The sequence below is a fragment of the Haliotis cracherodii genome, unplaced genomic scaffold (genome assembly GCF_022045235.1).
Source record: "Haliotis cracherodii isolate W230 unplaced genomic scaffold, xgHalCrac1.p SCAF_5, whole genome shotgun sequence".
NCBI classification, from domain to species: Eukaryota; Metazoa; Mollusca; class Gastropoda; order Lepetellida; family Haliotidae; genus Haliotis; species Haliotis cracherodii.
Window position 1 is genome coordinate 65,536,296 of NW_027266308.1, and position 144,179 is coordinate 65,680,474.

At 40.3% G+C, this 144,179-nt stretch overlaps 8 protein-coding genes across 9 annotated transcripts; 7 read left to right on the top strand and 1 right to left on the bottom strand.

The window, feature by feature from the left end:
* Positions 1–6,720: 6,720 nt before the first annotated feature.
* On the bottom strand, positions 6,721–8,537 carry LOC139443835 (circumsporozoite protein-like). The gene is made up of 2 exons (XM_071224738.1): positions 8,423–8,537; positions 6,721–7,421 (listed from the first exon to the last, which is right to left on the bottom strand). The coding sequence occupies exons 1-2, from the start codon at positions 8,535–8,537 to the stop codon at positions 6,721–6,723; spliced, it is 816 nt and encodes a 271-aa protein (XP_071080839.1).
* A 169-nt stretch (positions 8,538–8,706) lies between these two features.
* On the top strand, positions 8,707–12,860 carry LOC139442947 (transcription factor kayak-like). The gene is made up of 3 exons (XM_071223872.1): positions 8,707–9,093; positions 9,465–9,569; positions 11,247–12,860. The coding sequence occupies exons 1-3, from the start codon at positions 8,845–8,847 to the stop codon at positions 11,478–11,480; spliced, it is 588 nt and encodes a 195-aa protein (XP_071079973.1). The 5' UTR covers positions 8,707–8,844; the 3' UTR covers positions 11,481–12,860.
* A 3,454-nt stretch (positions 12,861–16,314) lies between these two features.
* On the top strand, positions 16,315–37,235 carry LOC139443480 (cyclic AMP-dependent transcription factor ATF-3-like). The gene is made up of 4 exons (XM_071224463.1): positions 16,315–16,392; positions 25,316–25,589; positions 35,587–35,694; positions 35,948–37,235. The coding sequence occupies exons 1-4, from the start codon at positions 16,337–16,339 to the stop codon at positions 36,086–36,088; spliced, it is 579 nt and encodes a 192-aa protein (XP_071080564.1). The 5' UTR covers positions 16,315–16,336; the 3' UTR covers positions 36,089–37,235.
* Positions 37,236–44,239: 7,004 nt separating this feature from the next.
* Positions 44,240–50,509, top strand: LOC139442397 (cyclic AMP-dependent transcription factor ATF-3-like). Its single transcript, XM_071223200.1, has 4 exons — positions 44,240–44,306; positions 45,195–45,514; positions 46,269–46,376; positions 47,001–50,509. The coding sequence occupies exons 1-4, from the start codon at positions 44,261–44,263 to the stop codon at positions 47,151–47,153; spliced, it is 627 nt and encodes a 208-aa protein (XP_071079301.1). The 5' UTR covers positions 44,240–44,260; the 3' UTR covers positions 47,154–50,509.
* A 365-nt stretch (positions 50,510–50,874) lies between these two features.
* LOC139442504 (cyclic AMP-dependent transcription factor ATF-3-like) lies at positions 50,875–77,011 on the top strand. 2 transcript variants are annotated; one of them, XM_071223318.1, is made up of 4 exons: positions 50,875–51,005; positions 59,116–59,463; positions 72,682–72,789; positions 73,528–77,011. In XM_071223318.1, exons 2-4 carry the CDS (start codon positions 59,131–59,133, stop codon positions 73,681–73,683), a joined length of 597 nt encoding a protein of 198 aa, XP_071079419.1. In that variant the 5' UTR covers positions 50,875–51,005; positions 59,116–59,130; the 3' UTR covers positions 73,684–77,011. The 2 variants fall into 2 exon arrangements, with proteins under 2 accessions (XP_071079419.1, XP_071079418.1); XM_071223317.1 differs by lacking the exons at positions 72,682–72,789; positions 73,528–77,011 and adding exons at positions 62,512–62,619; positions 63,690–65,932.
* Positions 77,012–88,201: 11,190 nt separating this feature from the next.
* LOC139443975 (cyclic AMP-dependent transcription factor ATF-3-like) lies at positions 88,202–92,254 on the top strand. Its single transcript, XM_071224863.1, has 3 exons — positions 88,202–88,537; positions 90,427–90,534; positions 91,388–92,254. The coding sequence occupies exons 1-3, from the start codon at positions 88,304–88,306 to the stop codon at positions 91,538–91,540; spliced, it is 495 nt and encodes a 164-aa protein (XP_071080964.1). The 5' UTR covers positions 88,202–88,303; the 3' UTR covers positions 91,541–92,254.
* Positions 92,255–100,598: 8,344 nt separating this feature from the next.
* Positions 100,599–125,089, top strand: LOC139442310 (cyclic AMP-dependent transcription factor ATF-3-like). Its single transcript, XM_071223100.1, has 3 exons — positions 100,599–100,886; positions 120,890–120,997; positions 121,643–125,089. Exons 1-3 carry the CDS (start codon positions 100,647–100,649, stop codon positions 121,784–121,786), a joined length of 492 nt encoding a protein of 163 aa, XP_071079201.1. The 5' UTR covers positions 100,599–100,646; the 3' UTR covers positions 121,787–125,089.
* A 16,620-nt stretch (positions 125,090–141,709) lies between these two features.
* Positions 141,710–144,026, top strand: LOC139444077 (basic leucine zipper transcriptional factor ATF-like 3). Its single transcript, XM_071224986.1, has 3 exons — positions 141,710–141,931; positions 143,238–143,345; positions 143,430–144,026. The coding sequence occupies exons 1-3, from the start codon at positions 141,710–141,712 to the stop codon at positions 143,631–143,633; spliced, it is 534 nt and encodes a 177-aa protein (XP_071081087.1). The 3' UTR covers positions 143,634–144,026.
* The last annotated feature ends 153 nt before the right edge of the window (positions 144,027–144,179 follow it).

Below are 144,179 nucleotides of genomic sequence, written 5' to 3' on the forward strand. Positions count from 1 at the left end.
GGTCTTTTTTAGTTAGAATGATATTTGGTGATAAAATAGAATCTCACCCGAGTGTCTTTTGATATCCGCAAGCCTCGGAGTATGATACTGATATATTTGATATCAAAAGTACACACGGGTGAGGTTCTATACGTATAAGCAATCCATCCCTCAGAAAGTTGGTGAATGTTGTTTTACACCGCAATCAGCAATATCCCACCTGTACCACAGCCTGGCCCAAACAAACCAGTGGTTGAGAACATGAGTAACGATTCCTCGGGGTATGATGCCAGACTTTATAACCACCTAATCCTCACTCTATCTATATGCACCTAATCCTCACTTTAAAGCCACCCAATCCTCACTTTATGGCCTCCCAATCACCACTTAATAGCCACCCAATCCTAACTTTATAGCCATCTAATCCTCCCTTTATAGCCTCCGAATCCTCATCTATAGCCTCCTAATCCTCACTTTATAGCCACCCAATCCTCACTTTATAGCCATCTAATCCTCACTTAATAGCCTCCCAATCCTAATTTTATAGCCACCCAATCCTCACTTTATAGCCACCCAATCCTCACTTTATAGCCACCCAATCCTCACTTTATGGCCGTCTTATCCTCCCTTTATAGCTTCCCAATCCTAAATTTATAGCCACCCAATCCTCACTTTATAGCCACCCAATCCTTACTTTATTGCCATCTCACCCTCCCTGTATAGCCTCCCAATCCTCTTTTATAGCCACCTAATCCACACTTATTAGACACCCGATCCTCACTTTATAGCCACCTAATCTTCACTTTATAGCCTCCAAATCCTCACTTCACTTTATATCCACCTAATCCTAACTTTATAGCCATCTAATCCTCTCTTTATAGCCTCCCAATCCTCATTTTACAGCCTCCCATTCCTCACTTTATATCCACCCAATCCTAACTTTATGACCATCTAATCCTCCCTTTATAGCCTCCCAATCCTCATTCAATAGTCACCTAATCCACACTTTATAGCCACCTAATCTTCACTTTATAGACACCCAATCTTCACTTTATAGCCGCCCAATCCTCACTTCACTTTATAGCCACCTAATCCTCACTACAAAGCCACCCATGCCTCACTTTATAACCACCTCCCGACATGGGTACAGTGTGTGAAGCCATTTCTGGTGTCCTCCGCCGTGATATTGCTGGAATATTGCTAAAAGCGGCGTAAACCCATACTCGCCTACTCACCCTATTCTTACTGTATAGCCCCCAATCCTCACTTTATGACCATTCAATCCTCACTGTAATCGTCCCTCCCGACAAACATAGGGAACTGTGGACCTATTCCACATAGGGACATTGCATAGGTAGCTTTACAGTTATTGTTAAATATAATGGTACATATATTTATTCGTGTCGGCTTAGAGTCGGCTTAGAGATATATTCACCTGAGCGTCTATTCCGTCAGCAGTCATATTGGAGTGTGACATCGTGTGGTCGCGTTAAACCAACACAAGCTGGTAATGCGATAGTATATGCAAGTCACGTGATCAGGGAAATGGGTTGCAGGGTTTATTTACAGTTACTGTCACATGGATCAATACATGGCTAACCACATGGTACACACAAGATTCGCTTTCCGATGTGCGAGGCATTTCTTTGATAGCCGTCCATCCAATACATTCTTTGACTGCCGTCAACTATGGATCCGTTGACTGTCTTTCCCAATGCATTCTTTTACTACCCTCCCAATGCATTATTTGACTACCCTCCCAATGCATTGTTTGACTGCCGCCCACCCCATGATCCATTGGCCGTTCTCCCAGTGCATTATTTGACTGCCGCCCATCCCATGATCCATTGACCGTTCTCCCAGTGCATTATTTTACTGCCGCATATCCCATGATCCATTGACCGTTCTCCCAGTGCATTATTTTACTGCCGCATATCCCATGATCCATTGACCGTTCTCCCAGTGCATTATTTTACTGCCGCCCACCCCATGGATCTATTGACCGTTCTTCCAGTGCATTATTTTACTGCCGCCCACCCCATGATCTATTGACCGTTCTCCCAGTGCATTGTTTGACTGCCGCCCACCCCATGATCTATTGACCGTTCTCCCAGTGCATTATTTGACTGCCGCCCATCCCATGATCTATTGACCGTTCTCCCAGTGCATTGTTTGACTGCCGCCCATCCCATGGATCTATTGACCGTTCTCCCAGTGCATTGTTTGACTGCCGCCCATCCCATGGATCTATTGACCGTTCTCCCAGTGCATTGTTTGACTGCCGCCCACCCCATGATCTATTGACCGTTCTCCCAGTGCATTATTTGACTGCCGCCCACCCCATGGATCTATTGACCGTTCTCCCAGTGCATTGTTTGACTGCCGCCCACCCTATGGATCCATTGACCGTTCTCCCAGTGCATTATTTGACTGCCGCATACCCCATGGATCTATTGACCGTTCTCCCAGTGCATTATTTGACTGCCGCCCACCCCATGGATCTATTGACCGTTCTCCCAGTGCATTGTTTGACTGCCGCCCACCCTATGGATCCATTGACCGTTCTCCCAGTGCATTATTTGACTGCAGCATACCCTATGGATCCATTGACCGTTCTCCCAGGACATTATTTGACTGCCGCCCACCCCATGGATCCATTGACCGTTCTCCCAGTGCATTATTTGACTGCCGCCCACCCCATGGATCTATTGACCATTCTCCCAGTGCATTGTTTGACTGCCGCCCACCCTATGGATCCATTGACCGTTCTCCCTGTGCATTATTTGACTGCCGCATATCCCATGGATCTATTGACCGTTCTCCCAGTGCATTGTTTGACTGCCGCCCATCCCATGGATCCATTGACCGTTCTCCCAGTGCATTGTTTGACTGCCGCCCACCCCATGGATCCATTGACCGTTCTCCCAGTGCATTATTTGACTGCCGCCCATCCCATGGATCTATTGACCGTTCTCCCAGTGCATTATTTGACTGCTGCCCACCCCATGATCCATTGACCGTTCTCCCAGTGCATTATTTGACTGCCGCATATCCCATGGATCTATTGACCGTTCTCCCAGTGCATTATTTGACTGCCGCATATCCCATGGATCCATTGACCGTTCTCCCAGTGCATTATTTGACTGCCGCATATCCCATGGATCTATTGACCGTTCTCCCAGTGCATTGTTTGACTGCCGCATATCCCATGGATCTATTGACCGTTCTCCCAGTGCATTATTTGACTGCCGCATATCCCATGGATCCATTGACCGTTCTCCCAGTGCATTATTTGACTGCCGCCCACCCCATGGATCCATTGACCGTTCTCCCAGTGCATTGTTTGACTGCTGCCCACCCCATGGATCCATTGACCGTTCTCCCAGTGCATTATTTGACTGCCGCCCACCCCATGGATCTATTGACCGTTCTTCCAGTGCATTATTTGACTGCTGCCCACCCCATGATCCATTGACCGTTCTCCCAGTGCATTATTTGACTGCCGCCCACCCCATGGATCTATTGACCGTTCTCCCAGTGCATTGTTTGACTGCCGCCCACCCCATGGATCTATTGACCGTTCTCCCAGTGCATTATTTGACTGCCGCCCACCCCATGGATCTATTGACCGTTCTCCCAGTGCATTGTTTGACTGCTGCCCACCCCATGATCCATTGACCGTTCTCCCTGTGCATTGTTTGACTGCCGCATGTCCCATGGATCCATTGACCGTTCTCCCAGTGCATTATTTGACTGCCGCATGTCCCATGGATCCATTGACCGTTCTCCCAGTGCATTGTTTGACTGCTGCCCACCCCATGATCCATTGACCGTTCTCCCAGTGCATTATTTGACTGCCACCCACCCCATGATCCATTGATCGTTCTTACCATGGATCTATTGATTGTCCTCACCATGGATCCATTGACCGTTCTACCAATGCATGCTTGGGCAGAGACAAGTATTGCGAAACAAGCAAATTGTTATGTGTTTTTCATGTACTTGTAAGGGGCAGCATATCTGCACGTGTACACAACAGACGTGTTGCGAAACTAAGATATCGTTTTTAGTTTCAACTAATCATTAAACCCGCGTTCGTGTCACTGTATTGTCTGGTTCACTATCAGTTGAGTCTGGTCAAGACTAGTTTGTTTACAAACCCTGTGTGTAGGCAACAAGAACACACTAATAATTTTAAGGCAGGACATGCTTACCCTTTTCTCGAACACCTGTTGTCAACACTAATTTTCAGTGATCTATTCATATCATTTTCTCCGCTATTTCTCTTTTACGCCTAGTGGAATCTGTTTCGACAGATAATCGAGACTGATTATTCTCTAGCGTTGATGTTTTATATTTTGACTACGCTCCCAATGGATCGGTGTATAAGTCCCTTACAATGCAATCCTGGACTGCCCTCTCGATGCATTCTTTGACGCACGCACCCACACCCCTTCTGCTTTAATGCACTCTTTGCCTTGGTGAATTTCATTGACTGCTCCCCCAATGCATTCCTGCGATGAAACGGACGCCTCCCCCTAGACAGTATAATGATACTGGTATATGCATGCACCGTCATCTTTGGGAGTATAAATAGATGATTGATGTTTGTCATTGGTTTAGGATTGCATTATTGGGGGAAAGTTTCTAATTTGTAAAATGAGGAGCCAAAGAATCTATACTTCTCAGTTGATGTTATCATATGTTTGATTATCAAATAAAAATATCTTAAGTAAGCGATATTATATCCAAACATGGGGGTGCCTACTTCTTGTGAGTTCAACGAGTTCAAAGCTATAGTCATGCAATGCAGCCATGGCGACAACAGTGAATGAGTGATTGAGTGAGTATAGTTTTACGCCGCTTTCAGCAATATTCCAGCAATATCACGCTTGGACACTAGGCTACCCGACCGCCCCGGCGACAACAGACTTATGCACAGGAGCATTGTCCTGGTGGAACAACAACCTTAAATAATGATTTTTCTCCGACGTTTTGCCTTCATATTCAAAGCAGATGCCCAGTTCCTCGTCGTCCGTCAGTCATGATATTTTTAAATTCATTTACCTGTTGAGGCAGCTGAAAGTCTTCCTGATCTTGCGTCATCTTCGAGGCCGTACTCTTGAACTGCACTGTCCGTCTCTTGGCAGAGGCTAAGTAAGGAGCATCACTCCCTAGTCGAGACTCGATTACTTTCAAACCGCCGTCATATAGCTGGAATATTGCTGAGTGCGGCGTAAAACAACAAACAAACAAAACAAACCATGAGTTCAGTGAGTATGTAGGTTATTGTTTATCTAGCTTCACTGATCACGAATATTGAATAGCATCATAAAATGCCACAGCCCAACCGTTACTAGGTTTCTATACTTGAGACTGAAATACATATACCCTCACAATGGCGGTGTTAGACAACCGTCGCATATAACCAGTCCACGTGTTGCTAAGAACAGGGTCACATTCACACCAAGCACCATGCAGCAAGACAGTGCCCCCACCCCCCTGGATTTTTTTTTTTTTATAGAAAACAGTTTTATTTGTATCAAATTGGGGACAAGTGATACTTGTACAAATATTTGCCGTGTGGTCAGGCTCGCTGACTTCTTTGATGGATATCATCGTATTCCAAATATGTGGATCGATGCTCATGATATCAATCACTGGATTGTCTGGTCCAGACTCGATTATTTACAGACCGCCGTCATAAGGCTGGAATATTGTTGAGTACAGCGTTAAACAACAAAGAAACAAACAAAACTTAAGCATGATGAAAGTTTTGTTATAAATAAACCACAGTATAGTGTAGATAAGGGACTGTACAACGAATATATGATTCATAAACAGGATATGTTGAAGCAAATAACTAGCGTAGCCAAGCGAGACTAAACGTATGTAAAACTCAACGTTATGGAGCCAGCTCCATTTTGTTTACTTAATCTAGATTATGAACAAACATTTTGATTCGTCACCAAAACAAAGAGTTATTATCAGAGGAGCAATGCGAGTGCGGGGGTGGAATGTAGGTATGTGTCTACACCGCTGTGACACCGAGGACAGATAGCAAGGACCTTGAATGGCGTTATCTGACCGGAGACAATGTGTATGTGACGAGAAGCAGCTACCACTCTTGGTTACCACGGACAGGTGAGACAGGACAAGTGTCAGGTGTACATTTACCTACTCGTGAATTGTTGAATAAAGTCACCTTCGAATTATGATAATGAGTATTGAATATTAACATGAGAATTGATATATCTTTAGACTTAAGATTGGTTTAGGGAGGCACAGAAAATAGACTCAGATGAAGTCTCTTATAACCTATATTTTTGGCTACATCAAAATTTAATGTTTCAAGGTCGTTGCACAGACGATGGGTTGAGAATTGGGGGTTGGGTTAATTTGTGTGTTGTGGCTTGAGTCTAAAGGTGAGCGCTCAGATTGAGTATAGAGTTTGGGACTGAGGTTGTAAGGGTTGTGGGTGGGTGTAAAGTGAAACACAACTTGGGCTTCTACCCGACTACCTAACACTGGGGGTAAAATGTTGAGGGTGGGGCTGAGGGCGAATGTGGAGGGTGGGTGTTAAGGGTGGGGCTGGGCTGAGTTTTGAGGGTGGTGACTGAATGTTAGCGTTGACAGTGAGGCTGAGGGGGGAGTGTTTAGGTGTGACTGTGTGGCTGTGTTTATGAGGGTGGATACTGTTGGGTGTTAAGGGTTGGCTGAGGGTAAGTGTTGTGATCGGGATTAAGGCCGAGTGTTGAGGTCTGGACTGGGGGTGAGTGTTGAGGTCGGGATTAGGCTGAGCTTGAGTGTGAGTGTTTGAGGGTGAGCGTTGTGGATGAGCGTTGAGAGTGAGCTGAGGGCTAGGTTGAGAGTGAGCTGAGGGCTGGGTTGAGGATGAACGTTGAGGGCTGGGATAGGTGAACGTTGAGGGCTGGGTTGAGGTTTGGGTTGAGGGTGAACGTTGAGGACTGGGTTGAGGGTTGGGTTGAGGTTGAACGTTGCGGGCTCGGTTGAGGTTGAACGTTGAGGGTTGGGTTGAGGGTGAACGTTGAGCGCTGGGTTGAGGTTGAACGTTGAGGGCTGGGTTGAGGGTGAACGCTGAGGGCTGGGTTGAGGTTGAACGTTGAGGGTTGGGTTGAGGGTGAACGTTGAGGGTTGGGTTGAGGTTGAACGTTGAGGGCTGGGTTGAGGTTGAACGTTGAGGGCTGGGCTGAGGGTGAACGTTAAGGGCTGGGTTGAGGGTGAACGTTGAGGGCTGGGTTGAGGGTGAACGTTGAGGGCTGGGTTGAGGGTGAACGTTGAGGGCTGGGTTGAGGGTGAACGTTGAGGGCTGGGTTGAGGGTGAACGTTGAGGGCTGGGTTGAGGGTTAGCGTTGAGGGCTGGGTTGAGGTTGAACGTTGAGGGTTGGGTTGAGGGTGTTGACTGTCAGTGTTGAGAGAACCTGAAGGTCAGTACCGACAGCTCATATTTCCACTCTTGATTGCAATGCACTAAGGTGACCTCCGTGGGTGGGTTGTGGTTTGTTTCTTGAATATAAATCTCTTGTAGTTTAAATCAAGTTATGACTGTCTGTCTTACTTAGTAGGTAATATAGTAGGAGTAGCCGGTAAGTACAGGGATATAAATCAAGATGTACTCTAGAATTCCGAACTCCAGCAGTTTACAACTCCTTTGAAGAAACTATGTCAACACACACTACACTTGTGACGCTATTTGTATTTTGAGGTTTTAATTTTTTTTAATTTCAATACGGTACTATAAATGTTAAACATTATAGACGTTTGTGTGTGTGCGTGCGTGCGTGTGCGTGTGTGTGTGCGTGTGTGCGTGTGTGAGAGAGAGAGAGAGAGAGAGAGAGAGAGAGAGAGAGAGAGAGAGAGAGAGAGAGAGAGAGAGAGAGAGAGAGCAAGCACGCGTTCGAAGCTTGTATTTCACCCCGATCTTGCATCAGAGAGTGTACTGACTGTGCCCTTCTCGCCCAGGTATCACTCAAGAGTCTTCTTCATTTTTTTATAAATCATATGACATCGTCGATAGCAATATGAACCAACACAAAGTCGGGCGTCTGACTCCATAGAATTAAGAGTACCAATCGTCAATGATCTTCATCCATTAACGACTATTACAAACCGATGCATAAAGTCGGTTATCAAACGTATCACACGCAATAGTCAAGCATTATTTCGTCGTTTATCGAGGCCCACTTAGACCCTATGTTCACAGCGACTTTCAGTAATTCAATAGCCAGTGTTATAAACTGGCCTGGCCGTCAAGCCAGTCGGCCTCAACACAATAATCACGACTCTATACATGGCATTATTTCTCTAACAAACGAAATCGATGTGAATATTACGAAACGCTACAACGAATATTTGTTGACAGCGATCTATTTCGAAACAACAAAACAATCGTGCTCCGTGAATTGATTTGTCGATTACTGACGTGTTGTTCCGAATTTAGCAACGGTCTTCCCCACGTTTCCTTCCATGATACACGTCATTTCTAACTTTGCTGCCCGTCCTACTGGTACAGCTGGGATTTCATCACAAAGAGACATCTAGAATTCATTTCAGGAAGGGCAAGGTCGCTTACCTCATGAATATTCATGACTAAGCGGGCTGCTTACGTGATGCGGATATGCCATTGGTTGTTGGCTGGTTAATAAATATGCAAGTAGGGTCAAAGTTGAAGAGGTTATAGTGACGCAAGCCCACTGAATATATATACCGGCAAGTAGACCAGCTGATTTCATAGTCAGTTTAAGTTTCCTCGTTGATCGGACGGATATTTACCCTGACAGTTCACTCTAAACAACACTGGATTTTATTCTGTTTGATCTCTGTATTTAAAAGCTTCATTTCAAGATGGTTCGCGTCGTGTGTCAGAATTTCCAGCGGCCTAGAAGCCGGCATACCTCGGGCGAGTCGCCGTATTCCCTTGATTCGGACTTGGCACGGAGAGCGGCCGAGGCCTTGACCACAATGACTGCAGCGGAGGGACGCAAGTTTGATTCCGATACAGAAACATCTAGCGATGCTTGTTGGGAATCGGATGGAGGTACATGTTGGGATGTTGGCACTAGCGACAGCGGAGCGGAGCCAGCGAGAGACAAGGTAGGTTAGCTTGACCTAATTCACCGAGTTTCAGCTGACGATCAGCTGTGAGAGCCAGCACGTAGAAACTGCACTCCCGTCGAGATAAAGCTGTTTACATGATAACAAGTGTTGATAGCTTTAATTTGTTGTCAGTGTAGTGACTTATTGATTACTCAGCATCACGGGACGATGCGATTGTGCAATTATAGATCCAAGTCATGCTAAATGGAATTGCGCAAAAAGTCTTCTGTCAGCAGTTACGCTCAGCTGATCTGTCGTCGACCCCGTTCACCTACTGCGCAGGATATATTGAAAAGGGAGGTAACTCGCTGATCAATATTTGCGTGATATCGGCTCACGATGTATTGATGGATTTGGTTGTGTTATAGGAAGCCATGCTGAAGAAGCGCAAGGCAAGGCGGAGGGAAAGAAATAAGGTTTCAGCACAGGCGTACCGTCAGCGGAGGAAAGAACAGACGCTCTCTCAGCAAAAGGTAAGATATATGACGCGCAAACAACGGTTCTTCGTTTTCACTTTGGGTATTGGAAGAACGCATCGGGTTAAAACAATTCGAAATTCAAATAAAGGCGTGTCCATAACTGGGCTTAGGTTGTTTATTTATTTAGTACAATTTTATATTCATGCATTAGAGTCGCACATAAATTTTTAATTTGAATTTCGCTTTAAAATTGTATTTGTTTTATGATTTTATAGTATAAAAATTAGTGGCGGATGTAAATCCGGGATCCGCCTCTGAAATTTATATTTATGGTGGAATGTAACATAAATCAAGCGTGATGTTGCAATCATGCTATTTGTAATAACTTCGTGATCTTAAAGACGTCAGGTTACCAACATGTGTGGGTGGGCGGGAATTTGGGCGGGGAGTTTTGTCCGTGACAAAATATTTTGAGTTTCATTCGATATTTGACAGTGAAATATCGCAAAACATAACATTTCCAACCCTTCTGAGAAATTCCTTGGGTAAAAAGCTATGATTCATATCCATGTGCAATATCTAGGTTAGTGTAGGATTGGTTTGTGTTTTGTTTTGCATCTAATAAATCATTGCCAGGGCCCCGTTCCACAAAGCTATCTTAGCCCTACGACTACCGTAGGCCTGTGTTCAAGTATGGGAATTACGATCATCTTAGCGCTAAGATCGCTTTGTGGAACAGGGCCCAGGAAAGTCAGTTCTTGTACTGTAGTTATATTCCATCTGAAGCTATTTTGTTAATTGGTTAAAGGAAGCAAAACAATTTAAACAGTTTGGTCGAAAAATATTTTTTAAAAGGAATCTCCATTTAAAAGAAAACGGTCCACGGCTTGCTTGTCTAGTTTTGTTAGTGTATTTATTAGCTTCTTTATAACTCAAATACAATTATGCAAAGCGGGTGTTAAAACCTAATGATATTTTTATGACCTAAAGTATCAAATGTATATTGTATACCATCTATGAATTAAGCAGAGAACGTCATCAAAATTATATCTTGTAATATGCTGAAGAATGCCACGACTTGGTATAGAAAATTGTAACTCCGTTTGGTTGCAAGGATTATTTATTGGTGTAATGTAAACTAAGAATGCTTAACATTCAAGCCCCAGATAAGCTGGGTTTTTTTATAGAGAAGCCGACACCCTTTTGTAATTAGATAAAATAAGAGAGGTTTGTTACGAACTGGAATGCGCTTTTAGAGTCTCAATTCAAACGAATGTATATTTTGTGACGTGTTCTATTACATCAGTGGGACAAAGTCTAGCTTGATTAATTATGTAGTCATCACATTGGTATTTATAGTGTTTGACAAATGTACTTGTACTAATCATGTGACTCTCAAGCAGGACATTGATTAGAAAAAAGAACTGAGTACATTTGCCGAAAGCGAAACTAACACTACTTCCGCATTGGCGTTGTGGTCACGTGACTGCTGTGCAAACATCAGGTGCTTTGTAAATAGCAAGCCTTATTGTCATTATTAATACAAAAAATATTGTTATCATTTGCATGTTTTATTCCTGTATGTATGGCGATGAGCTTATCCATTCACGAAAATGTAACCCCTTATCCAACCCACGGTGTAGATTCGATCCCGTGTTTGCGAGCAATTCCTGAAACAGCAATGATTATTACGCTTTGAACAATGCTGACACCGGTTATCTCCCCTTGCAGATTCTGACACAGCTGGAGGACCACCAGAGGGAACTGCTTGAGCAGGTCGAGAAACTGCAGAAGGAAAAGATGCAGGTTGAGACCTTTCTCCGCAGCTGTTTCAAACGACAGGACACAACCCCACAGACGTCGTCCCCCAAGGACGCCATTGCTCATCATTTCCATAATAATCATCGACATCATGAGAATCTTTGTCATTCTTCTAACATTCCCGCAATCATGAGCGTATCGTGAAGAGGTGGCATCGCCGGTGTAGGGAGTTCAAAGCGGAGCTCGGCAGGGACGGATTGAAACCAGGGTACCACGGAAACCTGGAGTCTCGCTGAGTGTCTTGGGTGGGATCCGAAAGGACGTGACGAGTTCGATCACTTTGGTGACCGAATCTTTCTTTATGAGATTTGTGTTTATTGACATTGAATCCCATTTTGAGACAGTCTATTATATCTCGTCATATATCTCGCGTACCATCATCTCAATCATATCAAGGAGACCCGTAAGTGGACAGAGACTAATGATGGGGCCCCGAATGGGGTCGGCGCGGGTACTGGGCAAACCACAGAACGGAATCGCCTTGTTTACTCATTATCTTTCATGTCAGTGTAGTTACTACATAACCCTACCTCTATCGACCTATAGCTGAACATTGCTGTCGTCGTTCTTGATCATGTTCAATCTCCATATTGTGTGTCATTCAGTTCGTATTTGGACAATCTGGTCAGTGTCTGATAGTTAATTATATCTATCTGCAGTTCCAATGTTAGTGACGTCATGGTATTGTCTTACATCGTGTGTGAAGCTGACTTCCTCAGACGGTCCTCGCGATCTGCCAACAGTTATCTCCCTCTAAGCGTGAGGTCACGTGACACTGACGTCACTAATTTTAAAGATTGCATCAGTCAAAGTCGGTCACCTATGGCAACAGGAGGCTCTGTTCAGAAGATCTTGCGTCAGAAAGAGGTTATTGTGTCAAAGCCAGCTTCCGAGATTAACAATACTCTTACAATTTACCTCTAGGAATAACGGTAATCAAACAACCTCAGCATTGTAGTGTCATCTCACCATTTTTCTGGCTTTTTCCAAAATTTACTCGCAATGGATTTGTTGTACATGTACTTCAGTTTGTACATCTCATTTTCCTTACCATAAATCTAGAAGTTGTAGAGGTGCTAGAACATAGTCGAGAAAGACTGCACAGACAAGCCTGTTGGGGTTTGATTGTATGGAGATAAAAGCACTAATGTTCTCACGATTGGTTGTAAATGCATAGTCTATTTTTATTCAGGGAAAACCCTGTCGATGCGTGTAACGATCACAAAATGGCATTTTCAAATTGTTAAAATTTGAATAAAATGTCCACTACCAGGGCAGTAAAACGTCATGTACGAAACAATGCGCGCGGTTTACTTTGACTGGGTTTCTGACATCTGTGCGCTCTTCTCTCGATGAATGAACACATGATGGCACAGTAGTGTTGATATACGTTACCATGGAAACAGCCAGATTGGCAAAGTGACATATATTCGTTATTGTATGTATACGTCTTTGAATATTCAAATTGCATAAGTCTTTCATATTTTTGTACAATAAAACTGTGTTTATTGCACTAAAGTTTAACCTGGTCTCGTATGTTGTCCTTTTGAATACAATGTGGTATAGGTGATGTGTTGAGTGAGTGAGTATGTAGGTGTAGCGCTGCTTTAGGCAGTATTTTATTTACATCCTGGCACTTCATCGTCACGTGGGAGGAAAGCTCGAAGCAGCGCATGTTCGAAACGTTAGTAAACTAACAATGTGGCGCTGATTGATAAAGGATCATACTTGGATTCGAACATAAATCAGCGGATTCTTTCGTGACTGATCAATAATCTAAAACTAATTCTGCCGTAATTAGTGTGGTATGTGCTGACAGATGGTTTGACTGTCATTCTGTCCCACGTGTTGTAATGAGGCACTCAGTGGTTACAAGCACACGTCTTATAGTGGGGCAATGGGTGGTTACAGGGACATGTCTTATAGTGGGGCACTCGATGGTTACACACACACACACACGCCTTATAGTGGGCTCTCGGTGGTTACAAGCACACGCCTTACACTGGGGCACTCGGTGGTTACAGGGTAACGCCTTATAGCGCTGCACTCAGTGTTTACAAGCACACGTCTTATAGTGAGGCATTCGGTGGTTTCAAGCACTCGTCGTATAGTGACACTCGGTGGTTTGAGGGACACGTCTCGTTGTGGGACACTCGGTGGTTACAGGGTCACGTTTTATAGTGGGGCACTCGGTGGTTACAGGGTCATGTTTTATAGTGGGGCACTCGGTGGTTACAATAGAATGGCCTGTAAAAGTTATTGAGTCCGGGCCATGCAAACCCGTGGTTAATAGCATGAGCAACGATCCAGGTCACATGATGACTCACAATCAGTCTGGTCACACGTTTAGCACCGTATCATAGCTTTAGGGATCTCGCACAACACTCATGGGGTACAAGGAGCCTATTCTGAAACAATTCGTTCCAATGGGGATAAGTTTTTAAGTTCGAGCTAACATCACGTATTCCTTCTTGAGATATAGTTCATGATGGACAAGCCTACTAAACTTACTCTAGATATCTTAATCTGTGTAACTCGGTTACCCGACCCATTCTTTACACTACCTAAGTTCACAGGCCGCCTATGTAGACACACACACGCAGGTAGACAGTTCATCGCTCGCAAGCACGCACGCACGCACGCACGCACGCGCGCGCACACACACACACAGTGAGGGAGAGAGAGACATGCACACATTTCACAAAAATTAAAATGAAGCCAAGAATAACCCTTAATTTTCGGCTGATGCAATCAAGACTTGCCAAATCATTCTAGACTTGAGTTGGACTCTTTTTATTATATATGCCCTAGGGTCTAGGAGACAGAGACTATATATATTCGTCGATGCTATAAAATAGCTGGCGATATAGTTGTATCAGTGATGGCCGGAACCTGAATGTGCACGATCTTCACTATTCCGTCGATATCGCTATGGCTTGTATACCATCATGTCTGGCCCGGGCAAACAAGTCACAACGATTCACGGCACCAGTCAATTCAACATGCCTGAGTGAGCGAGTAGGCTTTTGCGCAGCTTTTATCAATATTCCAGCAATATCAAAGCGGGGGACACCAGAAATGGGCTTCACAGATTGTACACCAGTGGGGAATCGAACCCGTGGTTTCGACGTGCCGAGCGAAGACCTCTAACCACTAGGCTACCCTACCGCACCTCAACAGGCCTGACCACACGCTCGATTTTAGTCGACTGTCACAAGCTTTTGTACATGAGCAGTATAGTGAGTGAGTGAGTGAGTGAGTGTGGTTTTACCCCGCTTTTATCAATATTCCAGCAATATCTCGGCGGGGGACACCAGAAATGGGCTTCACACATTGTACCCATGTGGGGAATCGTACCCGGGCCTTCGACGTGATGAGCGAACGCTTTAACCACTAGGCTACCCGACCGCCCCACAGAGCGGTGTATTGTTGATTGACTGAATTTGTTTTAACGCCGCCAATATTTCAGTTTTATCACAGGGATGAAAGTTACCACTGTGAAGAAACGTTAACCAATAAGCATGGGTAAGCATGACAACCCAAGAAACATTATAATTATGCTGAACAGGGATTCGAACCGACGATCCTATATTTTCTGGCGCGTTAATAGTAGTGTAGGGGATAGTAAACAGAACCTACAGCATAATATAAATATAAATTGAAAAACATACGGTCTGGCATGGTAGTAGGTGTTTTCTTGTTTATATTTAATATTTTTAAAAAGTCCATTTTTGTTGATGTTTTTGACATTTTGTTTTTATAATTTGCATCCTGCTTGTGACAGTTTGTCCTAAACAATCTGTAAAAAATACACTTTTTCATATCTCATTGCTATTTTTCATCAGACCTATCCAGACCTAACCAGACCTAATCAGTTCAGAAGTGTTGGGGAACAGAGGACAATAGTAACGTCTGTTCTCTCTGTCGGTCAGTCTATACATACGTTGTGCGGTGTAATGCTGTACACACAGACAAGTAATGCTATTGTTACACACACGTGGCCTAGAGGAGGCGGACTTGTCACGGCGTCTTACAGAGAGATTTGAAATGCATCGTCAATCACCGTTGCAAAATATTTATTTGTCAATTAACGTATATACCTTAATGGCTATCCACTTGAACCAATACATGCATATAAGCGTATATATACACCAATATCTACTGAACATTGTTAGAAAGTAAGCATTTTTTGTAATTTCACACTGACAAGAATATATTCATTTTATTTGTATGTAGACGATATTGTATAGTGAGGATGGAAATGTTAGGATTGTGAACACGCCAGAAATATTTATACGACCCCCTCCTTACGTATTTTACCTTCAAATAGAATACTTATATACAAGGCAGCGTATTTCATCACTCTTCATAGTGGTTATATTGTTATTTTGTGTTCCGAATGTATAAACAAAACCGTTTTATTGTTTTCAAAACAAACAAAAATGTATTGAGGACGAATACAAATAAGGTGATGTCCAACATTTGAAAAGTCATAAACTTACATCAAGTTATATAAACTTGGATTTCTCCAACTGAACGTTATAGGAAGACACAATAACCTAATAGGGCAATGAGTGATTGTTCATATCTTGATTTACTCTTCCATTATTGGCGCCGTGTCACGTGAACTCCGCTGGCTGATGCAAGCTTGCATCATGTAAACGACCGTCAGGAAAATGAGGCACCTTGAACAACCTTGACTTGTGACACAAACGATGACGCTCAAATCGAATGTACGAATCGGGGAAATATTAGAAGCTGACGTGTCCTTTGACGACTCTTTGCATGATGAAACAGTTTCATACTACTGTCCCCTCCTTTAGACACAACATCTGGATGTGTCGTAATATCTGCATACGCATGAGTGTATGGTTGCATTATAAAATGTTCTGGAAATTAATAGAATGTATGTTGGACATTCACTGACGCAATGATGGAAGCAAATAGAACGTTTGGGAAGAAGGGTAAGGGAGGTAACTCTTGGAGAAAGTCAGTGTTGCATGGTCTTACGAAATATCTCAAGCGAAAAGGGGAAGGCATATTTTATTGTAGCGAGGTGAGATATATACATAACTGTTTTGGATTGCTTTCCAGTCAGTTTGACTTGTGATACTAACAACAGAATCGTTAGATATATTTCTGAAAGTGAAAACAGTGTAAATAGGTTGTCAGCACCCGAGGCAGGACCGTCCAGCCATCACCGTTTAGCACACTAATGCCTCTGTGTATTTGTGAAAAAAACATCGCCATTGTAGAAATACACATTCACACGGATGAATTGTTTGATAGGCATAACTTAGAAGTTGACGGATGACAAAGTAGACACAAGGTATGGATAACAATTTCTTTAATACTGTAAAGGCGACGTTTCGATATACATGTAGATCCTTATACCGTTGTCAAGCAACATAGTTGTGTCTACTTTGACACATCCACACGTTAATATTTACTGAGTGTAATATGCTACAGGTTAATTCCGACTTAATAGTTAGTATTTAACGAAATGTTTCATGTTACATATATATTTGTACTTGGATTCAGTGGTTTCAATTGTAGAAGTAAATGATTCATGTTTGAAATATAACTTTTGATGCCAAAAACACCCCCTCAAATAAAATTGCAAAGCAAATTATATGAATTGGTTACATGTTTCTAACTCACTCACTAACTCACTCACTCAAATTCAGAATTAAGGCCTCCCAGCCCATAATTCTCAATACAAACATATTTATGTGATAAATAATAATACATTATCGTAATTGCCATTACAAATGCGTATAAACAAAATACTTGGCAGTTACCTGTCCCGAGTGATTAAATTACATAACGTTTAAATTTATAGATACATTTACAAGTTCAAGTGGCTCAAAGTGATATGCTGTGTTTGAAACCGCAGTTATAACTATGAAACAAATTCTTTCTCAGTATATATATACATTCAAAAACGTTTATCTATCCAATTCTTCCTTTGGAAAAAACTGAAATATAAAAAAGCTCCTATAGCCAAGCTTCCGTTTCACTGTCACATGTGTTCTATACAGCATTGATACAAAAGTAAATGTTAGATGGCTATAGATATTTCTCTCTGTAACTGTTTTACATTGGGCAAACAAACAAACAAATGACAGTAACGACAAAGTTGCTCTTCTCTTGGAATATATTCCCACTTGCCTGTCTCTATGTGTAAATTGGGGCGGTCGGGTAGCCTAGTGGTTAAAGCGTTGGCTCGTCACGCTGAAGACCCGGGTTCGATTCCCGACATGGGTACAATGTGTGAAGCCCATTTCTGGTGTCCCCCGCCATGATATTGCTGGAATATTGCTAAAAGCGGCGTAAAACCTAACTCACTCACTCACTATGTGTAAATTATGACTTCCACATCTAAATCTACTAATTTCCTTGTTGAATTTGGAGTATTTTATGTAGGAGAGATACTTTACATATAGAAAATTATCTCTATATGTAAAGATGTGTTTTCCATTCTTCAGGGTGCACATCTTTAAGTGGTTGATGAGAAGCAGGGTGAGGTGAGGTGAAATGGGGTTTAACGTCGCGTCCAAGATTATTGCACTTATATAGCGACGTGCATGTACGTGTGTGTGTGTTTGTTACTGCTTGTACTAGTCCGGACTGATGCCGATTTATAGTGCTAGCTCACTGAGATACCATGCCGCAGTTCAACATGAATACCCCACTCAGACACAGTATACTGACTCCGAGCCGACCAGTCCTTTGTTTTAGTCCCTTAATGCCGAGCGCCAGACAGGGTAACAACATCTTTTAACGTCTTTTGGTATGACGCGGCCGGGGATCGAACACCGGACCTTCCGCTTTCCGGGCGGAGGCTCTACCACTAGACCACGGAGGCGGTCTGAGAAGCAGGGGCAGACATAGTGACACAGCAAACACCCTGAACAAGCCAAGCGTATCCAAATCCTAAAGAAAAAAATAACTTACGTACACCACCAGCCTAGGTCGTACGACCAGCAACCCGTGAAGATCCGAGGTAGAATAGGTCTTCAGCAACCCATGATTGCCGTAAAAGGCGACTATGCTTGTCGTAAAAGGCTACTAACGGGATCGGGTGGTCAGGCTTGCTTGTATCCCAGGATTAATTGCACTTGATTGTGTGTCCAGACTCGATTATTTACAGACCACCGTCATATAGCTGGAATATTGCTGAGTGCGGCGTAAAACAACCAACTAACCAACCAATTCATATACATCACTGCTGGTGATAAACGTCCAAACTCTCCCAACGCTGCCTCCTTACTAGTTTTGCTTCCAACACTCAAAATGTGTCTTCAAGAGTAAGCATGAACCCTCTCAACATTATCTGTATATAAAAAAAAAAATATTAGGTTAAAATAGGCATCACCATCTTGTCAAATAGACCCGTGAAGATTCGGTTGGAAAAGGTCTTCAGCAACCCATGCTTGCCGTAAAATGCGATTCTGCTTGTCGTAAGAGGCGACTAACGGGATCGGGTGGTCAAGCTCACTGATGCATGTCATCGTGAGTGAGTGAGTGAGTGAGTTTGATTTTACGCCGCTTTTAGCAATAATCCAGCAATATCTCGGCGGGGGGCACCAGAAATCGGCTTCACACATGTCATCGTATCCCAATTGCATGGATCGATGCTCATGATGTCAATCACTGGATTGTCTGGTCCAGACTTGATTATTTAGAGACTGCCGTCAAATAGCTGGAATATTGCTGAGTGCGGTGTTAACAACAAACAAACAAACAAAGAGAATAACAGCATCGGCTCAACTATTCGTTACAGTGAGAACTACATATACCCATGATCAAAGTACAGAAATGAGAAGATGAATTTTATTTCACATTATTACATTTCCTATGCAGATCACTGAATGAAAATATCAACGACAGGATATATGTGACGGATTGTAATTCAAACTGTAAAACGCACTATTCGCCCACCCTAGTGCATTAAAGTTAGTGGTTGGGTATTTTTGCTGTGTAATGAAATCAGTTTATACACACGCGATGACTATTTTCCGCCCACTGCAACTCGATTGGAATTTCAGTGTACACGTTGACATCAGTCATATATGCCGCCTACACAGTGCTGTGACTAAGCGTTCTTTGTTGTACATGGAGGGAACCACCCGTCGTGTGTGCACCCTAGGATAACGTGGCGTCTCAGATTTACTTATGTCCTTTAAGGTAGCAAATTACATTGTATTAAATGAGTGTGAATTACACGAACACATTTCCACATGTGATCAAAGTGGAACCAAAATACCCTAGGATACAATTGCTACACTACACGAAAACAATGCATGGGACAAGCTTCGTGTGTACAATGCACCTTCGTGAGGCGTGACATTCCTCCATAGGGTGTACACCACAGCCCCGTGGGCGTGACGTATCTCTCTCCGTGGACTCCATACCTCCCATGAAGTATGACGTACCCTCCTCTCTGTGTACACCACAGCCCCGTGAGGCGTGAGGTACATTCCCCTGTGTGTACACCACAGCCCCGTGAGACGTGACGTATCTCTCTCCGTGTACTCCACACAGCCCCATGACGTGTGACGTACCCACCCCTCTGTGTACACCACAGCCCCGTGAGGCGTGAGGTACATTCCCTGTGTGCATCACAGCCCCTTGAGACGTAACGTACCCTTCCCTGTGTGTACAAAACAGCCCATGAGACGTGACGTAATTTCCTCTGTGTGAACACCACACACCCGTGAATCGTGACGTACCTTCAAAACTATGTACACCACAGTCTTTAGTGGTGACGCACCTTCCCCTGTGTGTACACCACAGTCCCGCGAGGTGAGACGTACCTTCTGAACTGAGGTACATTCCCTGTGTGTACACCACACAGCCCCTTGAGTCGTGACGTACATTCCCTGTGTGTACACCACACAGCCCCGTGAGGCGTGACGTACACCACAGCCCCTTGAGGCGTGACGTACACCACAGCCCCTTGAGGCGTGACGTACACCACAGCCCCGTGAGGCGTGACGTACATTCCCTGTGTGTACACCACAGCCCCGTGAGACGTGACGTACACCACAGCCCCTTGAGGCGTGACGTACACCACAGCCCCTTGAGGCGTGACGTACACCACAGCCCCGTGAGGTGTGACGTACATTCCCTGTGTGTACACCACAGCCCCGTGAGGCGTGACGTACACCACAGCCCCGTGAGGCGTGACGTACACCACAGCCCCGTGAGGCGTGACGTACACCACAGCCCCGTGAGGCGTGACGTACATTCCCCTGTGTGTACACCACAGCCCCGTGTGGCGTGACGTACATTCCCCTGTATGTACACCACAGCCCCGTGTGGCGTGACGTACATTCCCTGTGTGTACACTACAGACCCGTGAGGCGTGAGGTACATTCCCCTGTGTGTACACCACAGCCCCGTGAGGCGTGACGTACATTCCCCTGTGTGTACACCACAGCCCCGTGTGGCGTGACGTACATTCCCCTGTGTGTACACCACAGCCCCGTGTGGCGTGACGTACATTCCCCTGTGTGTACACCACAGCCCCTTGAGGCATGACTTACATTCCCTGTGTGTACACCACAGCCCCGTGTGGCGTGACGTACATTCCCCTGTGTGTACACCACAGCCCCGTGTGGCGTGACGTACATTCCCCTGTGTGTACACCACAGCCCCTTGAGGCATGACTTACATTCCCTGTGTGTACACCACAGCCCCGTGAGGCGTGACGTACATTCCCTTGTGTGTACACCACAGCCCCGTGAGGCGTGACGTACATTCCCTTGTGTGTACACCACAGCCCCGTGTGGCGTGACGTACATTCCCTGTGTGTACACCGCACAGCCCCGTGTGGCGTAACGTACATTCCCCTGTGTGTACACCACAGCCCAGTGAGGCGTGACGTACTCTTCCATGTGTGCATCACAGCCCCTTGAGGCGTGACGTACCCTTCCCTGTATGTACACCACAGCCCCTTGAGGCGTGACGTACACCACAGCCCCGTGAGGCGTGACGTACATTCCCTGTGTGTACACCACAGCCCCGTGTGGCGTGACGTACATTCCCCTGTGTGTACACCACAGCCCCGTGTGGCGTGACGTACATTCCCTGTGTGTACACCACAGCCCCGTGAGGCGTGAGGTACATTCCCTTGTGTGTACACCACAGCCCCTTGAGGCATGACTTACATTCCCCTGTATATACACCACAGCCCCGTGTGGCGTGACGTACATTCCCCTGTGTGTACACCACAGCCCCGTGAGGCGTGAGGTACATTCCCTGTGTGTACACCACAGCCCCGTGAGGCGTGACGTACATTCCCTTGTGTGTACACCACAGCCCCGTGTGGCGTGACGTACATTCCCCTGTGTGTACACCGCACATCCCCGTGTGGCGTGACGTACATTCCCTGTGTGTACACCGCACAGCCCCGTGTGGCGTGACGTACATTCCCCTGTGTGTACACCACAGCCCCGTGTGGCGTGACGTACATTCCCCTGTGTGTACACCACAGCCCCGTGAGGCGTGAGGTACATTCCCTTGTGTGTACACCACAGCCCCGTGAGGCGTGAGGTACATTCCCTTGTGTGTACACCACAGCCCCGTGAGGCGTGACGTACATTCCCCTGTGTGTACACCACAGCCCAGTGAGGCGTGACGTACATTCCCCTGTGTGTACACCACAGCCCAGTGAGGCGTGACGTACTCTTCCATGTGTGCATCACAGTCCCCTTGAGGCGTGACGTACCCTTCCCTGTATGTACACCACAGCCCCGTGAGGCGTAACGTACCCTTCCCTGTGTGTACAAAACAGCCCATGAGACGTGACGTAATTTCCTCTGTGTGAACACCACACACCCGTGAATCGTGACGTACCTTCAAAACTATGTACACCACAGTCTTTAGTGGTGACGCACCTTCCCCTGTGTGTACACCACAGTCCCACGAGGTGAGACGTACCTTCTGAACTGTGTATACCACATCCTCATGAGGTGTGACGTACGTTGCCATGTATGTCCACCACACCCCGCGAGGCGTGACGTACCCTCTACTATGTGAACACCCAGCACTACGAGGCATGACTTACTCCCCCCCCCCCCCCCTCCCCACACACTCACACACACCCAAGAGGCGTGACGTACCTTCTAAACTGTGTATACCACATCCCCATGAGGCGTGACGTATCCTCCCCTGTGTGTATACCACATCCCCATGAGGCGTGACGTCCCCTCCCCTGTGTGCATACCAGTCACCTACATGTAATTTTGGGCAGAGTGAAGGATATACATTGAGGAGTGGGGACACATATTAGTGTTCTCCATTCATGGGGACTGAAACTCAGGCCGAAATAAACAGAGGGGCTAAAGAAAGTATATCGAGTTTGTTATTGAGGTAACTGAAAATCCGAACAGTTGTTACATTTGATCAGGCCTCTTAACCATTACTCTCTCCTGCTACAGCTTATAAAAACTAATCAGTGGCTGGGTAATTTTGAGTAAAAGTAATTTGGCTTAAGACTGGGGTACGAAATGAATCTGAAGCCACTTGACCCCTACCATGTTTAAAATGTTGGAAGTTTGGAATGTTGTGTACTTTTCGCGATTTTCTTTTTGTTGTTTTCAAAGAAAGTTATAAAAGAAAATATATTTAAAAGAATAAAGTTGAAGGATTCTTTGAGTGCTGACCAAGCGCCAGTAGAGTTCATTTATTGAGATATGATACCGCTAACTTAAAATATTTTCAATTGAAAACATATGAGAAAATCAAGTGAGAGGTATTGATTCTTTTGCCCATCAGTTCATCATGCAGACTTCGACCCTCCCCCCTTTTGCAGTAGCTGGGGAAGCTATTAAAACACTTTCACGTGCATGGATGACTAGACACTGCTATAAGACAAACACTAGAATGACTATTCAAATAATACAATTACAGGTTGAAAGTAAATTAAAAAATATATTTTTTCTTTAGTATGATTAGATCTGTGTTAATAGGTTACTTGCTCATAACTATAGCTTCGAATCCCGACATGGGTACAATGTGTGAAGCCCATTTCTGGTGCCCCCCGCCGTGATATTGCTGGAATATTGCTAAAAGCGGCGTAAAACCAAACTCACTCACTCACTCACTCATAACTATAGCTCATAATTAAACATGTTAAATGTTGTTAGTACGACTTGGTAATAAAATTATTTTACATGTTCGTATTTTCGGAAAGGTATTTCTGCTTGAAAATGTAGTATTAAAAAAAAAATCCAAATAAATTTATGTTCAAGCATATATTATTAGATTTTATAAAGAATACATTTCTTATGTGTTACTGTTATATTTGTCAGCATCGCGTGTTACGTTTTTCAACGTGTGTGTATTATTTCATATATGTGAGAACAATCAGAGAGTAATGTCTAGACGAGTGTAAGTAGCTTGTCCCCAACCCCCATCAGCTGGCCGGTAGTCGGCTACTTTCTTGGACATGCGTACTGCAACCTCCACGCTGGAGGTTTTTACATCATTCTTGCCTCGGGGGATAACGCACTCCGTGAACGAGGTTTGACGAGACTTCAAAACGTTGTTCCTACGTTTTCGTTAACTGTGTCACGAGTCAATGAAAGCGGTCAGGTCATGACCTATCTTCTCTTAAAAACTTCTCCTATCAATTATTATTTAAAGTAAATGTCCACATACATATTCAATTATAAGTTTCAGAATAAAACAGTGTCGTCAAACGAAAAATACTGCATTCCGGAAGCCGTGATTAAGCAAAATTGAAACTTTGGCCGTGACCGAGCGACCATTTTGGTTCGGGGGAATTCCCCAAATGAGCTAAATTTAGTAACAAATCTTGATGACTGCGACAAAATCGTGGTAGTGATTATCTCCCTTCTCGCTCGGTACGCGAACTACCGAGACAAGCCTGAACATGCCCTGCCTCGTACAAAGCCCAGCAATACAGTGTGTCGGCATTTGAAGTTGTGTCGCCGTTCAAGAAAGAAGTGAAAATCGCCGTTCGCTTGTTTTTAACCATATATACATTAAACAGGTAATGTTGACATTAATCCATGTTTATGACATTAATCTGTACTGTTAATGCTGCACATCTAACTTGCTTAAATTACTTGACAGCTTTCGTGACGTTTGTTTGTCAACAACGGCTAGGCGAACATGTGATGTGCTGAGAGGATTTAAATCCCCGTGTCAATGGATGTCGGTATTTAACTAGCATATATGCAGCTTAATTGACACCTCATTGTGACACGGTATCAAACCAGTGCTGATTTCAGAGTTGTTAATGGTAAAATGTGTGATTTTGATTTCTATAAATAATTATGACTTATCGATTAACGCCACGTGCTTTTTAAATAGCACGGGCTACTTCCAGCGGGTTCTCAGATGAGTTTTAATTCCAGCAGTGTCTGTTCATTAAGTGTCTAGCGATGATCGATCCACGTGTTTCCGACTTGGAGACGAAAAAAATGTGGAAATGTCGGCGAAGTCGCCATGTTTGATTCACCAATGCTGCATAGCCGCTCGTGTTTATTTATAACTGAATAATTACAGCTAACACCCTACTGCCGTTATCAGATCGCCTTTGGTTTGCAATTGTTTTGGTTTTAGCAGTACGTTTAGCATCCTATTAAACTATCACCGAATTATTAAGTTTTGTTATTTTATCAAGCCTGTCTGACTGTCAGTGATGTGCGTCTATTAATAAATGACAACTTGTTCTCTGCCTATTTGCTCGTTTAACATTTGTAATGTATTCTCATGTTTTAGACGATGCAGATAATCATCTAGATAACACGCTTAAGTCATATATAAAAACATCTTCTTTAAAACAAAATCGGATTTTAAATAAAAAAACAGTTACTTTAAAAAAAACCGTATCCTTCATATGCCAAAAATGCAACAATTCTCACGAATATGATTTGTTTTTAAGAATATCGCCCGAATGGCTACCCCCACGTTTCCCAATGTTTCACTTATGTTTTCCACAGCATCATGCAAAAAGGGTTCTCTATACTGAAAGCCGAGGACGCGTGTGTAGACTTCGAGGGTCAAGGGATCATATCCCCCTTCGAAGAGGTTTCCGCGCCACCATTACCCCCCAAAATCGACGACAGACTCGCCAAAGCCACCCTGCAGGTCCTGGAGACTGGCCGCCTCACCCCCCTCATCAAGGAGGAGTTGAAGTGTAAGATACAAGCGCGACGACACAGTCTAGGGCAGGAGGAGTACAATGTGGAGTTTAAGAAACCCAAATCCTATTCGGTGAGTTTTTGATACATTTTTATTTCATTATTCAATTTTTCGTTTGGAATGTGTCCAAGACTTGCGTTGGTGAAGTCACGTGGTGAGGCCAGGCTCCTGGGTTGTCTGGTCCTCTCATAAATATTCATGACACTATTTTCAGACTTTCTCGGTGTGCATTAATGTATTTTATTTCATAAAACGGCATTTGTAGCCTTCTTCTTGATATCACATGACTGATTACGTGGTTAAATGCCCAGTTTCATATAAATACAGAGCACAATGTACATTGAGATGAGACGTGATTTACTTTTTTTCTGCATGCATCATTGCATCATATGACATTTGCTAATTTACAGCGTTTAAGGACGTGTTTGCTCTTTTATATATGTGCACCAGGATGCATGCATGCATCAGAGAACACACTGAAAAGTTAGTAAACTTTTCACAACAGTTTTGTGATCGCTCTTTGAATACATCATTACATTTAAACTGCAGGACAAAAGAAAGTATACAACAATGTTTGATGAAACAATTAAATAGTTAAGAAATTATTAATCGATGGACCTAAATCTTGCAGTGTTACGGCGACTGTTTCACTCAGTAACATGTTTTTACTCAGTAACATCTTGATAACATTTGCATATTTTGGTCAAATCCAATTTTAAAGGGTATGCTTTCTTTTGCCCAGTAGTTTATATTCATCACGATTCTGTCATTTCTTGTTTAATTAAAATATGCATTAATATATATAATTGGTATAATATATGAATATACCATAGTGAATGAAAAATGTAGACACTTGGAATTTAAGTCCTTGTTTTACTTGCATGCATGTATGTTTATATCCAATACTTTGTTTTGAATTGTGAAATGTGTTTGTAATAACTTCCTCGTCGTTCCTTATTGCGGTGCAATTAATGTTCTTACGATCTTGTTTGTTGATTGTTTTGTAATAACAACGCTAACATTGAAGGTACATACCCACATGGAAAGAATATTAGATTCAAAGTGGTGCATCCCTGGATGCAGCTTACACTTAGCACTAGGGTAGTCATGCCTCTCACTTCAACGATCCTATTGATGAAACGTGGATTTATCACTGCATGTATGCAAATAATGTACATTGCCGCCTTAACCATCTTTGCTGGTGACTGACATTGATGTTTTTACTGCTTTGACAACAAAGTGCAAAACACGTGTTTTACTTTTTTATGTATATATTGCAACAGGCGCTTAATGAAATATAAATCACTAACAATAACGCAACATATCTAACCTAACACACACAAATCAAATAACATTATCTGTACAACAAGTAACCCTCATGTTTTAGGATGTATTTTATATCGAGTAAATGCATAAAACAGTACTTTTTTCTTAAATACATTAACTATATCGTTATACAGAAACCATATACGGTATATGGACTCTCTGTTATAAAAAAACATCAGCCCTCCAACGTAATGTAAGCATGATATATATATATATATATATATATATATATATATATATATATATATATATATATATATATATATTAAAAGTCGAAGAAAAGTTAATCATTTTGCAGTTCCACAATTTCGCGTCACTATAAATACTGGGAGGGTTGAACTGTACAGTTCAGCAAAGTTCAGCACCACCAGAATATTGTCCAATTTCAGTATTTATATCTCAGGCCCGTGGAGACTGCATGCTCAGACCTCGCCATTCACTGGTCAAATCTACTTTTATACAGAGGATTTACTGCGAAACCGACTTTAGAATCATTATCATTTTATAAGCATATGTTTATATACAAATGTGTGATGGGTCAATGGGACTATACTCTTAACAAACACACACACGTGTGTGTGTGTGTGTGTGTGTGTGTGTGTGTGTGTGTGTGTGTGTGAATAAGCGAACAAGAAAGTGAGCTAATTTTATATAATGGTACACTTTTAAAATCCTATGATATGTCGTGTTTCCCATAACCATGCATGCATGTTTCGTTTCGTTGAGGAATAACGTATTGCATCACCTTGTTTCTTGCTTGTGCCGTTTGTCATTTTAAATTTAGTACTAAATTAAACGATATGAGAACAGACATGATGCAGATTTGTAAAAAAAATCGGTAGTTACGAATACGCGACAGTTGTGGATTTGATGTTGTCCGAATATAATTCGCCAATATGGCGGCGAGAGATTCTCAGCAGGAACAGCCCAGAAAGCCTGGGTCAGAAGCAGTCCATGGCGTGCATGTAGCCATGGGTACAGAAGGTTAAACTACTTGTTATATTTACATGAATTATTCATATTAATGGTAGTATTTAATTTCGTTTTAATTTAAAAAGGACAACATGCAATTATAAGGTGTCACAGAATCTCTAAAGAATTCAAAATTTGTTTCAAAATCTAAACGAATCATGATTTTGGCACACGCCGGGAAGGTTCACGCAGACAGAAATAGATGGTTAACGTCCATTGAAAATATATTCGTGTATGTATATGATATCAGAATATGTTTCACGCGTACTGTTTGTATAGAAATTATACGAAACGAATATTTGTGTGATCCTTGGTAAACTGCATGTACCAAGTAGATGTCACTGTTTAATATTGATATAACTTATAAATGTGACATTGTAAGTTTGTCAAAGATGAAATGCTCATTGTCTTGATCTGATCCCTGATTCTTGTGTTTAGTGATGGACATCGCCCGCATTTCTTGCCCTCTGCAGGCATTGGTCCGACGGGTCACAAAGCCCCGCCCTGAACTTTTCTACAGGTCACATGACCCGCTATCTGTCGCTGTCTGTTGCCACTTGGTAATGAGCAAAAGCTTGGCTCCTGCACGACAGCCACCATGGCCTGAATAAGACACGAGTCAAATTCGCGCAAGGCTGTACGAAATTACTTAGTGTCTGAAAATATATAATTTTGATAGAAACAAGCAGTTTCTTTTAAATTGTGTGGGATAGGAGATTCAGAACCAGTGGGAAATCTAGACTTGCTTCGTGTATAGTAAAAACATTACAGTAAGACCTGGGTTGGAGGGACAATAATATGATTCAAGGTGACAGACAACGAAATGACACGGAACTGATGTCTGAGCAACAATCATCTAGGTATAGGATTTGATGTTGTTCGATCAAAAGTCGAAGGAAAGTTAATCATTTTGCAGTTCCACAATGTCGCGTCACTATAAATACTGGGAGGGTTGAACTGTACAGTTCAGCAAAGTTCAGCACCACCAGAATATTGTCCAATTTCAGTATTTATATCTCAGACCCGTGAAACCGACTTTAGAATCCTTATCAAGCATTTGTTTATATGCAAATGGGTGATGATTCAATGGGTCAATGGGACTATACTCTTTTCACACACACACACACACACACACACACACACACACACACACACACACACACAAACACTCCTACTGGCCTGTATCTCCAATTCATTTTTCAAAAACACAAATGTATTACACATTGTCTATTGCTAATCACCCATCAGCGCCAATCATCTGCTGGCTTCCTTTGTTAGCTTTTCCCCTTTGTTGTTTTCCAGCTTTTGTTATCTTATCAAGTTTGTTGTCCTTACATGTACATATATATGTTCTCTGCCTCATGGCATTCATTCACCTGATGAAGGATTAAGCATATACTCCGAAACGTTGTGTTCCTCATAATAAAGAAGTTGACAGCCATATATTCTCTTCCTCACAAATGTATTATTTTTCGGTGTTTTTTTAATGTCATTTGGATTCTTTTGTGATGTTCAAACTATTCTGTGTGTAATTCGTTTAATTATGATATAATTTGCCTATATACATGTTGTTGGTAGTTGTATTGTGTCTGATGTGACCTTACACGTGGTTGTAGTTGTATTGTGTCTGATGTGACCTTACACGTGGTTGTAGTTGTATTGTGTCTGATGTGACCTTACACGTGGTTGTAGTTGTATTGTGTCTGATGTGACCTTACACGTGGTTGGTAGTTGTATTGTGCCTGATGTGACCTTACACATGGTTGTAGTTGTATTGTGTCTGATGTGACCTTACAAGTGGTTGGTAGTTGTATTGTGTCTGATGTGACCTAACACGTGGTTGTAGTTGTATTGTGTCTGATGTGACCTTACACGTGGTTGTAGTTGTATTGTGTCTGATGTGACCTTACACGTGGTTGTAGTTGTATTGTGTCTGATGTGACCTTACACGTGGTTGTAGTTGTATTGTGTCTGATGTGACCTTACACATGGTTGTAGTTGTATTGTGTCTGATGTGACCTTACACGTGGTTGGTAGTTGTATTGTGTCTGATGTGACCTTACACGTGGTTGGTAGTTGTATTGTGTCTGATGTGACCTTACACGTGGTTGTAGTTGTATTGTGTCTGATGTGACCTTACACGTGGTTGGTTTATGTACTGTGTCTGATGTGACCTCACATGTGGTATGTAGTTGTATTGTGCCTGATGTGACCTTACAAGTGGTTGGTAGTTGTACTGTGTCTGATGTGACCGTACACGTGGTTGTAGTTGTATTGTGTCTGATGTGACCTTACACGTGGTAGGTAGTTGCATTGTGTCTGATGTGACCTCAAACGTGGTAGGTTGTTGTATTGTGTCTGGTGTGACATTACATGTGGTAGGTAGTTACATTGTGTCTGATGTGACATTTCACTTGGTTGGTAGTTGCATTGTGCCTGATGTGACCTCACATGTGGTAGGTTGTTGTATTGTGTCTGGTGTGACATTACATGTGGTAGGTAGTTGTATTGTGTCTGATGTGACCTCACATGTGGTATGTTGTTGTATTGTGTCTGATGTGACCTTACACATGGTTGTAGTTGTATTGTGTCTGATGTGACCTTACACGTGGTTGGTAGTTGTATTGTGTCTGATGTGACCTTACACGTGGTTGGTAGTTGTATTGTGTCTGATGTGACCTTACACGTGGTTGTAGTTGTATTGTGTCTGATGTGACCTTACACGTGGTTGGTTTATGTACTGTGTCTGATGTGACCTCACATGTGGTATGTAGTTGTATTGTGCCTGATGTGACCTTACAAGTGGTTGGTAGTTGTACTGTGTCTGATGTGACCGTACACGTGGTTGTAGTTGTATTGTGTCTGATGTGACCTTACACGTGGTAGGTAGTTGCATTGTGTCTGATGTGACCTCAAACGTGGTAGGTTGTTGTATTGTGTCTGGTGTGACATTACATGTGGTAGGTAGTTACATTGTGTCTGATGTGACATTTCACTTGGTTGGTAGTTGCATTGTGCCTGATGTGACCTCACATGTGGTAGGTTGTTGTATTGTGTCTGGTGTGACATTACATGTGGTAGGTAGTTGTATTGTGTCTGATGTGACCTCACATGTGGTATGTTGTTGTATTGTGTCTGATGTGACCTCACACGTGGTAGGTTGTTGTATTGTGTCTGATGTGACCTCACACATGGTAGGTTGTTGTATTGTGTCTGATATGACCTCACACGTGGTAGGTAGTTGTATTGTGCCTGATGTGATCTTACAAGTGGTAGGTTGTTGTATTATGTCTGATGTGACCTCACATGTGGTATGTTGTTGTATTGTGTCTGGTGTGACCTTACACGTAGTAGGTAGTTGCATTGTGTCTGATGTGACCTTACACGTGGTAGGTTGTTGTATTGTGTCTGGTGTGACATTACATGTGGTAGGTAGTTACATTGTGACTGATGTGACATTTCACTTGGTTGGTAGTTGCATTGTGCCTGATGTGACCTCACATGTGGTAGGTTGTTGTATTGTGTCTGGTGTGACATTACATGTGGTAGGTAGTTGCATTGTGTCTGATGTGACTTCATACGTGGTTGGTAGTTGCATTGTGTCTGATGTGACCTCTCACGTGGTTGGTAGTTGCATTGTGTCTGATGTGACCTGACATGTGGTTGGTAGTTGTATTGTGTCTGGTGTGACCTCACACATGGTAGGTTGTTGTATTGTGTCTGATGTGACCTCACATGTGGTATGTTGTTGTATTGTGTCTGATGTGACCTCACACGTGTGAGGTTGTTGTATTGTGTCTGATGTGACCTCACACATGGTAGGTTGTTGTATTGTGTCTGATGTGATCTTACAAGTGGTAGGTTGTTGTATTGTGTCTGATGTGACCTGACATGTGGTTGGTAGTTGTATTGTGTCTGGTGTGACCTCACACATGGTAAGTTGTTGTATTGTGTCTGATGTGACCTCACATGTGGTATGTTGTTGTATTGTGTCTGGTGTGACCTTACACGTGGTAGGTAGTTGCATTGTGTCTGATGTGACCTCACACGTGGTAGGTTGTTGTATTGTGTCTGATGTGACCTTACACGTGGTTGTAGTTGTATTGTGCCTGATGTGACCTTACACGTAGTTGTAGTTGTATTGTGTCTGATGTGACCTTACACGTGGTTGGTAGTTGTATTGTGCCTGATGTGACCTTACACGTGGTTGTAGTTGTATTGTGTCTGATGTGACCTTACACGTGGTTGTAGTTGTATTGTGTCTGATGTGACCTTACACGTGGTTGTAGTTGTATTGTGTCTGATGTGACCTTACACGTGGTTGTAGTTGTATTGTGTCTGATGTGACCTTACACGTGGTTGTAGTTGTATTGTGTCTGATGTGACCTTACAAGTGGTTGTAGTTGTATTGTGTCTGATGTGACCTTACACGTGGTTGTAGCTGTATTGTGTCTGATGTGACCTTACACGTGGTTGTAGTTGTATTGTGTCTGATGTGACCTTACACGTGGTTGTAGTTGTATTGTGTCTGATGTGACCTTACACGTGGTTGTAGTTGTATTGTGTCTGATGTGACCTTACACGTGGTTGGTAGTTGTATTGTGTCTGATGTGACCTTACACGTGGTAGGTTGTTGTATTGTGTCTGATGTGACCTCACATGTGGTTGGTAGTTGCATTGTGTCTGATGTGACATTACATGTGGTTGGTAGTTGTATTGTGTCTGATGTGACCTCACACATGGTAGGTTGTTGTATTGTGTCTGATGTGACCTCAGATGTGGTATGTTGTTGTATTGTGTCTGGTGTCACCTTACACGTGGTAGGTAGTTCCATTGTGTCTCATGTGACCTCACACGTGGTAGGTTGTTGTATTGTGCCTGATGTGACCTTACAAGTGGTTGTAGTTGTACTGTGTCTGATGTGACCGTACACGTGGTTGTAGTTGTATTGTGTCTGATGTGACCTTACACGTGGTAGGTAGTTGCATTGTGTCTGATGTGACCTCAAACGTGGTAGGTTGTTGTATTGTGTCTGATGTGACATTACATGTGGTAGGTAGTTACATTGTGTCTGATGTGACATTTCACTTGGTTGGTAGTTGCATTGTGCCTGATGTGACCTCACATGTGGTAGGTTGTTGTATTGTGTCTGGTGTGACCTTACACGTGGTAGGTAGTTGTATTGTGTCTGATGTGACCTCACATGTGGTATGTTGTTGTATTGTGTCTGATGTGACCTCACATGTGGTAGGTTGTTGCATTGTGTCTCATGTGACATTACATGTGGTAGGTAGTTGTATTGTGTCTGATGTGACCTCACATGTGGTATTTTGTTGTTTTGTGTCTGATGTGACCTCACACGTGGTAGGTTGTTGTATTGTGTCTGATGTGACCTCACACATGGTAGGTTGTTGTATTGTGTCTGATATGACCTCACACGTGGTAGGTAGTTGTATTGTGCCTGATGTGATCTTACAAGTGGTAGGTTGTTGTATTATGTCTGATGTGACCTCACATGTGGTATGTTGTTGTATTGTGTCTGGTGTGACCTTACACGTAGTAGGTAGTTGCATTGTGTCTGATGTGACCTTACACGTGGTAGGTTGTTGTATTGTGTCTGGTGTGACATTACATGTGGTAGGTAGTTACATTGTGACTGATGTGACATTTCACTTGGTTGGTAGTTGCATTGTGCCTGATGTGACCTCACATGTGGTAGGTTGTTGTATTGTGTCTGGTGTGACATTACATGTGGTAGGTAGTTGCATTGTGTCTGATGTGACTTCATACGTGGTTGGTAGTTGCATTGTGTCTGATGTGACCTCTCACGTGGTTGGTAGTTGCATTGTGTCTGATGTGACCTCACACGTGGTTGGTAGTTGCATTGTGTCTGATGTGACTTCACACGTGGTTGGTAGTTGCATTGTGTCCGATGTGACATTACATGTGGTTGGTAGTTATATTGTGTCTGGTGTGACCTCACACATGGTAGGTTGTTGTATTGTGTCTGATGTGACCTCACATGTGGTATGTTGTTGTATTGTGTCTGATGTAACCTCACACGTGTGAGGTTGTTGTATTGTGTCTGATGTGACCTCACACATGGTAGGTTGTTGTATTGTGTCTGATGTGATCTTACAAGTGGTAGGTTGTTGTATTGTGTCTGATGTGACCTGACATGTGGTTGGTAGTTGTATTGTGTCTGGTGTGACCTCACACATGGTAAGTTGTTGTATTGTGTCTGATGTGACCTCACATGTGGTATGTTGTTGTATTGTGTCTGGTGTGACCTTACACGTGGTAGGTAGTTGCATTGTGTCTGATGTGACCTCACACGTGGTAGGTTGTTGTATTGTGTCTGATGTGACCTCACATGTGGTATGTTGTTGCATTGTGTCTGGTGTGACATTACATGTGGTATGTAGTTGCATTTTGTCCGATGTGACCTTACACGTGGTAGGTAGTTGCATTGTGTCTGATGTGACCTCACACGTGGTAGGTTGTTGTATTGTGTCTGATGTGACCTTACAAATGGTAGGTTGTTGTATTGTGTCTGATGTGACCTCACACGTGGTTGGTAGTTGCATTGTGTCTGATGTGACTTCACACGTGGTTGGTAGTTGCATTGTGTCTGATGTGACATTACATGTGGTTGGTAGTTGTATTGTGTCTGGTGTGACCTCACACATGGTAGGTTGTTGTATTGTGTCTGATATGACCTCACACGTGGTAGGTAGTTGTATTGTGCCTTATGTGACCTTACAAGTGGTAGGTTGTTGTATTATGTCTGATGTGACCTCACATGTGGTAGGTAGTTGCATTGTGTCTGATGTGACCTCACATGTGGTATGTTGTTGTATTGTGTCTGGTGTGACCTCACATGTGGTATGTTGTTGCATTGTGTCTCATGTGACATTACATGTGGTAGGTAGTTGCATTGTGTCTGATGTGACCTCACACGTGGTAGGTTGTTGTATTGTGTCTGATTTGATCTCACATGTGGTATGTTGTTGCATTGTGTCTGATGTGACCTCACACGTGGTTGTAGTTGTATTGTGTCTGATGTGACCTTACACGTCGTTGTAGTTGTATTGTGTCTGGTGTGACCTTACACGTGGTAGGTAGTTGCATTGTGTCTGATGTGACCTCACACGTGGTAGGTTGTTGTATTGTGTCTGATTTGACCTCACATGTGGTATGTTGTTACATTGTGTCTGGTGTGACATTACATGTGGTTGGTAGTTGCATTGTGTCCGATGTGACCTCACACGTGGTAGGTTGTTGTATTGTGTCTGATGTGACCTTACAAATGGTAGGTTGTTGTATTGTGTCTGATGTGACCTCACATGTGGTTGGTAGTTGCATTGTGTCTGATGTGACCTCACACGTGGTTGGTAGTTGCATTGTGTCTGATGTGACCTTACAAGTGGTTGGTAGTTGTATTGTGCCTGATGTGAGATTACATGTGGTTGGTAGTTGTATTGTGCCTGATGTGACCTTACAAGTGGTAGGTAGTTGTATTGTCCCTGATGTGACCTTACACGTGGTAGGTAGTTGCAATGTGTCTGATGTGACCTCATACGTGGTTATAGTTGTATTGTGTCTGATGTGACATTACACGTGGTAGGTAGTTGCATTGTATCTGATGGGACCTCACACTTGGTATGTAGTTGCATTGTGTCTGATGGGACCTTACACGTGGTTGGTAGTTGTATTGTGTCTGATGTGACATTTCACTTGGTTGGTAGTTGCATTGTGTCTCTTATTTAAGCTCACGCCAGAGGAAGAACAGAGGGCAACCCACCGGAAAGAACGAAACCGCCTTGCGGCTCAGCGCTTCCGGCGGAAGCGGAAGGAGGAATCAAGCAGCCTCGAAGTGGTAATGGGCCACATTGTTGCTCTGTTGTCAAATTACAGTTCTCAAGTACCATATTATGTCGTATTAAACAAGACACTATGAGAATAAATAAACCCAACCCAACATGCTACCAATTTTCTACAAAAAGAGATAATTATGTTTTTGCGTTGCTTCCTTGCTCCTGAGATGTTTACATATAGCTGTTACAGTATGTGTATGAAAATAATCTTCAAGTATTTAGTTGCATGTTAAATTGTTTTTTCTGTATTTGCAGGAGGTTGACCGCCTGACAAACGCCAATGCCAAACTCCAGGCGGAATTTGACTCCCTGACAGTGGAGAAAGAACAACTTCTGTTTGCTCTGTCTCAGATCCGGACACCCTCGGGGCCCATCCTGCCAGGTGTTTCCCGCTGAGACACCAAGTGTCATGAATCAATGTGTCACATACTGACAGTGCAGAAGCTTGCCAAGGCTCGAGCTCCGACCACTGTGGGCATCTGGCCTGTCCTGGCAATGTACAGAACTGATCAAGGGTACTGGGAACTTGTAGTGAGTGTAGTTCGAATTAGTTACCAACAATAGCCAATCAGGGAACAGCATGTGAGAACACAATCATATGTCATGAATCGTTGTTGCAGTAGTTGTGATTGGTACATCTTGAACAAGTTTAAAAAGTGATTTAAAGGTTGATGTTGAGACATGCATTTAAATATATCCATACTCAGATAGATGTGTGCATCATAGAGTGATAAATGGTCTCAAATTTCTTGAAGCTGATACCTCCTTGGCCTCGTACGCCTGATCGTGTAAGTGCTTTTCGTATCCATATGTAAGAAATACGGGTAAATCGTTTTATAGGATATGGCGTTTAGCAGTGTACGTGCCATATACTTAAAATGACGCCACGACGCATTGTCTCATAACTGACAATAATGAAAGACCTCATACCAAACCATGGCACAATACCATTCCTCCAAGGCTATACATTTTAACATTTAACAAGTGTTTAATGTTCAGTCACTAGTTCAGGTTAGCAAAGGCCTTCACATGCTGTTTCTTGAAGTAGCCACTGAGATCATGTAGTTTACTTGTTTTGTATGATATACATTCAGGGTCACAAAGTTTCATGTATCAGTTTTTGTAATGAGTTGTACATGTTGCCATTTTTGTTGTTGCCATGGTGACATGTCTCAGTTACCTCCCCTTGTCTCCACCATGTGACCCATGTCCAATCAGATCTGCTACTCAAAGGCCCTCAGTGCCACACCCACTTGGGTACAGAACCCAGCAATGATCACCCACATCTGAAGATCACCTTTATTATTATGGAGACAGATTGGGATAAACTTATCTTATTACAAAATAACCGCCGTTATAGGTTTTCTTCGTTATCTGGTTTGACACAGTTTACTGTCATCATTTTTTTCCTTTACTTGTGATATTTAATCTGTTTATTTCCAAATCCAAATGTCAATCATTAGACAATAAACTGTGACTGACATAAACACAGACGAATGTTGGGGTAGAAGTACCAAAAGTCTGTGGTAAGTCCACAACAATCTCCCCCCCCCCCCCCCCCCCCCACCCCCAAAAGAAAAATAAATTAAAAATTAGTCTCTTGCATTTAGACATTTTGGGTTTGGTTTAACATATCAACTTTAGGTAGTCATATTAATACCACAAGAACGTTTGAGTTTGAAATTAAGTTGTAATGTAGGATTCATATTTTGTATGTTTGAATGTTTGGGCAGAATTCGAGTGCAGAATTCGATAGAAAAGTTTGATAATAATGAAAAGTAGTGTTTGGATTGATAAAATAAATTCCGCGATTTTTCTGCAATTCTGCAGTAAGTAACATTTTCTGCAAATCAGACCTCTCAGACCTCAGACCTCCTCTCAGTGAAATATGAATGAGTCTTACATCAGTGACTTAACCCAAACTCACACATACATATAACCGTTATATTCAAAATACTGTTCAAAAACGTAGAACCAAACTCACCAACTCACACACTGAAATGAAACCGTTTCGGTCACAGCCAAACAGGTACTTGTTCGCCTTCAAACACAGACACTGAAGACGTCTACTTTGGCAACCCTCTTCTGGCGCAATACTCGAGCAATGTTCTCACGCACATCCAGTACACTCACTGGTACGGTATTAATCACGATTGTTTTGTTGTCAGTGTTAATTCTCCCTACCGCTAATACACGATTGTTTTTAATCCACATAACTTCAAACACTCCAGGAATGTGCCGCAAGTGCAATAAATAGATTTAAGTAACAGTTTCTTTTTCAAAGAGTTTTATATACAGAGGAACCTGTTAATCCAGACACACGCTCCGGATTAACGAAGCTAGTCAAATATCATTTTGTTCATATCAAATTCATTTTCACTCATGTATTCGTAGATGCACACCATTCCTGCTTTTTTTATTATATTTTTTTCTAATTACAATCTACCTGACTGGGACAACCTTTATCCATATTGTCGTGTGAGCAGATTCTCAAGTAGAACTCAAGCCATTTACTGTCACCGCAGTGTATAAACCCTCTCATTTGTAGTATGTGCACATGAAACCGAGATTTTTAAGCCAGGCCAATTCATTGCTTTTTACGTACGTGAGCCCGTACCGTTTGAAAAGTACAACATATGCTTTTGCTTCTTGTTGTTTGGATGTTGGCCTGGCCTTGGTAGACTTTGTTAGGTCTTTGAACAGCATTTAGCAGATGTTGTTCATGACATAGATGCAGTTTTCCTTATTGGTGTATAGTACTCAAAACAAGTTAAGGAACACATTTGGAAGGCCGTGTTGCAGTACCCACAGGTTGACTATTGTCACATGAAAAATTCGGGTGTTCCTTTACTTCTTTTGAGTAGTATATAACGCTGTGTTGAGATAGATCCTGGCCCTTAGGGTGAGTTTGTTATCTACTAAAAGTATAATCATCTATCCCGAAATGTTTTGCTTTGCATAAAATTGACGCCCGTTTAGACTCTGTTAGGAGTGTTTAGCTGTAGTGTTCAATACAGCCTCTAGATATCAATATGTATGTTTGCAATATTTTATGTAGTAGTCATGCTATATTATCCACTCTATTACATACCTGCTACTGTAATAAATACCCTGGACCTGTTTTCTACCACAGCCTCGAATTGGAATGAGACGTCACATCCGTCATATGCTGTTTTGATTTTCAGCTTTTTTAGCGTCGAATTCGCTTCATTCAAAGCGGTCTCAATACGAAACTATGGTATGGTTTCAGGGTATTTATCATACTAGAATGGCATTAGGACTGGATAAACGAAGATGTGTTTCTCCTGACCTTGCTACTGTGTAAGATACTAATCTGATCACCATTGTTCGCAACCTCGATTATCCAGTTTATTATGATATTTATCATAAAATGGAGATACCATACGCTGGATAATCGATTGCCATTCCGGACCTTTATTTTTACAAGCAGCCATTTTACTGCCAGTATAAAATGTCCGCTCATTCAGTTGGAGCGTGGGTTGACCTTAGATCGGGTTAATGAATGAAACACTTGACCTCGCCCTACCCCTGATCACTGCCACCCTGAGGGTAATCTCCTTTTGTACCTTACATTGCATGCGTTATGTGGAAAGGGTAAGATGTTATGTACAAGAGGGCGGGGTGTTTTGTTCAAGAGGGCGAGATGCTATGTACAAGAGGGCATGTTATATGTACAGGAGTGTTACAAGTTATTATGTACGAAGGGGGTGTTGTGTTCAAGACGGCGATATGTTATGTGCGAGAGGTTGTTAGGTACGCCGGTGATCTGGGAAAACCGTAGGAAATCGTTTTCTTTCTTTTTTGTCGAGTCAGCATTTTTTCACATTAACCGTTTTTACCCATTCCTGTGCATGATTACGGGCTGGTCAAGGGTTAAGGTTTTGAAATAAGAGCCGGGCCTCCAATGACGCTAAGTCGTGCCTTCACTTCCGGTATCTCGTAGTTCAATGTATCCGAGCTTTGAGAGCCGGCCTCCAATATGGCCCTGGGCTGAAAGTAAACGAAATGTATTTTTGGTCCGGGCTCATAGTACAGAATATACGGTACCCTTTTTCATTGTTTTAGATGCACGGTGATATGTACAAGGTTCTCCAAAGTATTTCAGTCCATTCGCAAATAACATTGTATCACTTGATATCTTTCTTGTGTGGTGTGATGTGTGACCATTTGAAAGTGGTGTGAATCGTGCGATAGACATGGACAAACACTTGTCAGGCAAATGTGCCAATTATTTCAAACGCTCAAACCATTCCTGTATTTTCAATTTTGTTATTCTCCAAATTTTTAAACCAAAGCTTTAAATAATTTGTTCATCCCTTCTCATACACGTTGATAAATCGTTGATATCTTGACTGTTTGATTGTCACGTACAACCACATAAGACACCTTTTTTAGTTTTATTAGATTTTTAGTAAGTTTCTTTTTATATTTTTCGACATAAAATGTCATGTGTTCATTTTCTTCTTCATCATTTATAATCCATCCTGTGTTATTATCATACCGAAGTCAATTTCAACCTGCATGTGGAGTACATGCGTTAGTATTGCGTTATGTCCTTTTGTGGTTACAAATTCACGATCTGGGCCCATTGCCAAATATCTTCACCAGTATATATGTAAACAATAAACATGATTTGATTGAACTTGTTTTTGCTTTGCACTGCTACATGCAGGGCCTGTTGTTACATAGTGTACGCGTAGATGTAGATGTCACTTGTTACTTTCATTTTGCTTGATGCTATGACACACTTTGTTTTGTTTGTTACTTATATACCCCGGATGAGTGTTTGTTTGTGTATACATGTGTATACGGTTAATGACCTGTTGTCGCAGCATGGGGCCTGCAGTCAGATGTTTACGGTTGTTGTACAGAGAAGATGTTTTTTGTTCCATTGATGATGATTATGGCATTATATTTTTATATACGCATGAGAATAAATGACTATTTGCAATTTGAATCTCTGTGTTTTGTCGTCACTGGAAAACGTACACCGCACTGTTGGGAGTTAATGCTCCTTTAGACCAAGTACGTCCATAGAACCTCGTTATTTGGGTACAATGCATCTGCATGCATAGAGCGTGTACGGCACTTGATATGGTTTCCAAAACCGGAAGTGGTATCATTATATATAAATAAGCTATTTTTATGCTTATGGCTTTGTCATAAGTGTAGTTGAGGAGTATAACTAAGTGTGGGATCAAATATGAATCTAGAAGATCGTGAAAAAGAATTCAGAATATCATCTTTCTGGTGGGGAAGTTTGGGGGCATTCAGGAAATGGTATAGGGGTGGGATTGCTTCCATTTTTCAGGTAATGCAAACGTTTACTCCTCTGCGATTCCTTAATCTGTCATACAGACTCAAATACAGCACGTGCAATAGTCTAATATTGGCTCCTTCTTATGTTTTATTAAGATAATTTAATGTCTGTATTTCTGTAAAATATGTTCATTTCAGAGACAAAATATTAGTCAAGCGACCCATTGTGCATGAAGCTCTAAGGACACCTCCACAGGCAGTCGTTTTCGGTGAAGCCAGAGCGAATTTTGACCAATCTAGTGCATGGATGCATGGGTTTTTGAGCCAATCAGATGTCTGCTTCCTAAAACACTTCGGTTTCGTTGCTTAACGGAAATTCTGAAACGACAGGATGTATTAAAACAATATAAAAGCATGATAGCTTTTCACATTCGGATTTCCTTGCTCAATCATACCGAGAAATACGCCTCGGCGCTGATTGGCTGATTAGAATGTTCACCTTCCGCGACCCCCAATGAAGAGGTCCTCAAACCTTCACACATAGAGGTATCGTAGAATGAAAGATGTGATTTTAATTACACTGGTTACTTAATTCATACTATGGTTTGGAGAATAGTATCAGTTAGAAAATATATAATAAATAAAACGTTTGTCTTTTCTTGTCAAATAATACGTTTATTTCCTCTCGTGACATAGTCATGTGACGTCATAGCTCCTGTGACGTATACAGTACGTCAACAACGAGCTGCCGCCATATTGCGTGTAGGTACATACGTTATATTATATCAAAATAATAAGACTTAAAAATAAGGTCAGCGATTAACAAATGTGTGTTCTTATATTGGACCGGGCCCGGGTTTTTGACGTAACCAGTGAACGTTTTATAAGTAGGCTATTCGAATACCTAAAAGTTTTTGTTCATACCAAATACGCTGTAGTATAACATCATGTACCTCGCAATGACGTCATCATCAAACAATAGATTAGCTCACCTTCAGCCGAGATGAACCAACTCGATGAGATCACCGTGAGGATTCTGGGTTGCAATAGGCACAAGCAACGCTGGCTTGTGACATGGTTGTCAAGGGTAACAAGGCTGTCATTGTATCACGAAGGTGCGGAACGTTGCGGGTAACATCGACCACTAGTTTGTCTGGTTATTTACGGGGATGTGGGGTGGACAAGTGGTTAAGCGTTCGCTCGTCATGGGTTCGATTGCCCACATGGGCACAGTGTGTGAAGCCCATTTCTGGTGTCCCCCGACGTGATATTGCTTGAACAAACATACTCACTCACTCTGGATATTTACAGACTGCCGTGTAGTATTGGTGAATGTGACGTTAAACAACAAACACGTGATGCGATAAAAAAAAAATCAAGACAAGGCATTCGGTGAGAAGGTATGAATATACCCTGTGTGTATCCTATAACGCTGAATATTCATCGCCTAACTTACGTCATGAATGGAATGAAAGAGGATTAGCCACAGTGGTTACTTCCCTTCGTGGTACCGGGATACGCTGGTCGAAATTACAACAGTATCTGCTTTATTGTTTTACATTATAAACTTGAGCCGATTCCAAGAGAGGAATAAGCTACGCAAGGGTTGGATTTGCATGTCATTGTTCCAAGTGGCGAGACGAAGGTTGTCCCAGAATTGCTCTCTTTGGTTTCACCAAATTGTAAACGTCTAAGACGTCCATCCCTTCGGGCTTTCCCCCCACACTAAGCTGACACAGACTAATGTCATATAACTTTATTAACATGAAGTCTTATGAAGACCAACGCAACATGAGTATATTGAGCATGTGTATCCGTTTTATAAAGTAGTCTCTCCACACAGCGACCCCCCCCCCCCCCCCCCCCACACCCCCGCCCCCACTCAGACGCTCGTGACAGGTCGAACTGAGTTCGTTTGTTTGTTTGTTGTTTAACGCAGCACTCAGCAACATTCCAGCTATATGACGGCGGTCTGTAAGTAATCGAGACTGGACCGAACAATCCAGTGACCGATATCATGAGCATCGATCCACGCAATTGGATACGATAACATCCTAAACCAAGTCAGCGAGCCTGATCACCCGATCGCCTCTTACGACAAGCATAGTCTCCTTTTACGGCAGAAATGGGTTGCTGAAGACCTATTCTACCCCGGATCGTCACGGGTCCGAACTGACGTACCCCAGGTAACTAGAAGAAGAAGATGGTTGACTGATTTACAGGGGCCACACCCACATCCACCATATTAACACACATAACATTGTAGGGGTTGTTTAACAAACAAATGGCACAAAATATAAATACATACATATCCTGTTAATTTTAATTCAGTTGAACATTTCGATTTATATGCTGTATGCTATATTTCGGAAATATGCTATTAAATGACATGATCGTGATTACTGGCTCGTTTATGTGTTTCTGTTTAAGTGTTCAATAAAATTATCAAGTAAATTGTTTAGATGTCGCCAAATGTGTGTACAGTAACCGTCATCTTAAATACAGATAACCATGTAACGAAACGTTTTCTTCTGTACCAACGTGGATGGTTCTTCTAGAGATATAGATATTAGTCGATTGATAATATTCGATAGACGTTTAAGTTTTAATTGGAAATTTCAGCTTCGTTAAACTTCTCAGAAGCAGTAATACTTGTTCTATCCGCGAGGAGACGGAGCAGGCAATGGCGGTTAACCACGCCGCAGTTAGTGTGACACAACAGCCACAATACGCCCACGTTTACAACACTGGCCTGGATGTGTCCCTGTCATATACAATGGTATACCATTGATGAGAAATCTGACGACATATATGTGCATGTAGAAGAATCTAGACTGTTCAGTATCTTGTATGAAATAGGGGTGACGACTCAACAAAACCATGTTCAGTTACATTCATGCTATAGTGTATTTATGCTATAGTGTATGTATCACACGTTATCAATATTGTCGATTTTTAAATAATAATTGATCAAATAATGTAATTCGTTGATTACAATGAAATATTCTATTTTTTACATTAAAATTAGCTCAGTTTATATCTCTGTGAAGAGAACTTTGTTGAGTGGAATGATTCAGCGTTGTATGGGCGGACATTTGCGAGCATTTCCGTAAACTGCCGATATGTACTCGTTGAATTCCGTATTACATCGGATTGGTCGTGTTTGGACACGCTTGCTCCAGACGAACAAGTCTGGGCGCTTCCCTTTGACGTCACCGCAAGCCCCTATAAATACAGAGGCCTCTCGCAACTGCTTCATTCAGCGTTTCACACAACGACTGGCTTGTTATGAATCAGCTAGCCGGTCAACGTCGTCACAACACCACGCTTGCCGGTAAGTGCTGAGTCAGGCGACGGTGTGGTGCAATACCCCAGTGTTGAGAGAGATGAAGAACTTTAGAGCACATTTGGCTCGGAATTAACATTCAAAAAAGAAAACTGAAATAAACTGATAAAAAGATGTTAATAAGAAAAAGTGAGGACCTTTCAAATTAACGAATACTTCAAATCTGAGATCATATCTATTTTATGGTCACTGTTCAAATATGATAACGTGTGTGAATAGAATGTGGATGTCGTGAACGATTGAAAAATCAGCTGAAAACATAAAAAGAATACATTTAATTGAATATAACAGATTTAATAACAATATGTCGTCGTCAATATAATTATAAATCATAACTTTTAAGTTGGTTTATTTAAGTTTAAGTATTAATTAATCGTTTTGATAAGCGTTCTGTATCTATCACTGCCTGGGACAGGTCAATCAGTCAGATTTGATTTGATGTTTTAAAAAAATTACCACCTGATAAAGAACGTAGGACTTCGTTCTGTTGTGAATTAACATCCGGGTGATGGAAGGGGGCGGGGGCTATTTAGGTCATACTGGTTTAAATAACAACACTATATCGCTAACAGACTGTCAGTGGACATTGTCTATTTTGTCAGCGCTGCGTGGTGTCTTAGATGTAACTGAACACACCAAAATAGTGTCCTCCCTTATATCCCGGTCCGCTTATGCGCAGATGTAAAATATTTCCCGCGTGCTATTAATAGACTGGTATGACACCACCATGTGAAATCCACGTGGAGTTGCAAACGTCAATACAACGTACTTGGCATAAATACATTGTTCCTGCAACCTTTGTAACAGAACGTTAAACATTTTCAGTATAGAAAGACATGGTTGCAGACAAGTGATAGAAAAATCGCTGTATTTCAGATATGACAAACTCGAGATCTATCATGGAGGACGCTGTTGATGAAACACTTATCAACAATCTACCTGTCATGGCTGTCGCTCCCATGCCACTAATACCCACCACGGTTGAAGCTATGTCTGAAGATGTCCAGTATTCCCCGGGTACTTGTCTCCCAGTGTTGGGGGACGAGAAAATGGTGGCTGCCACCCTCGCGGCCATCGAAACGGGGAGCATCACCCCGCTAGTCAAGGAAGAGCTGAAATGTGCCATCTTGACCCGGCGTTTCGTGGAGGGAAAGGAGGATATACAAATCGAATTCACGGTGCCGGAGAAGAAAGTGGTAAGTACCTGGAATTAGCATGTGATCACGTGGGTTGTTGTTATTTACTGTATATACCCACTGGTTGTTTATTTAGTGTATTATGTCACAGGACCATGCAACTAATAATAATAACAAACAATATAAACTCGCAGGCGAGACCGAAGCTGTAGGTCTTCAGAAACCCATTGTTTGTCGTAAACGGCGAAACGGGATCGGGTAGTCAGGCTCGCTGACTTGGTTGATGCATGTCATCGTATCCCAATTGCGTAGATCGATGCTCATGATGTCAATCACAGGTTTGTCTGGTCCAGACTCGATTATGTACAGACCGCCATCATACGGCTGGAATACAGCAAAGAGAGGCTTTAAGCAACAATAAAACCAAACAAATCATTTTACAATATTTGAAAATACCTACAAGCTAACTGGTTGCGGGAATGCTTTGATGCCTGTTTATCGGGCGATGTGTTGTGATTCTATCTCTGTTTGTATTCATAAAAGATGCATTAAACTATGTAAAATTTACTAAAACAATGCATATTCATCAGTTGAAACCGCTGTTATATCATAAATTTGAATTGTCATATATAATCCCATATTGCAGAGCCTGGCTGGTTTGTTTTAATACTCCTCATCCTTATTATTTACATATGCACACACGTTATCAGCATGGTGCGTTATGGAAAGAATGTTTATTTTCATATTACATTCTGAAGGTTATTCGTGTACTGATACCTGATCGATCGTTGACCAAAAGTTAACTATTTTGCAGTTGACTGAAGAAGAGGAAGAGCGAGCCACAGTTCGCAGGGAGCAGAACAGAATGGCGGCCCGACGTTTCAGAAAGAAGCAGAAAGACACGGCTGAAGTTCTTCTCAAGGTATAGCTTGCATGTCTTTAATTTTCATGATTGCCGTGTAATTGATGTGTAAAAGTTAGAGCTGGTTAACTCCAAATCGAGTCGAATATATGTCGTGTTAGCCGTATTTCGAGACAAGCGGACTAACGATGTTACACTATAATCGATGAGGATTCTACAGATTGTAAAGTTCTAGTCTGAAACTATATTTCAAAATAGTGTTCGAGTTAAGGAGGTTTCAATTCCAGTCGAATATATGTCGTGTTAACCGTATTTCGAGACAAGCGGACTAACGATGTTACACTATAATATCGATGAGGATTCTACAGATTGTAAAGTTCTAGTCTGAAACTATATTTCAAAACAGTATTTTGTGGATTGACTCCATCTGCAACAAACTGTGGTGATCATGTGACGCATAATTAAAATAATAATTATCATTTCCTGGTAGGTGTTTCATTACTCATTGTCATGAGATGCATAATCAATATTCGAAATTTATAACAATATACATATTTGGAAATGATGTCAGCCACATAGACATGAATATAATTATTGTCACGTGTTTGTCACATTTCCATTGTTCAAGTGTGTCAAAAAAATAGGTTTATCGTTTTCTTTAATATCACATTTCAATGTTTACAGAAAACTCAGCGTCTGGAATCCTCCAACACCAAGATGCGGTCCGAGCTACTGCGACTGCAGCAAGAGAGAGACCGACTGAAAGAGATACTCACAGATCATCTGCTCGTCTGTCCTCTTCCAGAAACGTCTCTACACGTCACAATACAACCATGACGCTACTGTTACAAGGAAATTGTTCACAGAAAATCCTAAAAAAAATCGGAAACCCCAAAACCGAAAAGAACTTTCTTCGTATGAAGACCAGAAGTACCTAAAGCTGACACGTCATGACACCCACGTGTCATGGTGATCTGGAAGCACGTGCTGGGTCACCGTGACATAGGGGAAAAGATGAGTCATCGGATTCAGTACAGAGAGGCAGCAGGTATTCTAGAAGAGTCACCTCCATGACAATATACCAGAACATATTAATGAAACTTGCAACTGTGTACATGTGACATGGACATCAGTGATTCATCAACCATACTGTATTCGACATTCCACATGCTGTTGTGTTTTGAGCCACCTCTAATGTTAGATTGTTTGGACTCTAAGTCTTGGCGGAACTTCCGGTCAGCGCCATGTTTCCTGGTATGGTAGATCTTACTATGACATGTCCGGAACGTAGATTTTGTATAGATATCTCCTGGCAAACCTGCTACAAAGTACTATGAATAAGTTCAGCATGATGTCATGTACATATCAATATGTTTGTATATTTCTGCTAAGACCTGTACACAATCAGTCACACATAAGTGACTTCCATCGACCAGGGTCTAACTTTCATACTTCTGTCTATACATAGCATCAACTTAGAGATGGACTCTTGTGGACCTAGCATATCAGAATTGCGTGGTCTAGTTTGGAAATGGCGATACAAACAACACTTTTTCTATGTTTGATTATCTCTGGCAATTAGCGTCTTTCATATACCTCTGAACTTATACAATCACTGACATTTTCATTTACGAAGAACTTGATATGGCGCAGGCGCCTAAACAGGTTGAGTGAATCTTTTACTGTATAGATTATGTCTTTCAATGTTTGTAGTTAGTATTACACCGTCTTTACTTCATTTCAAATGCTCGGAGATATGTCTTCTCGATCTGTGATACAGATTTATACTGTTTGTTTTTATTCAGAATTTATACTTTTGTCTTGCACACGTATTCGCTATTCTCGTGTAGCCAGGATATCGTGATGGGTATTCCAACTTTACTATTTTTCTACACTACATGTGTATTCTAAATGTTCACAATATTTGTACTGAAAGTGTACGGACTTTAAAACCCATTTATTTGCAATAATACACAAGGCGGTGTCATGACACTTTAAACGCCCAAGTGCAGAACTTGGAGAAACTGAAATTGTATTACCGTTATGAAGACGTTGATTGTTCTCGTTTCACGTGTACTGAAGTGTCGTGTACGTTCGGAACACACCGTCGTGTTGCTCGGTCACTCGGTCCCGGTGTGTTGTCAGCCATGGCTATCGTCGTTTGTTATGTGGTTACCTGCATATGGCTGTGGAATGATACCGTCACAGGTGGCGAATATCATAAGATAAAAGTAAAGGTTATTATAATATTTTATACACGAACTATGCATGCAAATTCGTCTTAAAAATGAAACGTTTTGTATTTTATGTGCAGGTCGTGTAACTTACTGACGCTACAATCGTTGTTTCGAGTGAATTTTTTAGATACGGTGCTTGTTACTGTTGTATTTGTGACAGATATTTATTTTCTATTTTTATGTCTTTATATTTATGAAATAAAAAACATTTGTTATAATTTACGTTTGAGAATTAATGAAATGAAGATGTCATGACCGGCTGTTCCTTGCTTAAGCAAGATTTCAGGACAGTTTATTTGCTGGGACAATGGCTGATTGACATCCAAAATATATGCTCTAGAGATATTTTTGCATACGTAGTGAAGAAAAAGAAGAAAGTCCTATCTAAAGTTGATAAAATCGTGTAAATGTTCTCATTTGTGGCGTCACTAGCAATATAAGTGTCATGGATAAGCTCTGACTGCATGTTCACATGTTTATTGAAGCGCTATACAGATCATGTGATCACTACATTATTGTTCCATACCAAGTTGAAGTGGTTCATATATCCCACAAGAAAGTAATGATTTGTTTTCTGAGAATTAAATTCTCCAATGCCACACATGTACAGCTGTCAACATTTCAGACGGGAAAATGACAAAATCGTTCAGACTTTGAAAACAGTAAATGTCATGAAAAAACCTTACTTGACTTTCGTAAGGCCTTTTACTTATTTGGCCTAAAACATGTTTGGACCAAACATTGATGTTGGTGGTAGGAAGAAAAATTAGAATAATTTTTAAAACACGCTCGTAGGTCATATCATCACGAAAGTGCGATTCGAAAAAAATAATTTGCTGTTTTTTTGTTGTTAGAATAAAAATTTGTATACGCATTATTCACCATTTCCTGCGAACAGCGGTGATACAATCTCGTGGATTTTGCTTATTTCACATAAAAAAGGTCTTTTTGGGTTTTTTCCCTAATTAACGTTTTTGGTGTCCATCGGTATCGTAATGCGACTAAAATATAAGGCCTAACTGAACTTTGGAGACAAGCATCAGAAGAACAAATAGTCAGTTTGTTGTAGCCTTACTGCTGACGTAAACAATGCAAGGCGTGTCACTGTACCCAGCGCTCAGTGATTGATGGTGTGTTGGGGCCTCTGCATAGCTGTGTACATATGCCGTGGTGTTAACCTCAATTGCGTAGATCGATGCTCATGATATCAATCACTGGATTGTCTTGTCCAGACTTGGACATTTACAGACCGCCGTCATATAGCTGGAATATTGCTGAGTGTTACGTTAAACAACAAACAAACAGCAAGCGTGGTGTGACACATGTTTAAACCACCACGTTTGACAGATGTATACTTGGTGTTGATAGGACTTAATGTTGCACAGCCCAATACATGCGTGAATCACTATGCCTGCTCTTGTACAGAGAAGGGCGGTCGGGTAGTCTAGTGGTTTAAGCATACGCTCGTCACGCTGAATCCCCAGGTTCGATTCCCCACATGGGTACAGTGTGTGAAGTACATTTCTGGTGTCCCCCGCGGTGATATTGTTGGTGTATTGCTAACCCAAATCACTCACTCTTGTAAAGTGAATTACTGTTTTGTTTACTTAATTCTTTTCTTCTCACATTTTGCGAATATCTCATTCATTTTATAGCGAAATGCTGGTTTAAGCTATGACTGCATTTTGTAATGTTATCCTGGATGTGAACCTGGTTTGTAGAGTGCAACCCTTCCTCGCGCGGTGTAACCTGAGATGGTTAAGTGCAGTATACACGTATTTCCATGTCCACGTGGGGTCTTTTTGCATGTTAAACAAACTTTCATTATAAGGTGTTATTTATTGCCATTTTTTATACGAGCATGATTGTACATTACAAGTGCTATAATATGACCGAACAGCTTTTTACCTGTAAAAGCTTTAGTGTTTTCATGTCTTACAATGTATATATAATTAGAAAGAGTACTGTTTCATTTTCTTTATTGTCCTTCATTGATGTCGAAATGTTGTATGTACAAAGACTCGTGTTTGTAGATGTTTAATATGATAAAAGAATTTTTTCAAGAAATAAAACCATTGATGTATTTTATGCATAGGTTTGTTATTTGTATTTTTTATTGGCATGTTACAACATAATAACGATCACAGATCACAGTTGATCTTTTGTAAACTAAAAAAAAGTGTAGTATGATAACAGAAGCGTATTGTTATACAGACCCGCGGACGGAGAACGCATGTGTTTGCATGAGGTGACACGCTCAATGTGCACAGGAAACTATCGCTACACGAGTTGCCTCCCTTACCTAGGTCAGTCTCGCGATTTCGTAAAAGCCGGAGCAAAGCAGGTGATGTGAGACCTGCATGCTACAACCAGTTGGAGTGCAATGTGAGAACCACGAACTGCGACCACTGCGACATCAGCACATACAACAAAGTTCCAGGAACGAAAATTGGTAAGGATTGCAAGTAGACATTGCGTAATTTTAGCAAACAAGTGTGCGCGGCTGTGCAGAGTCGATATGCTGTAGCGGCATAGCAAGGGAGACCACTTCGAATTTACCGTAATACCTCAAACTATGGAGCGTGAGGTATATACTTGATTATGTGAGCTGGTTTCTTTGGAAAATTGTTTTGGACTTTTGAATGGTGGATCGGGTTACTTTCTCATTTTGGTGATGGACCAAAGTCTTTCTAAAGGTTATGGACAGTTATGTGGTCTTTTGAGTGAATATAATCATTAAAATATATACTACTTAAATATTTTTAAAACTGCAAATTGTTAACTTATTTCAAAAGTATTATTTGTCTTTGGTTACAGAATCCCTGAGCTGTTATCTTGCCTTCTGCTTTTAACTAATTTCTGACCTCGTACCTATGACCTATTGGCCTGCAGTGGATGTGACAGAATGCATTGTGTATTCTATTATTGATGCAAGTTAGGGATTAAGAGGTTAATTGAATTTTATTGATAAATTTGCATATTAATCAATAAAAGATTTTATTGATATATTTCCAAATGCAATGAATGTCATGTGAATTAATTTATCGCCTCCTTATTAAGATTAAGATTAACTTGCACTAATTTTGAAAATTAGCCGATTTGTCGTTATGTTTGATTAGTATCGCCGTATTACACTTGTTCTTTGGTTTGCGATAGATACTGTACGTACATGTGCTCGGTTGTCTGTTCCTGATTAACTGAATATTTGCCGCGTTGTTCCTGTAGGCGTTCGACACACTTTAATCAGAGCCCTACATTGGCAGAAATGCGGTAATGTAACCTCACATGCGTGGAAGGTCTCCAATTCATGTCGGCATACTATACACTGGTCGGGATCACACACCCGCCGAACCGGTGACTCGCCCGTGTCGTAGTATCGTGTGGAGTGCAAACTATTGAGCTTTGATAAATTTGAGGAATAAATGCAGATTTGCGGACGCGAAATGTTGTCGTGGCGTGTAACACCCACGAAGCGACGGTCTATTTTTAGCCCTGATACGTCCCGACATGTTTTTATCTAGATCAAATGCAACTGACGGTACACTGTGCGCAGTGCTAGCAATTTGAACGCTTTCCAGAACTACTCGCTTATTTGCAAAATGTCAGACAAACCACCGACTGCATTACATGAATATTAGCACAATATTAGCAGTTAGACTTTGAAAAAGACGAAGTGCTATGTGAATTCTGGAGAAATTGATCTAAGAATAGCCACTTAGTCATGGCTTTTGAGAGCCGCATATGTCTTGGCGTGAGCCGTTGTATGGTCAAAGTACAGCAAAACTAAGGAGGAAGTTTAAATCTAATAAATACACCCCCTGTAGCAATTAGGTTTGGGGTTTTGACAAATGCAGCGACCAACCACGAGACGTATGAAATGACAAAATCCCGCGCATTCATGGACGAATGAACGGTTGTAAATCGCTTTTTGTTTGAATGAACAAGCCAAGGTTATGGCTATTTTTAGAAGTGACATAACACGATCGGAATGACAGTTGTAGAGGCACGAGGTTCACGGCGTAGTAAACAAGAATTGAGGTCACAGGAAAAAATGGAAAAAAAGATATGCACATTGTACCTGCATTGTATAAACAGAATAAGGCACTGTGGTTGTCCTGAGAATTGTGGGATGGATAGAAAGAAGAATGAAGGGTGTTTTCAAATTGAAAAAAATCCACATTGCATAAAATTTGATTTGTCAATTTTGATAGCTCATATCTATCATATATTTTGTTAATATCTGAAAGTAGAAGATTTTATAATATGTTGAAATATGAAAACAATGTTGCATTGTATGGATAAATTGTTTGACAATTTATTCATTGTATGTCGTCAATATATCTCATAACTAAATAGAAAATGTCAGCTGAAGATATTATTTATGTCTGCCCATGGGATATTGCTAGTATATATCTTTGTAAATAAATTATCTGCTCAAATTTGCAGTCTTTGCAGAAAATGAACGTTTTGATCAAAGAGCAAAGAATGTTATGATATTGAATGCAAATATGCATCCAGGAATATAAGGGGGAGTATATATATATATATATATATATATATATATATATATATATATATATATATATATATATCCCTTGATGTAGACAAATCATTAGCTTGTGTATGTATGAAATGTTCCAAAGGACCTTATAGGCCCCAAATATACCATGCTTGCCATTGTGAGTGACTGCTGTAAGCAATGTTCCAGCTATACATATCACCAGCCTGTAAGTCATCAAGTCTAGACCAGGCAAACCGGTGAGTGAAGGCATGAGCATCGACCAGTGCCGTCGGGGCGCGATAACCTACAATCAAGTCAGTCTGACCATCAGAGGGCCCATTACACAAAGCAATCTCAGCGCTAAGATGATTGTAACTCCCATACTTTAACATAGACTTACAACAGTTGTAGTCCTAAGATCGCTTTGTGGAACATGGCTTGATATATTGATATATAGTCAACTATTTGGCTACTATGGAATTTGGCTGATATACTGAGGATTAGAAGGTGACAGTGAGACCCAGCTGATTGTGTGACCTTGCCCCCTGACAGTGGGAATCAGTGTCATTCAGTCAGCCGCTATTATGCCTGTTTCAGACTCTGTTACGAAAATACCTCTTGATGTAGCTGTAATATTGCAGGTTATTTTTGAGGCAAGATTCACACACTGAAAGACATAGAATTGGTCTTCAGCAACCCATGCTTATGATAAGAGGCGATTAACAGGATTGGGTCGTCAGATGCATGTCATTGTATCCCAATTACGTAGATCTATGCTCATGATGTCAATCACTGGATTGTTTTGTCCAGACTTGATTATTTACAGAGTACCATCATATTGCTGGAATATTGTTGACTGCAACGTTAAACAACAAAAAACAAACTAAAACACATTCAAATGCTTTTTGGAGTTGCATATATGATGCAGGCCGACTGTATGCATCACTGACCTTTTAGTCAACAATAAAAATAAAAAAGTGAATGATTAAGAAAACGTGTAATTAGGTAAATAAGCCCTGCTGGAGCTGGTAAATCATCACTATATATAGAGGCTGTCATGCCAGTGTGTTTTGTGTTTCGTCCTAGGGTCAGTGATTGGTGAGTCAGACAGTTACAACGGTCCATATAGTTTAAACTGAAACGTTTTTTAGATCCATAATTTTTCCATGTCAGTGATTGCCTTTTGCTGCAATCGATCTGTCAGTATTAGTTTTTCCCGTTCATTTGTTCAGGGCTGTTTGCAATATAAAAAACAAGAGCAAGAACTGTACTAGCCAGACAAGAACTACACCTGGCCTTGACTATGGGTTACTGTTCATGTGCTTGCCTGTCACTTTAGTTTGGAAGAATAGGTCTGGTTAATCGTGTGTCAGGATGATAGTTTATTTGGACACTGTACTAAAAAATCATTTAGCATGCTATATTTCCTATTCAAATGACAGACAAGTATCATTAAGGCTGGGAGGATACACCAACTGTGCGATCCGATATGTATCACGATACCTTGCTCACGATCCGATACGTATCATGATGCTTGCGTGTGGTCTTACCTGTCGTCCCTAAGCTATTGTTTGTGGTAGACAAGATGGCCAAATACCTGGCACACTGACGATTTACAGCTGGTAGTGACAAGTATGGCATAATGGATGAAAATACTTAGTTTTCACTTCTAATTAGCATTTAGTGGAACAGTTATTAAAGCAAACACTGAATGTTAGAATCAATATTTTTTACTTAGTGTGCGACTTGATCGAAGTAAAAAAAAGTGATCAACTGATGCACCGTTGTATTGTCTAACAACTAAGTATTACCTTGCAGAAATTTGAGACTCGGATCTTTGAGGTGAGGTGAGGTGAAATGGGGTTTAACGTCGCGTCCAAGATTATTGCACTTATATAGCGACGTGAATGCACGTGTATGTGTGTGTGTGTGTGTGTGTGTGTGTGTGTGTGTGTGTGTGGCTGCTTGTACTAGTCCGGACTGATGCCGATTTATAGTGCTAGCTCACTGAGATACCATGCCGCAGTTTAACATGAATACCCCACTCCGAGCCGACCAGTCCTCGTTTTAGCCCCTTAATGCCGAGCGCCAGACAGGGTAACAACAAGTACCATCTTTTAACGTCTCTTGGTATGACGCGGCTGGTGATCGAACCCCGGACCTCAGATCTTTGAGACTCCTAATAAGGTTATCATTAGTGTTATTGTCACTCAAGTATAGTCAGTTGATTGGTTAAAAAGCAATCTCATTAAATTCAATCTTTTACTCTGATTCGACACCTGCACCTGTCTGTGAAGATCGGACAACGCCTTCATATAGGATACTGCCAGTGTTGAACATTTTCAGCAAATCCACGTCCAAGCTTCTAAATGCAGTTTGAGTTAGCCATGCATTCTGACTAGCACATCTAATTTCTTCATCTCAAAACAAACAGAAACAACGGTTCCGGATGTATATAGTAAGGCCATGCCACTATCAGTGGTTGACCTGGGTTAGATGAGGTGGTTAGAAGGGCCTTCTACTGGTCAGAACTGGCAACCAAATGAATCGGGCGGTTACGCTCGGTCACTTGGTCAATGGTGTATCATCGTACCCTAAAGACATTGATCGTTGTTCGCAATATCCGTATATGGATTGTCTGGTCCATTTTCATCTATTTACAGGCTATATATATATAATATAACTGGAATATTGCTGAGTGCAGCATTAACAAACAAACAATTATCAAGATTACATTGTTGTTGATGTTTTAAGCACCCTGTCATGTCTGAGCGCCATGACATTGACACCAAAACGGGTTTTCCCTCAGAATATTTTGGAATTATTTGGTGTATTTTGTAAATATTGAAATGTCCCTGTCTGTGGAGGTGTGTCAGCTTCATGCAGGGAGGTATGGTGTCAGAGTAATAGGTCAGGTTTATTGAGTTGGTTGACAAGTAGTGCATGACAACTGTGTACATGTAAAAAGGAAAATGAGAAGCAGCTGTTTATCTCTGAAGTTTACTGCTCCCCTATTGATAGGGATACAGGGAGATTTTATACTACAGGAAATTATGTTCATTATGAACACTTATGATGACATGACGGATATAACAAACTGTTGTTTGGGACCTCACCTGGCAGTTTGCTGTATTTTCGTATTATAAGTATTATAGTAATAAATTACACAGTTGTAACAAATGTTATATTTGGGATAACACTTTTTTTTGTAAAGTACAGATTCTCATACCTTTTTTTGGATGAGTCCCATCTAGGATTCGAACCCACACCGCCGTGCCAATTAACACTTGTGAGAGGGATACACAAAGTACATGATCTAGACTACCAGTTGTCAGACTTTCATTTTTGTGGATCGGTGGCTGAGAGGGTTAGATCGGTGACTTTGTGTGCTGATCATTAGGTGCCGGACGGGACTCAACCCCCCCAAAAGTACGAGAATCTGTACTTTACAAAGAAAGTGTTATCCCAAATATAACACTTGTTACCTTTGACCACGTTCTAAATGGCATTGTGTGTTCATAGTCATACAGTTGCTCAGAAAGAAAATGTTAAGACTTAAATTCAGTGTACATATTGGGTTTGTTATTGTAACTGATTCGATCAGTACCTATCCGTGGCTATTCTGGGTTAAGAAACCTCCACCACAACCGATATGGTCGAAGGAGGCGACTAAACAGCCCGAGTTGAAGTGATAACCTAAGAACTGTCTCCTAGTCTCTGCATGTGTACAGTTTGGGCGGTCCATCCTTCAAGCTCCCTGTCGGGGCGGTCGGGTAGCCTAGTGGTTACAGCGTTTGCTCATCACTTCGAAGACCCAGGTTCGATTCCCGACATGGGTACAATGTGTGAAGCCCATTTCTGGTGTCCCCGCCGTGATATTGCTGGAATATTGCTAAAAGCGGCGCAAAACAATACTCACTCACTTAAGCCCCCTGTCACAGTATTGCTTGAATACTACTGGAATATTGTTGGAAGTAATGTAAGGCAATACCATGCACTCAGCAGTTGAATATGGAGTAAGTGGTATTTCTATGCCTGGGCCTTGTTTCACAAAGGGCTTGTAAGCTACAACTGTCGTAAGTAGGGCAGTTACGATACTCATACCCCTGAACGAGTTTGTGAAACTGGATCCAGGAATGCATGTGGTTTGGGTGGCTGCCATGAATCAAACCGGCAGTTACAAGCTCCATTTATTGTAATACATTCATTGTGATCGAAAAAGTTTGTGAATGATGTTTCATTTGATGAATGGGGTTGCCACTTTCATGTGAAGGATATCACATTTAAGAGCATCTACACTGAAACACTTCCTGTTGAGAGACATGCACTCGGTCCCCTATAGCTGGCTCAGACACGCCTCCGTTAATACTGGATACATGGGTTACCGACCAGTTCACAGTTAGTCCAAAATAATTGTGAAATAGTCAACTAAATTCCTAGTCCCTGGTCTAAATGGGTTTGTGACATCTACACTATCATATTTAATATCTTTACAAAGTATTAGAGCCCCATCTTAGAATGAATTTTCTGTGGCTAGCAGGATTTCCTGTATTAAGGCCATTGCGAAATTAAGACCATGTGCATAATAACGGAAAATAATTCCGTTTAAGGCCTATGGGCTTAGATTCAGATTACTTTATGCAAATAATATTCCACAACATGAAGAAGGTTGTAATATAGTTATCTTTTTCAAAACAAGAAATATGATGGTATTATGCATTAAAGAGAAGTATAAACATTAAAGACTCGTGAAGACCAGGGGTAGAGTAGGTCTTCAGCAACCCATGCTTGCCATAAAAGGCGACTATGGTGTCGTAAAGGGCGACTAACAGGATCAGATGGTCAGGTTTGCTGACTTGGTTGATGCATATCATCGTATGCCAATTGCATGGATCGATGCTGATGATGTCATTCACTGGATTGTCTGGCCCAGACTCAGTTATTTACAGACTGCCATCATATAGCTGGATTTATTGCTGAGTGCACGTTAAACAACAAACAAGTATAAACATTAAAATTAGTTTGAAGTTACTGTGTCGCTGTCATTTCAGCTTTCTGGCCTCGCTCCTTGTAAAAGTCTTATGTTGGTGTTCTTGAGTCTGCCATAATCCTTTTCGAGTTTAAGCCCTGGCCTAATTTTCAGATAAAATATTATTTTCCTAAAAGTGATATTTTGTGTATTTAAGCCCAGGTTTTAACATCTGGAAATACATGAATGCAAGAAAAGTCATTGTAAAGCTGAAGTTGCTTCAACACAAATTCGTATGAAAAATACTGTATAGTGTAACAATGTGTGTTGATACCCAATGTAGGCTGACTTACCTGTATTTCCTTAGAGGTCTGTTTCGCTGTTCAAAGGCCGGCCTCAAGAACTCTTGAACTCTATAGCAAAGGTGCCATGTCTTGCATATCGTATGTTAGACATGCATATTGCTGTTTTGCAGTTAAGTGAAATGTGATACACTTGGGCCGGCACCTGAACAGGTGCAAATTACAAGTCATCCCCTGAAATAGCTTTTTTAGCAATTTTCATGTGTCCATATTTATGAAGACTCACTGGTTATGGGTGTAGTTTAAGCAGCAGTGATATCAATCAGAAGGGGTTACTGGGGTTACGTGATACCCTTCCCTTCAACCCGTCCATCAGAAAATTGGCAAATTGTGCCCTTCTGTGGAAGTGTCGTCAGATCAGTGAGGTATTGTATAGGAGTAAAAGATTTGATGTATAGGAGATTGGAGTATTGTGAAAGGAGGTGTAAAACCTACTCACTCCCACTCACTCACTCACTCACTCACTCACTCACTCACTCACTCACTCACTCACTCACTCACTCACTCACTCACTCACTCACTCACTCACTCACTCACTCACTCACTCACTCACTCAACCAACCAACCAACCCAACCACTCACACTCACTCACTCACTCACACACCCACCCACCCACTCTCTCACTCACTCACCTACCCACCAACTTCTCTTCGTTCACCTCTCACTCACTTACTCACTCACTCACTCACTCACTCACTTACTCAGCTGAATGTCTGTCTGTCTGTTGCAGGGTTGCGTGTAGTAGATGATGACGTCTGTGTCAGCGCCATCTAATGTCCACGTGTCTATTATCAGCCCCATGACATGCCCTGACCAGGTCCTCGTGTCTCAGGGTGGAACGTCCTCCGCCAGGATGAACTACGTGCAGGACGACCGGCTCCAGAACTCCACCAAGCTCATCAACATGAAGAACCTGGTGCAGGACGAGAAACTGGTAGTCGCCACGCTGGCCACGTTGCAGTCTGGCGGCCCCAGCGACATCATTAAAGAGGAGCTCAAGTACATCATCCAGTCTCGGAGAGTGGCGGAAGGGAAAGGGGAACTTAAAGTTGACTTTAGTCCACCCGAGAAAAATGAGGTAAGAAATGTGGATTATTGTTTGGGAGCTTTTAACTATTGCAATATCATTGTTCTGGCAATACTTTTGCACTTGGTGTACATGAATTAAGGATGCAGTGATTTAACTATGCAGTTCAAGTGCCCATGGCTTGATTGTAATAGTATTGATGACTACCCGGTAGTTAAAATGTCAGCATTTATCACTGATGAGGAACTCACTATGGATCGTATCAATGAATGCGATAAGACAAGAAATTCTGTTTTATCATTTCTTTTATTTCCCCAGCCTCTGAAATAGTTCTACAATAGTACTGCAATAGTTCTACAATAGTTCTGATGTACTACTGCAATAGTACTAAAATAGTTCTGCAATAATATTGCAGTAGTTTTGCAATAGTACTGCACTAGTCCCCCAATACCCCAATAGCCTCTTTTGTTCTAGACACAGTGTCAATACCAATAGATTGGATTGATAGAGAAGTTAGGGATACACGGACATGTAGTGTTCATAATAGCCTTTGGTTATTGGCTGTGTATATAGTTTCTATATGGTTGTAAATAGTGTAGAATCTCAGCTGTGGATATGGCTGAGGAAGATGCCAATGCATTGATACATTTGAAAGTAAATGAAGGGCAGGTAGGCTTGTGGTTTAAGTGTTGACTTACTCCACTGAAGACCAATCTTCCCGAGGCAAGAGAGTTAACTGACTATAAAAGTCCAGTTTCCACCCTTGCCGAGCTTGGCTGTGATTATGGAGTTAGATTTTGGCTGGACTAACGAGTCTATGCATAGTCCAATCAAAATCGCTCACCGAAATCAAAATCCAGTTCGTAAACCGTCATGCAGAGTTCGGTCGATTGCAGGATTTGCAAAGCATGTGCATCACTAACTCATTGTCAACAGATATTTTCCTAATCTTTTCATGTTTTTAATCAAGGTGCTTACATGATTTGATGTACTTCGCGAACCATTTTTTTCACCAAATAGATCTTGATGGTAGATTAGATCGTCTTGACTGGGCGCCACCATTTTGTTTGAAGCAAATGCATGTGATACGAGAGGTGGAATCTGATTGGTCCATATAGGAGAGGCATAGAATGGACATAATTCGTTATAGCCACTGGTGGCGCTACGATCGAGCCCAGGAATTCCAGTCTAGTTCGGCAAGGGTGGAAAACTGGACTTTTGAAGTCAGTTTACGCTCTTGCCTCAGGAAGATGCTGAAGACCTGGTTTGAATCCCAGCATATGTACCATAGGTGAAACCATTCTGGTGCCTCCTGCCATCAGTTTGCTGGAATATTGCTGACAGTGGCAAAAAACAATACTCAAGTGAAGATATTTTCCCCCATTTCATATTTTAGTTTGTTGTAAGCTTTTGGATGGAAGTGTTTTCAGTCAGATATCACAAACCCAGTCACCCCTGTGCTGTGGTATCTATTGTTACTGTACATATAACTGGCAAAAGTTGGATAGGACAAACTGAAGTTATTGGTTGATAGTGACAAAACTGTTACATTGAGGATGGAAAAAGTGAGAAGAGATAACAGCTGACACAGGGAAATGATATATTTGACATCAAAGTAACATCGCAGTAACTAACAGATCAAAGATCACTGATTGATGCTAGAAGAAATGGACCTGAGAAGATCCGGGTTAGAATAGGTCTTCAGCATCCCATGCTTGTCATAAAAGGCGACTAAAGGGATTGGGTGGTCAGGCTCGCGTACTTGGTTGATGCATGTCATGATATCCCATTTGCGTAGATCAATGCTTATGATGTTAATCACTGGATTGTCTGATCCAGACTCAATTATATACAGGCAATATATGGCATTTTGTACCTTCCCAAGGCAAAGGTGTTAACTGACTATAAATGTCCAGTTTCCCCCCTTCCTGAACTAGGTTGAAAGTTCTAGGATCGGTCAGAGCGCCACCAGTGGTTATTATGAGTTATGTCCCTTCTATGTCCCTCCTATTGACCATTCAGATTCCACCTCTCATTTCACTTGCATTTCTTCAAACAAAATGGTCAAGAAGATCTGATCTGTGATCAAGCTATATATTGTAATAAAACGGGTCTTACCTCGCAAAGTGTATCAAATCACATGAACACTTTGACTTAAAACATCAAAATATTTGGAAAATTTTTGTCGATGCCCAATTGACGGTACACATCCTTTGCAAATCCAACAGTCGACCAAAGTCTGCACGTTGAAATCCATTGTGTTTATGAACCAGGTGTCAATTTCATTATGGGATTTTGATTGGACTATGCATAGACTTGTTAGTTCAGCCAAAATATAAGTCCATAATTCCAGCCTAGTTTGGCAAGGGTGGAAATTGGACTTTTACAGTCAGTTAACTCCCTTGCCTTTGGAAAATGGGAATATTGTTGAGTGCTGTGTTAAACAACAAACAAAGTTATACATTGACTTCCCAGACAAATGAAAGAAAGTGGTCCAACAATCAAAAACAAAATTTCCATGTTTAGGACCATGCTACTATATCTCTGTATCAGAAAAATGTTATCTGCAATAATTAATTGTCCAATACTGAAAGGCACAGGTGGCCCAGTCGTTTAAGGCGCAGCAATTCACTGTGCAGAGTTAAGTCCCTTGCGAAACCTATGATTGTGGGTTTGAATCTCGGGATTGTCCCAATCATGTTTCTAGGTTTATCAGCACCATACCTGTGCTCCTCGGATTCACCGAAGTGGTAAACGTCTGTGACCTGCAACACTTCCGTCTTTCCTGTTTACTGTTAAAAGCGGCGTTACAACTCACTCACTGTTGATATTGAAAGGTCTCCCTCCAGGACTATTATTCCTTTCTGAGACTATTAATCATGTTTATTAGATAGATACTCTCAAATGAAACGTTTAGGATGATGTTGTCTGAGTTGAATGATATGTACCGTGATATAGGATCCAGTTTGTGCTGGTCCACTTCTGAAAGTAGAGACAGACTAGTGTGTGGGTGTTCCGTAGTCCCATTTAACCCTCTAGCCGAGAGTGCTGGAGCCCCGCCGTGCGGCGAATGAATATAAACCGGTCTTCTTTGCACAGCTTACACCAGAAGAACTTAAAAAGGTTGAAAAAAGGAAAGAACAAAATAGAATTGCAGCCAGACGTTTTCGGCAGAAGCGACAAGAAAAAAACTGGACTCTGATTTGCGTAAGTACATTAGTTTGAATACTTGAAACTTTTCTAAATACTGATTGTTTAAATGTTCTCTAGGTTCAATTCATAGGTTATAAAATACAATTGACATTTTATAAATTTTGTTGTTGCTTACAATGTGGGTTTACAAATACTAGACAGAAAGTTTGCCTGTGCTGTACATTGTTCACTACACACTCTTACCACTCAAAGTTAGACGATTACGTTTCCTACAGTTGACCAGACACTGTTCAATAGTTATGCTCCCTACACTATTGACTGTCACTGTTTAAAGGATCACTCCCTACACTATTGACAGACACTTTTTAACAGACCACTCCCTACGCTATTGACAGACACTGTTTGACGGATCACTCCCTATGCTATTGACAAACACTGTTTAACGGATTGACAGACACTGTTTAGGGGATCACTCCCTACACAATTGAAAGACACTGTTTAATGGTTCACTCCCTATTGACAGACTAGGTTTAGAGATCACTCCCTATTGACAGACACTGTTTAACGGATCACTCCCTATTGACAGACAAGGTTTACAGTTCACTCCCTATTGACAGACACTGTTTACAGATCACTTCCTATTGACAGACACTGTTTAACGGATCACTCCCTACGCTATTGACAAACACTGTTTAACGGATTGACAGACACTGTTTAGGGGATCACTCCCTACACAATTGAAAGACACTGTTTAACGGATCACTCCCTATTGACAGACACTGTTTAATGGATCACTCCCTATTGACAGACACTGTTTAACGGATCACTCCCTATTGACAGACAAGGTTTACAGTTCACTCCCTATTGACAGACACTGTTTACAGATCACTTCCTATTGACAGACACTGTTTAACAGATCACTCCCTATTGACAGACACTGTTTAACAGATCACTCCCTATTGACAGACTGTTTAATGGATCACTCCCTATGGACAGACACTGTTTAACAGATCACTCCCTATTGACAGACACTGTTTAACAGATCACTCCCTATTGACAGACACTGTTTAACAGATCACTCCCTATTGACAGACACTGTTTAGGAGGTGCTTGTGTTGTTTCAGCAACTGGAACAGCTGGAGGAATACAACATGCTTCTCCGAGAGAAGCTGTCCAAGCTGAGTGAAGAGATGCAGACACTGCGTGGGTCCATCCTCTCCCACGTCAACACCTGCCCCTGCGACGGCCAGCACAGCCTCATGAGAGAACTCAAGCCGAACAACACATACCTGCCGTTGTCATGACAACAGATTCACTCAACTTCCTTACTACTGCCATAATATCGCACCAAAATAGAGTAAACTCTGTCCTGATTTAGTGTCTACGTGCATATAACACAGAAGTGGACGTATAGCATTTGAAAAGAAAATGTTGGGGATCACTTGTTTGAACTCCAAATGAGATGGAAAGAATCGTGTTTAGACGTTTATGCATGGCGCTGTGATTGGCCAAGTAATTGTGTTATGACATTGTTGTCAAAGTAAGGCCAGGCTTCAGTAGGTAGTTGTAGTAATGGGTTATGTAAGCTGGTTGTCCCTGCTGAAAAGTCAGAAGTACCAGCTGGGGTTAAATTATCGTTTTGTTAGGAAGGACTCAGTGAGTGTGGGAAGGACACCCATAATGTCATAGAAGATGTTTCTCAAAAAAGAGCTCGTAGGGAGAACGGAGCAGATAGTTTTCAACAGCTGGTCAGGAAATGGTTTGTAAAAGTGAAATGTTTCAGTTAAGGCATTAAAATTAGTGATGTTACTTTGAGTGAGGTGAGTGAGTGAGGGTGTTGTGTTTGAGGAAGGGGAGACAACTCCTTATGAGGCATCAGTCTGTGACATATCATTGAGGAAAAGAGTTTTCATACAAATCAGGTTCATGTTTGATGCAACGTACACCAATTGTTGGTTCATGTGTTTGATGTAACTGTGTGGACTACGGAAAGTGCCTGCTGAAGAAGAAGTATCTATTTTGAAGGTGAATGTATCGGTATTGTCCTGGATATTGTAAGAGTACTTTTTGATGTGGCATTAAAGAAAAATTATGCATTTTATACCAAAGCAATTTCACGTTGATAAGTTGTATGTTTTTTGTTTGAAAATGTTGTACAATGTTGATTATGTTTAAGTTTTGTTATATATATATATATGCTCTACGTATTAACGGCCGTTTATCGACTTGATGGGCTGAAAACACTTGCTCTATCGTTATCTTATGGTGTATTTTTTGTAAGTATTTATTTGATACAGTATAGGGCATCATTCCATCTGAGTTTTGTTACATTGGAGAACAGTTGAATGTGGTGTGGACGAGTTTGTGTTTCTATTAGTTTTTTTGTGTGTCAGTTTGTTGAGACTGAAGTTTGGTGTTGTAAACATTTACCCAGGATTTCACTGTTTGGAATCATGTACAGAAGAACTTTAGGTATGTCTTTAGTTGCATCAATTTTTTTTTAAATTGTTTGAGAGATTTTAAAACTTGGATTCTATTACCAGCAGAATTATGTGGTTCCTGGTACTTACCTCTCTGGGGTAAAATGAACCCTTAGACAATAAATATTTTCAATTTAATGACTGTTTCATAGACTAACATGACTGAATCCATGAGACATGATAAATAAAGTTAGTTTTGAAAGTCAGTTAAACAAGTATGTGTGAGGTCGTTTGTAAACTGTGAAATCATGTACAAGGGAGCTACAGTGATGTTTTGGTGTTATTTTTTACAACTTTGTACAACTTGTTTATAGCTGAATATCATATTACATGGAGAATACCACTCTCACCCTCTTTAACAGTTGGTTTGAACAAGCGATGCTATGTTTGCCTACCTACACGCCTTTACTAAGCGAGCAATGTAGTGTTGACTGCTACCTCACCTGTCTTGGACTTTACTACCAGAAACCTTTTAACATTTTGTTGATAAATGGTGTGAAATTTTTTTGAGATTACATGTGAATTGTAGTTTGAGAAATAATTTCATTGTTGAATACTTGAGCTGGAATGGGTTACTTGGGTACTTGGGATGGGTGGGTACTGAGAAGGACCCAGGTACCCTCAGGACTACCCAGACACGTGGTTAGTCACGTGATATACTGTTTAATAACAAAAATTATCTAGAACTCTATGGTTACACTACAAGTCGCTAATGTTCACTTTCCTTCGGACTTTTGTATATACAGTTTGAATAAAGGTAAAGCTTCAGTCAACTTCAGTGTATGCATGACCAGATTATTTTATATATGTATCTAAATACATGTTACCAAGGTTGCGGTCAAACTATTCCCCATCAGACTTTTTTGTAAACATCTCTTTAAGACCAACAGCAGGTTCCTGGGTGGGGTGGGGTAGGGTAGGGTAGGGTAATAGAGGTTTGGGTACCCGGGTAGTAAAGTTGGACTCGTACTTGAATACTGTACTTGATGTTGGGTGAAACCTTGGATGTCTATACCCAGTTGATCCCTGCCTTTCTGGGGATTTCTGTCAAAATCTCTTCATAGAGAAAATAGGGCGTTTCTACTTATGACAGATTTATTCAGGATTCCAAACTTAATGCCCTTGGAAGTTCAATTTGGGGGGAAAGTTCAGTTCAAATTTTTCAGTGAAATACAAGTCAATTAACTGAGCCATAAAGTTAGTTATAACTGTATAAGGGCGGTCGGGTAGCCTAGTGGTTAAAGCGTTCACTCGTCCAGCGAAGACCTGGGTTCGATTCCCGACATGGGTACAATGTGTGAAGCCCATTTCTGGTGTCCCCCACCGTGATACTGCTGGAATATTGCTAATTTTTACGGACATTTGCTGCAGACTTGGGACTGAATATCGGCCTCTGAGCTGGTGTAGATAAATGTCAGTATGACTGGACAAATGATATCGCTACTGTAGTTGCTGCTGGTCTAATGGTTTGCAATACAGTGTACCGTATTCGACGTAATGAGCGCTCAGGGCGCTCTCAAAATTAGAAATAGGGGGCTCTTATTAGAATATAATTTTGGTGAGAGAAAGAACAGAGTTGAAAGATCCTAAATTTAGTGGTTTATGCTGACAGCCTGAAATGATACAAAAGAAAAGTCTGTGTGTATTATACACGACAGATATATTTTCCAGAATTTAATTGCCCATGATTAAGGGTGCATATAACACACGAGTGTGTATTATACCCGAATAAATAAGTCTTGTGTGCATTGATCAATCGGAAGGGGGCGCTTATTACATCAAATGCGGTAATTGAAGATAAAGTTGTGAGCTGAATAAGCTAAGGTATTGTCAAAGAGCATGGGCTTGTATTATCTTTTTCATGTGAGGGTATTATTAGGCAAGGTCTAGTTACATCAATTACGGTAAGTGTCATACAGCACTACCACATGGTATCTATGACTTGAAATTATCCTACTTATTTCTAGATTCCCATGAAAGGATTCTGGGGGGAGTCTAGCTGTGGGTTAGAATTGGTCTTCAGCGACCAATGCTTGTCATAAGTGGTGACTAACGGGATCGGGTGGTCAGGCTCGCTGAATTGGTTGATGCATGTCATCGTATCCCAGTTACGTGGATCGATGAGTAAGATGTCTATCACTGGTTTGTCTGGTCGAGACTTCATTATTTCAGACCAACATCATATAGCTGTAATATTGCTGGGTGCAATGTTAAACAACAAGCAATCAAACCAATCAGATCTTGTACATACCATTGGTGGACATTGCTTGTATTTCCGTTCTTAATGGTCATAGTACCATCTTGATTGTTATTTACCCAGAGACAATACAATTTTTGTAATTGTGGCCATTTATCGATAACTGATTCCACATTGTTTGTTCTGTACTAAGCTTCTGATTATTCTTTTGAATAATAATAATGATAATAATAGGAAATTGCTGTGTCCAATCTCATTAAAATCAGATCTTAGTTCTCGCTGTTGCTAAACAAAGATCTGGGGACATCCCATTACGGGTGATGTCAGAACAACCTTTCATACAACCAATCAGAGCGTCACTTACCAGATCATGAAAGTGACAGACGGAATGTGTTTTCTAATCATGCAACCTCGAAATATTTAACAGAGGGTATTCCGATTGACAGTTTTATGATTATATCCAATGATTATATCCATACAATCTAGGCAATCTATAAGCCATTCCAGAACTTTCTTTTCATCGCCAGTTTGAAACTAGTGTCGTAAAGCTCGAGAAGTTGCCTTCTGATTGGCTAATGTCGATTTCTTGTCAGTCATTTCATTGATTAGTCAAAGTTAGCGAAAGGTCGTTCTGACCGTTGCAAAAACTAAGATCTGATTTTAATGAGATTGTTGCTGTGTCTTATCTTACATGTGTAATTCAAAACATGTTGGGGCCCTATTTTCAATGTAGTAATGCTATATTAACTTTTGGATAGTGTCTGAAGTAAGAGTGTGTATAAAATATTTTGACATAATTCAAGATAATCATTTTTAAACAATTAATTTAACACATTTTTACGTATCATTTTTCTGAATATTTGATTGTTATCAGTGATCCAAGCATTTTGATACAAAAATGATCACCAATATTGGTTGTTTGTGTGTGCAGAGATGGTAAATTGTTCACTATTAGGCATAAATGATTTTATTTCGTGTTTTTTCATTGTAATAATCATTGATTAATTTATTGTCACTGTGTATATGTTGCAACAAGTTTCTATTTTCATAATCCAGAATATTTTGTGTAATACACGTTTAATATCCGTGATGCTTGTGTTTATTGTCAGAAAGTAATAATGTGAAACAATGCAAATATGTTGTGTGCTATTATAAAGCAACTTGTAAGGTTTGATCAATGAGTGTCTGTACATACCTGATAACAAGTCGTTGAATAAGTGTCTATATACTACATGAACTACCCACTCACTGTATTCAGAGGCGCATCCCCCCGAGGCAAGATAATTAACTGACATAAAAGTCCAGTTTCCACCCTTGCCGAACTAGGCTGGTATTATGGACTTACATTTGGAGAGGACTCAGAGTCTATGCATAGTCAAATCAAAATCGCGCAACAAAATCAAATCCGGTTCGTAAACTGTAGCACAGATTTCAGTTGATTGCAAAGAATGTGCACCGCCAACTCGTCCGCAGATATTTTCCAAACCTTTTCATGTTTTTAATAAAGGTGCCCGCATGATTTGATGCACTTTGCGATGTAAGACCCGTTTTATCACAACATAGATCTTGATTATCAATCAGATCGTCTTGACTGGGTGCCACCGTTTTGTTTGAAAAAAATGCAAGTGATGGAATCTGATTGGTCCATAGGAGAGGCTTAGAAGGGACATAACTCGTAATAACCACTGTTAGCGCTATGATCGAATTCCAGCCAAGTTTGGCAAGGGTGGAAACTGGACTTTTAAAGTCACTTAACTCTCTTACCTCGGGAAGATGTCAACGGTGGGGCATGACTCAGTTGTTAAGATACAGTTTGTATCAAGGTTGAAAGGTCATGGTGACACAAGTACTCCGATTATGATCAGATTGGGAAACTAACAGAGTTTTCTTAACACGAATATTTACTTTTGGCAGGAGACTAAATATATGTTGTTGTCAGGCCACACAGTTTTTATTTTTCGTTTCACGGGCCTGCCACCACTACCAGCAGCCGGAGAAGAAATCATTAACTATACAAAGAATTATTTTTATTATGTCTTTCGCTACTAAAATAGTCCATCAATAAAAACATGTTGTTCCACAGAAGAATTATTTTCAAATAAATAAATAAATAAATAAATAAATAAATAAATAAATAAATAAATAAATAAATAAATAAATAAATAAATAAATAAATAAATAAATAAATAAATAAATAAATAAATTGCTATTTCTTTTCATTTTTATTTTGACCGACCTTGTGTGGAAAAGCTGGAGTAAATCTGTGAAACATAAAGTTTAAAAAGTGTGGCCTTATATATGATTAATAACTAGCACCTATGAGCAGTGGTTTAATGGACATGATTTGTCTGCTGAAGCCGAATCGGCATCAGTAGGACTGACTACAGACCCAGCCAAGTCAAAGAAGAGAGAGAACAGTTTCGTCTATTGTATGCTACTCAAAAGAAGTTAAAGAACACCTGATCTGTTCATATTACTATAGATAACAAGTCAAATGTTTCGGAGATACCTTTTACCTAGTTGTGAAAACTCAAGTTACACTGCAAGACCACATACCTGGAACAATGTGTGAAGCCCATTTATGGTGTCTCCTGTTGGGATATTGGTAAAACTAGCATAAAACCATACTCCAGGTTGGAAGGAATCGGTGTACTGTATCAATACAATGTGCTAGGATTATCCAGAACATTGTTTTGTGGTGTATACCATCCTGCCCCTAGTGGTTGTTCACAGCTTCAAGATGTTGTATATACATGCAGTGATATATACAGTAATTGTTCAACTCATCTGTGGTTTCTCATTGCCTAGCAACAGTAATATCTATTGCGGTGGGTGTATAGAGGGAACCGATATTTTCAGTTACGGTAGATGGTTTGAAGGTCTTGGTTACTGATGGCGCTGATGTCTGTTATTCCTCATAGAGTCCCAGTTGCATTTATTAACATGGATTGTAAGCTTGTGTGGATCTAAAGATCCCCAAATTATGTCCAATATATATATAATGATGTAGATTATTTACATTTAAGTTCAAATTTCATTTTCAGCTGATTTTGTGAATTGGAGTCGAGATGCTAAGAATTGTAGCACTCGCTGTGTGTCCTAATGTCTATGGTAGAAATATTGCCATAATTTTAAAGTAATGTCAGAGTAACACTACTTAATGAATACTTTCTCCAGTAAATGAGCAGGGATCGGGAAAGAGTTAATATGACTGAAATGGTTGAGCTGTACTGTCATTTGGGTTGTCGAGGTAGTTGTTTTATATTGATAGATATTGACATCACTGTCCATTGTAGACAATATATATTGTAGATTGCGACATTCAGCGTAGAAACTTGCTGGGAATGCAGATTGCAAGAAAATCATTTCTTTCAGCATCACTGATTTATATACAGTGTACTTTTTGTTAATTTGGTAGTGAAATAAAATGATAGTACTTATGAATTTTGTTTGTGTTTGTGTGCATTGGATTCAACAGTGGACAGACAGACAGGAATTGTTATCATGAAAATATATTGTATGACTGTTTTGTAGTCCACAATATTGATAATGTGTTATAAGAAACTGACTCCCAATGAAATCCAAAGTCTTAAACAAATCACATCGGGCTTGACATGGAACTGATGTAACTGGAATGTGTTCAAAGCCTTGTTAAACCAACCTCACTAACTCTGTCATGAAAGTGCCTTCCGTCCACAGGAACCCAAACTACATTTCATTGGCAGACAAATTGATTTACATATTATTCATTTTTAAAAGGGGGATTTTTTATAGTTCTTATTTTCTTATAACTATATTATTAACTGAGAGCTTTTTAATTCCAATATTGGAATTTTTAATGACATTAGGCAGACTTTGGTCGATTTTCAGTCTTTGACTGATCCATCTCGTCAGTAACCAGGGTTTCAGTCTACTGCTTAGCCTGAGATTGTCTTAAATAATGTTAAAAAAACATACCAGAAAAAGGCGTCTATGCTTGTCGTTAGAGGCGACTAATGGGATCAGGTGGTCAAGCTCGCTGACTTGGTTGATGCATGTCATCGTATCCCAATTGCGTGGATCGATGCTCATGATATCAATCACCGGATTGTCTGGTCCAGGCGCGATTATTTACAGACCTCTGTCATATAGCTGTAATATTGCTGAGAGCGGCGTTTAACAACAAACAAACAAACATACCAGAAATAATCACATATATACCAAGGGGACAAATAAAACATCAAATTTAGATCGGTTAGTTCCTGCTTCAAGGCACTTGGCCATTTTGGCTCATGGAGGTCTTGGGATGGCTTTCGGAAGTCTTGGGATGGCTTCTGGAAGTCTTGTCCATGTAGCTCAGCTCATCTGGGTTTAATGTCATAGGTTTGTATCAGGTTTTTGACCAGATATGCAATACAATACTTAGCTTGGGGTTATTTAGTGGATAAATGCATATGTGCTGATACGGGGAAGGGGAGACAACTCCTGGGGAATACACCTGGGCCAACTGAAGATGGACATGTTGACTGATTGCAGTCTGCAGGTGTATGTAACTGTCATATATCTCATAGCGGTATCAGATATTTACACAAGGGTGTAAACATTTGTTTACTTTTTTTCTATTTAATTTTAGCATACAAGAATGAGATGTTACAGTAACATAATATATTAAATATAGTTACCAAATGTCTCTTTGTCTCCTCATCCCTGTGGAAGAGCTTGGCAATCAGATGCATCTATTTTGATTTTAACATTTTTTCCCATTACCATTTTTGCATGCATCATTATGAAATTTGCTATACAGCGAGTATGTAGTAGGCAAATATGTACTATGTTTTGGGGCATATTTTGATTTTTGACCCTGCTCTGCCGTTGTATCAATAGCATCCTGGTTTGACGTACTGGACTTCTTTCATACTATTCTTATCATAATCTACGGCTTTAATTTGTATTAGTTTGTTTATGGATTACTTATCTCAAAACTTGAAGTCGTTGATAAAGAAACAAAAACACAAACCTTTAATTTTGTCTTTATGATCAGTAGGTGTTGCAGAGAAATGCTCATTTTTTTATAATCCAATGTGATGATGGTCAAGCTCCTTAACAATTATTGTTGTGGGGGTCGTGGAGAGTCCATCTTTTGTCGGAACAAGCATGAATTTATTTTAAGTATCATTAAATGGGGTTTTCAGACCCGATGGTAGTAAAAAAACCTCTTAATTGAGAATTATATTTTTTTATACCTTCTTGATTTCTACACTCAGCCTATCCATAAATCAATAAATTAAAAAATGCCTGAAAAAAATCTAGATGAGCAACCCCAGATGCTGACTCTTTTCATCCATAAACCAAGTCCTAGAAAAGCCTTAAGCATGGAGTGATTAATAGGCAGTAGGAAAGACAGCATCTATTGTGAGTGTTGGAAGTGTGCAACGTTGGTGATGAGGTTGTCTGTTGCAGCTGACGCCCCAGGATGTGGAGAGGAGAGAGAAGCGGAGGGAGCGGAACAGACTTGCAGCTCAACGGTCGCGGGAGAGGGGGAAACGCAAGATGGATGAACTCATGCATGTAAGGATGTCAATGTTGACTTGTGGTTTGCTTTGATATGTACAACCCATGGGGATCCCAGGATAGTATAGGTCCCACACAACCGAGGCTTGTCATCAGAGGTGACCAGATACATCTGCTCACAATATCAGTCACTGGAATGTCTGGTCCTGACTTGATAATTTACAGGCTGCCGTCTGTAATATTGCCGAGTGTGGCATTAAACAACAAACAATATTGCTTCATTCCTGATATGAGGTCTTGTTGGGGTCCAGACCCCCTGGACCCTCCTCTGGATCTGCCTATGAAAACTCTTGTTGATATATTTATCAAAAGACGACCGCCTCCGTGGTCTAATGGTAGAGCGTCCGCCTGGAGAGCGGAAGCTCCGGGGTTCGATCACCAGCCGCGTCATACCAAATGACGTTAAAAGATGGTACTTGTTGTTACCCTGTCTGGCGCTCGGCATTAAGGGGCTAAACAAGGACTGGTCGGCTCGGAGTCAGTATACTGTGTCTGAGTGGGGTATTCATGTTAAACTGGGGCATGGTATCTCAGTGTGCTAGCACTATAAATCGGCATCAGTCCGGACTAGTACAAGCACGTGCATGAACATCTCTATATAAGTGCAATAATCTTGGACGCGATGTTAAACCCCATTTCACCTCACCTTTATCAAAAGACACTCAGGTGAGACTCTCTATTCCTCTGTTATAACTATTACGTGTTATGGCTCACAACTGATTCCTTGTGTTTCAGGAAATAGAACAGCTTCAGTCAAAGAACGCAGAGTTAGAGCACATGTTTGATGGTTTGAGCAAAGAGAGGGATCGACTCAAACGGGCGTTACTGGATCATCTGTCATTGTGCCCCAGCTATGAAGAACCCCTAAACTTGTCTCTGAAGGATACTTGAACGTTGCCAGTTTGGCAAGACTTTATCAAAAGCAGCTGTGATATGCTATATAGGTGGTGTGGTGGACACAGGTATTCACAGGTAGAGGTCACTGGTCCAGGGAGGTAACTCCAGTGTGACTGCACTTCACGGCCAGCGCTCTGCAGGACTAGTGCTAGAGGCTACCTTCAGTGAAACGAGAGGCAGCAAGTTGTGTTGACAACAAATGATTGGTTGAAGAGACTGAGGAAGGGATATGATTGGTTCTTGGAATGATTGAAGAATTGGGTGTGAATAATGAACAGGAACTGTTCAGAAGTGTGGATAATTTGCCAGTTTTAGTGGCGTGATTAATTATTTGAGTTGCAGGGATATAGGCCGATATGGAATTGTAAGAAGGATGTGGATTTGTGTTTAGAGAAGTATCAACAGTAATCTACAAGCACATGGAGCTTGCTGCTTTTGTCTGGGTCCAGTTGTCCAATCAGCATTTGTGTAATGTCAACAGGTGGTCGCTAGCCGTAGAGGTAGAAGAACGTCGATGCCCTTTAGCTGGGTCGGACATATATACAGCACCCATTGAGGTCTGCTTGGGTTTTGTTCATGTCTTTGTTGTCTGGGGACAGCATGTCCTCAATGTTACCTCAAAGACTACAATTGTTCTGTCTCAGCAGCTGTGCAGTGTGTTTGGTGTCCGGGTCACGTCTGTCATTGTTTTATTCCTCATCCAAGCCATACTCTCTTATCATTGTCAAATCATTGAATACAGGACCTCACATCCATCATTGAAAACAGACCCACAGAATCATAATGGAAGACCCCATCATTGTTGACCCCAGGATTCATTAGGAAACATTAATGACCAGTCATTTTGACTTTTTTGGACGCTGGAAGACGAACAACCTAGTTTTGTTGTTTTAATCAGTTCAGCAGCAAATCTGGTCCAAGGGAGATAACTCTTGGAAGACAATATGAGACATTCCAGGCAAAGTATCCTGTTAGATAAGGTGTGGGCAGACAATTGAAGCTTTTTGACTGGATATTTACAGGAAAAAACGTGTTTGATTGCTTTAAACCCGCAAACAGTTAGAAAAAAATGCTTATTACCGAAATATTGTGATATATAATCTATATTTTTTTTCTTGTTGTTGCATTTATTGACTTTTTCATGAAACATTTGTGTGGAACACAGGATGAATTTATCTTCTCTTTCAAAATGATTCATTACTTGTGATTCTCATTTGAGGTATAACATAATATTTTTCATGTGTAAAAGTGTTGACCATATTTTCATGCACTGTAAGGCCGACACATGACTGTTTTCTCGTCTGTGTTACGTTTATGAAGTTGTCATGGTGACAGTGCCATTATACCTCTATAACTGTCATATACTGTCATATATTTCCTACTTGTACTTAATAACTTTATATCAATATCATACATAATGATATAGTACTTAGAGTTACTTTCTTTTTAGTTTCTTAGAAAATTTGAATATTGACTATTGATTGATGTTTAGAATCACTGTAATTTACATCGTAATTCTGTTTAATCTAGGTGCATTGCTTCAGGAAGGAGCGGGGTATGGTTACCGTGGTAACTGGTATCGTGCCAGTTTATTTTAAGGAACGGTTTTGTAGCTTTTAGAGCCAGATAGTGTTGTATGTTGTCAGTGATAGAATAAAAGCATGAACTGTTTTTCAAATAATCATGCTTCATCCATAAAAGGTGAAGGTCAAGTTGAGAATAACTAGCCTTAGCTTCAGACTGTGTGCCGAATATTTTGTTAATGTTAGATCCTCAAAACACACAGAGTGTTGAAGCACGGGAAAGGTAAGAAATGTCCATTTTTGTACGACAGTTTTCTCAGGTAACAGTTCGAGGAGACAGAAATGAAAGGCATTCTCAGGTTATATCAGGAACCAGCTACTGATTCTCCCAGTAGCCAGCTACTCCAGCTGCTCTGGCTACTGGTCCTCCAGACAGCTGCGCTGGTGTTAAATGAGCATAGACATTGTGGAGCCATCTTTGAAGTCGAACAACCAAATATGGATGTGCATGTGTGCTTGATGATTTGATATCTCCATGTTTGGTGGAAGAATTTGATATTTTCAGAGCTAAGTGTTTGAATTGTACATGATGAAAAAACTTTGATTTTATTTTGTCACATGTGTTTTAATGGCTTGTACATTTCAGTGGAGTCAGTGTTGTGTGAGATTGTGTCCAAATGTTGGTGTGTAAAGGTTATATCTCAGTGTTGGTGTGTCTATGAGTGTGTGTCCTAATGTTGGTGTGTTTATGAGAATTGTGTCCTTATGTTGGTGTGTCTGTGAGAGTATGTCCTAATGTTGGTGTGTTTATGAGAATTGTGTCCCATTGTTGGTATGTGAAGGTTATTTCTCAGTGTTTGTGTATCTGTGAGTGTGTGTCCCAGTGTTGGTGTGTCTATGAGAGTGTATCCCAATGTTGGTGTGTCTGTGAGAGTGTATCCCAATGTTGGTGTGTCTGTGAGAGTGTATCCCAATGTTGGTGTGTCCCTGAGAGTGTATCCCAGTGTTGGTGTGTCTATGAGAGTGTATCCCAGTGTTGGTGTGTCCATGAGAGTGTATCTCAATGTTGGTGTGTCTATGAGAGTGTGTCTCAATGTTGGTGTGTCTGTGAGAGTGTATCCCAGTGTTGGTGTGTCCCTGAGAGTGTATCCCAGTGTTGGTGTGTCTATGAGAGTGTATCTCAATGTTGGTGTGTCTGTGAGAGTGTGTCCCAATGTTGGTGTGTCTATGAGAGTGTGTCCTAATGTTGGTGTGTCTGTGAGAGTGTGTCCCAATGTTGGTGTGTCTATGAGAGTGTATCCCAATGTTGGTGTGTCTATGAGAGTGTATCCCAGTGTTGGTGTGTCTATGAGAGTGTGTCCCAATGTTGGTGTGTCCCTGAGAGTGTATCCCAGTGTTGGTGTGTCTATGAGAGTGTGTCCTAATGTTGGTGTGTCTATGAGAGTGTATCCCAATGTTGGTGTGTCCCTGAGAGTGTATCCCAGTGTTGGTGTGTCTATGAGAGTGTATCCCAGTGTTGGTGTGTCTATGAGAGTGTATCCCAATGTTGGTGTGTCTGTGAGAGTGTGTCCCAATGTTGGTGTGTCTGTGAGAGTGTGTCCTAATGTTGGTGTGTCTGTGAGAGTGTGTCCTAATGTTGGTGTGTCTATGAGAGTGTGTCCCAATGTTGGTGTGTCTATGAGAGTGTGTCCCAATGTTGGTGTGTCTATGAGAGTGTGTCCCAATGTTGGTGTGTCTATGAGAGTGTATCCCAGTGTTGGTGTGTCTATGAGAGTGTGTCCCAATGTTGGTGTGTCTGTGAGATTGTATCCCAACGTTGGTGTGTCTATGAGAGTGTGTCCCAATGTTGGTGTGTCTATGAGAGTGTATCCCAGTGTTGGTGTGTCTATGAGAGTGTGTCCCAATGTTGGTGTGTCTATGAGAGTGTGTCCCAATGTTGGTGTGTCTATGAGAGTGTGTCCCAATGTTGGTGTGTCTGTGAGAGTGTGTCCCAATGTTGGTGTGTCTGTGAGAGTGTGTCCCAATGTTGGTGTGTCTGTGAGAGTGTGTCCCAATGTTGGTGTGTCTGTGAGAGTGTTTCCTAATGTTGGTGTGTCCCAATGTATGTTGGTGATAAAAGTTCAAGTGATGTAGATGTATTAATACTGTAACCAACGGCTACATCAATCCACTTTCATCAAGCAACCTGCATCATACCAACAGTTGCTAGAGGGGCTTGAGAGGGGTTCAGATATTTTTTATATAAATTTAACCTGCAAATACTGTATCACATGTAAGGAAAGACTTTCCGACTGCTAGTCCATGCATCCCAGCTCCATGTCTAAGGGAACATACATGGAGTTGGTCCAGTAGTTTCCTTACCGTTGTGGTACCGACATGTTCCCTGAGGATTGATCCTCAGGCGTCGGGACAAGCCAGATAGGCGCTGACAGTTTCGGCTGTTGCAGATTTAGCCTATGATAAGGGACTGACAACTTCTATATGTGGAGGGGGTATTTTTGTTTGAGTCAGGACTTTTTTTTCAGCAGGCACATAAAGACATATTTGTGGAACCAAACAATTTGCTTTGGACCTACAATATTTCCAGGATGTTATTTTTGCTCTGAAATTATTATTTTTTCTAGGATTTTCTGGATGATATTTCTTTTCTAATCCCACCTATCATCCACAGACTATCAAATGTTCAGATAAGATTACATCAGTTTGGCCTAGGAATAGCAAAGGCGTGTGTTGATTATGTGAAAGGGACTTAAATAGTCTGCAAGTTTGAGGTCAGGTTGGAAGAATGGCAGAATGGATCATTATGCCAGGTAAGATGTATGTTTATTATTTGTACTGTCAGAGTTTGTGTGAAACACAATGTACCATAATAAGGGCAAAGTGATTGGTGGAGAACTTGTGTTGGACTGTGAAACAGGTGTATCTTCTGGTCCTGCTCCAAGATGGCACAGTCCAGTGATAGTTGTTTTGATGGTATGAGAATACCAAGTGCTTCTATGAATATGCCAGTTTGTTACACAACGGAGTGCATAGGAGGAGATGCCCATGTGTTCACGGACTAATCGGTAACAGCAATGCAACTGCTAATAAGGGCCTGTAATATGTAAATATATATCCACTGTATCAGTGACAGCGTTCAGCGATGGCGGCGACGAGTGGTGATGTGTGACGACTCCAACTGTACTGGATTCACATTTCTGACTATGGATTCACATGTTGGACAGAAGAGATTCACATTTCTGACAATATGGATTCACATGTCAGAAAGTAAATGATTCACATCAGAAAGTAATTGATTCACATGTCAGAAAGTAATTGATTCTCATGTCAGAAAGGAACTGATTCACACTTTAGAAAGTAATTCATTCCCATGTCAGAAAGGAATTCATTCACATATCTGATGGTAGTGGATTTGCATTTCAGGAAGTAATGGATTCACATCAGAAAGTAATGGATTCACATAAGAAAGTAATTGATTCACATGTCAAAAAGTAATTGATTCACATGTCAGAAAGTAATTGATTCACATATCTGATGGTAGTGGATTCACATATCTGACAATGGATTCACATGTGAGGAAGTAATGGATTCACATTTCAGGAAGTAATGAATTCATATTTCAGGAAGTAATGAATTCATATTTCAGGAAGTAATGGATTCACATGTCTGTGGATTCACATGTCTGACTGTAGTAGATTATTGCTGCTTAAACAAGGCACTGTCCAACAAAGCTAATCAGACCCATACTTTCTCCTGACAATTAAGCATGTATCTCTTGTAGATCTCCTCCAGCTGATGAAGCAGCAGGGGACCAGATGAAGATGCAGGATGCCTATCTTGTGTAGTTATAGAAGTAGGGGGCTGCCTCATAGTGAAGCTCCAGTGACTACTTGTGTTTAGGACAAGAACCATTTATGCCGAATATATTTCTGTTGGTGTGACCTTCCATGTTCCTCATGGAGTTGAAAGGTGAACATTTCATCACAATTCAGACTGTAGTTCAGTTGGGACACTGACATCGATCGTGAGGGCATTGGCAGGTTTCACAAGTTTGAAATGAGGAGAAACGTGATTGGTTACAATTTATTGGTTTCAACAAATCACGCTTAAATTATACTGCTCAACTTTTGATAGGGACACGGAATGTCCAGGCCTGAATGTGACTGATTGCTTGATATGTTGTCATACAAGGTGTAATTAATATTGCCATGGAACTGAATCATGTGAACCTCTATTTCAAGTCGATTAAACATAAACACACAGTTCAATAAGTTGTAGCATGACGTCACAGTATCGCTATCAATATTGAGTGGTATATATTCGTAAGAACACATGTTCAGTAAATAATATATATTTAAAATATTCTTCGTCTCTTGTCTAACACAGCAACCTGTGTAGGATTCCGAAATGCATATTTATATATTTCCATCATATAGTCTCGTACCCCCAGAAGAGCTCGACAGGGTCAAGGTTCCACTCGTGCTGCCTAGTCCTGCCTAGTCCTGTAGCAGTAAATAGGACAATGCGTGGTTTGGGAATTTGCATTATCAGGCCACTATTTTATCATTTCTACATTATGTTAATTTGCAACAACTTGATATTTTCTGGTGCTCTTTTGAAAATTAACCCGGTGTATGAGTGAGTATGACACATTCCATTAACTTTTTGCCAAAGTCAATCAACCAGCTGCCTTCACCACGGGCACTTTGGCAGTTTTCTACAGTGTATATAGCTAGCTTTTGTTACCGTTTCCGGGGCAGTCGCGCCCGTCTCGAGCATTACAGCTACACGTGGGCACCGTGGAACAAGTGTTCAAGAACATTAACAGAATCACTCGAGACAACTAGCCAGCCGTTTCATCATAAACTAGTCTCGTGTGATTCCGGTAGTTAGAGCGAATGAAATTGCCGTTACCGTGGCAATATTAGTTTTAACTTTCGTTATCATTGTCTATAGTTTTTGATACGTGATTCTTGCATTTTATTATCATATTCAAACCATTTTTAAGACGAAGGGCATTCTAATAAAATATAATTGTGTTTGTTTTTTTACGTTTTTGTTTGAAAACATATTGTTTCCTATTCGGCATCAAGTTCATCGTTACGAGAATGACATCACACGATCACTGAACAGCATATTTCTTTCACGTAACCGAACATTATTATTTTTCTATGTGTGTAATGAACTGTGGAGGTGGGTGATTGGTCCGGAAGCAGGACCCTGGCGGTCGATAATGGCGTCATAGATACGGATGTGTTAAATAATTATATGTTTATACCTGTCTGAAGGTGCCTCATTATTAAATACTGTAGTTGTTGCCGATTAAATCCAACACGCTACCTTGGTAATGTATGGAAGTAGATTTAGATTAGAACTATTTTTTCAAGACGAATATCATTTAAAACTGAACGATTGTGTTACATTGTCTATATTTAATCTTTTTGTTAATTCGTAAACACATGCCCATTATACCCTTTGCGTGACTGTTATGCGCATGTGCGGGTTTGTTGTCATGACGACTATTTCACGCATTAATCATTACTATAATTATGATGATTAAGCTTAATAAATATAAGCACATATCAGTCATACCACCTTAACTCTCAGTGTGACGTCATAAGCAAGCGCGTTCGCGGTCGTCACGCGGTATGGTGATGATGTGTTGCGCCAAACTTCTTGTTAATATGTTGATTGATAACCATTTTGTTACGTTTCTTCTGTCCTCTGGACGCGTCTTATAGGATCACAAATAAAGCTTCTTCCGTCATAAATACAGCCTTTGTTGTGTGTCGAAAATACGTCCATGTGCCTTTCTGGATAACCCGCGGGGAACGATAGGTCCACGATAATCGCTTGCTTGCAAAAGCCGACTTAAAGAGGATCGGTGGTCACAGTGACGTTGCCGATTGTGTAACCCCAAGGTGTGAAATGTTGCTCATGCTATCAACAACTGGTTTGTCTGGCCCAGACTCAGTTATTTTCAGGTGGTCGCGGGCTTTCCTCCCACAGTATGCTGAAAGCGGCGTTTAACTCAACTCACGCAGGTCGTCATGTACAGACGCAATATTGCATAATCTTACCTATGAACTCAGAACCATGAGGTCGGTCTTTCTGATTGAGAGAGCAGTGGGGTAGCCTTGTGGTTAAAGCCACGCTGAAGACCCGGATTCGATTCCCACATGGGGACAATGTATGAAGCCGGTTTCTGGTGTCCCCTGCTGTGATATTGTTGGAATATTGCTAAAAGCGGCGTAAAGCAATACTCACTCTCATTGAGAACCAACGTTATACCATCTATTTCTATTTGAATATTTCTCTATTCAACCGACGTTCACTCTGTTCGCTGTTCAGGTTTCCGTTCTTTAGTCGTGCCAGATCGTAGGTTCGAATCCCAGGTCAGCACTCATTTTGTTTCTGTGCTTGTCAGCACCCTACCAGTAATAAACGTATAAGACATGCATCTCTTCAGGCTTTCCGGGGGCACGGGTGGCCGAGTCGTCTGAGGCGCACGCCGACCCGTGAAGATTCCGGGGTAGAATAGGTCTTCAGCAACCCATGCTTGCCGTAAAGGGTGACTATGCTTGTCGTAAAAGGCGACTAACGGGATCGGGTGGTCAGGCTCGCTGACTTGGTTGATGCATGTCATCGATCCCAATTGCGTGGATCGATGCTCATGATATTAATCACTGGATTGTTTGGTCCAGACTCGATTATTTACAGACCGTCGTCATATAGGTGGAATATTGCTGAGTGCGGCGTTAAACAACAAACCAAACCAACTAAGGCGCACGCCAGAAATCTATGATTGTGGGTTCGAATCCATGTTCGCACCAATTATGTTTCTAGGTTTGTCAGCACCATACCCCTGCTCTTGGGTTTCACCAAAGTGGTAAACGTCTGAGACCTTCATCACTTCGGGCTTTCTTCCCACATTAAGCTGACACGCCGTGATATATATAACTGAAGACTATTCCAAGCCGCGTGAAAATCAAACTTTCAACCGGCGTCCGCTGACCTAATATTCCTTAACATAAATCATTTGACTCACGGTATACGTCCCAAATCTCAAACCTTGAACCCTGTGGTGACTTTCAATACAGTTTGATTTGTTTTTTAGCTATATAATTCCAGCTATATGACGGCGGTCTGTAATTAATCGACTCTGAACCAGACAATCCAGTGATTGACATCATGAGCATCAAGCCACCCAGTTGGGATACGATGACATGCATCAACCAAGTCAGCAAGCCTGACCTACCGATCCATTTAGTTACCTCTTTCGACAAACATGGGTGGCTGGGGACCCATGTTCCCCGTGGATTATTTTCCACATAGCAGACGCACAAGCCACTGCGTGAACACATGACAATATGTCTCCCTTTACATTATTTACATTAAAATAGTAGCTTCTGATTGGCTGGGCGGTGTCACTGTTAATTCCCAAAACCTCTACACTGTTTGTAATGAAACGGAGATGGATTTAGTTAGGTTGCGATAGGGAAACTTGATTCAAAAGAATAGCTTCAAAACGTATACTCCAACAATAATATCAAGGTCTTAAACAGGTGTGTTAAGGGATAATCAAATTAATCTACTCACTTCTTTAGAGAAAATGGATCAATTTGAGACTCAGTTCAGTGTCATTGAAAGGGAACTCGCAGACAGAGCACTCAACTCATGCGACATAAACGGAGCTAACAATTTATGAGACTAACACTTAGTCAATGAAAACATGTCTTTAAACTAATAATTATTTTTTCTTCAAATGAACCGTTCCTCTTCTCCTGTTTGGAAGCATGCAAACTAGACTTGGTTAGTTTGATCTAGACTTGCCTAGGCTTTTAGTAAAAAAAATACCTAACAAATATACATTCTACAGTCAAGGCGCAGGACTAACAGTCTATGTTTGGTGGGGTCAGTTAAAAGTAATAAAGCAACATTTGCATATGGATCGGTGAAATTACAATTAGTAGATACCGTCACTACAATTACGTAGGGATTGTTAGATCACAAAATAGGCGACTGAAAGCGCTAGTCAAAAATACAAACAAAACCATGTTCTGTCTATGTAAAAGAGGTCGAAATAAACATTTCTTTTAATAAGACATTGTTTCATGTTGCCTCAAATCCTATACTGGTTCAAAGGTGTTGAATATTAAAACTTAATGCTATTAAAAAATTATATATATATATATATATAGTTACACTGAAGAGCTGTCATGAGACAGCGAAAGTACTATGTATGAAACTGATATAAAGAAGATGATGGACTAACGTGGACTTTATTATTTTATTATATATTACATGTACACCGAGTACATATATATATATATATATAAAAAGCACAGTAAAGTTCTAACTCTCAGGCACAATATAGTAATAATTAAATAAGTGGAGCGCTAGCCAATTAAAACTGTGTTCAATCTTACTCCACTTATTTAATTATTACTATATATATACTAGTATATGTTTCGAATAGATTAATTTCGTTAAAATTATGACAGCTAACATATAATTAAAAAAAACAAAATTCCATAGTAACGGCAAACTTCAAACTATTCCATACTCCTCAAACGTATAATAGGAAATGGGTTGTCTATAAACTATAAATAAAACATTCACAGGTCAGTCTGACCAGCTTTCAGGAAGTGTGATAATAGCAGGTCCCGTGCACCACCAGCATACAAAACAACCGCATCTGAGAACCTTCTAAAAAACCTAAAGAACTTTGCGTTTTATTTAGCTGTATTTAACGATAGATCTTGTTCGAATTTATTGAAATACATAAACGTAAATACTCCCGAACTACATTTGATTGTTTATTAAAAATGCGAATATGATAACTGAAATAGACAAAAACTTTACTTCACGTAACCTGCCAGGCAAAAGAAACTACACAACCATGTTTGATGGTGGCTAAAAACAAAACAAACTAGAAATGATTATTCGATGAGGATCTATTTGATACGGCTATCATAGTTGTGTGTAGGTTTGCAGTGTTTCGGCGACTGTTTTCAATCCTAGTAAATCTTTTGATAGCGTTTGCGATGTGTTGGTCAAATCCATTTTTTTAAGTGCACATATACTTTCTTTTGCCCGTCACTTTAAATAATCTTCATAACCATATTGTACACGGGAACAGGTCAGACTGTATTAGCGGATCGGCGGTGAAGCTTGGAAAGTAAGGGTTAAGGTTAAGGTTAAGGTTAATATTTAAATTTAATTAAATATTTATTTTAAATATATTTATTACTATTTTTGTTATGGGGTGTATTCAAATTTGTTTTAGGAAATTACCAAAGATTCTCATGTCAACGATTTAATTTTATCTGTAACAGTAACAATGTTAGAAGAAAAACACTGGATGACGGTATAAGAATCTACATCGAAACGTTTCTAAATGCAATAGATCATTTTCTTATTTACTCACCAACTTATAGAACGCCAATCAAATAGTTAGTGAAATTGTTATTTTTAAAAATTATTTAATTTAAACGTATTTTATTTAAGAATTGGCTTTCACTTTGTGTGATTTTCAGTGGAGTGTGAACATTCTTAGAGTAAATGCATAGCTGTATGAAATGTCGGAATTTTAAATCCGGATGTCGTGTGAACTTCATTACTTAAAGATTGTTCAATATAGGAATAGAAACATACTACTCAACTTAAACTAATAACTTGGCAAGAGTACTAAAAAAAGAAAAAGAAAGGGAAATGGAAAAGGTGTGTGGTTAAAAAGAAGAGGGTCTTACTATATATCACTCTAAGATCGTGTCGCCGATAGTTTTAAATGTTCTTCAGTCTGCCTTTTTCTCAGCTTTGAGCACTGGCCTGTTGATGAGGCCCATATGATACACTAATTAACAAACATGAGCGACAAACCATGTTTGATTAGTGGTATCCCCCTGATAGCTGGAGAATGAATGATGTTTATTCTCGTAAATCACGGCAGTAATACAGAGATGCAATTGGATACAGGAATTAGATACAATAGGAGAAAACATGTCAGTGGAACATTTCCATACATGATCTTATATAACTCGCCAGTTTTAATAGAATTGGCTTATCAGAAATGGACATCAAATGAGGGAATTTTATGGCAGAAGGATACATACAGAAGTATTGAGGCAAAAACTTGTTTCTAATTTCTGAGAGGTTTGGACATTGTAATAAAAAGTGCATTTCATCACATGTCAAATTTTTACACCATGAACATTTTCTTTCCTCTCTTACAATATTATACCATCTTCCTGTTTTAATGGGTAATCTATGATTTCGTTCTAAAACGAGCAAGAAAGATGCTTAAGGTGATTGGTAGTTCTAGTAAATAAGGTTCTAGGGATGGTAACTCTTTAAACATGTTATAGTAACCTTTAGATGAATTCTCCTTTGATTCTCGCCATCTTTGCAGAAAATTATCAATGAGAACATGTTTCACATTTTGTTTCAACCATGCGGCACTAATAAAGGTTTGAGACAACCAAATGTAACTAAAGCCTATATTTTGAAGAATACATTTTACTTCTTTTAATAGTGGGAAATGGTAATTTTGATTTGCAATGGACATTTGAAACATAAGTTTATATACTATACTAGAAAGGCTAGTTTGTGATGATGTTAGCTTGCACCAATGTGAAATCATCTTATCTTGATGAAAATGCTGGGAGGATACCTCCCTAGTTCACTATATACCATGTAATCGGGTGTTGACTGTTTTAACTTGAGAATATATTTACAAAATTTAAGATGTACACGTTCAATGACAACAGCATTTTCAACCTCACAGTTAATCTTTGTCAATGCACAAGCAGAACATTCCATTACTAAGATGGGGGTGGCGGGATAGTGTCTTTACCTAGGTGAAGAGAGAACGTTGCTGAAGTGCAAGTTGTCACCAAGGAAGAAATTATGAATTTGTTAAATAACTGTAAATTTTGAATTAGTTATGAATTTTGAAAAAATAACAACACAAATTCTACTGAAATAACAAGAAGAAAATACTGGTCATGCCAATACGGTCCAGACAGCGAAAATGTTATCATTTAATACCAGTCGTTTTTTTCTTATTAAGGCTACGTCACTACGTGTCTGCTTACTACTAAATCCTAAAGGGACATTGTCGCGTTGTCGCGCTTTGGTTAATTTTGACACTTTTTACTAAGTTTTGTTTTTGCAAGGGTGACAACCGCGACAATGTCACTTCTGGTATTCCATAGCTTACGGCGGGAGGAAGCCCAAAGTGACGCAGGTTGGATGTCTATTACCAGCGTGGCTCCAAAGAGCCCGGGTACGGCGCTGACCAGCCAAGAACCAGTTGGAAGCAGGAATTCAAACAGCCAAGTGGCAGTGTGACGCGGGGACTGGTGCAGTCGGATCTTAGAACTTGGCTCCGTCTAATCATATCATAGAATGTGACCACTAATTACATAACTGGGGATATTATTTTTTAACTTATGTAAATATAGATTATAACGAGTGTCCTTTTGATTTCACGAGTCATAAACTCTGACACAAATTTCACAAAAGCTGTTTGATGCCCACATGAATTTGTTATTTTCTTTGTAAGCTATACTTCAAGCTGTGATATAAAGTGTGCATGACAAAGTTTTCACGAAAGAAGCTAAATTTTGTTTAAGTCATAAACTCTGACACAAATTTCGAAAAATCTATATACATGTAATGCACACAGAAATGTAATATTATTTTTATAATCTATACTTCATTTTAAGCGGTGGTTAAGATGTGGTGTATTTTAAAAAGCGAGCATATAAAAGTGCCATCACGTCAAATAATACTGATGCTGTTTGGTTGCACAGTTTGACGAAGGTCCCATGTCACTACAATACTCGAGTGGCGACGATACCTACAGCGACACTTAGCTTATACAAATACCTATATAGATTCTCTTGTTGGAAACAGCAGCACGCTTTCCGCGCTCGTGTAAGTTATAGAAGCGCCGTAAAAGACTCGTTGTGGAGAAATACAAAATGTGATTCTAAGTAACGGGTTCGTTATAGAATTCTATTTATGTATCTTTCTACATTGATCAGAGACGTGTATATTCAAGCGGCGAATGTATAAGTATAGAGATTGAAATTAATACCCAACTTGAAGAAGGTCCACCTTCACAACACGACACAAATCAGCATTTCTCAGTTAAGTTCGAGAAATAAATACAATCCCCAGCACTAACAGTTCACTACTTATATATAATATTATATAAATGGTGATGCGGCGAATCAATCTAGAAAATTAGGCCAAAGTTTTATATTTTTGTACCTAAATTGTGGATCTTCCGGTAATATTGTCTTAAAAGTCGGGGGAAATATTCTTTTCATCTGATCACAATTTTTTTTTCTTATTAACCAGATGACCATATACAATGTATACAGGCCGGGTATAAATATGTGGATGTTATGGTTTCCGGGTTAATTGAAACCGGTAATTGTCACATTGTCTTGTCCATTAAAATAATCACTTTAACGTCTTAATTGCTGTTTTGGTGGAAAATAAATTGTTCGTTCGTCCACCCCCTATCACATTTACATGTCAACCGTATTTGATGACCAGTAAAATAACTACCATTAACACAAATAACGAGTTTGTGTGTGGAAAAACAAGACAATAATTAAAGCAACAAAGTCGAGTAATTTTCTATGTTCTCAGTAGTATGTGTGACCTATATAGGGATAATTATGATTTAGCTATTATAACTGATCCGGGAAATTAAAAAAAATACAGATTAATCTTGTGTCGTTGGCTACACATGAGTCTGTCTTCCTGTTTTGTAACAGATTGTATGGCGACACACCATTGGGGCTTATCCCGCCAAGCTTAGCAAAGTCTGACAAGTGCATGCGAGCTGCCGCGACAAGTTCTGCTATAAATAGACTCACCTTGCTGACGTAATGTCATGTGTGGCTTCATACGAGCCCTCGGTTCGAGAGTAACGCGCGTTAATGCGCGATAACAACAACAGTAACCACATAGCATCGACCTTACAGTGGAGTGTGGTCGCGTGGCGCTACTCTATAACACGGCTTAACTACACACACGTGATTCGCGCTTTTTCAAAGTCTTCCTTTTTGACAATGTTTTCAGAAGATTTATTTGATTTTAACTTACCTGGCAATGTCGATGTTGGTTGTATTCAGGACCAAGAGCTGCTGAACGCTCAGGAGCGGGCGTTGGCCAGTAACTCCATCACCCCCCTACTGAAACAGGAACTACGATATACGATACAGTCTCGCAGACTTACAGAGGGAAAAGACGAGATGAATGTGTCCAGCTTAAACACTTCTTCTTCTACTTCTCACACGCACGAGGTAACACTACAGGACTTTATGACACGGGAAGGAAAATATTGTGATTCGGAGCAATAATGGCGCTGATTAATGCCTACGTAATATCTATATATGAAAGTTATGGAAACTTCTGTTTCGTAAACTTTTGTTTGTATTGCCTTGAGCGACTTGGTCTATCCTCTCCAACGCCGCATACGTCTAACGGTGCGTCATTCATTTTGTTGGTAAATTTTATTGATGAACAGACGTAATGTAATCTCCTTAGTTATTTAATTACATTTAGTTATGCTAGTGTTTCATTTCTGTTTGGAGACAGAAAACGTGTTTTTATATTTAGGTCAGTGTAGATAAAAGCTTGTAGTAACGGTTGCAGATACTCGGCGACTTTATCATTTCACCAGTAACAGATTACACAATCTTTATCAATCTGTAGGATTATTTCTGAAGGCAGAGGTGCATAGTGCCTCAGTTTTATATACTGAACAAAAAATTAGGGATTAGGGATATTTTTAGGGATATTGTTTTGGTAGTGAAGACTGGGTTTGTCTAAATGCGAACTCTATATAAAATATTTCATGATTCCTAACTTTTTTGTTCAGTATGGAAACAATCTAACCGCTCATTGAAACACACGGAGAAATACTAACTACAACATATGTTTGATTATGTTTTAATGACCACAAAGAGTATTTTTATACATGAGTTTTAAAGATTCTAAAACAAGGCATAAAATAAGTTCTAAATTATGAAAAGTAGTGCTGTTTCATAGAAACGTCGTAACGTTTTCTTGATTTTCTTGGCCTATATTTTCTTATTTCAATAGAAGTTTCTGATGTCAATATTCACACAATACTTGATGATATTTCGTTTTATCCACAAACAGCAATATGTTTGGTTGTCGAATGTATCGGAATGTGTGTATGTATTTGTGGGTATATTGTGAATATACCAGAACAGACATATCCACGTACGCTATACTCAGAACATTATTACCAACCACATTTCATGAACCCAAACATGTTCCCGTGCAAGCAATACGTCATGCGGCCCATAAAACTATCAATATGCCCTTCTTACTTATTTATATTCTGCTTTGATACAATTCAAACACGAGATTCCGTCTGGAGAACTCAGCTGTGTGTTTATGATGATGTCACGCATATCAACAATAGCGTACAAAAAGTAAATTTTCTTAACTGTTAATACTCTTTTCTATAAAACATTACTGGAGTCTTCGTCGTGAATAAAACGTTCCAGCATTTCAACTTTGTGACACTTGGAGTTCCCTTTGATTTATGTATTTTTTTATGCAACTGTGGGTTTGTTTCATACATGAGAAATTAGTTTCCATATTTCTGGGTCTTTTGTTTTCAAATGTCCTGTATCCTCTACACCAGTGTGTGGCACTTTTACACGACACGTAAACGTAATGTTTTAGTTGTTCGTTTACAAAGTACCTCTGATTTCTTTGACAAAGTTGGTAAATACAGATCGGACAACAGTACTGCGACAACCTACAGCATCTTGACCAATATATTTTATATTTTAAAAAAACGAATCATAATCACTGAAAACGTATTTAATAACTATCAAGTGAGTGAATGCTTTTAACGCCGCACCCGACCCCATTCAAGCAGCATCACGAGACTCTGTTTAAAATCGAGTTTGGTCCAGAACAACAATTGTTTAAACAAGTTTTGTAAATAAAAGCGTCACGTTATAAATGCGATTTTTGTACAGACTTTTTAAAAATGTTTTAATCAAAACAAGACATTACACGATACGATGTTTCCCCCAAACATCAATAATTAACAATTCACACGAATTTAGGGAATAAGTTGCACACAAGTTGAATATTATTGACACTGTTTGGAGCCTGGTTAACCTGTACGTCTCGTGTATTGCTGCAGCTGACCGCAGAGGAAGTGGAGAAGAGGAAGAAGAGGCAGGAACAGAACCGACGAGCAGCAAAACGGTTCCGACAGAAGAAGAAGGATGAAACAGACGCGCACCTGCAGGTGGGACATAGCTAGAGGCTCTTGTCCAATGAAATGGCGTCATTTGATCACGTGGAAGTCATTTGTGTCCAAATGAACAGTAGTATTTTATGCATATGATTACGTGCTGCACGTGCAGTTCATGCTAAATATGATTGTTGTTTTATTTAGGTAAATAGGTATTTCGTGACTATATAAATCTCAATATCCAGGTTTTGGTGTTCTTTGCAAGTGGCTTAATACAGAGTGCGACATCAACATAACACCGTGACGTCGGTAGTAAAACGTGACATTTTCCACCTACTACATTTACGAACCTCGTTAATCCAGATACTTTCGTTACCAGCAAATTAACCTGGCTGGAAAAGGGAGTTTTGGCATGGCTCTGAAGAAACAGCTCCCCACGAATATTATAATCGTAGTACTTAAAACATCTCCCATATTTTGAAACCAGTGATCATGGGTTTGAATCCGAGATTTGACATGGTTATGTTTCTTGGTTTGTCAGCACCATACTGTTCTCGTTGGTTTCACAAATTTGGTAAACGTCTAAGACCTGCATCACTTCGGGATTTCCCCCCACACGAAGTTTGCGTAACTGATATACTATCCAGAGCGTCGTTCAACCAAGGTCACCCATTCGCTACTGATGCAGACGAAGATGGTTGGATGGGATCCGTATTAAAAAGGCTGAACGTATTATCTAAATAAAATTGACAATTTTACCGAGAGTTTTTTATATTCAATTAAAAAGTTGAACATCTAACAGAAATACCCCCATTTTGCCGTGTACACTTGAAAACATATTTACAAAAGCATAAATTTCATCAAACCTGAACCGCCGGTAATCTAAACTATACTTTGTATCTTTTAGGAGATGGAACTGCTTCTTGACAAGAACACGGCCCTCCGTGCCAAGGTCAAGGATCTTCTCCAAGAACGTGCGTGCCTCTTTTCTCAACTCGCCGAGCATCTTCTCACGTGCAGCAGCCCGATACTCGTCCCTGCCCCCAACCCACTTTGCTGACACAATTTGGGACCATTTGGGACATTGGGGAATGCTATAGGGTTGTGGCTGAAGGTGTTTATCTCAAGAACTGTTTGTGGGCATTCGTCGACGGTCCAAAATAAGTGGTGCAAATGAAATCAACATTCTTAATTTGTCACTTAATATGCATAAAGCACGTGCAGCACATGGGTCAGCTGTACATAGAGCCGTGCGGAGTGTGTGGCACTCGGGCTTCTGACTTAGAAGAATGGCGGACTGTTCCATGAGAAGATATGGATCATGATCTCAAAACTATTTATTTCATTCCCATGATAAAATGAACATACCATATATACATATATTTACATTGCCTTTATTTTCATATGGCCTGTTTTCATTTAGTCTCTACGAGTCATTTCAAGACAATCGTCTTTCCAAAGATCTCTTAAACACTGGATACCATTTCATAATTAGCAGTCATACCAAGAACGAAATGAGATTAATTTTTTTAGCCAAAATATGTACACATGTGTAACTGACATATAATATAATTTTATATTTTATGAGACTGATCGGGAAGATTGGAGATGATTGTGTGTGTGTGTGTTATTGTGGCATGGCGCAAGTGGGAGGGTGTGTCACAGATACGGCGAGTTGTGGGTTTGTACTGCACTGATATAAATATTAATTAATATAAATTATTATTCATGCAAACCATGAAAACAATGTATTGATTTTCTTTGCCAAATTGACAGGAGCAAAATTAGTCATTGTATTGAAATAAATGTTCTTAACCTGAAATAAAAAAATATGTTATTTTCATTGTTTCATTTTTACAATGATGTTCTGCTTATTTTACGATGTATGTAGGTTCAGAAGAAAATATACACTCACAAAAACATGGAAGCATTTGGAATACAGTTAATATCATGCATGAACAGGTATAGCATGAACAGGTATAGCATGAACATGGTTAGCCGGTTTGACTATTATTAGATGTCAATAGCTTAATAAATGTATCGACTGTTGGATATAAACAGTTTTCTTGAGACCCGTGAAGATCCGGGGTAGGATAGGTCTTCAGCAACCCATGCTTGCCGTAAAAGTCGACTATGCTTGTCGTAAGATGCGACCAACGGGATCGGGTGGTCAGGCTCGCTGACTCGGTTGATGCATGTCATCGGATCCCAATTGCTTGGATCGATGCTCATGATGTCAATCACTGGATTGTCTGGTCCAGACTCGATTATTTACAGACCTCCGTCATATTGCTTGAATATTGCTGAGTGCGGCGTTAAACTACAGACAAACAAACAGTTCTCTTGATATATAATTTTACCCCTCCGTCTATGTTCAGTCAACTGATAACTAAAGTGCCTGGCACAAGAAAGTCTCAATCCATAGGTGGTGACTATAAAATGAAACGATAGCGATGTATAGTTTTGTTTTTGACTTAAGTTTGCAGTTTTTCGGCCACCGTTTTCTGCCCACATAATGTTACTAATTCTTTTGGCCGAATGTTATTTTCAAGTGTATACATTCTTTTACCCGGCAGATCATGTTGTGTCAACGGCGACACGAAATTTGGAGGTTCCCATTGTTTCAAGATATGTTGACAGTTGTTTACTTTATTTATTTATAGAACTGTATTGTGATCATTTTGGTATATTCTACGGATATCAAACCTGAGGCGTGTCACGTGCGAGACATGGCAATTCGATCTTATTACTTTAAAAAACAAATACAGCGTAATTCTATTTGGCTGCTGTCATTCAGAATATAATAAGGATTGGTTGGACTGGACAACTGAAAAAAAGCCCCAACATATTCCACGTATATAGTAAGAGGCGACTAACGGGATCGGGTGATCAGGCAAGCTGATTCGGTTGATGCATATCATCGTATCAAAATTGCTTAGATCGATGCTCATGATGTCAGTCACTGGATTATCTGGTCAAGACACGATTATTTACAGACCGCCGTCATATAGCTGGAATACAGTGCGGTATTAACAACAAGGTTTTTTATGAACATAATCAGAAAATGAAAATTTCGAGAATTGTTGTTAAAGTTGATTATGTGTATTTATCCATCCCTCATTCCTGCGACAGTTTGTTAAAGGTAATTCGTAGCTGGGTAATTTTGTGTATGTCAATTCGAATACGCCACTTCGTAAAGTAAACCCAAATGTGTTCCATCAGAACATTAATACATTGAAGGGTTTATATCCAAATGTTTCTAAACGAAATACACTTTTATCCATGGGTATACATTTGTATATACACAAAGGATACGTGGATGTCCACACACATACATTAGACCCGTGAAGATCCGGGGTAGAAAAGGTCTTCAGCAACCCATGCTTGCCGTAAAAGGCGACTTTGCTTGTCGTAAGAGGCGACCAACGGGATCGGGTGGTCAGGCTCACTGAATTGGTTGATGCATGTCATTGTATCCCAATTGCGAGGATCGATGCTCATGATGTCAATCACTGGATTGTCTGGTCCAGATTCGATTATTTACAGACCGCCGTCATATTGCTGGAATATTGCTGAGTGCGGCGTTAAACAAGAAACAAACAAAGCATTTGATGTGTGTATGCTTTGCGTCGGCGTGAAACTTTATGTTTGTATACCTTGAAGCATCTGCTCCTCCTGTGATGCAACCTTTACATGTGTTTCGTCATCAAGCATCACACCTTAGGCCGAATGAACATGTCAGATCATGGTATAATATTACAATGTTGAAAACAATACCATTGAGTATAACATGGAACTTACACATCTGCACCTAATAAATTAAGTGGGGCATTTATGACGTACACACACGTTCTCGCGCTGTCTAAATGATAGTGACCGGCCTGTATAGCTGATAGTTCCATGGATGTACGTCTTGTAGTTCTGGGCTGTGTATTTTATAGTTCTCTTTCTGCCCAAATTACAGTGGCCAGACTGTTCAAATAAAAGTTCGCGGGATGTCCAACTAATATTCCCTGTCTGTTCACCATATAGTTCCTGATCTGTTCACCTTATTGTTCCAGGGTTGTACAACTTATAGTTATACCTAATAGTTCCGTGGATGTCCAACGTATAGTTCCTGATCTGTTCACCTCATTGTTCCTGGTCTGTTCACCTAATAGTTCCCGGGATATCCAACGTATAGTTCCTGGCCTGTTCACCTTATAGTTCCAGGGTTGTACAACTTATAGTTCCCGGTCTGTTCATCATTTAGTTCCTGGCCTGTTCAACTTATAGTTCCACTGTTTTACAACATATAGTTCCCGGGATGCTCACCTTATAGTTCACGGGATGTCCAACTATAGTTTCAGGGTTGTACAACTTGTAGTTCCCAGGCTGCTAATCGAGGATTTTCTACTATCAGGGGCCGCTGCTAAGCTAAGCTGAGCCATATCAATGTATACGTGTGCTAAGTTTGGTATTTTTAACCGAATGTGCACGATTCTGACAATATTCTGCCCTAACCGCTCGACTATTAGTACCAAGTCGGTACGTACAGGAATAAGCAACTAAAGTTGACCAAGAAACATTTTCATTATCAAATGTCCGGCAAATAACTAACTTAAAGCTGCAATAAACAGGTGAAAAGAGTCAGTGCTTGGCTCACATATATATCCATATAAAGTTTCTTAAAGGAATAATGAGGTGACTATGCTTGTCGTAAAAGGCGACTAACGGGATCGGGTGGTCAGGCTCGCTGACTCGGTTGATGCAAGTCACCGATCCCAATTGCGTGGATCGATGCTCATGATATTAATCACTGAATTGTCTGGTCCAGACTCGATTATTTACAGACCGCCGTCATATAGCTGAAATATTGCTGAGTGCGGCGGTAACAACAAACCAACCAACCATTAAAGGAATAATGTGAAGCCTGAAGCCCCCCCCCCCCCCCCCCCCCCAGCCTGTAATATCCCCATTAAATGCTAGAAAACACCGAAAGCGCTCCTCATTAAAAATACCTACAACGAATTTCAAGGAGGAATACGGGGCTTTCCCACATTTAGACCCTAAACACGTTTGGCTGTTAACACAATCCTAAATATGTCCAGATCCAAAACGCGTCAGAATTATGGGACAAGCAACGTGTTTAGGTCTGTGTTTGGGATCGTAACACATTTGTTACAGTGTCTTTTCATGGAGGCGTGTTCATATGGTGGAGTTCAACGCAGACACTTCCTAAATCTGGACGTCGTTATTAATCCATCATCTCTCAGGGGATTCGGAAAACAATATGGCGCCCAGGAACACACCAGAAGAGCCTACTAAAGCCTACTGTACACGCACGTATTTCCCCCAGGGGCAAAATGTACATTTTTCTAAACATTTATCCCAACTCCATAGGTTGAATATATTTCGTACCAGTACCAGGTTGGGTGAGGTGTGTGGTGTGTGGGGGGTGTATGGGGTGTGTGTGGTGTGTGTGTGTGGTGTGTGTGGAGTGTGGGGTGTGGGATGTGTGTGGGCTGTGTGTGGGGTGTGTGGGGTTTGGGGTGTGTGGGGTGTAACATGTAAGTAGTGCATATATATACATGTAAAAAACGCTTAAGGTTGTGATCGGGAGGTGTCCTTTTACCCCGACAGCGTGGGTCGATGGTCATTGGTTTGTCCGAACCCGATCGTGTTGATATAACTTGATGTATATTTAAAACAAAATCACTCTCACGTATTCTATATGTGGGCTTAACAGGAGGTGTTTAGTGTTTGTTCAACATCTGTGGGATAAGCAGTTACGTATTTGAGAGGATGAGTGAATATCAATTCAGGCCGCATCAGCAACATTAAAAACATCTCTGTGTAGTGAGAGAAGGTTAGAGTATAGAGGTGAAAACATTCAACACATCCAACCACACAGAATCTCACCCTAGTGTCTTCTGTCAAATCTTGGGCACGCCAGAAACCTATGATTGTGGGTTCGAATCCCGGTTCGCCCCGATTATGTTTCCAGGTTTGTCAGCACCATACCCGTGCTCGTGGGTTTCACCGAAGTGGTAAACTGAGACCCGCATCACTTCGGGCTTTCCTCCCACATTAAGCTGACACGCCGTGATATAACTGGAATACTGTTAAAAGCGGTGTTAAACAAAACTCACTCACTCACTCTGATGTCAAATACCTCAACACGACTTGATACAAGTTTAACCCTCCGAGGCTTTTATCCACGCGTGTTGATATTTTTATGGAAAAAGACACGCGGGTGAGATTTCAACTGTCATTGAACATCATTCTTCCATTTTTTTAAAGTTTGTAAACAGTAATACCAACTGTCTTGAGTGTAAAAAGTACAGCTGACCAGCTTCAGCGGCAGAGCGATTAGTGTTGTCAGGATTGTGACGTCAAGCAATATCTTATATGAAAGCCAGGTTTGGATAATAAATTATCATCACACAGATGCAAGATTCTAATGCACAAGCTAAATAATTATTTATTATCTTTATGCAATATTCATTCGCATAATGTGGAATTATGGATAGATATAATTTATTGTTGTACAAACTATGTTCACAATTGTGTTATTTTTTAAGAAGAGACAATTTTTCAATATTGATGGTTTATCTGATAACAATGTAGAGGTTGGTGTGCGGAGTGACAGCGGGGCAAGCGTGTTTGTTTGTTTGTGTGTGTTTGTTTGATTAAAAAAACATCAAACGTAAATCAAATTGTCCAAAGCTATACTATCATACCTGTATCAAATACATCACCATCGAATAACCATTTCTTGTTTGTTTCTTATTTAGCCACCATCAAACATGGGAGTATACTTTCTTTTACCCGGCAGAAATTAAGATAACTATAGTGTATAACAGTATATATATATATACTTTATCAAATCTGTCAATAGAAAGCCCTAAGACATTTGTGGCAATCTAATTCATACATAGCACGTAGATAGTAAACATAAGGAAAGTGAGGTTAATTCTGTATATTATGTGCACGAATACTAAACAGTGATTTGTATATGTCTATATGCTGAGACGAGTAGCCGTGTAATGATTGTAGTTTGTGTTGAGAACTATTTTTATTTCAAAATTTAAAACATTTCATTCCCCATAAGTCTAACTACTCTTACACTGAGAATATTCCAACAGAATTAGAACGTAACAAATATACACAGTTAATATAATGTGATATGAATTTTATGAAATTATGAAGTTTGTCATAATTGACATAATGATTCTGTGTAGTTATAATATGAATTATCCCCGGTCGAGCGTCACTCTCTGAAAATACACAACTGGCACATTTTGCTGGGGTGTGGATGGGGGTTGGGGTGGGGGGTGGGGGATGGAGCGGTATACATGTATGTCTTGTGAAAAACTCTACAGTAATAAGGTTTGAATAATATGCCAGATTGATGAACAATGCGCCTCTATAAGACTGTAAACAACAAGTCAGTTTCTTGTGGTCGTCAACAACAAATGTCACAGATGTAACGGTTACAGATGTATGTAACTTATGAAATAATCGTGGTATTAAAACGGGAGAATAGGCGAACCAACGCACGTTTTCCGTGTTGATTTCAAGACTTCATACCAGGTTATGAAACAGAAATAGATTTCCTATGTGGTGACGGCATTTATCTATATGTCACTATGATATGTTTAATTACAATGAAAATATATTATATATTAAATCTATTATTTTTATATGCATATTTTTAGAATTATCTTGTATATATCATTTAAATGATAGATTTATTTTGATGTTTGGTTTTATAAGAATATTCTGGTGATAATGACGTTTGAAACACAATGTGCATGAGTTATATGTAAGAATTAATGTTTGTATAACTGGGTAGGATTGGTATCGAAAAGCAAGGTCAATGCGATAGCATTACCGCTGATCGTCAGCACCATAAATATCACCTCCCGGGGTACGTATAAACATCGGATAGAATTATAGTTGTATTAGGATGAAAATATACTATACTTAGGCGATAATTGACAATACTGTAAGTGAGGTCTTAATATTTCTATAGACACTTGAATTAACGATATTTCTGTGAACGCGAATCACGTTGACCGCGTCAAACAAGAGTTTGGTCGATACTGGCTATGGAAGCTTGCCTCTGGTGTCTAAATGAAGGGATGAGTCATTCTAAGCTATCTTTGAGATGCTCCCTTGACGAGATCTTCCAGCTGTACGTAACGCGAGTTACCTCCCCTGAATGACGTGATGATCTATCCTGGGCGTCTGTCGATTGCTGTGCACCACGGCAACATGTTGAGTCTTGCAATGTATCCTTGTATAAATAGCCACCTCTCGCGCTCTCTCGCTAACACCAACACCCGCGCGCATCTCCACTCATAAAACAGCGAAAAAAGCTAGACCGAGGAAAAAACATGGAAATTTACTTTCGTCTTTGAAAAAACTGTCTACCGGTGAAATACTTGCCCTGTATTATACTGCAGTGTCATTGACGTCTGTTGGGACCCATGTATATACATGACACACATTTTTGTGATCAATACGACTGCACTAGCTGACTACTGTGGTAATTACGCTTGTCTTTGATGGCTGTCAAATAATATTCGCAAGCTCACAGACTCCCGGATAACAAACTTTAAAAATCCTGGCACCATCATAACCGTTCAGGCCCCAACATCTGTATACACACAGGTGTTAGGGGGTATAAATGTGATCAACCTCACAGCTGATGTTATAAACACGATCGAAACACGCAATAGAATAAAATCGAATCACGTTTCACTGTCGCTATCGGCGGCCGGCATATGGCGAACTCCGCAGCCCCTCGTAAACCGGATCCTGTGCATACACACTCACTACGTAAAGCGACCAGCCGTACACAGTCATCGCGGACCTAGGGGAATGCTGGCTGTGTATATTGACGGCAATCTGATTCCTTGTCTCCACAAGACAGTATGAGTCAGCGCTCGCTAGTGCAAGTACCACTCCTCGGTATATGCCCATCCTATATGCTATACTTCCTCCACCGGTAAAGCCAACCGGTCTCTATGTCCACTACCGCCCCCACCTTCTCTCACTCATTCAGTGTTTGTCGTTCTGTCTCTCTGGATAGAGGCACACCGACTCGGACGACGGCTAAAGCAATGCCTTCCAACATGTGGATACTGTTTTTTGCAATGGCAGACAAAAAAAGCAGACAGGTCTATTTCTGGCTCGGGGGTCGCAGTGTGGACGTCGGGGCTAGAAGGGTTGTACTTGGCGCTCTGCTGGTTTCTCGGTGATTTGATTTGCTGGTAAGTTAGCTGTTTTGCCTAATCGTTTGTTTAGAATGAGTCAATGCGTTGTTTTGTGGATCGTTCTACAAAGAAGTTGATGTACTTTCTAATTGACCTCTCTATGAGAAATAATGAGAGCTTCGTACTGCTGGGAGTATATAGAGGTTATTAAACGTCTAGACGAGTACATATGGTGGATATACCTCGGTAAAGCATTTTCCCTTGGAGACAGGCGGGAGTCATACTCTATGCCTCCACGCTCAGACAGGCGGTAGGAAAAGTTTAAGTGGAATTAAATAATACCATTAGTAAGCGATTGTCAAATTAGGGGTCTAATTTCATTCGAACGTTTGGCAATAGTCCAACAATATGGCGTGCATATTTACTAGTTTCGATCAATTCATGGTCATAAAGAAGTACTTGGCACATTGTCAAGTGAGGTAGTGAGGTGGGGAACGGCCTACAGCGTCTCTTCAGTTGTCTCCCCTACATCGTCGCCACGGTGTCGCAAAGCGGGAATGGTCATCGAAGTGTTTAGGCTCGCGTCGGCCACGAGGAATTAATTTATTTCCGATTGAGGAGATAGTGATGTCATTCTTTTAGCACAACGCGAGCAAGGCAAAATGTTATTGTTTGGAATCTAAAAATAGCTCTATCTAATTCGGACTGGTGACGTCACCTTAGAAGGCATTATCTTGAACTTTGGTTTATTCTGATTAAATATTAATTTCAAACTTACCAAAAAGGATACATTATCGTTGATAAATAGTCAACAATCAATATTTTAAGGAAAAGAAATTTTTCGCAGCTGAATTTCGAATTATTTCGTTTATTTTCCGCTGAAACCATTTGCTTCGAGGCTTGAGCGGAGAAATACCACAACACGTCTTGGCCCCAGCTGATCGTAGTAAAAGCGTGTCTGCCATGACGATGGCGAGCAGTGTGGACGTGCACGAGTCAACGGCGTTGACCACGGCAGCATTTATGCAGGAGCTGGGCGACTTGGACGACCTGACACTGGTCAAGGCGACTTATGCCGCCCTGGAGAGCGGGCGTCTCACTCCTCTCTTGAAGGAAGAACTCAGATGCCGTATACAAAGTCGCCGACTCTCTGAAGGGAAAGACGAGCTCATGGTCGAGTTCACGGCGCCCACCAAAGACGAGGTACAGACAGAAAGTCAGACATTTTCACACCTTTGATAAATTTACTTCGCTCTGGTTGAAATATTCGTTAACAGTTATGATGCACACGTGCTATTCCACGTTCAGAAACAATGCCATTCCTGTTATTACATATTTAGCATGAATATTACCGAACGAAATGTTTGCAATACTTTTTTGCTAAATCATTGTTTACTTTTTAACATTTTTGCATGTGTTTTATCGGAATGTGCACTCAACCTATTTGCAGCTTTAATAAGCATTGAAATCGTTGTTTGTTGTTGCATAAATATTAAAGTTTTCATTCTCGTTTTGGAACTTAGTTTTATTATGTTCGGCTGCGATTTGATAACATAAAGCAAATGTCTGCAAAATCTGGGTTAACAACCCTTTTAAACACCAATTTCGGAGGTAAGGGATGGGTCAAAGATGGCACTTCGCGCCCCTTCCCTATAATTAACCCGCCAGATTTTACCAATCCCTACAACCCCTCGGTCGAAACTGCGTCGGTAGGGTTCGCAGTCATTATCTCTCTGACTGGGTTTTTATAAACAGGAAATATAAAGGGATGGTACGCACAAAGTGTATTGCTGTAATGACAACAACTTTTTCCTCGGTTGAAAAATGTAAACAATATCTGTGTCGGGACGGCATCGAATTGCGTCTTCCATGGTCTTGGAGCGCCCTCCCCCTTGCGTCACTCACGGCTATTGGTTACTTTGCTGTCACAAGCAAGAAAACACATTGTTTCGTCTTCATAACACTAACAGCATTTTTTTTCGGTTTCTTTAGGAAAATGAATTATTTTGTTTCAAATTATATAATTCGATAATCGTGTCAGGCAATTCTATAATATGTTTGAAGCTTTGACGAGTTAGCATAGATTATGTTTATGAAACACTTGATTACGTAACCGATGGAGCTTTCAACATCACCCTGAATACAACACATTTCGGAGTTGATCGTTTAGGTTTTATTAAGATCATTGTACCTGTTTACATATTTGGAACTAATGTTTTGTACATATCTACCTGGACATAAAGGGTTTTGATGTTGTTTACTCCACACCTTTACCTGAGTTGATTGGATTTATCCTTTGATTGAAGGCGCCATGATCGAGAGATGCTCTCTGGAAATAACACGCAATTGTTTTTGATTTATAGCTGTGGCTATTTTTTACTTTTAAAAAAAGAAAATTAGAACTGGCTGCATACATAGTTGTTAGTTTATATTTACGGTACACTTTCTGCAGTTTAGTGCGTGCATAAATATACATGTAGCCGCCCCCTGTTTGTGGCGAATATTTTATGTGTATTTGCAATATCATATCATATCTCTGTTTGAACAAGGAGTTCAAGTGCATTACATCTCAACACAACTGAAAAGATTCTCAATTTGTTTTGGATTTTGATTTCTTCGTTTCTATAATTTCTGAAGGGATTTCTTAAATTCACACCCATATATATGCAGTGTTTTCTTGTGACGGTGCCACTAGTGGGGTCAGGATACGCTCACCTTTTCGCTAACACCTGATATCGTCACTAATTGATAGTGATTCATTAACACTTGCTCCTGATATTGCCTGAATCGTACAATCGACTCTACTTTTGCAGAGATTTGTTGTGATTAATGAAATAGTTTTTTCGCTGTTATTTGTATTGATCCCGTCCGAAGGTGTATGCCGTACACAAAACTGACGATAATGTTCAAGTTAAAAAAAACTCAGAGACTCTGGTATATAATTACCTAGTCCAGGACTATTATTTTTACCATTTCGTTATAAGTGTGCAAAATTCCCCGTGTTAAGACTCGTGGTGTTTTCAAAGGATTTTCTAAGACTGTTACAGAGAAACGTGTTTGACATTTTTGTATTTTGGAATATGATGAGCGAATGTTTCTTTTCTTTTTTAATCATGGACTAAAAATGGGAGTTGTCTTTGATTGATTATAAAACAATATACGCATCAGCGTATACTTGAATACTGCATTGAGAGTAATTGCGTTATTTTCACATTGCGATTTAAAAGCGGGTTGTAACTTAAAATAAAAAAGTTATTTACTTCCAGAAATATATACGTTTGAATTTATATATATACCGAGGATATAACTTTCACGTGCAGGTTCCGGCGTAAAGGAAATCTGCTGTGCCTACGCGTTTGTTTCGCATGCCGCATCGTTATTTGCAGTTTATTCTTAAATTATTTTGTTTAATTGTATGAAGAGAAAAATTTCACTGTGACAATTAATGCTGTTTGTCCTTGTTCAACACGGTTTTTGCGAGTCCAACATTGTCAGAGTGATCACACACGTACCAACAGAACACATTTAAGTTTTATAATTAGACCTTCGTAACTGTATATATCAAACGAAATATATGAAGTCAATTTCGTTATTTCATACAGAGATGGTACAATTTGCTTTTAATTTTCGCACTGCACAATTTGAGGAAATTTACAAGCAAAAATGTTTTTGCATATTGGGGAATATTGAACGTCAATTTCTTATGTTTTCGTTAAGATACTGAAAAGACATTTAACGGATATCTGGTTTTAATTCTTTACAATTTTACTTCCTGTCTAACAATAAACAAACAGGACACAGCGGCAATCTTGACATGGAAAACTTTAAACTATTTAAGCAGGAATTCCAAAAGCTCGACAGTTTGAAATATGCCACTGTTTGGCCCATCCTCAAATTTTCCTATTGTACGAAAGAATTCTTTCCAGACGAGATGACCAATGGTCATTTCTGTTGACCTTGGCGTGACCGTGCACTCCCTGGGCGCGTGATTTCTTTACAACCAATCGCAACAGGCCAAGTTCCACACAAAGTTTTCATTGGTTGAAACTGGGTCAGGAATTATGCGGCAGGGTGTCGACGAGTGAGACCTTGAAAGAGTATTATCAATTTGAAATCCCGATCACTCTGTCGCATAATGCGCTATTGTTCATATAGATATCGGTGTATTTTAATTCAAACGGCCGTGATATTTTTTTTCAAAACTAATTTTCCTTAAAAGTCATTTCGGTGATTCAGGGTTATACTTATTTTCAAATATGACACACGTGCTATATATACCAGATATTTTATGACATATTCACGAGATATATAATAAAAGCTGTTCTAAATTCAAATCAGTATCGGATTCTATGTAGGTATTCTTAAACGCGATTGTCTGGTCCCGACTCGATTATATACAGACCGCCGTCTGTAATAATGCTGAGTGCGGCGTTAAACATCAAAACAACCAAAACCATATCAGCCCAACTTATCTTACACACAAAAGAAATAAAAACTATATTAAGTCAAACTTCAATCCTATTTTGACCTATTAAATCAAACGAATGATGTAAAAATATATCTGAAATTACGAAAAGTTTATCACTTCAGTTAGTTTTTGTTATACAGCTACTTTTTTTGTTAAAATTATTACGAACATATGAACTAGAAGGGATCTCGAACCTATCCCGAAACGCAATGGGTATGAGCGGAAAACCCAGGTGGCGAAGACCCCCGCCACGCATCGTTCAGCAATTATAAATCGGTGCCCTATGGCTTTTTAATTCGCCCCCTCGCGTGTATTTTACCTGTCTGCGCTCCTGTCTCAAGGTATTCGGGACCGGCGCCTTGACGGGATGTCACATGTATAACCCAAACAACATATCACAATGATCGGGCGGTGCTTCACCCGCTCAAACGAAAACATAATTGACTGCCATACAAACGTTTTTAGCTGAAATCTCGATGGAAGAGGCCGACGTAATGAGATTATTATGCTGGAAAAAATGTTACATTCTTTCATGAGCACAAAGAATAAATAACGCTGCATTTCCTGGCACAAAATGCGACTCCTCTCTGATAAAAAGTTCTTCCGAATCCATTACCGCCTAAAAGGTATACGTTTCACGGCAATCTATCCACGATTACTTAGATAGCTATACACGTACTAGTATAGATGATTGAGACAATGGCGACACAAACTTATACAATATTCTTTTTATTCGTAAAATATGTTATGTAAATATTCCAAAACACTATTCTGTATAAACCTACACAAAGGCTATGACCCGAGACGGGGATTATTTAAGGTCGCTTTATCATTAAGTTTAAAATTATTTTATGTTCATGTTGTCATGGTGATCGTATGTGATGTTCATGCTGTATGAGGCAGTGACCAACCTACAATCAAATTAACACAAGTAACATACACATATTTATATATTACTATTCAGGACAAACAAAAATAACTTGGGAATAAATTTTATATATATCTAACTACAACTTCCCGTTACGGATAATTTTTTCATAACATTGTGGACGAAGGTGTTTTTTCTATCGCCACCGTTGCTTCATGTTTTGACCTAGATGTATTCAAGCTCATAATCTGCATCTACGCCCCTTTATTAGGACTTTGTAATAAAATATGCAACTTGTTATTAAATTGCATAACTTTATGAAGTAATGATAATATATGGTGATATAGTCTTGGTTCCAAGTCTGTGTCAACGAATTCTGAAACAGAGGAAACACAATTTGGTAATATGGAAATAGCGAATGCCAAATCGTTTGGGGGTCCTGTTTTGGTAAGACACTATGTTGTCTTGGCTGAGAAACAGGACATGCATACAGGACATGAAACAGGACGTAATTTTCTCCAGTTGACTAGTTACGTTCCCCTGCCTTATCATTGTGATATACGCAGTCTCAATATTTTCTAAATTATGTACCAACTTTGGCCCTGAATCGACTTTCAGCTTACAAGATAAGTCTTCTAAACAAAGTCAGGATATACGTGTATAAACAGAGTTTTGAAGATAATGTCCCAATAATCGCGGACTTCGTGTCTAGCCACGACCCGTCATGTATTAGAGACAGAGTGGAATGTACATGCCAGATAAGAAATATGTGTAGTATATTCGCCCGTTTAGAAATCATGAGAGAAGGACTGGTTAGTTTTACGAGAGAGAGAGAGAGAGAGAGAGAGAGAGAGAGAGAGAGAGAGAGAGAGAGAGAGAGAGAGAGATTCCACTTGCATTATGTTCCATTACTTTTGACTATTACGATGCGAAAATGTGAGAACACCTACAGGAATATAAGTAAGATGGTAATTGCGATCACCGTAAAAAAAGTATAATGTATTTTTACTTGATCCGCTCCCTACATAAAGAGTGAAAATGTATAGTGAAAGGTCAAAGGCGTTTACTTGTAGCGACATGTTTAATTGACTTTCACTTTGTGCGAGCCAACTCTTATATTTTTATTTCACTATTGAGTACCCCGAAGGATGTATGTACAATTGCATTGAGTACACGTGACTTCATGTTTACTCTGATAGACTTGCTACAACCAGTTGTACCGCGGAAAAAAATAGTGGTTCCTGAAAACGAGAGCGTATGTATGCTCTAATTCCTCTACTGTAACAGCTTTGTAGTTTTTTTTACAAGAAATAGATTTATATAATATCAGCATTCGATGAGAAAGGTATGTTAACAGCTAACCCAGTCGGTGACAGTGCGTCGTAATACATTTACCTACGTCAAAATGGCCTCCGACGCGAACAGCGTGACAACGAAGCTGTCAATGATTATACATGTGTCGAATATATACTGAAGTAAATTCATAGATTGCTGTAGAATGTTGTTTACTGTCACTGTCAGTATAGGCACGCCTCGAGTCGATAGATTAGGTGTGCATTTCTTCGCCGTAGCAAGAATATTCGACCAGGGGCATGCAGTCAAACACTCCGACTTTTTTTCAGTGTTTGAACATAGAACGAGTTCAAGTTGAAGGTATCTAAATGATCAGAAACAACACTTGTAGGCAACTTCCAGGGTTTTCCCCAAGAACGGGGAAGTGGTCGATCATTGTTTACGTCATTTCAAGAATACAAATCTCGTTAAAAGACGTATGAACGTCAAAATATGACACTCAATTCAACCATGAAAGTCGGTTTCGCGGCCTTGCCACCGGTCTCTCGTTCAGTCATTCGTGACCAACTCGTGTTATTCCGGGACAAGCCGAATAGCGACATTTTTGCGACCGGGTTCCGTCTTTGCGCAAGCGGGCATACCTAAAACAATTGTCGATTCGTTGCGTAATGGTTCACAAATTTTCCCCATATATTATATATATATATTTCAGATGCAATTTAAAGCACATCGGGAGGTGCGGAATTATACAGTATGATTGAACACATTTAACTGTGTCTTTGGTATATTTTTAGATGTAAGACATATGTAAAATCAAAAATTATTTCTGAGGGATTCTTTAACGAAGAACTTGAAATCATACGCGCATTCTGATTGGTTTGTCGTATTTTCGCACATAACATTCATCGATAGGGGGACGAGTCTTCTTGCGGGTGACGGAAAGGGGCGAATGGTGACGAATCTCGTTCAACGTGAAACCGTGTGACGTGTACACGTCGTATTCAAACAGTACATACTAATACAGAACATCAAACGGCGTAGGGTTTGGAAAGGTCTATTGATGCATGATGTTGCGTGAAGAAACAGGTCAAACAAAAGTAATAAATCTCCGTTAAATCCTCAATCAAATAACTATAAAGTTTGCTGGAGTGTGAAAAAAGAACAGCCGAGGCCTAAAGATCAAGTATAGTGAAGTGGAGAGATGTGGTGCTGCAAGGAGCATGTCGGCTTGCGTGTCCGTCTCGCATCGTTAGGAACAATAATAAGGTCACTCAATAAGGTTTTTGTCTAATACCCTTGTGTTTACACGATATTAGTACTTTATATATAAGATACCGTTCACGAGGTCACACGTAGTCTGTCCAGGGAGCGGAGCTTGGAGATGGTGATCAATTGGAAACATTTATTTCCAAATGAACAGTGAATCTGTAGGTTAATATACTCTCACTGATTGAAGAAAAACGATGTTGGTTGGTCATCCCTCGACTGTGCACACACAGGAAGCATGGCCTGTGAGGGCGTGCAGCATTTCCTGTTCAACAGCGAAGGAAGTGTCAGAAGCTTGTGTGTTTTTTACTTGTTGGACTACGATCACGGCGTTAAACCTTCCATGTGCCGAGTCAGCAGTCTGTGTCCTTGATTGTACAAGACGGGTAGATGGCCCATAGACATTGTCCCTACAGGCGTTGATGAGGTTGCACAGCATGGATTATATTAATCAGTTGTTCGTTCTTAACGTGACCTCACAAACGACTCACGACCCCCTTTGTACACCCTGACATTTGTACGTTAAATGCAGGGAAATTTGTGAAGTTTAATTGTATAACATAATTCACAGGCTGCGTAAATGTAAAGAAGCTGGACTTTCAAGTTCATACTGTCATTTGATGGTAAACCAAGGTTCATTACAGTCCATCAAGTTCATGCTGTCAATTGGTGGTAAACCAATGTCCATCATGTTCATACTGTCATTTGGTGGTAAACCAAGGTTCATTACAGTCCACCATGTTCATACTGTCATTTGGTGGTAAACCAAGGTTCATCAAGTTCATACTGTCATTTGTTGGCAAACCAAGGTTCATCATGTTCATACTGTCATTTGGCGGTAAACCAAGGATCATCTAGTTCATACTGTCATTATGTGGTAAACCAAGGTTCATCATGTTCATACTGTCATTTGGTGGTAAACCAAGGTTCATTCAAGGTCCATCATGTTCATGCTGTTTTTTGGTGGTAAACCAATGTTCATTCACTGTCTATCATGTTCATACTGTCATTTGGCGATAAACCAAGGTTCATCATGTTCATACTGTCATTTGGTGGTAAACCAAGGTTCTTCATGTTCATACTGTCATTTGGTGGCAAACCAAGGTTCATTCAAAGTCCATCATGTTCATACTGTCATTTGGTGGCAAACCAAGGTTCATTCAAAGTCCATCATGTTCATAGTGTCATTTGGTGGTAAACCAATGTTCATTCAATGTCTATCATGTTCATACTGTCAGTTGGTGGCGAACCAATGTTCATTCAAAGTCCATCATGTTCATACTGTCATTTGGCGGTAAACCAATGTTCATTCAATGTCTATCATGCTCATGCTGTCATTTGGTGGTAAACCAAGGTTCATCATATTCATACTGTCATTTGGTGGTAAACCAATGTTCATTCAAAGTCCATCATGTTCATATTGTCATTTGGTGGTAAACCAATGTTCATTCAATATCTATCATGTCCATACTGTCATTTGGTGGTAAACCAAGGTTCTTCATGTTCATACTGTCATTAGGTGGCAAAACAAGGTCCATCATTTTCATACTGTCATTTGGTGGTAAACCAAGGTTCATTCAAAGTCCATCATGTTCATACTGTCATTTGGTGGTAAACCAAGGTTCACTACAGTCCATCAAGTTCACGCTGTTATTTGGCGGTAAACCAAAGTCCATCATGTCCATTCTGTAATTTGGCGGTAATCCAAGGTTCATTCAAAGTCCATCATGTTCATACTGTCATTTGGCGGTAAACCAAGATTCATTCAAAGTCCATCATGTTCATACTGTCATTTGGTGGTAAACCAAGGTTCATTACAGTCCATCAAGTTCACGCTGTTATTTGGCGGTAAACCAAAGTCCAACATGTCCATTCTGTCATTTGGCGGTAAACCAAGGTTCATTCAAAGTCCATCATGTTCATATTGTCATTTGGTGGTAAACCAATGTTCATTCAATATCTATCATGTCCATACTGTCATTTGGTGGTAAACCAAGGTTCTTCATGTTCATACTGTCATTAGGTGGCAAAACAAGGTCCATCATTTTCATACTGTCATTTGGTGGTAAACCAAGGTTCATTCAAAGTCCATCATGTTCATACTGTCATTTGGTGGTAAACCAAGGTTCACTACAGTCCATCAAGTTCACGCTGTTATTTGGCGGTAAACCAAAGTCCATCATGTCCATTCTGTAATTTGGCGGTAATCCAAGGTTCATTCAAAGTCCATCATGTTCATACTGTCATTTGGCGGTAAACCAAGATTCATTCAAAGTCCATCATGTTCATACTGTCATTTGGTGGTAAACCAAGGTTCATTACAGTCCATCAAGTTCACGCTGTTATTTGGCGGTAAACCAAAGTCCAACATGTCCATTCTGTCATTTGGCGGTAAACCAAGGTTCATTCAAAGTCCATCATGTTCATACTGTCATTTGGCGGTAAACCAAGATTCATTCAAAGTCCATCATGTTCATACTGTCATTTGGTGGTAAACCAAGGTTCATTACAGACCATGAAGTTCATGCTGTTATTTGGCGGTAAACCAAAGTCCATCATGTCCATTCTGTCATTTGGCGGTAAACCAAGGTTCATTCAAAGTCCATCAAGTTCATGCTATCATTTGGTGGTAAACCAAGGTTCACCATGTTCATTCTGTCATTTGGTGGTAGACCAAGGTTCATCATGTTCATACTGTCATTTGGTGGTAAACCAAGGTTCATTACAGTCCATCAAGTTCATATTGTCATTTGGCGGTAAACCAAGGTTCATCATGTTCATATTGTCATTTGGTGTTAGACCAAGGTTCATCAAGTTCATACTGTCATTTGGTGGTAAACCAAGGTTCATCATGTTCATACTGTCATTTGGTGGTAAACCAAGGTTCATCATGTTCATACTGTCATTTGGTGGAAAACCAAGGTTCATCATATTCATACTGTCATTTGGTGGTAAACCAAGGTTCTTCATGTTCATACTGTCATTTGGTGGTAAACCAAGGTTCATCATGTTCATACTGTCATTTGGTTGTAAACCAAGGTTCATTTTGTTCATTCTGTCATTTGGTGGTAAACCAAGGTTCATTACAGTCAATCAAGTTCATGCTGTCATTTGGTTGTAAACCAAGGTTCATCATGTTCATACTGTCATTTGGTGGAAAACCAAGGTTCATTCAAAGTCCATCATGTTCATAGTGTCATTTGGTGGTAAACCAAGGTTCATCATGTTCATACTGTCATTTGGTGGTAGACCAAGGTCCATCATGTTCATACTGTCATTTGGTGGTAAACCAAGGTTCATTACAGTCCATCAAGTTCATGCTGTCATTTGGTGGTAAACCAAGGTTCACCATGTTCATTCTGTCATTTGGTGGTAAACCAAGATTCATCATGTTCATATTGTCATTTGGTAGTAGGCCAAGGTTCATTACAGTCCATCAAGTTCATACTGTCATTTGGTGGTAAACCAAGGTTCATTCAAAGTCCATCATGTTAATACTGTCATTTGGTGGTAAACCAAGGTTCATCATGTTCATACTGTCATTTGGTGGTAGACCAAGGTTCATCATGTTCATACTGTCATTTGGTGGTAAACCAAGGTTCATTACAATCCACCATGTTCATATTGTCATTTGGTGGTAAACCTAGGTTCATCATGTTGATACTGTCATTTGGCGATAAACCAAGGTTCATCATGTTCATACTGTCATTTGGTGGAAAACCAAGGTTCATTACAGTCGATCAAGTTCATGCTGTCATTTGGTGGTAAACCAAGGTTCATTCACTGTCTATCATGTTGATACTGTCATTTGGCGATAAACCAAGGTTCATCATGTTCATACTGTCATTTGGTGGTAAACCAAGGTTCATTACAGTCCATCAAGTTCATGCCGTCATTTGTGGTAAACCAAGGTTCATTCAATGTCTATCATGTTCATACGGTCATTTGGCGGTAAACCAAGGTTCATCATGTTCATACTGTCATTTGGTGGTAAACCAATGTTCATTACAGTCCATCAAGTTCATACTGTCATTTGGCGGTAAACCAATGTTCATCATGTTCATACTGTCATTTGGTGGTAAACCAAGGTTCATTACAGTCCATCAAGTTTATACTGTCATTTGGTGGTAAATCAAGGTTCATTACAGTCCATCAAGTTCATGCTGTCATTTGGTGGTAAACCAATGTTCATCATGTTCATACTGTCATTTGGTGGTAAACCAAGGTTCATTACAGTCCATCAAGTTTATACTGTCATTTGGTGGTAAATCAAGGTTCATTACAGTCCATCAAGTTCATGCTGTCATTTGGTGGTAAACCAATGTTCATCATGTTCATACTGTCATTTGGCGGTAAACCAATGTTCATCATGTTCATACTGTCATTTGGTGGTAAACCAAGGTTCATTACAGTCCATCAAGGTTATACTGTCATTTGGTGGTAAACCAATGTTCATCATGTTCATACTGTCATTTGGTGGTAAATCAAGGTTCATTACAGTCCATCAAGTTCATGCTGTCATTTGGTGGTAAACCAATGTTCATCATGTTCATACTGTCATTTGGTGGTAAACCAAGGTTCATTACAGTCCATCAAGTTTATACTGTCATTTGGTGGTAAATCAAGGTTCATTACAGTCCATCAAGTTCATGCTGTCATTTGGTGGTAAACCAATGTTCATCATGTTCATACTGTCATTTGGTGGTAAACCAAGGTTCATTACAGTCCATCAAGTTTATACTGTCATTTGGTGGTAAACCAAGGTTCATTACAGTCGATCAAGTTCATGCTGTCATTTGGTGGTAAACCAAAGTTCATTCACTGTCTATCATGTTGATACTATCATTTGGCGATAAACCAAGGTTCTACATGTTCATACTGTCATTCGGTTGTAAACCAATGTTGATTACTAAGTCCATCATGTTCATACTGTCATTTGGTGGTAAACCAAGGTTCATTCAAAGTCCATCATGTTCATACTGTCATTTGGTGGTAAACCAAGGTTCATTCAAAGTCCATCATGTTCATACTGTCATTTGGCGGTAAACCAAGGTTCATTCAAAGTCCATCATGTTCATACTGTCATTTGGTCTTCCATATCTGTTGCTGTGAATATACAAACTGTATTCAAAAATAGGATCTCCAACGTTGTTTGAACGTTCATGTGCATTCTGGCTGGGAAATTTCTGAATAAAACTGCTTTTTTTATTTTGTGATGATTAACACTTCATTCATGAAGGATACTTATGAACTGGATCTCATACACCCGGTATTAACAGCAGATCCAAGTTCTATATACATTAAAACCTCGTTAATCCGGATGGCACAATTCCGGATAAAGGAATCGTGTGTAATGTCCGGTTAATCAAACAGACGCGCTAAACAGAAGTTGCTTGGATGACGGCTTTTCGGATTTAGCAGGTTTCACTGTATATAACACCAAGGAATAGAAAAAGCATGACCAATAAGGTTTCACCCCTTGACTGTCACCTGAGACGATTGGAGGTAAAGTGAGCACAGGATATTGATCCCAATTGCGACATTTTTGTTGTAGCTATATATTTGCTTTGCACTATTATACCGACGATCTGTATCTCTTCACAGGCAACAGACGCGCCCTGTACATCATTGTTCAGTTTAAAATAACCCAATTTAGAATCGTGAACTTAATCAGCGACTAGTGGAAGTACAATAGAGCAAATCGTAGTTTTAGATATCGATACAAATTGGCGATTTTATGACCTCGTGTGTATGAGACATTAAACTATACTTCCGCCAAGCGAGCGCAGACAGCCGGTGTTAACGTGTATGTAAATACATCAGTTTAATCAATACATTTGCCGATGGTTTCATGTAACTGTGAATATACCTACGCGACAAGTCCTACATTTGGGTCGAGGTGATGTGATAGCTTGAACCTGGCGCCCATGCATGTAAGTACATGGACACTTAAAGAGGGGCTCCGCTCGTGAAAGATTGCAGTCCCAGCAAAAGTGACGCATGTCGCAAACACTGTTAATCTGTCTGGTATCTCAATTATTATGATGCTTATCTCCACGTGCGTTAATGATTACTCCCCATACATGAACACGTTGTCTCCGTTTTCCATATGGTACTAATAACATGTTTTTGACCTAGACTGTATTTGGATCAAGGCCATGTCATATTGTGTTGTTATAGGGTTAACACTATCACACACCAGCTTAGGATAATGGTCTCACACATGAGTTTAGGATATCAGTGTAAAACTTCAACTATTGCACAACAAGGATTATCACAACTGCACAACATTACGAGTTAACATTTGTATACAAACGTATGGGTTAACACCACTACAAGTTCAGTGAAAGTGTTAAATAGCAGTTGGGAATAACATCATTACACTGCAACTATGTTAACCCTTTTACACGACAGGTAGGATGAACACCTCCCACAGTGGGTTGGGTTAACTGGATTACACAACAGTTAGGGTTAACTTTATTTGACAACATTTCAAGGTAACGGAATTCGACAGCAGTACGGGTTAAAAGAATTAGACGATAGTCTGAGTTACTAGTATTACACAGCGTTTGTGATAACGGTTTTACTCAGCGAGTTGGGACCCCAGTATTAGACAACAATTAGGGATAACCGTGTGATACAACAGTTTGGGATAACCGTGTTAGACAACAGTTTGGGATAACGGTATTAGACAACAATTAGGGATAACCGTGTCGACAACAGTTTGGGATAACGGTATGAGACAACAATTAGGGATAACCGTGTTAGACAACAGTTTGGGATAACGGTATGAGACAACAGTTTGGGATAACCGTGTTAGACAACAGTTTGGGATAACGGTATGAGACAACAGTTAGGGATAACGGTATGAGACAGCAGTTTGGGATAACGGTGTTAGACAGCAGTTTGGGATAACCATGTTAGACAGCAGTTAGGGATAACGGTATGAGACAGCAGTTAGGGATAACGGTGTTAAACAACAGTTTGGGATAACCGTGTTAGACAACAGTTTGGGATAACGGTATGAGACAGCAGTTAGGGATAACGGTGTTAGACAACAGTTTGGGATAACCGTGTTAGACAACAGTTTGGGATAACGGTATTAGACAGCAGTTTGGGATAACGTTATGAGACAGCAGTTTGGGATAACCATGTTAGACAACAGTTTGGGATAACGGTATGAGACAGCAGTTAGGGATAACGGTGTTAGACAACAGATTGGGATAACGGTATGAGGCAGCAGTTTGGGATAACTGTGTTAGACAGCAGTTTGGGATAACCGTGTTAGACAGCAGTTTGGGATAACGGTATGAGACAGCAGTTAGGGATAACGGTGTTAGACAGCAGTTTGGGATAACCATGTTAGACAGCAGTTAGGGATAACGGTATGAGACAGCAGTTAGGGATAACGGTGTTAGACAACAGTTTGGGATAACCGTTTTAGACAACAGTTTGGCATAACGGTATTAGACAGCAGTTTGGGATAACGTTATGAGACAGCAGTTTGGGATAACCGTGTTAGACAACAGTTTGGGATAACGGTATGAGACAGCAGTTAGGGATAACGGTGTTAGACAGCAGTTTGGGATAACCGTGTTAGACAGCAGTTAGGGATAACGGTATGAGACAGCAGTTAGGGATAACGGTGTTAGACAACAGTTTGGGATAACCTTGTTAGACAACAGTTTGGCATAACGGTATGAGACAGCAGTTAGGGATAAGGGTGCTAGACAGCAGTTGGGGATAACGGTGTTTGTACCATAGTTTGGGAGACACACAAGCATGTTTGTGTCAGCTGGAATTATTGTCGCCATGTCTGCCACCACCCCGCTGGGTCACCATTACTGCTCAGATGTTGCATTGAAAACAAACAAAGACTAAACACTGATCGGGCTGATATAGTTAATGAAATGACCTCACTCTTTGCTTTAAACGTCGATTATTGTACGATGTTTTTTGCCCCCACTCCCTGATATTGCTAGAATATTGCTAAAAACGGCTTAAAACCATACTCACTCACGATAATGTCTACGTCTTACGGGATTTTCTTTAATGGAGATAAGCTATTTTTCATTTACAGCTGCAAAACCAGATATTTTTGGTTTAAAACTATAAGTTTGAATGTTTTTTGTAAAGAAAGAACATCTTTCAACAATGTTATTTTTGAGGCAGGCAATTTCTCTTTTTCAACAGTCTGAAGCATAATTATTTTTTCAAGAAGTTTCGGGGCCACTGATGCACTCAGCATCTCTTGCTATTCCAACTGGTCGTACCACGGGGAAATGTGTAGTATCCAGACAGCAGAGTTTGCAACACGGACAAGCTTTATGTTTATTGCACTATGCCACGATATATTCATTATGTGATGAACTATTTAGTATAGTTGATGGATGTCGCAGCTAATCCGACAGGTGACGGAATACATCCATGTACTAGTTCTAAGCGCTTGTCCGAGTACTGGCAAGACACGCGGATAAGTAACGCATTGACACATACTCGCAATGTTTCTAATAATCACACAATGTGCAATGTTGTGTCTTCAACGTCAGGATTTGATTTAAATCATACCACCACCTGTGTTTGTACGCACAGCGGGATAAACACGCTGCTAAGACTGACATGGTTTGCTGTTCATGTGATAGGAAAGCTTGACTCAGATGATAGGAACGCTAAAATATTTTTTCCCGTATGGAAATAGGTATTCGGTCCATTTGTCAGCACAACCAGGGTCTCCGTATAAATAAAAGCGAAAAAACCCTTTCCATAATGAGGAGAATCTCTGTTGAGGGCTCGATTGTACAATTCCGACTGTATCATGAGCATGTGTTTATGAACCATTACCAAGTAGTGGCGATACCAGAGTTATCGTTGAGCGTTCCCTGCCCCACCTATATCACAAACACATGCAAAGGAAAGTCAATTGTTCACCTGAGAAGACAAGGGAATATATGGCACAAGCACTGGACATCATATTGGTCAGTGATGCGTCAAATTTAGAGACGTCCACTACATGTCTACAATAAAATAATTAAAGGCTTGACTGAGGCATTGAATTTTGTAACCTTGATCAACAATTTCTGAGCGTCGAATGACGCTTTTTGAAATTTTCGTTTATATTAAAGCGATAATAAAAAAAAGTTAAATAAATATCATATCACAGCGGAACAAATCTAGCTTTATGTCGCATCCATACCCTGGATCCGGGAGAGGGACTAGTTGACTACAGCGAGAGCTTAACTTAACTAATAAAATATAGTGCGTGTGTTCTGTAATAATACGCTAAACATTCATGCATTCATGAACTGCGAGTATCAGACAATTTACAAAAAACTTTGTTTAATATCAGCCTTAGAGCGGTGTAATTGTTTTACTTTCATTATGTTCCTACTCAAATTGGAACTGTAAATTAATGGGAAATGATCAGAAGAAAATACTGTTTGGGGAATGAAAATAACCGAGAATACTACCTGTCGAAGCCGTGAGACAGTTGCCTATCATTACGTTACAAGTTAACTATTTCATGTCCCCAAATGCTGTGAAAACAGTTAAAGGCCTCAAAAGAGGGAAAGATCCTAGGTCATCTGTCACCTCTGGAGGTAGTCCATCAAATTGCAATAATTATGTGTCATATGTTGCCTTTAGAAGCTTCAAATTGCACTATATCCCTATGTCCCGCGAGGACACTGCTGGACGTGGAGTTTTGGAGGACGCATACTTATTTCGAAACCGCTGATCGTCCTCACTTTGGTGATAGGAAGCACAAACACATTATTCATTTTGGGAAGATGCTGTATGTTGTATTCTCCATGCAAAGTAGTACCGCTGAGGAATTTAATAACGGTAAATCCAATCTGAGATGTTTATTAAAATTACTGATGTGAAATGTGCTTCTCTAGACTCCCAGAACTCGACATAAATACTTGTGCTGTACATAGATGTCGCTGATGTGTCTAGAGAAAACATGCAGCACCGAGAGAGGTTTCCTAGAACAGTAAAACATGATGATGATGATGATGATGATGATGATGATGGTGTGGTGTTTAACAATCACTTAAGTAATTACAGACACATAAGAATTATGATTCTTAAACTATAATCAAGTATACACCTGCAATACCTCGCTTTCATTTCACTGTTAATATAGAATTCTGTGTCTGTCTAACTTAAAATGATGTATTATAGATGGTACTTTCGAGAATTGATAGGAGAAGTCTTCTAAATCGGTGACACATTGACTTAGATTTTATCTAAGCCCTTAGTTGCTTAAATATTCATAATATATGTAGGATATATAGGATAATGTTCACAAACCGTTATGTAATATATCCTTTATGCTGAATAAAATATAAGATATATTAGTTGATCAACCGCATTTTGATAAAACATGTGTACACTGATGCTTTCTTATGTCTGTTAAATTAACGAAATGTGTCCTTTATCAATAAGACGTTATTAAATAAAGGAGATATTGCATATTGCACAGCTTGGCCCAAACATCGGCGTTACAGCAGAGGAAGTGGCCACTTGCTATTTCCTCTGTTTTAAACCTACACCGTGTTATCTTGTGTAGTCTGTACTTCCCCTTTAGCAATGTTTCAACCATATCAGCAACATCTTAACACCCAATGCAATAAATAATGGCGCGTTATAATAAGTTCTTTATTTACAATTTGAACAAACTTATAGCAAAATAACCATGGTTTCATTAGTAGGACTACAGTCATGGTTTCATGGTTTCATCACTGATTTCAGTGATCCATTCGTATATTTTTCACCACTATTTTGCATTATACGCCCATTCATTTTTCATTATTCTTTTGCGTTGACGAGTTATGTTAACTCCAACCATTATCAACACGGTTATTTCAACCAGCTGTGTCACAACACATTACATGTTTTGTAAGACCTTCAGAAAGTGCATCCGATTATTATTATTATTATTATTATTATTATTATTATTATTATTATTATTATTATTATTATTATTATATTTTTACATGTGTTCCTTACCCGTGCAAATGAATTTATGAAATGTTTTGGTCTGACACAGACTATTTTTTCATAACGGTCGCATGAATGTGTTTTAAAAACATAAAATATTAAAATAAAACATAAATAGTTATGAATATCTCCCTGTATTACGCATGTACATACATATATTTTTATTGATCGTGTACCTGTGCGATTCATCTTAACATAATATTCTTATAAACTGTAAGGGAACTATATGATTATTATTTTTTCATGTAATTTCCACGATTAACTAATACATGTGTAATTACGTTCGTACCAGTGTCGATCAGAATAACTCGTGGACATTCTACCTAAATAAATGTGTTATGTGAGAATTCGGTGGTCCGTTTGTTTCAGTCCTTGCAACAACGCAGTATATATATTCGCCAACCCTCATGTCGAGATAAGCCCCGCCCCGCGCTAGTCGATACCAACATCAACATAACTAGCATGCACGGCATAGCAACCAGCGAACCAGACAGCCCAACTGGCGTATATAGACATATTTGCACCAGCTTCGTCTAGCATTGATTAAAAATGATTTAATAACTCCTAGCTATATCGACAACATGCATGCCATATGGGATGATATAGCATGTTTAATATTCATCTTTAACTTTTGTTGTGTTATCGAGTGGTATTATGCGCACTGGATAAAGAATCGTTTTGTATGTGACAGAGCGCCAGACGTATTGTTATACGTCATTTTCAACGGTATTACTACGCATCGGGATAGTGTCAAGATCAAAACGGATTATTGTAGGTGTGAATTACAATTCCGTCAAACCGTTTGATACATTATTATTATTATTATTATCATTATCATTATTATTATTATTATTATTATCACTATCATTATTATTACATCATAACTATTGTTTCCAAAATAGTATATTCTAGGCAGTATACTGATTTTATCTTTTCTGTGCACCCCGTATTTTGTGATCTTAAGGAGATTATTTTCAACATAGTATATTCTAGGTAGTATACTAGTTTTATCTTTTCTGTACACCCCGTATTTTATGATCTTAAGCGACTTAAGAAATATTTTCATTTTACCTTGTCGTATTTAACCTTCAGCTCAGGTTTACTTTGGTTAAGTTTCTGTCAGCTTAGAATATAAATTGCAAAAGCAGGGTCCCTTGGTGTTTTTCAATTACCCCCTACTATAGTTGTACAGCTCACGCAACGCAACGCCCGCTGGTAAACCCAGTGCAGTCAGTCAGTGGTTTTTAAATGCGTCGACATCAGTCAGAGCGAGTAATGAAAAAATAATGGCATGTTTTCTGGAATCTCCTTTTGGCAAGCTTGTTTGTAGCAATTCCAAACTTGTAGTAAACAATCTGGTGCTTCCCTCGTATCTGATATATCCAGTGACACATTTGGCATCGGTGGAAGCTTCTTGAAGTCCGATGCCTGTACTGACTGGCGGCCCCACTGCGCGCTAGCAATGCGACCCACCCGACACCCAGCCATGGGGGAAACACCTATATACCCCAAGCAATGTGTGGCTTGTTCGCCTTTCCAACAATAACAATATCGTCTTTAAAAAACATTATTTTACATACATTTTATCTTTTTGGTTGTTGTTTATGATTTATGTCATAACATGTATCTGTTTCTTCATCATATAGTTTTTTCATATCCGTTCTCAATTTTTCGACTATTCGAAAACTATTATTGAAGAAATATTATCTTGGTGACGCAGTAATATTCGCTTGTTGTGTATCAGATATTTGTTGGCGATGTTTGAGTAAAAGTTTTTCGGTTTTCGTCGTTCAGGCGTATTTCAATCATTCCGTCATGACGTCGGTTTGTGCGTATTATTAATAATATGTTTGTTCGCATCAATTGACTACTGTAAATCAAAATGCCTTTAGTTTTCGTTTCTCGATAATATTTTGATCATTCAGTCTCGTTGACGTCTCGCTTCAGTCAAGGTATTTCCTGGAAATTTGACACATTTCGACAAGAAAGTATACGATCCAGTATCGTAATGTTTGGACGTTATGATTTTAATGTTTAGATATTATGATTTTAAAATTCTGATTACGTTATTTTCATATTTAGACATTAGGGTTTTTATTATTCAGAGTTTATTTTTCAACGTTTGGAAATTAGGGTTGTAATATCACGACTTTCGGAATATCCTTGGTACGCCCAAATTCGTATGATCAAGCTTGTTCATTTATCCCATCGAATTGTTTTCGTTACTGTCTACAGCATATGTATAGTATTACATGGTGATTAACCCTGATGCAGTAAGCCACTGTCCAACTACGCCTTGTTTCTCTCCAGCCCCGCCCCGAGGAAGTGGCCAAGTTGGACAGGCGCAGGGAGCAGAATAGACGAGCGGCTCGCAAATTCCGGGAAAAGAAGAGAAACAAAACTGATGTTCTCATGCAGGTAAACTAACAGTCTTGTCGTGATGTTTTAGCAAAAAAAAACTAAATGCGAAATTCTTTGCAAAGATAGGCTCGTTTATTCGTTATTAGATTATCTTTCTAATCTATTTTTGAAAAAGTTCGTTTTCGTAAAGGGTAATAAATTTTGATGACAATTAAAGTTACGTTGTCTAGGCAGGTGAAGTGCTCTTGAAGATTGTATTTCGGTCTGTCATAGGTAAAACTTCTTAGACTGAATTTATGTGTTTACTGCCCCAGCGAATCTGACGTCATTTGTATGCATCGTTCATATGTTGGCATAACGTTGTCTTCTTAATGCATTTCGTTCGGTAGATTCCTCTTGGAGACATCGACTTGTCTAAAAGTACTAGTGGTTACAAGTCACCATCTATCTTTCAGGAGTGGGCACACTGTGGCCCAGAGGTCAAGAATAATTTGATCGTGGGGTCGAATTCGAGATTTCCCCTGAGTAGGATTCCTGGTTCGTCAGCATCATACATGTGGCACACACCTAGTAAACGTCTTAAACATGTCTTAGTTTGGACTTTCCCCTAGATTAAGCTGACACGGCATGTTATAACTGAGATACTGTTTCAAGTGGCGTTAAACCCAACTCACTCACTCACTCACGCACTCACTCTTTCAGGAGACTCATCGTCTCGAAGCCAGTAACGACACCCTACGGTCAGAGATCTCCGAACTTGGCAAAGAGCGGACCAGATTACTAGCTGTCCTCACTGAGCATGCGCAGCTATGTCACATGACCAAGGTGGACAATCCACCACCCTGACCTCTACGCCCAATAGCACCCATCGATAAGGTCACGTGGATCTATTCACTCATCGCTCATTGGTCAGTCATCTGTCACGTGTCATCTCCTTGTGTCAAAGACAACCTTCACCCTGACAGAAACTTCATCAGATGATGCAGCGTCAGGCCTCCGTGTCAATGCCCGGCCTAGTTGAGATGTATTTGCAGGGTGTTCTTGTAGCATGGCAGCATGCCCGTCAACAAGAAAGTTTATAAACAACGACGCATCTCATATAGGGACACCATAACGTCGTCGTTTTCAACGCAGTTTAATCTTCCCGAGTTACGACTAAAACACAATGTCCAAAATCTGACATTAAAGACCCCATTTAATAAGAATTTCAAACCATTTATGCAGATATCATGAATTTGATATTTATAAAGATTCGTTTTATTATGTATATGAAGGTTCAACCTGACCAATCATTTAAAAGATGTATGTACAAAATCTTGATTGTTATAACTGTCAATTTAAGTGTATATACGAAGATATGGTCTATTCTGTACAAATATTATTTGACGCTCAAATGGACAATTCGTTATCTTGTTATATTTCAAATTTGAATCATAAATGGCATGTTTTAGGTCTATGCGTGATTCGATTATTACCAAAACATGTATCAACTGAAACAACACGATTCACTTAACATGTATCAGTAAACAATTCCTATTGTTGTGTTCTTTTCAATCGCTCACAATCTAATAAGGATTTGATATTTGACCACAGCCAAATGATGAAACTATTTACTTGCGTTATATATGTAAAACTGTTTTGTGTTTTATGGACCGAGGAACAAAACATATCCGTCATTAACCCGGAAGTCACGTGGATTGTTTCCTATAATTATAACGAGCAATGCCATAAAAATAACCTTTTGGAATAATGGAAAATAATTTCACAATATATATGTGTATATTGTGTTTCGTACAGCCAGCTGTTGCTCTTTTAATATTTCTATATTTCACGAACACAAAAAGAGGTTTTAATCATAGCTATAAGAAGTACTGTTTGTGTTCCTTATTGCGTACTGGGAGTATTTACACCATGTTGTACAGACGTCTATAGCTAATCATAGTGTAGTACATTACATTTTCTAGAGTAGGGATGTTAGAAACACCGACAGTGCTTGTAGGCGTAACTGATTGCCTTAACTACAAATGCAGATATGTTAATTTCTTTTCCTGAATATACGAAGATCGTTCAAGTTATTATCAACATCTGTCCACGCAAAATAATTGTATCCGGAAAAGAAATGTATCTGTCATTATTATTAGTCTGGTGATGTCACATTGCCAAAATAGTTTGTGAAATTGTGGTTCATTTCTCATAGCATATCTGAGTGACACGCTATGAATAGAGACCCGTAGGAGGTTTATTTTCATTCGTCATCACACGTTGATGGCATGAAATACCAGATGTAATTAATTCGAATGTTTATCAGATAGATCCAGACCATTTCCTTCACCATGAAGTCATTAATTAACATGAAGTCATTAATTAAAGTGACGTCAGCATGCATCTAGTTGTTAAATACGACGTCACTACTTGTCATGTCACGGGTCATATAACACCATGACGTCACTTTGATCATGAGACTAGAAACGCCATGTCGTCACTACGTGTCATTCGAATGGTAGCGTTACGTTTTATGTGACAAGAAACACCATGACGACACTTGGTTTATGCGACTAGACACGCAATGTCCTAACTACGTGTTACTCGACTGGTAGCTCTACGTGTTATGTGAAAAGTAACGCCATGACGTCACTTCTTGTCCTGATACTAGTAACGACATGTTGTCATTACGTGTCATGGAACTGGTAAAGTCTTTAGGTACTACAAGTGTCATGTAACAGGTAAAGTCTTTAGGTACTACACGTGTCATGGAACTGGTAAAGTCTTTAGGTACTACACGTGTCATGCAGCTAGTAACGGTGTCAACTCACCGTGTATCGTATTATTCATAACGCCTCGCAGTCACTACGTATCATGCTGCTGGACACGTCATGTAATCACTGTGTGTAGTGAACATAATGACACTTTTGGACTAGTTAGTAACGCCACGTGTCACATGACTGATAACGCTACGTGTCCTATGACCAGTAACGCTACGTGTCCTGTGACTAGTACTGCTACGTGTCCCGTGACTAGTCACGCTACATGTCATGTGACCAGTAACGCTACGTGTCCTGTGACTAGTACTGCTACGTGTCACATGACTGATAACGCAACGTGTCCTGTGACCAGTAACGCTACGTGTCCTGTGACTAGTCACGCTACATGTCATGTGACCAGTAACGCTACGTGTCCTGTGACCAGTAACGCTACGTGTCCTGTGACTAGTACTGCTACGTGTCCTATGACCAGTAACGCTACGTGTCCTGTGACTAGTCACGCTACATGTCATGTGACCAGTAACGCTACGTGTCCTGTGACTAGTACTGCTACGTGTCATGTGACTAGTAACGCCATGTGTCCTGTGACTAGTAACGCCACGTGTCATGCGACTAGTATCGCCATGTAGTCATGAGTAACGTGTTACAGTGTTAGCCTCATCTACCTCCTGACGCCACTACCCCTAACAAGATGACCCGGACTAGATCACGTGTTTTTCATCTCACCAATGGCTGCTTGTCGGATCTGACAAGCCTGTTGTTCGCTTGTCACCCACAGCGTTTAACCTACCTTCAATCTTCAGCAAAGTAGCTTCTTTAGAGATCCTGTGATGAATAGAAGAATCGTCAAGAATTTGCTCCCGAAATAATGTTATCAACCCATATACATTACTCGTTGTCATGGAACGTGCAATCCCGTCTTCTCATGTCACTATGTTTAATTTGCACTATATGTAACTTTTACTGACTATTCCAGAAACATACTATATCTGGTTGTGTGACGAAAACAAACTCAGTATTAAGTTTTAATTATACAATAGGTGATCATTAACAATGTCCTTTGTGTTTCGAGAACCTGGCGACGCCATACTAATGCATATGTTTGAGCAATTTTCAAGCACATCACATACCACGTCCTTTATGGGCGTGGCCTGCCCTCCCCCTGTCCCAACCCTGTCCTGTGAGGGGTAGTGGCGTCCATCTGATTGTCCCCCTGATGTCAGCCAACCAATCATTATCGATCTTTGTGTTCAAGTAACTCAACAAGGGAAATGATCTCAAGATCAATACTGTTTTTGATCAGTTTTCAGTACATGGTCATTATAATCACAGATTTTTATTCTACCTTTTCAGCTTTTTTATCTTGAGCCATAAAATGGCAATAAAATTTGAGGATGCATCACGTGTTTTGTCATATTTCTGTGTGGACTAAAATAGCATTCATATATGCAACACTTCCTAACCTGACAACGCTAAAGGCCTCACTCCGTTTTAAAGAATTACACATAGAAATGACCTCGGTGGCTTGTCGGAAGTACCTGGTTCGTCTTATAGACATTCATGAAAGGGGAAACCTGGTCCGCTGCGATGGCTTTGTCAGATTTGAGCGTATGCATTTGATTGGGTGTCCTCAGCCTCTTTGAAAGACTTTCACTTGACAAGAGTGAATAAAAAACACTTCAAACACTTTCACACTAAGAACTGTATTTGTGCAAAATGCTTTCGAAATAAAGTAGTGGAGACATTTATTCAGCTTTAAGGCATCCAAATACAATAAGCGTAGATTGTGTTTGTCATGCAGGTATTCAGAGGTGCTCCTACTTGCCACTGGCACGTGAGTGCTCTCTTCACTCTGGGTACGCTTACATATGAAAGGGCAGAGGGCTGAAAAACAACCCGTGTCTGCAGACACTTCTAGCCTATCACTGTATCACTGTGACAATGCTAGAGACAGGAGCTGCATCGCAATGTGCAAACGTAACATTCGTAGTACCAGTAAGTAAAAACAATCTCAGTGTCTGACACACGTCTAGGCTATGGTGACATGGGAGACGTTCTCTCATGTTCTCTGACAAGCAGAGCGTTTGGTGACATTTACTGTGTGAATGAAGTTAAGAGCATTTGTAATGGGAAGACAGTGACGGAGACCTCGACATCTCATTATTATTAATTACGTGTCTCCCGACATCACAACATGTAAGATACCTCTGAAGAATAACACAACAGTACTTGATAGAACGTGCAATACTTATCTATATCATATAATATGATCTATATTATACACCGAGTTGTCTGTAGATATCTACATACTACTGACTTTTACACCCATGTAGAGAATCGAACGGGGTTCGGCGAGACGAGCCAACGAGAATACTGTCGTCAACAATAGAATAAAAGGAGTATTTTATCGTCATCTATAGAATATAAGGAGCATACTGTCGTCAACAATAGAATATAAAGGAGTGAGTGATTGAGTTTGGTTTAACGCCGCTTTTAACAGTATTCCAGTTATATCGCGGCGTGTCAGCTTAATGTGGGAGGAAAGCCCGAAGTGATGCAGGTCTCGGACGTTTACCACTTCGGTGAAACCCACGAGCACGGGTATGGTGCTGACAAACGTAGAAACATAATCGGGGCGAACGGGGATTCGAACCCACAATCATAGGTTTCTGGCGTGCCCAAGGGACGCAACTCTGCACAGCGAATCGCGTCGCCTAAGACGACTGGGCCACCCGTGCCCCCAGAATATAAAGGAGCATACTGTCGTCAACAATAGAATATAAAGATCATTCTGTCGTCGACAATAGAAAATAAGGAGCATACTGTCGTCCTCAACAATAGAATATAAGGAGTATTCTGTAGTCAACAATAGAATATCACGAGTATTCTGTCGTCAACAAGGGAATATAAGGACATTGATAATTCTTTCGCGATCTGTAGAATAAATGTAGCTTTCTGTTGTAACTGGACAATTCATTCCACATTTCTGTCATCTATAGAAAAGACGCAGCAATGTCACATTTACATTCTTTTTATAGAGACCTTAAAAATAGACATTTCAAGGTTCCTGTGTATGACTAAGAGAGGTATATACGACTAACTGCTATGTAGGGACACGACATGTTTGCTATATGTCCTCGGAGCCGGACAGGTTGTATTTGACATATAAATGAGACTATTTGTTCACGTGAGCTACCCCATCAACCTGACATGGCGAATAAGATACATGTGTCTGTTTTAACGCAAACAGATGGCACGTTTGAACAGGTGCCAGGGCACTTGTCGCTGTCGTACAAACCCCATGACGCGGTCGTGCATGATTTAACCAGCATTATAAAAGTGCAATAATATATCACATGCACTTTCGTGAACACTTTGCGGTTAGTCAGTAAAGTGAAAAAAAGTATGCTTCATTAAACCTTTGCTCAATTAATACATTCCTTTTTGTTTAAAACCGTTTTAGCGAAGCATCGTTTAAACGAAAAAGAGAGCACGATCGATATACAATACTCGCACCAGTAAATCTGTAGACACCGATATCGTTATCTATTTAGCAATCTTGAAAAGACCCGTTAACAAAAGCCAGATGATATATTAAACTTTTAAAACACGTGTTTGTGTGTCTAGATCAGCACTGCGGAGTAGTACTGGCGTGCTAGTCTGCCTCTGTGGCGGTGTCTGGTAAGGACACGCCTATCACTTTGGCAAACGTTCAATAAATTATCTATATAACAAATTGCCTCAACAGCTGCTAGTGTCTTCATCAATTTCGATCCACGCATGCGTAAGAATTTAAAACGTAAACGCTGTTGTCGTTGAGATGTGTCACGTGACAACCGTTATGGTCTAGCGTTCCAGACGAGTTGGGGGAGGGTTTGGGAGAGGAGCGGGGCACCTGTAGCGTGAGAGATGGTGATCAGCTGACTGACTGGCTGCTGCAGGGGGAATATCCAGACAGGCCTACAATGTCTGCACGCGTGCATCTCAGTGCTATATTATCCAAGCGAAGTGGTCGCCAGAACTATTTGTTGTAAAGGTTATTTCTGATGTGAAAAAACGAGCAAAAAACACGCAAAGTTCAAAGGTTTGGATACACTTACATCAGTCATGAATCGTTTCGGGTTCTGACCAGAAAGTGTGTGTGAGTGAGATGCGCTTTCAATAGTATCAACTGGGGTGTCAACTTAATGTGGGAGGAAAGCTGAAAATGGCTCCGGATCCCAAGGATCACAATCTGTGCGGATCTCGGATTCGAACCACATCCAGATGATCCTACAACTGAGGAACCACATCCAGATGATCCTACAACTGAGGAACCACATCCAGATTATCCTACAACTGAGGAACCACATCCAGATGATCCTACAACTGAGGAACCACATCCAGATTATCCTACAACTGAGGAAGAACCACATCCAGATGATCCTACAACTGAGGAAGAACCACATCCAGATGATCCTACAACTGAGGAAGAACCACATCCAGATGATCCTACAACTGAGGAAGAACCACATCCAGATGGTCCTACAACTGAGCACAACGAGGAACTCCGCTTTAGCCAACGGTACCACCGGCATTCACGTCATTGATGGGACCATTTTGTGTAGTACTGAAAATCCTGTAATATATGCAATGTACGGCAACTAAAATAATCAATGTTCATTTAGGATGTATGTTTAGATATCAAAGTACACGCAGAATACTTTCTGTTTTTAGAAATAGGTATTGGTGTAGTAAATATAAGGATTCCACACAGCAAAAGAGGAAAGGTTCTTTCCAATAATTGTTTTTAAAGAAATGTTCCCATTGATTAAGTGTTAGTCTACCGGATGCCCAGCTGGTGCTATTATCGTATGGACACATTTCGACGCATGCGCGCCTTATAGGCGATAAATGCTAGAATGAGTGAGTACTGTATGGGGAATAAGTCCCTTTAAACCACATTTCAGTTATATCAGGGCGTGTGACAATAATGTGTAGCGGATGTCTGAACTGACGTTAGACGTTAAGCACTTTGGCGGAAGTAACGAGGTATGGTGCTAACGGACAAGGATTAAATATGGCGAATCTGGGATTCGAACACAGAACTAGCTGATCTTGGTATCCAAGGGACACAACCTGTGCACAGCGAGAAGCATCGTCTACGAGGAAACTATAACATCTCATGAGACACCCTTCAAAATAACAATATGTACTGTTCATTTCACAAATAGACAAACACCCCAATATGAAAATATCAAGATATACAGATATACAGATATTGAATATCGAAAACAGATTTTTTTCATGCCAAATAGTAATACACATTTTAAATATTAGCTCGTTAACAACTGTCAAATCTGAACCAGTACATTTTTACGTGTATGCGTGACATTCACAGATGTTACAGAAATCGCTGATTCGGGAATAGCTTCGTTGTTATCGTTTTGCTGCTGTTTTCATAACACCACGTGATCGTCGCGTTCCACTCTGCTTGCTTGTCACGGCGTGACTAGACTGAATATGTGTCACAAACATTAATTTGCATTTACTGGTATTGCCTAAAAAATTGTATACATAACAAATGTATGTGTTCTAAGTTTTCAGATGGGTTGTTGACAATACAGCAATCCTATCACATCTCAGTCGTTATGTGTTTGCTTCATCTAGCCTTTAATATCTATATCCTGTTACTGGCATTCCTCAGATCTGTCTGACGTGTTTCATGTGATATGCTTGTTTTTTTTTTATATATCTATTATCTTATAAGTGTGTGGTTTTGACAATCTCTGACATGTTATGTAAAAGTAAACAGGTGTTTATGATGTGATGATATATCACACGTAGTTCTTAACGTAAGCTTCTTATAACAAGTCCAATGCATTTGCATTTTTATAAGAACTCTTCTTATAACATGAGGGGACACGGGTGGCCCAATCGTCTAAGGCGCCGAAATTCGCTGTGCAGAGTTGCGTCCCTTGGGCACGCCAGAAACCTATGATTGTGGGTTCGAATCCCGGTTCGCCCCGATTATGTTTCCAGGTTTGTCTACACCATACCTGAGCTCGTGGGTTATACCAAAGTGGTAAACGTCTGAGACCTGCATCACCTCGGGCTTTCCTCCCGCATTAAGCTGATACCCCGTGATATAACTGGAATACTGCAAAAAGCGGCGTTAAACACAACTCACTCACTGACTCATACACCATGACCCATGTAAAGCATTTCAATATATATGAGTTCTTATAACATTCCAATGTAATGTATTCAGACACGTGTGCTTCTTATGACACGTCCAATGTAATAATGCATGTTTATATATATGCTTCTTATATCGTGTCCAATGTAATGCATGCATATAAGTATACTTCTTATAACGTGTCCAATGTAATGCATGTATATGAGTATACTTCTTATAACGTGTCCAGTGTAATGCATGCATATAAGTATACTTCTTATAACGTGTCCAATGTAACGCATGCATATAAATATGCTTCTTATAACGTGTCCAATGTAATGCATGTATATGAGTATGCTTCTTATGACATGTCCAATGTAATGCATGTATATAAGTATGCTTCTTATAACATGGCCGGGACATTGGGTAGCCTAGTGGTTAAAGCGTTCACTCGTCACGCCTAAGGCACGGGTTCGATTTCCTACATGGGTACAATGTGTGAAGCTATTTCTGGTGTCCCCCGCCGTGATATTGCTGGGGTATTTCTAAAAGCGGCGTACAGCAATGCTCGCTCACTCACTCACTTACTCTTATAACATGTCCAGTGTAATGCATTCATATACGTATGTTTTTTTTATAACATGTACTGCCGTCATACCGCTGGAACATTGCTGAGTGCGCGGTTAAACAACAAACAAACAAACAAAGTCTAATAACATGTCCAAAGTAATGCATTCCTGCATGAATGCTGATTGTATTATATCTCATCTGATATATTTCATAATGTATGTATGTCTAAGTCGATGTAGTTCTGTATATATGCTTGTTATTATACGTCTGTATATAACATGTCTAGATATGTATGATATTTATACTATACCCAAAGTAATGCATTTCTAATTTACATGGTTTTTATCATGTCCCTAAAGTAATGCTTCTAATAAGTGTATGTTTCTTGTAATTTGTCTCAAGACAAATGTTTGTATATGTAGGATTTTTTACAAAAAGACTAATGTAATGCATCTAAATATGGACATGTCTGCTTCTGATAATGAGTGTAGTTATTGATTTTTTATTCACTTTATCTAAATATCTAAATTCAGGGTTGAAAAAAACCCATATTTGGTATAAGAGTGGAGAATGAATACAACATTCACAGCTAATCACTGTGTCAGCTTTCTCTAGAGTCGATTATAAGAAACGATAAGATGTCGATTCTCAAATCGTGTTAATAATAGCATATATTCATGCATAATAGTCAGCAGATGGCTTATCTGTTATATAATTGGTTGTAATTACTATCTAAGCTTCGTCATTTGTTCAATTATAGAGCACGAAAGATTCAAGTCACAAAACTGCATCTTTTGACAAGAGAACATTTCTAACGACTATGCACTTGGTCCAAGGGGCGCTACTCAACATTTACAACAAGAAGTTCAAAGTCTTAAGTAGATGCGGTGATGAATCGTGAATGCCCTGAACCTCAATGATACGCCGATGCCTGCACCACTACAAAACAAAGTGAGAGTCCGTATACTGGCTCCACTGAAACGTATTCCTGTGTTCGCTATTCCTGTATTCGCTATTCCTATATAAGCAAGTGCAGAAACACACGGACTTAACATATTCAAGCACAATACAGTTATGCAGGAAATGCACGTGTAGTGTGTCTTGCGTCTCTGGTGTTGTGTGGAAAATAGTGGAGTCTATTGAGAAGTAGATTGTCCGTCAAGGAGCAGAGTAGACGATGTAGAGTACAGTTGTACAGTTCAACAATTGTACAGTTGTACAGTTGCACAGTTCTCTCGACGTCTCCATTCTAATGATCAGCAGATGTAAAACAGATATCCCGTCGGCGCGTGTTGCTATTAAACACTGTTTCATCAAGCCGTATTGTTATTAAACAGATGATCTCTTCACGGGTGAGCAATAAAGATACATATTGTGGTTCCTACATTTTATTTTAATGTTACTTTTATGTTTAGAATATTTGAATGTGAACTGACAATAGAAAGAAAGTATAACTATAATTTAACAACTGTCATTTTCTGTCAATTATGTTCATTTCAGAGACTAGACGTTAGTCTAAGCTGACGTCAGAACGCGGATCTAGTGACGTAGCCAGAGAATCCGACATTACCCCATCCGCCAGAGATCAGAGATCAGATTGCATAGGCACTGAGGGGGGATTTGACGACAATTTCTGATGACGTCTTTAGACGCCTAGCAAACTCTGCCTGACGTCGTGTTCACGTCTGTACGTTTGGACGTGAAGGACGTCAGTGACATTTAATTAGTGGAAGTTATGATCATGTATATACATACTTCATCCTAGATGTTATGTGAAATCACACATTTGACCCTGGTGCTGTATCAGAACAGTGATATAACAGCGAGTATATGTCGCCATATGAGTGTACCTTCCAAATACATGACTGTTGGGAAGCCTAGTGGTTAAAGTGTTCGCTCGTCATGCCGAAGACCCGGGTTCGATTCCCGACATGGGTACAATGTGTGAAGCCCATGTCTGGTGTCTCCCGCCGTGATATTGCTGGAATATTGCTAAAAGCGGCGTAAAACCATACTCACTCACTCACTCACTCACATTCCAAATACAACGTTTACATTAACGTTTGCCATATCTACAAAAATTCTTTAAAACCCACATATCTAAATACTTTCCTTTGTTCTTCAGATAATTCAGATAGACATGTTGCAATCGATACATGAGAGGGTAAAATTGGAACTCTGATAAGTCTTCATCAACTTGTTATCTCGTTGAAATCATTGCCATGGATCATGTTTAAGTAATGACCCGATTTAGTATTCGCCAGTCGATGTATAAAAAGCCTCAATATTTCTGCAGGATCGGATCCAGACATCTGACCTTACCAGACTTGATACAATCAGATACTGGGACCTTGAGCTGGCAACCAAATCACCTAAAACCTCGTTAATGATTCTTTCTTCTCTTTAATGATCACCATCGCGATCTGGTAAATGCAGTCAGTAAGGTGTGACCCAAATTGATGAAGGTACGGGATATAAGTGTGTCAGTGGGCTGTTATTGTTTATAATCACGTCCCAGCCCACCATATACCGCCGTGCAGCACACTGATGGCCAGTCACTTGAAAGGCCTCCCCTTGTCGTTCTTCAATCAAGCATGAGACAGCCTAATCGCTGGGAATTGATGGCGGGTTTTGTCTTCACCTTGCCAGACCGACACATTAAAGCCGTTAACTCAACGTTTGTGTTAATTTTCTGTAATTCCATAGGAAATGAGACTCATTGAGTAGGTTTGTAGTGAAGTTGTGTCGGTTGCTACACATAAAACGCAAATCAAAAGGTAATCATGAACTACAAGCGACGCCACCCAGTCAGGCATTTCCGGTGCTTGTGTTCGGGTAGGCTGATGCGCATGCGTGTATGTAAGGTTATCTCCGAGTGCGTGGACGTCCTATTGTGCTGTGACCGGTCCACTGTAGTACCTTCGCATTCCGATATCAAGTCAATTAGACAAGAGGTAGTGTTTTCTTGTTGCCTGCCGATAATAGAAGGAAATCAATGATCGTGTACTGTCCGACTTTATCAGTTCAGCCTCGGGTCAGTGGGTACGAGTTTATTACGGTCGGTGACGATGGGATGGTGTTGTATAAACACAGCACCATATGGACTTCCTGTCGTATCGCAGTTACTATGGCAAGTGCAAGAACTCTGCAATGAAGATAACATGTTAACGCGCACCATACACAAGCCAAGTGCAATCCTTCCCAGAGCATCCCCGAAACATAATTAATTTTCGAAATACAATGTTTAAATATGGACGCTTGAGCCAAATAGTGCATATACATTATGCAAATTTTTAACAGCTGAATTTTGCTCATTGCGCTTTAGATATATTTATTGAAACAGTGTATTCGACCAGTGGAAAAAACATCAATGCGTTGTATCCATACAAACAAAGTAAGCAAGATAGAAAGACAGTTTCCCACACCCTATCCTCATGAATGTATTTTAGTCATTTTTTTAAGTATTCGCAGAACAAATGAATCCAATCACAATCGGTACCATTTCGACAAGGTCATAACAAGAGGTTACAATAACAACGAACAACGATCAGTGATACTGCACAGCCTTGTATTCCATTATACATTTCTAGCGACAGACACAATGTCTCCCATCTTTCGAACATTCCTGTTCCGTGATCGCACTGGTGTTCTGGAATGATACAATGACATGACCTTCTTCACCTCTAGCTATCACCAAGCGCCAAGCCCTCTCTTCGGCCAAATCTATTACTAACGGAATGCGAGCTAACACGATGTATCATGTCGCATGACAGAGAGTACAACCTGGTATGTATTCAAAATGACGAATGGGAGAATTTCCCGAGAAAGAACCAAAGAGCGTTGGCTTTGATAGCTAAATGTCCAACTCAACTGCAGGGCAAAAGAAAGTACACACTAAATATGGATTTCAACAAACAATTACAAACGTCATCAAACCGTTACTAGGCTGAAACCAGTCGCCGAAACACTGCAAACATCAGGTCCAAAACTGTTATATCGGTTTATCATCCAAAACTGGCTCCCACAGGAGATATCGCTTGGGTTAGATCAAACGATATCTCCATTGTAGATATCGCTGCAGTGAAATTGCATCACAAAGCTTTGCAGTCCATTGAAGCTTTTAGCAATACTTTTTACACTTAAAACACTGCTTATTACTGTCTACAAACTGAAAAGGTTGGAAGAATGATGTTGGATGATAAATAAATTCTCTCCCTCGTGTATTTTGATATCAAATATATCTACACTCGAAGTTTTTCCACTTTCTCAACTCGTGTTGATATATTTCATATCGAAAGACACTCGGGTGAGATTCTCTATATCAAATACATCTCTATCGAATAACCATTTCATCTATGTTTCAGTTTTAGCCAAAATCAAACGTGTGTATACTTTCTTTTTCCAGGCAGGAAATAAATGATACCTACATAGAGTAATTATTTTTTAATTATGCCCGGCCCATACATATAATCATAATAATAATTGTGATCTGTGCTGCAATCACAAAACATTTTTTCCCGTGATGCATTTAAGAATGCCAATCCTTTAAAAACTACAAACTTTTAAAATTCCTTTGAATTTCGTTTGGGTCTCATTGGGTACATTTGAAACGGTAGCCTCCACGCGAGGCAAGTCGGAGCCTTACGATAAAAAGGCAAACTAATACATACAAACCCTCTCTTAACGATATCACATTCCAACACATGTCTTAAACATGTCCGACCGGTTTCTAATGTTCTATTGTTACCGTGGGCCGCCTACTCCCACCCACACAACCGCACCTGTATTTTGGGGGATGCTGAGGGGTAGATGGGTTCGCCGCGTTCTTGACACAGATGCTACCTGATATTTACTGTGATGTCAACAAAGACACACACTGTCTACAGAAGGTGCCGTCAGCATATCCGTTAACGCTTCACGAGTTGCCGATTAACGTAGGAACATGATCGTTTAAGGGACCATATAATCATTTCTGGACCTGCTTTTGAAATGCTATTGTGGTGAAAACCGCGGATTTTAAAAGAGAATCTAAGTAAAGATGTAGGTAATTCATACACCGGTGTGAACTTCTATAGTATCATTTATACATGAAAAACACATCGAATACATAATTTGGTAAAAACCTTTTTTAATTCGATCAGAAAACCATGAACTAAAGCATATATATTTAATGTGTTAGTAATTTCTAAATGTCGCTCTTGAAGCTACGTTTTGTATTGGAATTCTAACACAACTATTCTCAAAATATTGTTATAATAGTTAATTTGTGTCTGAAAGTTAATACTCCTTATTTGATAATCATACAATGTAATAATCAGTTTCGGCGGTGAGTAGCATAGCGGTGCACGCGTCCGCCCTTGACGCCAAAGTCGCAATGTAATAAGTCCATTTCTGGTGCGAACGCCGTGATATTGTATTAATATTGCTCACTGCGGCGTAAAACCCAATTCAGTCAGGTTCTGAACTTTCTGTAGAATCGGCGGCAAACGTGTACATGTCCACATTAACCTTGGTCGAGGCACGGCTTAAACTTCACAGACAAAGTCTTGTTGCAGGGTACAAGTAGTGAATGTAATGATAACTTTTCAATTCAAACTTTCCCACACTAACTCATCTAAAACTGCCTGTACTTTAGTAAAACAAGAGAAGACATAGACTAACAGAGTGTATGAATATTTTCGTACAAGACTATTGTCTCCCTTACACATTCATAATGCTGGGAGTGGAATATAGCTGGATTTGCCATTTTTTATGATTTGGACTAGTTTTGATTAAATTACCAAGTCATGGCACAGGACTAAGGAGAACATTCTAAAACATTTACAATAAATTCCTTGATCATACAAGCGACAGACCCTTTACATAATCATTAGGAATGGTAACTCTGCTAGGCAAGAAACATTACATTTTCTCTCTGGCGTTTCTTCGGTGGAAACGCGTGGTTTTGCACTCCTGACATACAATAATGTCTTGGGCAATATATCGCACGTAAATCAAAAGGTAATGGCCACTATGAAAAAGTTGACATCTCAGCAAAACTGGTGGTTACATAGAGGAGCCGGGCACAGCAGGATGTTCCAGGAGGTGTTTAAAGACTACATCTGCAGGTGTGATTAGAACAGATACCTTCACGCCACACTGTCTTTATTGCCATAATAGAGTACAGACGTTTACCTGACCTTGGCCCCGTTCCACAAAGCAATCTTAGGCTATGTCGATCGCATTTCCCATTCTAGTCTGTCAAAGAGACCATGAAACAAATTACTCCAATACAGCCCATGCAAGTCTATAATAGTGGGCAAGTCTAGATTACTGCAGTATCAGTCTGAAAATGAAGAGTCCCTGGGCTCCTTTTTATTGTATTTTATGAAGATAATTTAACAATTGTTCATATTCTGTAAAACCTGTTCATTTCGGAGACTGGTTGTTAGTCTACTCCCATTCTCTTACACTGACTTAGGACAGTCGTAGCGTTTTGTGGAACGGCTCTATAACAGACTATTCAGGAGGCAGGGCGACATGAAGCGTATTCTTTCCTGATCCTGCCATAGCCTGTCTTAATTTAGACGTTCATGCTCTGCCAATACTTTGAAATGAATAAACAGACACATTCCAAATGACATTCCAAGTTCAGAAATCCCCTCGTTTGACCATCATATGGTGTATGTACGTATCCCTCAAGGGGATCAGGCACTAGACATACTTAAATATGATCTCTTGCACAATGGCGGAAAAATAGTTTTTATCACTTGAGTTCAAAGTTTGGGTTCTGCTTATCTCTCCAGCAGCACATTTAGTCATTCCGTGAAGCAGACGACGGGGCCGAGTTTCCCGCCAGACACCTGGGGGAGCAGACGTCAGACTGTAATTACCACTTGCGACGTCTGCTACTGCTGCCGTGGGGTCATTAAGTGCACGCGCGGATACGTGGCGGTTTGTATGTGATATAGGTGTGTGTGTGTGTGTGTGTGTGTGTGTGTGTGTGTGTGTGTGTGTGTGTGTGTGTGTGTGTGTGTGTATGTGTTTGGAATTATACCATGAATGTGTTGGACACGTTTGTGTGCGTCCGAAATGATCAGACATGTGTGAGTAGTCATACGTATAAGCATTTTGCATATTTATTATTTTATTAGTCATGTGGTACTATTGTTTATCTCCAAACATCTAATCGATATTTCACTGGAGTGAAGAAGCATTTTATGCCGGAACTACTTTCATTCTAGATCAGTGACACTGTGGTATTCAGGGCGAGACGATGAAGGTCATCTCGTGACCTGATTTTTATGTCGTAATCTGATACATAGTGTGACGTCATATATTTGGATGTATGATCGTACATTTTAGTGTGGGTGAATTCTAAAGAACACAGGGCAGCGTATGATCATATGAAGTATGTGTCATATGCATTAATGTGTCGCTGTATGTATTTGTCTTAACAGAAGAGTGCGTTATCGTATGTTAGTGTGCTATCATATATATTGTCGTTTGTGTTACCATATGTGTTGGTGTGTTTAATCATAAGTGTGCATATATATAGTACTTCCAGACGAGTGTACAGTCAAATGTGTTTAAAATCTAAAGCAAACCACAACCTGAATACCTTCTTCCGTGTTTTGCTTTAAATTATATATTAGTGCGTTATATATTTTAGAGTGACAGACAGACAGGCAGACAGACAAGTATATTTTTGTCTCACTCGTTGAATACACTTATAATGCATCAAAAGAAGTATACACATAAAATTCTACAACCAGTCGCTAGACGACTAACAAGAGACACCATGTCATTACAAATATACAGTGATACACAGCGATATGATATATACATATATACATCAATGATATAAAGTGGAACGTCGATCTGCTAAAATGTTATGGCAGGTTTTGGCCACGCAAGAAATAAAATGAACGTTTGATAAAATCTATGTCAACTTTTCACTGTAAGAGTAATTTATACATTAGTAAATTTAAGACAAAAGCGATTCAGAAGATCAGCCCTCACGTCGTCGTATAAAGGGCAGATAAGTAAAACATGGATCTCGTCCACCTGGTTTGTACAGTTAAAGCAACATCTCTCTTCTGGTGGTATGTTTGTGTAACGTCCAGTCTCTATCTTTAAAGGCGCCACTCCACATCTGAATTTAACTGGAGAGCTCTTGTGAGCACGGTTGAGAGGGTATCCACGTATTTTTCTGTGCTATAGATTTTCTTAAACAACCCGTAGCTTCTTAGTTTGTTTCTTCCACGGTTTCCTTTCTCCAACAATAGTTTGTCCCTCCATTTGGTCTTATACTCCAACATAAGGCGTTCTTGCACCGTTGCAACAAATAACTTCGTTTCAATTTGAGTATTTATGCTTGTTAAATGTCCCAGGTCGATTCTCTCTAGACATGACGTCACTTTTCCATTCCAGCTCCTCCTGCAGTTGCCTCCCCACACAAATATCTTCTTTGTTATTCTTCTGTTTGGAGTGTTGACAAGTCTCGCCCAGTGTCTTGAGACTGTTGTACATGAGTGAGTGAGTTGGGTTTAACGCCGCTTTTGACATTATTCCAGTTAAATCGTAGACTAACATTTAGTCTCTGAAATCTTATATTACACAATATCCTTCTTGACTCTAAAAATATATAAAAAATCCCTATGCTGATTTCAGAATAGAGCTAGCTTGAGCTGGCTAGACTTGCTTTTATATGCATTTCTAGATTATTATTTTTTCATAAAATAAATATATTCCACGGTCATGGTGCAGGACTAGTTATATCACGGCGTGTCAGCTTAATGTTGGAGGAAAGCTCGAAGTGATTCAGGTCTCAGACGTCTACCAGTTCGGTGAAACCAACGAGCACGGGTATGGTGCAGACAATCTAGAAAGTTAACATAATCGGGGCGAACCGGGATTCGAACCCATAATCATAGGTTTCTGGCGTGCCCAAGGGACGCATTTCTGCGCAGCGAATCGCGGCGCCTTAAACGACTAGGCCACCCGTTCCCCAGTTGTCCACGATCTGATATATGGCGGGATCCAACCTACTGCCCCATTTATTGCAATGTTTGGTGCATATTTTCCAAGTCCTAGGAAAAGTGTGTGATAACAGGTGTCCTTGGTGAAAACATACATATGTATATGCGTAGAAGTACAATAACGTTTGTGATAATAATAAAGTATATATATATATATATATATATATATATATATATATATATATATATATATATATATATATATATATATATATATATATATATATTGTAAACACATTAAGGCACGTTATCTTAACGGTGTGTTTAACCATATATAATTAGGCATGTGACGTAATGTACATCTCCAACCATACAGACACAATGATTGAGAGTGGGTAATGATGTTTATAAGTTATAATCATATCAATTATTGCGTGGCCATAAACACAGTGGGGGCATGTGATCGTACAGTAGTCGATTTCGCGTACGTGTGTGTTGGTTATGTGTTATCTGCGGTTGCCATTGTGCACGTTCGCTTTCCTTGTATTTTGTTCAGATTGCTGTCGCACAGTGTGTGTTAGGCACTAAAACACCCTCTTCGTTCACGTTTTATACATAACAAATATGATTGCAAAAGCGATGCATGTGATGTTGTGCGTGCTGTAATAATGCGAGGTGTAGTGCGTGCTATAAGACGTGGTGTAGTGCGAGATGTTGAATGTGCTGTAATAGTGCGAGGTGTTGTGCGGGCTATAATAGTGCGATATGCAGTGCGTGCTATAGTAGTGCGAGGTGTAGTGCGGGCTATAATACGTAGTATTATGCACGTTATAACAGTGCGAGGTGTAGTGCGGGCTATAATACGTAGTATAGTGCACGTTATAATAGTGCGAGGCGTTGTGCGGGCTATAATAGTGCGATATGCAGTGCGTGCTATAATAGTGCGATGTGTAGTGCGTGCTATAATAGTGGGGAGTGTAGTGCGGGCTATAATACGTAGTATAGTGCATGTTATAATAGTGCAAGGTGTAGTGCGTTGAAAGTTGCTGCTGTTGCTGTAGTTCAAGGATGTGCACGCACCGTCACAAACTGTCCAACACATGGCGGTGTTCTGATCACAAACATATCAGCTGGTTATCTTATGTTCAACGACCGGGCACAAAATATTGACGTGTTTCCATGATAAACAAATCTTTTGTGTAGATGCGTTCCAGGTTGTGGAGCTCCGTCAATCAGGAAGACAGGACACAATGGAAACTGAAATAATTACGTCAGGTTCAAATCCACCGATCCTGTAATACGATAAACCTTGTACAGTAATCTCCACGCCTGATTTAACACCTTTCTCCACAGCGCAGTTCATTTCATTCAATTACAAACACATCGCAAGGGCCACGTAGAACCAACTTAACAAATCAAACATTAATTCACAACCTATTCCCATCTCTCAAATATAACTTTTTTTAGGTTCGCCGTGGTACACAAGTGCGAATGACATGAATATTTGAGCGCGTCGCCTCAACGCCTCCCGGCTCTCAATTCCACAGGGTCATTAGCCGGCGCGTGAGCGGCACGCGCTATCGGGTGGGCCTGAACGCGTCGATATTGAACCCGAGATCACCGCCGAGCTGAGGAATGAGAGCAACGACCTTGATGGCAACAACTGCACTACACCGCCAGACAGACGCATCGATTTATACCCGCTAGACCAGTATGTAAATTAATACCATATTTAGACGCCCTTGTGTTTATTTACGTTTTGGTCTCCCAACACGGCACAACAGTGGCCACGCCCATCACAACAGGAAGTAAGGAGAACATGCGCGGTGTTCCTTAAATCCTTCCAGTGGGAAAGAAAAAATGCCGATAGTATCACACTTACTGGAAAAAAAGAATCTCTGAAAATTATCTACATGCTTACAAATTCATTGATTTATATTTCTACAAAGTCTAAGAGACTTGGTTTGTGTTTTACGGCAGAAGCAAGGCTATTGTCTGTGTATATCGGCCTGAGACTAAAACGTGAACGGCATTAGTGGATATCTATTCCTCTTGCAACCCAGTTCGCCTAACTATACCGTTATACCATATTGACACGATTGCTCACACTGGCTACGTTCAAAGCTTGTAAATGATCACGGAGCCCAGTTTGTTCGTGTATACATACAGCGGTATCGTCACCGACAAGTTCTGTCGACAAAACCTGCTACCTGCCCACGTTCGGGGAATCCCCTCACCCAACACTTCGGCTCGAGAGTAGTACACAAATAGCGCTTGGGTATGCATATTTGTTAGGTATCACAACAGCGCGTTACTCAAAATGGAATCTTTGCAATCAGCTGGTCCGACTCGCCAGGTGCAAAGACGGACAGGGACGCGGAGACTGGACAAACGGGTGGTCAGCGCGGCAAGGGAGGCGATTCAGAGTGGCTCTCTCATCCCTCTCATAAAGGAGGAGTTGTGGTGTAAGATTCAGTCAAGGCGTCTGTCAGAGGGACAGGGGGAATTAACGCTGCTCTCGACACCTCCCGTCACATCGAAGGTAGGCAGACTCGCTCTCGTATAAAACAATGCGTTGTTAAAAAGCTGGTGGCTCGTTGTATCTATCGTCGGATGACTGAGATCATCAGGTCAGGGAACGATGTCATGTGAGGTCATTTTCATATAATTCTATTTTAGGCTCTTTCGTAGTTTTACAACGCTGTCTAATCATGTGTCGATCAAAACCCGTCAGCACTTTTTATTTAAACTGGGACAGAAGCATCTAGAACTCTCTTAAATTTCTTGACCTTAAATAAGAACGAGTAACTTAAAATACATTTTCCGAAATAATGCTACTTAAGAGTCTTGCTCCGCTGAGAACACAGGACTCGTGTAATTCGATCAAATATTTTTTTACTTTCCTTTTTTAATGTGTAGCCTTGTAAACCCTTTGTAGATATGTGCATCCTTGGGTCAGTAGTGGTCACGTGACCCGCATACGTCGGCGCGTGGAGAGTGATGAAATGGTGGCAATGCTGACTGAGGTTTAATATAGACCAAGCAGATGATTGGTAGACATGTGACCTTCAATATCAGGAAATATTTTGGCTCGTTATCTAAAGTAGTGATGAATATATTTGCAAATCTGAATATACCGAGTCTTCAAATATTAATTGAGTTGAGTTTAATTACACACAATGTCTATAGGTACGACTACTGGACTAAATCTCGTCAATTATGTTTCGTTCAGTTGGTTGTTTACTTCAGTCACATCCCTCTGACCGCCTCCGTGGTGTAGTGGATATAGATCGTCTGCCGAGAGAACGGAAGGTACGGGGTTCGAACCTTGGTCGCGTCAGTCCAATTGACATTAAAAGATTGTTACCCTGCCCGTAGATCGGAAGGTCGGGGTTCGATGCTCGGCTGCGAATGTTAAAAAGATGGTACTTGTTGTTACTCTGCCTGGGACTTGGCATAAAAGGGGGTAAAATAAGGGCTCGATGGCGGTATAATGTGTCTGAGTCGGGTACCATGTTAAACTGCGGAATGGTACGTCAGTGCGTTAGCACTGCACAACCAATATTAATCAGGGTGCCGTTGGACAATGCGATCTGAGCGCTAAGGTGATCGTAACTGCCATACTTTAACATAGACTTACGACAGTCGTAGGGCAAGGGTTGTTTTGTACAACGGCACCCAGGACTAGTACACCAGCCTCACACGCACGTACATGCACGTCTCTGTATGAGTGAATCAATCTTGAATGCGGCGTTAAACCCATTTTCACCGCACGTCATGTGACTTGTATTCATGTCACGGTGGGGTAAAAACAACAGTTTTCAGCTTGACCTTTCATCTATTTTAAGCTGACCCCCGATGACGTTGAAAAACGATGTGTGAGACGTCAGCAGAACAAGCGCGCGGCTAGGCGCTTCCGGGCGAAGGAGAGGGACAAGGGGCATCAATTACAGGAGGTAAATATATGATCAAGTTGTAACTGAATAAAACTAAACTAATTTAACAAATAAATAAATGTATATATTGATCTATCTTCGCAGAAAATATCGAGGTTGGAAGAAGACAAAGTAACTTTGGAGAGACTGCGTGAAAATCTACGTCACGAGAAGATGGGACTTATTGAAAAGCTGCAGGACCACCTCCTGCAGTGCACAACATTTGATGACGTATTTCACAATCATATTCTTCCTGTTAATTGGCAGCCATCACAGGACATAACATCCGATGACCAAACAGTATCGTGATACTACTAAAGAAATTTCACGTGCATGTTGATTACGTTACCATGACAATAGGACCAAGGATACGTCATTTCTCTGTTACGGTTATGGAACATTTCCGCTCCGAATCTTGCCGGGAGTGGAGTAGACATTTCTGTTACCTTCCCTCTAACGACGCTTTTCGGCTGAAACAATCGTAGTCTGTCACCACACATTCTATTGGAATACGCTCTCAGAGATATATATCCCTCCTCGTTTCGCAGCAAACTACTGTTTTTTTCGGTTCCTTGTAGAACTCAAGATATTGATCAGCTATGAGTGAGTTAGTTGGGTCAAAGACGTATATACAATATATACATATCTACATACGTCTTTGGTTGGGTTTAACGCCGCAGCATCCCAGTTATATCACAGCGTGAAAGCCCCAAGTGATGCAGGTCTTAGGCATTACTTAGAAGTTGATGACAAAGTAGTCACAATTTTTGGATAACAGTTTTTTTACTTACTGTAAAGGCGGCGTTTCGGTATAGATCCTTATACCATTGTCAAGCAAGGCTGATTTTTACGGGG

Coding starts and splice junctions, on each gene's coding strand:
- LOC139443835 (XM_071224738.1), bottom strand. CDS start 8,537: ATGTCTCTTTGTGATGAAATCCCAGCTGTACCAGTAGGACGGGCAGCA. Junction 7,422..8,422: donor TGCTAAATTCGGAACAACAC/GTCAGTAATCGA, acceptor ACTGACCTTCAG/GTTCTCTCAACACTGACAGT.
- LOC139442947 (XM_071223872.1), top strand. CDS start 8,845: ATGGTTCGCGTCGTGTGTCAGAATTTCCAGCGGCCTAGAAGCCGGCAT. Junction 9,094..9,464: donor CGGAGCCAGCGAGAGACAAG/GTAGGTTAGCTT, acceptor GTTGTGTTATAG/GAAGCCATGCTGAAGAAGCG. Junction 9,570..11,246: donor AGACGCTCTCTCAGCAAAAG/GTAAGATATATG, acceptor CTCCCCTTGCAG/ATTCTGACACAGCTGGAGGA.
- LOC139443480 (XM_071224463.1), top strand. CDS start 16,337: ATGGTCTTACGAAATATCTCAAGCGAAAAGGGGAAGGCATATTTTATT. Junction 16,393..25,315: donor GCATATTTTATTGTAGCGAG/GTGAGATATATA, acceptor TGTTTTCCACAG/CATCATGCAAAAAGGGTTCT. Junction 35,695..35,947: donor AATCAAGCAGCCTCGAAGTG/GTAATGGGCCAC, acceptor CTGTATTTGCAG/GAGGTTGACCGCCTGACAAA.
- LOC139442397 (XM_071223200.1), top strand. CDS start 44,261: ATGAATCAGCTAGCCGGTCAACGTCGTCACAACACCACGCTTGCCG. Junction 44,307..45,194: donor TCACAACACCACGCTTGCCG/GTAAGTGCTGAG, acceptor GCTGTATTTCAG/ATATGACAAACTCGAGATCT. Junction 46,377..47,000: donor CGGCTGAAGTTCTTCTCAAG/GTATAGCTTGCA, acceptor CAATGTTTACAG/AAAACTCAGCGTCTGGAATC.
- LOC139442504 (XM_071223317.1), top strand. CDS start 59,131: ATGATGACGTCTGTGTCAGCGCCATCTAATGTCCACGTGTCTATTATC. Junction 59,464..62,511: donor GTCCACCCGAGAAAAATGAG/GTAAGAAATGTG, acceptor TTCTTTGCACAG/CTTACACCAGAAGAACTTAA. Junction 62,620..63,689: donor AAAACTGGACTCTGATTTGC/GTAAGTACATTA, acceptor GTGTTGTTTCAG/CAACTGGAACAGCTGGAGGA.
- LOC139443975 (XM_071224863.1), top strand. CDS start 88,304: ATGTTTTCAGAAGATTTATTTGATTTTAACTTACCTGGCAATGTCGAT. Junction 88,538..90,426: donor CTACTTCTCACACGCACGAG/GTAACACTACAG, acceptor GTATTGCTGCAG/CTGACCGCAGAGGAAGTGGA. Junction 90,535..91,387: donor AAACAGACGCGCACCTGCAG/GTGGGACATAGC, acceptor TGTATCTTTTAG/GAGATGGAACTGCTTCTTGA.
- LOC139442310 (XM_071223100.1), top strand. CDS start 100,647: ATGACGATGGCGAGCAGTGTGGACGTGCACGAGTCAACGGCGTTGACC. Junction 100,887..120,889: donor CGGCGCCCACCAAAGACGAG/GTACAGACAGAA, acceptor GTTTCTCTCCAG/CCCCGCCCCGAGGAAGTGGC. Junction 120,998..121,642: donor AAACTGATGTTCTCATGCAG/GTAAACTAACAG, acceptor TCACTCTTTCAG/GAGACTCATCGTCTCGAAGC.
- LOC139444077 (XM_071224986.1), top strand. CDS start 141,710: ATGGAATCTTTGCAATCAGCTGGTCCGACTCGCCAGGTGCAAAGACGG. Junction 141,932..143,237: donor CACCTCCCGTCACATCGAAG/GTAGGCAGACTC, acceptor ATCTATTTTAAG/CTGACCCCCGATGACGTTGA. Junction 143,346..143,429: donor AGGGGCATCAATTACAGGAG/GTAAATATATGA, acceptor CTATCTTCGCAG/AAAATATCGAGGTTGGAAGA.